The sequence below is a fragment of the Myotis myotis genome, unplaced genomic scaffold, assembly GCF_014108235.1.
Source record: "Myotis myotis isolate mMyoMyo1 unplaced genomic scaffold, mMyoMyo1.p scaffold_m19_p_2, whole genome shotgun sequence".
In the NCBI taxonomy this organism is placed as follows: Eukaryota; Metazoa; Chordata; class Mammalia; order Chiroptera; family Vespertilionidae; genus Myotis; species Myotis myotis.
Window position 1 is genome coordinate 142,193,362 of NW_023416324.1, and position 144,179 is coordinate 142,337,540.

The 144,179-nt window shown below is 38.1% G+C and overlaps 1 pseudogene; it reads right to left on the reverse strand.

Annotated features, from left to right (window-relative positions):
- Positions 1 to 73,462: 73,462 nt before the first annotated feature.
- Positions 73,463 to 74,848, reverse strand: LOC118675009 (annotated as a pseudogene).
- Positions 74,849 to 144,179: the final 69,331 nt, after the last annotated feature.

A 144,179-nucleotide genomic window follows, 5' to 3' on the forward strand; every position in this document is an offset into this window, starting at 1 on the left:
CTGGATTCCTTCCCAATCCTTAGAGCGTGGTGTCTATGTGTACTGAGATTTCATCTGTAAAATAAAGAACTAAATTATCTGTACGGGTCTTACAGGTTCTTATTTCTACATATAATGGAAATATTACTTTTCCACTATTCTTATTTGGAATCTTCTTATTGTATCAAAGAGAAAGAGAAAGAGTGAGAGTCACAGGGAAACTTGGGGAGGTGTCGCAGTTTTCTTGCCCACTTTCCCTTTCACTCTTTCAAATTGGTTCTTAAAGGACAATTTACTCATTTATTAACTTTTCCTATATTGGATCCCAAAACAAGGCCAAGCAAAAAAAATATACACCAGTAAGATTCTTACCTTGGTTAAATTTAAATAGAAATCATAATGCCTATATATATATATATATATATATATATATATATATATATATATTTACTTAGCAATCAAAAACAATTGTATTTATGTCAAAAGGAAAACAAAAAGTAAACTTGGAGTGAATGATTGAGTAGTTGGACCTCCACCTGTGAAGGTTAACACCGTCTAAAGGAGAGAAAGCACATTTAGTAAAGTCCTAACAGGAACCAGCATCTTCAGAGTCCCAGTAAACATGTACAGGTACCCATAAAGATAATGTTTAAGATTGTCTCCCTATTTAGGTTCCAAAAGTATTCATGTTAAATTCCATAGGATGTTAAATGCTTTGTAATTAATCTCAGTGTATTTTTGCAACAAATCATTGGCCTACATTTAGAGAGGGACACATAAAAAATAGAAAGGAAATTGTATTCAATTGCTTCCCTATCCTTAGAAGGAAAACTGGGATTAGAATCCAGCAATGTTTCTTATTCTTCTAGATAAGAAAAAAAATCTACCATAACAAAAAGAGAAGAAAGTTTACATATCGAAATAATGAGCATGTACCATGGCAGTTAAAAGCAAACAAAACCAAAGGAAGGGAGGGGAAGAGAGAGACAAAGTTAAAATGAATCAGTCAGAATATATTTGGAGTTTGATACCATGAGTTTCTTCTTTAATTAGAATAGAATAAGGAAATGGAAAGTTATATGGTTGTTGGGGGTTAGGGAAAAGGTGGGATTGAAGATCTGTGACAAAAAGAAAAAGAATTTTAGTTTTGAGTTTATGTCAAATGGAGATTTTGTGTCAGGGGTTTCTTTTTAAAATTTATATTTAAAAATGCAAAGTACTTTTAACCTTATATTTAAAGATGTGGAGTGCTTTCTTTTTGCCTTTTTTTCTTACTAGCTATTTTAAGTTTGCGGCCAAAGCAAATCAGAAGTTTTAGGTAGTGTAGTTGATGAATCAGTTTATTTAGCAGTCAGTATGTTGGTGATGAGAAAGCCAGAGAGTCAGAACACCTGTATTTTTAATTATTAATGACTTAGGAAAATGATTTGGTTTCTCAGAGCCCTATTCACCTCAACTGTTTTCTTCAAAGTCCTTTGCTCCACCACCAGTTTGGCAAAAGGCATAAATAAGTATGATGGTTATGACACATTGTACAGCAGAATGCACCAGACATATGCAAATCAGTGTAATTATCAGTGTCCTAAATTTTGGCAAAGATCTGATGTAGAATCTGAATTCCCAGGATAATGACTATGAAGACCCACCTGTCATTGGATATGCAGATGTTTAAAATATAGTTAATGATTCATAAGATGTGGTGCTGATTAAACCTCTAATTAGATGTTTTCTAATTTTAGACTAATGATGACTTTCTAGCCCTTAGGTCTTTTCACTTTCTGTTTTTGGTTTCACCAATATCAAAACTGACTTAAAATTACCTACATGAAAATCAGTTAACATCTTTTTAGTTTATATATTTTTGATTTATGTTGGTAGAGTGGTAGACAAATATCTCTCCCACCCATAGTTAATAAGTACACGTTTGTCCATTAGAAATAGAGAAGACACTGACAGGAGTTGTGGTTTTTGTTGGGTTTTTTTTGTTGTTGTTGTTGTTCTGTTTTTTGTTATTTGTTTTTTTAAACTTTAAATCTAGAAATTACAATCTATTTTAACCGGGTATTTTAAAAAATAAAAGTAGTAAATTGCTAGACTTTTATTGCTTCTATCATATCCACAAACAGAAAATGTGTCCTAATTAATTTTATTAATGTTAGACACTTAGGAAAGATAAAGAAATACAATTTGAATTTGTCTGACTCTATTTCTCGAATGACAGGAAACTACTGCTGAAAAGGGTATGCCTTATCTTTAGGAACTTCTAAAAACTCTATTTAAAATGTCAGTTTTTAAAAGAGGAAGAAGAAAAGCTTGTGTAGAGCACTCTAAGAACTGCATGCTCTGTTCTCCCAGAGTCCAGCTTGATCTTGGAGATGACCCTCTAAAGTTTACAAAGTCATTTATTCAAATGATAAGTGATATGAGCAGTTAACTGTACATTGACTAGGTAGCTATTTATTGTTTGTACAAGTCTTGATTTTGTAGTGCAGATGCCAGAGTTTTGAATAAATAAATGCTAATGACTTTATATAATTAAATTAATTTTAGCTCATATACCTTTATCACCTTTCTATACTAACATAGTTACTTTGAAATATTCTTATTGCAATATTAATTACAAATGCAGTAAAAGATCCACAGATTTTTCAATGTACATATGCTATGCATACACATTTAGACTCATCATGTGTGAGGCTATTCAAAACTAAACAATGGTTTCAGAATTTAAAAAAAAATACAAATTAAAATTATTTGTACATAGTGGAACCCCCCCCCCCCCCACACACACACACATACAAATTTTAGGTGATATAGATTTTTATATTTATACTAGAGGTCTGTTGCACAAAGAGATTAGTGCAATAGGCCTTCCTTCCCCTGGCTGCTGGCACCGGTTTTCCTCTGGCACCTGGGACCCAGGCCTTTGGTCCGGCCACAGCAGAGAAGCCAAGCTTCTTCAGTCTTCAGTCTTCAGTCTTCACTCCAACCGGAGCCTTCAGTCTTTGCTCCTCACCTGCATATGCAAATTAACTGCCATCTTTGTTGGGTTATTTGCATAGTTGCTCTGATTGGCTGGTGGGCATAGTGGAATGACACCAGTTTGCATGATTCTCTTTTATTAGTGTAGACTAGAGGCCTGGTGCATAAAATTTGTGCACTGGTAGGGTCCCCAAGACTGGCTGGCAATCAGCACCAATCTGTGGGGAGACTGGTGGGGAGATCGGGGGATCCCTGCTGGCACCTGCCTTGGTTGGCCTGGGGCCTGTGGGCTGGGGGCAGCTCCTGTGTTGAGCATCTGCCGCCTGGTGATCATTGCGCATCATAGTGACTTGTTGTTCCACAGGTCGTTCTGCTATTCAGTTGATTTGCATATTAGGCGTTTATTATATACTAGAGGCCCGGTGCACAAAAATTTGTTCACTGGGGGGGAGAGGGGGTCCCTCAGCCCGGCCTGTGCCCTCTTGCAGTCTGGGACCCCTCAGGAGATAACAACCTGCTGGCTTAGGCCTGCTCCCGGGTGGTAGAGGGCAGGCCCAATCCCTAGGTGCAGCCCCAGGTCGGGCTCAGAGCAGGGCCAATTGGGGAGTTGGGGGTGCCGCCCCCTGTCATGCACAGAGCAGGGTGGATCGGGAGGTTGTGATGCCACCCTCAGTCAAGCTCAGGGTAGGGCCGATTGAGGGGTTGGGGTACCGCCCCCTGTCACACTCAAGGCAGGGTCGATAGGGAGGTTGTGGCATGACCCCCTGTCACGCACAGAGCAGGGTCGATCAGGGGGTTGAGGAGCTCCTCCCTGTCACGAACAGAGCAGGGTAGATAGGGAGGTTGTGGCCCCGCCCCCTGTCACACACAGAGCTGCAGGGCGATCAGGGGGTTTGGTCGCTGCCCCCTGTCACGCTGATCCTGGTGCTGGGAGGCATATTACCCTTTTACTATATAGGATAGAAGCCTGGTGCACGGGTGGGGGCCAGCTGGTTTGCCCTGAAGTGTGTCCTGTATCAGGGTGGGGGTCCCACTTGGGTGCCTGGCCAGCCTGGGTGAGGGGATGATGGCTGTTTGCATCTGGTCACACCCCCTTCAGAGTTGGGGTCCCCAGTGGGGTGCCTGGCCAGCCTAGGTGAGGGGCTGAGGGCTTTTTTTGGGCTGAAGCTCCCAACCTGTCCTTTTTTCCTTTTTTTTTTTTTTTTTTATTCTGGGCCAGCTTTAGCTCTGAGGCTCGGCTCCAGCTATGAGACCTCCGCTGCTGAAAACAGGTTTCTGTCCTTTGTTTACCTTCTGTGTTTGAAACAATGTTGTGGTCCTGCTGGCTGAAGCCCCGGGTTTTGTTTAGCTTCTATATTTGTTACAATGTTGCCTAGAGTGCAGCTGAGAGGCCAGCAAGGCAGGCAGGGAAGCTTGGCTTCCTCTGTCACTGAAGCAAGCAAGCCTCCCTGTTCATGTCAGCTGCCTGGCTGCCGGCCGCCATCTTGGCTGGCAGTTAATTTGCATATCACCCTGATTAGCCAATGGGAAGGGTAGCGGTTGTATGCTAATTACCATGTTTCTCTTTTATTAGATAGGAAGGTTATTGCACATTTATTCAGAACCCAAATCCTACTGTATAAGATGAGAAAAATAAATAACAAATAACACTGACCAGACTACTGACACTCTCATTCTAAATGTAGAAGTATTTTTAAATTTATAAACAATATTAAGTATTTTTGTGTGTGTGCAAGGCGTTAGGAATGTAGAGAAACTTACATCCATGAAGTGAGTTCTATTATAATATTATAATTAATATACTTGAAAAGGGAAATAGTTTTCATTAACAAATTACTCCCTTCCTCATTAATCTTGCCTCATATCTTCTTAGTAAGTCTACAAAATACTTTGGACTTTCATAGGGTATAGTCTATGGAAAGAAAGATGACCACCACTTTCTGAACTAACTTGTCAGCAATGTCCTCAGTACCTCAATAGAGTATCTCCCAATCCAGGCTGACTTTTTGCCCTATTTATACCAGAATTTCCAGGTCATTTCCCTTTCTAGAAGAAGGTCTCTGTAGTTGTTCATATCTGCTTTAATTTTAGCATTGTCTGGGCTTCCACATTATTTCTCTTGTCTTTGTGTTAATTCTTCCCTATTTTTGGTTCAAGGCAGAGATACTAACTATGGTGTATTCAGGGGAAAGGGTTAGTGTCATCTGCACAAGCTATGGCTTTCCAGGTCATTAGGATACCCTAGTGTAGTGATCTGGTGTGTAGTTCCTGTTGCCATTCTCTTGCATTCATTCTAACCCTTAAGTCTATGTAAGACTGGATATTCTAGGCTGGAAAGTGCATCAGTTTTGCCTACAGAATCCATATATAAGCTTCTATGATCATAAAACCTATAGAAGACATGGGAGCTCAAATTCAACAGTTAAAAGATGAAATGATTGCATTGAGGAAGATGAAAATTGAATTCATATTCAAGAAACTCTAAAAACCTGATAAAGCATGAGCAGAACTCATGATTTAAAAGCAAAGAAGGAATTTTTTTTTAAATTCCCCATTATAAAGATAAGACAGCAGTTAAAGTAAAAGTTTGGCTCATTAAGATGTACCTGTCATTTCCTACCATTCATCAGATAAATCTAATGCTATAATAAAAAAATTAAAACCTACTGTGTAATAATTTGAAAAGACTGTTTCTATAAATGATACACTATACTGCTCAGTATATAAAACTCAGTATGTTCTGAAACTGGATGATAGTATTATACTTTTAGTGACATTCATGCTTGTTTTCAATAGAATATTGGAATACCTGTAAGGTCAGTAATTTCTTTTAAAATTGTAAAATGTGAGGCAAGAATGTGCTGTGATCAGAACACTCAATTTTCTAGTTCAGTGAAAGAAAATACAAAGTTCCCTCACTCAGAATGGCTGTGATTAAGTTACCTATGTTTCCCTGGGCAAACAAGCTTAAAGATAACAGAGGATCATAAAATCATTACTTCTTTCACTATGCTTACTTTTCTTCAGAAAGTCCAGACCCCTTCAAAATTCTCCTGATATTTTAGGGAGCTCCCATGATAGCACCTCTCAGCTAAACAATAGATTATTCTTTTCTACTCAACTATGGCTTTGGGCAATTTTAGCTTTCTTGATTTTGATTTTCTGTAATATCTTATTTTGCTACTAGAGGCCCAGTGCACAAATTTATGCACAGTTGGGTTCCCTCTGAGTGGCTGTGGAGATTGGGCCGAAAACAGCTCTCCGACATCCCCTGAGGGGTCCCGGATTGCAAGAGGGTGCAGGCCAACCCAAGGGACCCCACCTATGAACAATTTGGGCCGGGAAGGGATCACAGGAGGGCTCCAGGGTGTGTCTGGCACTGTCCTGCCCAGTCCCAATCAGGGCCGATCAGAGCCAGCCAGCCAGGGAGGAATGCGGAAGGCTGGCAGTGGGGAGGGACCACGGGAGGGCTCCAGGGCATGTCCGGCCCATCTCGCTCAGTCCTGATTGACTGGACCCCAGCAGCAAGCTAACCTACCGGTCAGAATGTCTGGCCCCTGGTAGTCACTGCATTTCATAGCAACTGGTCGACCAGTCAAATGTCTGCCCCCTGGTGGTCATTGCATGTCATAGTGAGCGGTTGAGCAGCCTTAGCATATCCTTAGCATATTATGCTTTGATTGGTTTAATAGTCCACCAATCACTGGATGACCGGACACTTAGCATATTAGGCTTTTATTATATAGGATTGCTACCATTAGATAAAACCACCAGTCAAAACCACTGAATTGAGTTTATGCAAACTCAACTCAATAAACTAAGTTTCCTGCATACCATGACCTATGAATAAGATATAAAGGTACATGTTTGATGGCTACAAGGAGTTTAAGGTCTGTCAGAGAAAACAAACCTTAAGTAATTCTCTGAGAAGCATTGGGAAAGGCAAAAACTTTACACAGAAGAAATTAACCTAACTTAGGAATCAGGATTGGCCTCCCAAACAAAGGGAGATTTAACTGGAGATAAGAAAAATAAACAATTACAGATTTCTATTCCAGAGATATATTAGAATAAATATTTTGAATGCATCCCCTTCAAATGGCAAGAATATCATTAAAATGCTACCAAATGATTAGCTTGAAAAAAATTAGTGGCTTTGCAAGAAAATGAGAAAGAATTAACATTTAGCTGATCCCAGAAAACTGATGTTTTTCTACAGCCAATAATATTTATGTTGAGCTCTGTAAACAGTAAGCAGGCACACATTAAATATAAACAAATAGAATTGTCCTGGTCTCATCCTAACAATTATCAGTGTCGTGGCTAGACCAACTCTTATGGTTTTTACTGTGATTGCAAGATGCTCTTCAGAAATAATCAGGAAAATTTGAAAAGGTAGTTTTATTACTTTCAAGACCTGGAAATTATATGCACATCTGGGACCACACATCAAGGTGACAGGTATGATAGAGAGAGAGAAAGACAGAGAAAGAGAAAGAGCATCTGGACCTGGGTTTTTTGTTTGTTTGTTTGTTTTTTAATTGGTGTCCAGGGTGGATAGAATATAGAAAAGAAGACAAGTTGTAGTCTAATGCTAGGCATAAAATGAAACCACGTATTGTTTAGGGGTACCTACACATGTAAAAAACTACTTTAAAAATCAAGAAACACAAAAACAAAATTAAGGATCATATTTTAATCTAATGAAGATGGTAATGAGAGATGAGAGGAACATTGTCACTGTGTGGGGAATATTCTGGTCTAGGTTGGGTAATAGGCTCGGGAATATGTTTTATTATTATATGTTTATATTTTATTTTATTTTATTATTCTTGCTTACATATATACTTTCTTGATCAGCTATTACATGACAACTTTTGAAATTATGTACATGAAAGGAGAAAGAACGTTTATAGTAAACAACAAAGAACATTATAAAAACTCAATGGTTGCAAATTAGGGGCTAATATAAAGAACTCTGACAGTGCCAATGATGTGGCTGTTCATCACAGGAGCTATTGCTTTTTGAATCCCATGCAAGGCTTCTTAATGTCAAGGGCAAATATATCTGAGTTAAAGGCCCTGACCCCTTTCACTGCCACTGCGAATATTGATGGAAAGTCTAGAGTTGCCAGATAAAATTCAGGATGCCAGGTTCACTTTAAATTGCAAATGAACAATTTTCTTTTTCAGTATTACGTATGCCCCAAATATTTCATGGGATTATTTATACTTAAAAATGCTGCTTACCTGAAATTCAGATGTAACCAGGTATTCTGTATTTTTGTTTACTAAATCTACCATCCTAGACACATCTCTTTTTTGTCATAGATGAAGGTATTATCTCCTATCACCAAAGAGCCTGCTTACTTGTGAAATTAATGCTTTATTATCTCAATGTTTAAGCTCATTCAGTCTTCACTATGTTTTGTAACAACCTTTTTTTTAAAAAAAAAAAAAATACTCAGCCTGGCCACTGTGGCTCAGAGGTTGAGTGTCGACCTATGAACCAGACGTCATGGTTCAATTTCTGGTCAGGGCACTTCCTAGGGTTGCGGGCCCAATCCCCAGTGTGGGACATGCAGGATGCAGCTGATCAATGATTCTGTCTCATCATTGATGTTTCTATCTCTTTCTCCTTCTCCCTTCCTCTCTGAAATCAATAAAAATATATTTTTAAAAGGATTCAGGCACTAATCCATCAGCATGATGCCAGACAATGATAAGAATGATCTAGAACATATTGTACATCACACTACCCTCCTGGCTCTCTGTGAACCAAAAGCATGTGCCAGGCTCTTTTTTGGGGGGGTGAATTCTTTCCCAAGAAGCTCCCAGAGATACCTTGTAAAGAGAAGTATGGAAGGATTTACCATAGCATTGTTCCAGACTTCCCTACACATGTCTGAATCCTTGAATACAGAGCATAAGTTCAGGATAGTGCCCAAGTAAAATTAAACATTCAGTTGATAGAGTCATAATTATCATTAGCAGTTTCACTGAGTAGCCACATCTATTATTTTCAAGAAGTTATTTGTTAAGATTTAGATTGTCTGAGTTCCTAGTAATTTTCTTTAGTGTGTTCCTTATACACATAGTGAAATAGACAGAACAATATAAGTTTTTTTTTTTAATTTAAAGTAAGTCTCTATTTTGCTTGGTAGCTCAGTATGTTCATTCAATTCCACGTATGAGTGAAATCATATTGTACTTATCTTTCTCTGACTGGCTTATTTCACTTAGCATAGATAGAGAGCAGGCAGACAGCTTTGGTGGGGGTGGGGTGTTGTGAGGGTGGAGGGATTGAACAAAGAAAGGAAAAAAAAGAACTCACAGACATGGACAACAATGGAGTAAATGTGGGAGTTGGGTGATGGAGGTGGAAGAGGGCATAGTGGGGATGAATGGCAATGGAAAAAAACAAAATAATAAAAAAAATTAAAAAGTATACATTCTAACTTTAGTTTGATTTTTTTCTAGATGCAGATGAGATTTGCAATGTTTCCAAAGTGTTTTGAAATCAAGACTTAAAATCAACAATAAAGTGTGCTGAATTGAGGAAAATTAATAACCCAGAAAATATTGGATAAAATGATAAGATATTGTCCTTCCATGGAATTCTGCTTTCAGCTTTACTTCATTGATTTTGTGATTGCATACCAACTCAAACTTGTCTATCATTTATTTGTATTGACATCCTTCTACTAAAAGACAAAATTTTATCAAGCAAAATAGAATAGTCCACATACTTAGTGAAAGAAGCACTTTTTTGGATCTAATTGAGAATGAAAAATACAGTAATTTTTTTGTGTATTTCAAAATATAGTTATAGAGGGGTGGAAGATGGCAGCCGCAGGTGACAGTGAGGGAGAGAGTGTGAGTGAGTGTGGGAGCAAAAGGGGAGTATGTGGACATGTGGTGTGTGTGTGTGTGTGTGTGTGTATGTGTGTGTTAGTGAGGGGCAGTTACATCCTGCAGAACTTTTGGGGGCTGGTAGACCGGGCTCTCCTAGACAAGGGGGGCCCTACTACCACTACAATCACTCCCTGCGCAGCCAGCTCTGATACTATAACCACACCATCTTGAAGGGGAGAGCTGCTGTGACTAGGAGCCCAGCCTCACTACCAACAAGACTGGCCTCAAACAACACCCCAGACCCTACAGACACTCTGGCCAAAGACCTGCTACCTCAGCTGCAGACCCACAGACACCAGCACTCCAGCCTCCGTGGGCTCCTGTGGGCCTTGGAGCATGTTCCCCTCCCACTGGCCCGCCAATTTGACCTTGGGACCTGTGTGTCCCAGTACCTAGACCATTTGGTGAGAGCATAAATGGGGAGACAATTAAACAGCTCCCAAAGAAAAGAAAAGGAGTTGCCAGAAAAGGAACTAAATTAAAGAGAGGTATGCAATATGTTAGAAAAAGAATTCAGAGTAAGGGTTATATACTCGTTAAACCAGCTAGATAAGAAAATCAACAATGTATGTAAGAATCAAGAGGAAATAAAGAATGATATAGTTACAATAAAAGCCACATTGGAAGGTCACAATAGTAGACTGGAAGGAGAGGACTAAGTTAGTGAATTAGAAGACAGAGCAGAAAAACACACCCAATCTGAACAGCAATTGGAGAAAAAAATTAGAAAGTAGGAGGAGAGCCTAAGGGAGCTTTGGGACAACATAATATGAAGCAACATACATATAATAGGGATGCCAGAATGACAAGAAAAGGAGCAAGGATTAGAAAACCTATTTGTAGAAATATTGACAGAAAACTTCCTTGATTAGGAGAAGAAAAATGTCAAACAAACACAGAGATTCCAAAACAAGATGAACACAAAAAGACCCACACAAAGGCACATCATAATTACAATGGCAAAGGTTAATGACAAAGAGAGAATCTTAAAGGCTGCAAAAGAGAGACAGAGAGTTACCTACAAGGGATCTCCCATTAGATTATCAAATGATTTCTCAACAGAAACACATCAGGCAAGAAGGGAATGGAATAAAGTATATAAAGTGAAGCAAATCAAGGGACCTAATCCAAGAATACTCTACCCAGCAAAGCTATCATTCAAAATTGAAGGGGAAATCAGGAGCTTCAAAGACAAAAAAAAGGGCTAAGGGAATTTATCACTACCAAGCAAGAAATGAAAGAAATGCTAAAGGGACTGTTGTAAAAAAAAGAAATAGAAAGGGAAGAAGGAATATGGGCAAAAAGAATAAAAATAGCCTAAAAACAAATTCCTATCAATAATAACCTTAAACGTAAATGGATTAAATGCTCCAATAAAAAGACATCCAGTGGCTGAATAGATAAGAAAACATGACCCATACATATGCTGTCTACAAGAGACCCACCTCAGAATAAGGGACTCACACAAACTGAAAATGAAGAGGTGGAAAAATAACTTTCAGGCAAATGGAAAAGAAAAAAAAAGCTAAGGTAGCAAATAATTATAGCTGACAAAATAGACCTCAAAGTGAAGGCCATAACAAGGGATAAGGAAGGCTACTTCATAGTATTAAAGGTATAGATACAACAAGAAGAAATAACTCTGGTAAACATATATGCTCCCAATGCAGGACCACTGAAATACGAAGAAAAAAAAAAAAACCTTCTGGAAGATATCAAGGGAGAGATTGACAGCAATACAATCATAGTAGGGGACTTTAATAAATCATTAACATCACTGGATAACTTCTTTAGACACAAAATCAACAAAGAGACAGCAATTATAAATGACTCACTAGATCAGATCGACTTAATTGACATCTTCAGAACATTTCACCCCAAAGTTACAGAGTATACATTCTTCTCAAGTGCACATGGGACATTTTCAAAGATAGACCACATGTTAGAACACAGGTAAAGTCTCTCCAAATTCAAGAAGACAAATCATATCAAGCAACTTCTCAGATCATAATAGCTTAATATTAGAAATCAACTACAATTAAAACAATCAAAAAAATACAAACACTTGGAGGATAAATAGAATTCTATTAAGCAATGATTAGGTTACCAAAAAGATCAAAGAAGAAGAAATTAAAAACATACTTGAAACAAATGACAATGAAAACACAACAATCCAAATTCTCTGGTACGCAGTGAAAGCAGTCCTGAGAGAGAGGTTAGGTAATAAATTATCTAACTCTACAATTTAAAGAACTAGAAAGAGAGCAACAAGAAAAGCCCAGAGTGAGCAGAAGGAAGGAGATAATAAAAATCAGAGCAGAAAAAAAAATGACATAGAGACCAAAAAATAAATAAATAAATAAGATCAATAAAACCAAGAGCTGGTTCATTGAAAGGTTAACAAGATTTATGAACCTCTGGCCAGGCTCACCAATAAGAAAAGAGAGAACTCAAATAAACAAAGTCAGAAATGAAAGGGACAAAATAATAACAGACCTCACAGAAATACAAAGAATTGTAAAAAGAATACTATGAACAACTCTATTCCAACTATCTGGCCAACCTAAAAGAAATGAACTTATTCCTAGAAAAATATGACATTCCAAAACTCAGTCAGAAAGAATAAAAAAAAAATCTGAATATGCCAGTAACTGTGGAGGAAATTGAAGCAGTAGTCAAAAGACTTCAAGCAAACAAAAGCCTTAGCCCAGATGGCTTCACAGGGGAGTTTTACCAAACCTTCAAAGAAGAACTAAAACCTGTCCTCCTCATACTATCCCAAAAAATTCAAGAGGAAGGCACACTTCCAAGCTCTTTCTATGAAGCCACCATTACCCTAATCCCCAAACCAGATAAAGACACTACAAAGAAAAAGAAATATAAGCCAATATCCCTGATGAACATACTAGTAAATGCTAAAATCCTCAACAAAATCCTAGCAAATTGAATCCAGCATTACATTAGAAAGATCATACACCATGACCAAATGAGATTTATTACAGGAATGCAAGGATGGCACAATATCCACAAATCAATAAATGTGACATATCACATAAACAAACAGAAAAAGTCACATAGTCATTTCAATTGATGCAGAAAAATCATTTGACAAAATCCAACACCCTTTCTTGATAAAAACAGCAAAGTAAGAATAGAGATATCATACCTCAACATAATAAAAGCCTTATATGACAAACCTACAGCCAACATCATACTCATCAGGCAAAGACTAAAACCATTTCCCCTAAGAACAGGAAGAAGACAGGGATGCCCACTCTTACCATCCCTGTTAAACATAGCACTAGAAGTGCTATCCATAGCAATGAGACAAGAAGAAAAAAAAAATAAAAGGCATCCAAATTGGAAAATAAAAAGTGAAACTGTCATTATTTGCAGATGACATGATATTGTACATAGAAAACCCTAAAGACTCTATCAAAAAACTACTAGATTTAATAAATGAATTTGGCAATGTAGCAGGATACAAAATTAATGCCAAGAAATCTATGGCATTTTTATACACCAATTTTAAACTTACATAAAAAGAAACAAAAAAATCCCATTTGCCATTGCACCAAAATAATTAAGATACCTAGGAATAAATTTAATCAAGGAGGTACAGGACCTGTACTCAGAAAATTACAGGATGCTGAAAAAAAAGATAGAGGAAGACATAAACAAATGGAAGAATATACTGTGTTCATGAATTGGTCGAATCAACATCATTAAAATGCCCATACTACTGAAAGCAATCTATAGATTCAATGCAATTCCCATTAAATACCAATGACATATTTCACAGATCTAAAACAAACTTCAAAAAATCATATGGTATAAAAAATATCCTGAATAGCCTCAGCAATCCTGAGAAAGAAGAACAAAGTAGTAGGGATCTCAATATGTGATATCATATCAAGCTATATTACAAAGCCACTGTTCTCAAAATGCCAGGTACTGGCATAAGAACAGACATATAGACCAATGGAACAGAACAGAGAACACAGAAATCAATCCAAGCCACTATGCTCAATCGATATTTGACAAAGGAGGCAAGAACATACAATGGAGTCAAGACAGTCTCTTCAATAAATGGTGTTGGGAAAATTGGACAGATACTTGCAAAAAATGAAACTAGATCACCAACTTACACCATATGCAAAAATAAACTCAAAATGGATAAAGGACTTAAACATAAGGCAGGAAACCATAAAAATCTTAGAGGACTCCACAAGCAGCAAAATATCAGACGTGTAGTAGCAATGTCTTTACAGATACAGCTCCTAGGACAATGGAAACTAAGGAGAAAATAAACAAATGGGACTACATCAAAATTGAAAGCTTCTGCACAGAAAAAAATAAACCATTAACAAAACAATAAGAAAGCCCACTGCATGGGAGAACATATTTGCCAATGTTATCTCAGATAAGGATTTAATCTCCAAAATTTACAACTTAACAAAAAGAAGATAAAGAATCCAATAAAAAAAATGGATAGAGTACCTAAATAGACACTTTTCAAAAGAGGACATACAGAAGGTCAAGAGACATATGAAAACATGCTTAAAGTCATTAATCATCAGAGAGATGCAAATCAAAATGGCAATGAGGTACCATCTCAAACCTGTCAGAATGGCTATCATCAACAAATCAACAAATGACAAGTGTTGGAGAGGATGCAGAGAAAAAGGAATCTTCCTTCACTGCTGGTGGGAATGCAGGCTGGTGCAGCCACTGTGGAAAACAGTATGGCGTTTCATCAAAAGATTAAAAATGGAGCTCCCATTTGACCTAATAATTCCACTTCCAGGAATACATCCCAAGAAAACAAAAACACCAATCAGAAAGGATATGTGCACCCCTACGTTCATAGCAGCACAGTTTATAATAGCTAAGATTTGGAAACAGCCTAAGTGGCCATCAGAAGATGAGGGTATTAAAAAACTCTTAAAAGTACACACAATGGAATGCTATGCTGCTTTAAAAAAGAAGGAATTCTTAACATTCAAAACAATATGGATAGACCTAGAGAACATTATGCTAAGTGAAATAAGCCAGTTGGAGAAAGATAATTATCACATGATCTCACTCATTTGTGGAGTATAATGAACAACATAAACTGATGAACAAAAATAGATCCAGAGACAGAGAAGCATGGAACAAACCGTCAAACCTCAGAGGGAAGGCAGGGAAATGGGTAGTGGGTTAAGGGATCCCCAAAGGACTTATATGCATGCATATCAGCATAACCAATGAACACAGACAGTATGGGGGTGAGGGCATGTGCTGGAGGTTGGAGTGGTCGGGGAGAGGTCAATGGGGGGAAAAGGAGACATATGTAATACTTTAATCAATAAAGAATAAATAAAATAAAATAAAATAAAATAAAATAAAATAAAATAATAAAAACAGGAAAGCAGCCGTAACTGGTTTGGCTCAGTGGATAGAGCGTCGGCCTGCAGACTGGACAGTCCCAGGTTCAATTCTGGTCAAGGGCATGTACCTTAGTTGAGGGCACATCCCCATTAGGGAGTGTGTAGGAGGCAGCTGAATCAATGTTTCTCTTTCATCAATGTTTTTAACTCTCTATTCCTTCTCCCTCTCCCTTTCTCTCTGTAAAAAATCAGTAAAATATATTTTTTTAAAAACAAAACAGGGAAGCAAAGAACAAAAAATATATACTTATAAACTTGTTCATGTTCTTAAATTGTGTTTTAGATTGAAATATTGAATAATCTCATTAGAAGTTATGATTGCTATATATTTCTGAGAAATCTATTGTTTTGACTTAATAAATACATATTTATTACCAATGACAAATAATTTTCTATTGAACTTGTGAGTTTCAGCTCAGGAAAGAGTGAAAGACAAAGCTTTTCCAGAAATATTAATACTGTCTATGTCATAGAACTTTAATAACAACTAAGCAAGAGACTAAACTGTGTTTTTGTAACCCAAAAAACAGGCAGAGTGTAATCATATGAACTACTAAGACATACAAAATTTATCTACATCAAAACCTGAATTAGAATTATTAGACTCCAGGTGCCTCATCTGTTCTAACCTAGTCAGAAAACTTATAAAATGCAGTTTCAAAGAATTGCTAGACTGGTTGATAAGGAAAATGCATTAGACATATTGACAATTGACAAGATGTCTTCATGAGATTAAAGCTGAAGTAGGATTAGATATTTCATTTAGGTGTATTACAAACTGATTGAATAGTGGTATTCAAAGAATGCTGGTTAGGGTATGAATGTCACTCTGTAATAGAGTTTCACAGAGTTCTGCCCTTGAATATATTCTGTTCACTATCAATAACATGGATGGAGTATGGTATCAAACAAAGGAGAAATGACTGAATATATGGTATGATAAAATCATTTTCTAGCAACATCTTTATAAGAACGGTGGGCCAAATCTTGCAAGATAACATTCAGTGTATACTCATATCTATAGAATAGTATTCTATGGATAAAAAGTTAAGTGATTCAATATAATCTTCAATTCCAAAAAATGTTAATATAATCACACATTACATAACATTATGATACTATGACCTCTTGATTAAAGGAGGATTCTCCTCTTAGTTGCTCAAATACCTCCCCGATTGATGTAATAAATTTTGTTAAGAATATAAAAATTTAAATAACCAGAAATGTACTATAAGTGATTTGACTAGGATGATGAAAACATACCAAAAATTCTACCTGGGGAAGAGTAAATTAGAGAAACTAGAAATATCTAGTCAGGATTAAGATTTTTTTAAGTCAATGAACAGAAAATAAAATATGAGTTTTCAAAATGTTTGAAATACTATGATATAAGTTAACTAGACTTTTAAAAATGTATTATGGTAGTGTGTAGAACTAGGGCCAAAATACAAGTGTACACTGAAACAGATTTTCACTCAATATAAGGAACAGATTAAAATCTAACTGGCAAATTTGTATTTGGTTATCATGTTTGAATCATTTTTGTTTGGGATACTGTAGAGATTTCGGATATTGATGATAAAATTGGCTGGATGGCTCTTAAAATCACTCTTAAGTCCTGACTTAATAATGCTAGATTCACTATTTGAAACTAAGTTTGAAATTCATCTTTTTCTTGATCTTATCTCTCAGCACTACATTTCTAGTATTTTAGATTTTTCAACATTCACTCTAGTATGATAGATATTCCAAGAAATTTCCAAATCTTCACATGAATATTAGATATTTAGTAATTCATGATTTTGCTCTAATTGTGCATATAAAGGGAAACATAAATTTTTGTCACCTAAAATGGTACATTCCTGGAGGATCAAGTATATGTTTGTATCATAGATAACAACAGAATATCCCAGGAAAAAAAATAGACCAAAGCTAAGAACAGAAGACCTTTAATGGAACGGCCATAAAAAGCAAAGTAAAAAGACTAACAATAAACCTGAAAAGAGTAATAAAAGTCCAAAACCCACAAAAAGAATTTATCAATGACAAAAAAAGTGCCATCAAAGAAAACTCTATCAAGTAGGAAGAAGGGATTCACATTGAAAAGGGAACAAAAATCAACAACTGGCAGAAGGTAAAGGCGGCTCACATCATGTGACTGCAGCATATCCAAAAACAACTGGAAATGGGAGTGATGAGAAGCAGCATGTTATATTGGAAATTTGCATTAAAATTAATACAATCATCATAAAAGGAAATAATTTCACAAGGAAAAGTGCCTCAGACAAAGGAAGTAGGGAAATAGACAGTAGGAGCTCCAAAGACATGTGATATAGATAGTGCGTCCTAGTGACAGACAAATAAAATCTTCTCATTATAATCAAGTCAAGTTCCATTGTACTGCTTAAACTTGGGGAATGATTCCAATTCCACAAGAAAGTTTGATGCTATAAATGAATGTAATTTTCCCATCAATTATTAAAGCAAGTCTACAAATATTACACTGTTTTTGTTAACTTGGGCTTCTATAGAAGTATTGAAATACAAAGTGAATGTTTTGCAAAAGATGTAATGGAGCTTTATTTTATGTTTTTATAATATTAAGTGAATGCCATTTTCTGCTTATAACTCTGTCAGAGTGTTCTAGATAGAGTACAAAGTCTAAAGACTAAACAGGTGTCCTTTAATACTTCAGTCCCTTACTAGGTATGAATATATAAACATCAACAAACAGAATTGTAGTATGCCCTACCTATGAACTTAGTAATACCACTGAGAGTGTGGGAAAATAAGCATTTGCACACACTGCTGGCAGGAAATAATTGGTAAAAATATTCTGGGGGACAAATTTAATAGTATAAATCTTATAAATTAGAAATGCTTAAATTGTCCAACTCAGCAACACCCTTTTTAGATCATTATATATATATAATCATCAGTTAATTGTACAGAGACACATGTAAGGGATCTTCATTCGTTATAGGGCAATTTACATTAGCAACATAGTGAAAACAATCTCAATATCAATCCAAAGGAGATGAGTTCAATAAATCATGTATGTTTGTAAATGAAATAATATACAACCTTTCAAAGTTATGGAATTGAAGCAAAGTTTTGCCATAGGGTGTTGTGTATGATAAGATCCTGGGGAAAATGCATGCTATGACACAGCTTTATAAAATACTTTAAGTGTGATTAAAGATATTATATTTTATGTATAATCAAAGGAAGACAATATACTCATGCTAACAGTATACTTTGAAGTATTTTCAGAATATTTAAAAGTGGTTGTCATACTTCTGTAATAGGAAAAATATTTTTGTTGTATACATTTTATACAATATGAAATAAAACATAACATGTTTTGTTTTGACAGAAAGAAGTAAATAATTTGAAGAGGGATACAGGATATTTTAGATCAATTCTAACATGGAAATGTAGGACTAACATGTGTTTTTAACTTTATAATGAAGAATAGGAATTGGAATTAGAGTAGAACATATTCTGAAAGCTATAATGAGCCCATATCTTCAGTGGCTTACACAAAGCTATGCTTTACAGAACATAGCAAGGATGAACTGGGTACACATGGAGACTATTTTAACTGTGTTGCAATAAATGCTTAGAAATAAAGCTAGGAAAACTCTGTCAGAATCTATTAGTGGTTTCACTAATGCAAATGTTGAAAATGTATTCCAGATGTTAGGACAGGTTGAATATATTATCAGAATCTTTTACCTAAATTGTTGAGATATTTACTTTTGGATTCCAGTCTTCATCAACCTATATTGGTTCATGTTCTAACTGTTATTATCATTATTAACTTTTCAAATTATAATATAATTAATTTTTAACATCAAATAATTATAATTATATTATTTGGGCATAGCAATTTATATATATGGAAGTAACTTTCATTCAGTGAACTTACAATTTGTAAATTATCTCTAAAGTCATAACTGTCATATTCTCACTAAATTGAAGATACAAGTAAAATAAAGGAAATGTCCTCAAGCACTTATGAAAGATTTATTTTGAATTTGACTAAAATGAACCCTGTTGAATTATAAAATGATTTTCTCCTTACTGAGAGTCTCATGAGTTTTTATTTTAATTTTTTAAAATTGGGGGACACTTACCCCAATTATATAAAAAGGTGCAAATTATTTTTAATTGAATGCACAGTTACACTCAAAAGAAGCATTTATGGCTTTTCTGCTATTTATTAAGACTTACATTTCTCATGTTAAAATGTAAATTTTAATTGTAAAAATTATTTTCTGTAAAAATAGTTATACCCACCTCTCTACACACAACTTGGTTCAGATATATACAGATATGACATATACAGATGTTATTTGTACCACAACCATAATCAAGTCCAGAAACATTTACTCTGGACTTCAGGATAACCAACCCCAGCTTTCTTTAGTCCTTTAAAATGATCACCATTGAAAACAGAAGAATAACAGACCTATAAGCACTAGTACTCAGGGTAAAATTTATCAACTCTCTTACTGATTTTATAATATGATGTAAAGACTTGAAACAAAATTAGATTCAGTTTATCTTATCTTTATAACTCTTACAGTTGAACAGACAGGATAGAAGGGGACACTAGGAACACGGAGTACAGAAAAACAAGATTAACTTCCTTATTTACCCCAAGCTTGTTGCCTAAACTCTTTTTAGGTCTGGGAAATGTACCATTTCTGAAAAATAAATAGTTGTAGCTTTTGAACAAAGGTTTTCCAATTTTTCCAGGTTAGAAAAAGTATAGCTTCCTTGTCACCTTAAATGCCAAATCCCTATTTTGATTAACACCCTAGTATAAAACTTACTTTTCTTATACATGTAAGTGGAAGAAATGTGATGATCTTTCATTTAAGTGGATGTAAATAACTATTAAATGTCTAGTACCAAAACTAATTGATACCAGGGTATATGGTCCTTGGAAAATGGGATATGTAAAAAAGTGAAAATATTAGAGATTAAATAACACACTAGCAGAAGAGTGAAAAGGTCAGAAGAAGGACAAAAAGGGATAAATTATTAAGACAAATAAGAAGACAGATCAGAAAAACAAGAAATAATAAGAGCATGAGAGGACTTAATACTATTTGGGAGGAATTAAAGGAGTCTTTCTTGACTTTATTCTCTTTTTTTAATATATTTTTATTGATTTCAGAGAAGAAGGGAGAGGGAGAGATAGAAACATCGATGATGAAAGAGAATGATTGATCAGCTGCCTCCTGCACACCCCCTACTAGGGATCGAGCCTGAAACCAGGGCATGTGCCCTTGACAGGAAGTGAACCTGGAACCCTTCAGTCCGCAGGCTGTCGCTCTATCCACCGAGCAAAACCAGCTAGGGCTTGACTCTATTTTTAAGAGCTAGGGACCTAAGGCCAAATCCAATCCGAGTTAATATTTTTTCCCCTTTGGTCACTTTAAACAAGGCCAACCTGTATAACTAAGTATTCTTTTTTATCTTTGATCAATAGTCTTTGACATTTTCTTTACTTAACATAGAAGATCTATGTGGTTTCGGTCTTCATCTGATCTTGGAGAGGGAGAAAAACACAAACAACAGTCTTGATGCCAAGATGTGAAATTATATAGCACTCCATCTAAGTTTCAGTGTTTACTTGTGAGCCCTGGACATCCTGAGAAGCTGAGTGTTCACAGACAAAATATAAGTCAAGGCCTCAAGGTTTGAACTAGGGACAAGGTTGTGTTATTTCTGTATAAGTATGTGTGCATATGGGTGCATATGAGTGTGTCTGTGTGATTGGAATTGCCATGGTATGAAAGAGGGTTGTTATAAGGAAAGAATTACAATGTGTTGAAATGAGAAACACCTTTTTCTTTCATCATTACTTTATTATTTTTGTTTACGTGAGTTTGGATTATTCACAACATTGCTCCATATTGTTGACATTAATTAATAAAACAAACTCTCACATAATTCAAACTGTGTCATTCCCACATCCCTGTAGAACCCCAAGTACTCACAGTCACCAAAAAAGAGATCTCCTAGTATTGTTAAGATGCTATTTAAACTGTAAAACTAATCTGAGGGGAGGCACTATCATCTCTTCTGTCTCAGTAGGTAAATGAGATTAAAATAATAAAGTTTTTGCCTCAAGTAACACTCATAAGTGGAAGAAACAGGATGCGTGATAAGAAAAATAGTGTCAGTTTGTGCATGCACATTAGTAATGAACCAGGTCAGAATATATTACAGTATGCATCACTATAGCCAATGTGAATAAAGGGACCCTGGTCTAGATATCTTAATGCAAATAAATCTGAATTTAAGGAAACTAAGAATGCAGGGTCATTTGAGATCATCAGCTCAAGCCACATTTTTGTTTTACATGTGATGAAGTTGCAGGCCAGAAAACTTAAGCCTCTTATTCAGAGGTAACTACCATGGCCAGAAAGTGGCAAAACGAAGAACTTACCCAGACTCTCCAGGCTTTTATGTTGTTGTTCTCCTGATGCCAGCTTTCCAAAGTCAAAGAAATGTAATGCTTCATCTTCCAGCAGGGGGAGTTAAGTCACTTGATCTCCACAAGTCACAAAGAAAATACCAAGAGGATACTGATAAAGTGTTAACACCCCGCTGCTCTACACAGATAGAAATGTCAATATTTCTATATCAGGAAAATTTAAATGGTTCTGTTTCTTCTTTTTATACTTATAAAAATCATTGATAACCTTGACCATTCGCACTAAAAATATATGTTTTTGAAGGTTCTCTAAATTAGTCCATATCTGGTTACTCTATTAAAGAACAGAGAAAGAGGGGGATTATTTTGTCTCTGACAATCCCTTAGTTCTTATTTTCTTTTTTCTCTCTCAGAGAATCCATTAAGTATCTGCTTATAAAATAATATCACACAGATGCAGGAATATATGAATGTAAATGGAATCATACTTGTTCATAAGACAGAAGCAAACTGAAACCTAGCATTTATCCTTGTCACTAATCAACACATATGTTCCACATGGAGCCCAAAGCAGCATAGGGTTTCTATAACCAATCAATACAAATTATATTGAGGTAAGGGATGTGTTCCAGGGTAGGGTAGAGGGGCATGTAATGGTGGTATTTGTGGCTGGGGGTAAGCTGTTTGAAGAGAAAGATACTAGAAGCTATGTGCATTATGCTATAAATGACATATAGGTTCCTGGTAAGAGTAATAGGTCAAATCCTATGAAAATTTTTGATAAAAACACTCTCTCTCAAATTTTCCTTAAGGAGGAAATAATATAATCCCCTTGAGTTAAAGGATTCTAATTACTGCCTCTGTTCATCTTGGAGCTACTATTCAGGATGATGTGTAAAATATGCTCATGGGAACTTAGGAGTCATCTGGGACAGGCCTGGAGAAAAAAAGAATTAAGGAAAAGAAAATTAATTACAGAAGACAGATAATCTAGATTTTTATGCCTCTCTCAACTTTCTTAGCAGCTGCTAGGTATATAATAATGGCTTATCCTGTTTATCCCAGTGGGGAGGGGAGAAATTAAATTAATCACCCTCTCATCAAGTACCTTAAATCAAATCCTTGTTCTTCAAATGTGTGGACCTGGGGGTTAGATATAGAAGAGAGAGGCAGTGAGGAGGGAGGGAATAATTAATATTCCATATGTACATAGACATGTAGTATAGATTTGGCCAAGACTCCATTGTTTCAAATTATTCATTCTTCCATCTAAGGCATTTTATTTACAAAGTGAGAAGCCAGTGTTCCCCATGCTGGTTACAGGAGCTGATGTTCTAGTGCTAACATAGAGAAATCAGTGATATGGACAGAACCACATCACTCTCACAGGACAGCATCGGGGAGGAAGATAAACTGCAAAACAAACCCAATAATGTGGGTTAATACCCAGAAAAACCATGCAAGATCTGAAATCTTGAACTTCTAGCATCATTGGGGAGGAGGGGGCAAAGTTCACAGACCAGTACCTCCAAAGATGTGAGAGAGGATTTGATTATGTTCTTTTCGATCTTAATCTTCACACATGGGTAACTTAGATAGATAGCTTTTAAAACTGATATACATAACAATTCAAAGAAAGGAAAAGAAAGCAGAATGAAAATCAGAGAGGCATCTACAGATAGGTCATTAGCTCAAATTTTGTTTAATCAAGGGTTACCAATAAATGTTCTTGTCAGCAGACTGTTTTGAAATCATCACACAGATTCTCCCCTTTCTCTTCCTGCTCCCCCCTATCAGATAGCTTCTCTTGTTGTTTATTTTAGCCCCTTTCTATCTTCTATTTCACATTAGATGTTGAGAATTTTTTCCCAAGGGCCTCCCCTGAAGCCTTATTTCATTCACCCTGTAGGCATGTGACCTCTAGTGGACTTTCATAATGCTTTTAGTGGTAAAAAGCCATGCTGAACAAACAAATTTAAGTCTAGGAAGCAAGTAGATTAACTAAACGTCCTGCAAAGGACACTTAAAGGACATCTAAAGTCATTCTTCAGCAATAGTAGGATGAAAATGAAAAATGAACCTTTTCACTCCAGGCAAGGTCATCCTCTTAGCAAATGAAATTTGGTACATTCTGGGTCCATCGGAACACTCCAGGATTTGGAACTACATAGTATTAACTTTCATTTAATGAAAATCAGCCAGTGTGGAAAGTGGGAACTAGGGGTGGCATTTCACACAATTTTGCCTGTGGTGTTAGAGGGCAGTGTTTTCAATCAACAGGTGTGGTCTTCTAGGTCTGTTCTTACAAGGCCTTCTGGCTGCTGTCCAGGTTACTCATAAGCTGCACCTGTCAGACACCAAAGCCTTCCACCTACCCCTCACAGAGAGAATAAATAAGAATGTTTTGACTCTTTCATTCCTTTATGAGTTTCAATTTAAAAATGTTTGTTTTATCCACACAGAGGCCCAGACTTCTTTCAGAGAACAAACTCATTAGCAGTGTCAGAACTCGAAAAACCTGCTGTTGGGTCTGAAACACACACAAGCTTACCTATCAGCTTCCACCCCCTCCCTTCACCCACCCACCTCCAACCTGTTTCCAATATACTCCCAACCCTCTCACAGAGATTTGGCAGGGACTTGCTTTTATATTACTGTAGTTCAAACAGAGCAGAACTACAAACAAAGAATCTCTTTTTTCCCACACATAACCGTCAGGGAGGAACATTATTCCCCTAGTAGGCACACCCCAAAACCGTCAGTAAAGACGTTGGAATAAGGAGAACAGGTTACTGCTCAAAAGCCCACACTCCCTACCACAGTGAAGCTTTCCTATCTCTTGCTGAGTAGCTTCTTTCTTACTGAAGCCTTTCTCTGTCAGTAAGTTTTCCTCTTGCATTCCAAAGAAGCCTTGGTCAGACATAAAAAAGAGAGAGAATTGCTATAGAAGGTTTAAAGAACAAAATGCATTTCTATGAGGAAAAATCCTTAATTCTGTCTTCAATGCGTAATCTCAAAGCAACCATCCACAGTTTCATAGAGAACAGATGTCCAACCTATAACGTAGCTCATGTTCCAATCCCACACAGATCAGTAGGAGTAAGATTCATTCTTATTGCCCTTGGACAGAGTTGCCTAGTACGTTTGTTTGTCTTTCTGATGATCTCATCTTATAAAAATGTCTAGCTTCTGACAAGTGTTCTGAATTCAGCTGGATAACAGCTTCAGGTGAATGCATCTGTCATATTCACTGAAAGACATTGTGGGGCCTTGTCTTCAGTAAAAGATGATGCCAGGGTGGTGGCACCATGTCAAGTTTTCTGGCTTTTGCCTTCAAGTCCCTACCTTTGGTCATACTCTAATTTGAGCAGGTGAGTGATTTAGCAAGATTAAGGTCTACCTTTTTCTTATTGTGAGTGGATCAGGCAACAAGCCATGCAATTATCTCGCCAGCAAACAAACTCAGTAATTATAACCAAGCACTCTAAAGGGTTTAGATAACACCTTTCATCTAGAGAAGGAAAAGTCCCAGGAACTTCTTAGATGGTGTCAGACCTTGTATTTATATATCAGAGTAAATGAACAGAAAGCTATAATTAGTGTTGTTGCTTGTCATGAAATTAATCTGCCATCACCTAGCCTTGCTTTGAAATAACCATACACAAATGACCTTTATGTTGGAGATTTAGACACAATGTATTCTTCAAATTAAAACAGGTTTTCATTAGATTCCAGCATTGAAAAGTGTTTCTATGCATTGTTTGGGCAGTTCAAGTTGGTGAGGTTATTGCAGAAAACACTAGGTCTTTTCAGAACAGACATAGTATTGTAAAAGTCAAGTGACACAAATGAGAGAGAGAGAGAGAGAGAGAGAGAGAGAGAGAGAGAGAAAGTATTAGTAAGTATCTGTATCCTTGAAAATGTTGAGGAAAATGTGGTTAATCGTTGCTTCTGACTAGTTTAAGAGAGGTGTGATCAGATCACGGCCACTAAGAAATGCCTTTTAGAAATTAAAATATATCCATTTTGTTAAACATTAACTCTGCACTTGTTAAATATTAATGGCAAAGTTAAACTGAGTGTGCTTTTTAAATAAAAGTTTAATGATCAGGCGGCGGAAACATGGATGTGTGGAAAGGCAGTGAGTTCGGAGAAAGTAAGGCTGGGAGGGGTGAATGGAGAAACAAGTTAATGCACGCACAGCAGCACCTGCTATAGCTCCACCGCATTTATAAAATTAACCTCAGAAACGTCTACCTCTTCCGTGCTTTCATTACATGTATTTTAAAAACACTTCAAGTACAGTGGCTTAACATTTCAAGCATAATTCTCTACTCATCAACAAGAGAATACAGTTCTGATCACATATCACCCTAGTACATTATTTTATTCTGCTTCAAATAATAAATTATCAACAAAATAAAAATTGTGTCATGGTTCAAAAATATTGATGAAGCTAACATTTTCTTTTCAAAAGCATGAAAAGTTTCATCTGTTCTCCCATCATACAAAAGTATAACATCAGATAACAAGGGTCATTCATGGTATTAAAAAAAGAATAACCTCAATATTATAGATTATCTTTATAATTATAATTATCTAGTATCACCTTTGCTATCATTTCTGAGCCTGTCATATCATGCTCATTGTGTAGCTAAATTATAATGCACAGCCTCTTACATTCCAACATTCTTGTCTGGCTCAGAGAGCTTGTACCTCCCTAGTGGCTCAATAAAATCTTATTTGTCTCATCTAATGAAAGGATTTCAAGCCCAAACCCTCCAGCCACAAAATGTGGAGTTCTTCCTGAGCTCTAGATATTTCAGTACAATACCTCCTTTAGTAAGGACAGAAAGAACAGAAGGCATCTCTGCCCTGTTCCTGCTTTTGCTTTGCTGCTGATCCATCAAAGACAGGAAGCTCTAAGTCTGCGAATGCCTTAGTAGACTGGATTGAGGATAATAATATTTTAAATCTGAAAGATTCTGATTGAATTTGTATAAAGGTGTAGGATGGCAAATTTATCAACTTCCTCAGTAAAGAGTACATCTCTATATCTAATATTTTGTTTATTTTAACACATAATAGAATAATGAAAGGGAGAACTAAAGGCAAGGTAAGGAAAGAAAATATTTCTTCTTACATCTAATTTTATTCCTCTTGGATTTTCATGTGTAAAATTATATAAAAAATATATATTTATTACCATTTGGGGTCTAGAGATACATATAGTCTCTGCTTTTATGTTCTCTTTGTCCCGTAGTAGCCATTGATTTACATCACACTAAAATTTCCTGCTGAGTTCAGCATGGGGGATTTTGGTCAGGATATGCAGTGTCATGATACTACCCATGAAGAGACCAACTATCAAAAAATGACAAAATGTTTTCCATTGCTCTCCAAGGAGTGAAAGAAACAAAACAAAACTGATCTGTGATAACCTCTAAAAGCCATTAGTTATTCTCTGTCAGTTTCTTCATTTCAAGCATGAGCCAAATTCCTTCAAGGTGAGAAGTTCTTTGTTGGGAGAAGAGAAGGAATAAATACCTTCTTAATCCCATACTTGCATTCTTCCGTAAAACCTATTGCCTTTTTCATAAGGGGAGTCCTGAAACATTTTCTGCAACCAGCATGGTCATTTCTAGTTCTCTTATGTAGCCACATATCTGCACTTGGTACCATCAGACCTACTCTTCCCTTCTTTCACTATCATCCTATATAATAAATAGGTAATATGCAAATTGAATGCCACACCCTCACACAAGATGGCCACCACAAGATGGCCAGCAGGGGAGGGCAGTTAGGGGTGACCCGGCCATCAGAGGAAGGCAGTTGAGGGGGACAAGGCCTGCAGGGGAGGAGAGTTGGGGGGACCAGGCTGGCAGGGGAGGGCAATTGGGGGCAATCGGTGAGGCAAGGATCAGGCTGTCAGGGGAGTGGTTAGGGGCTGATCAGGCTGGCAGGCAGGCGAGCGGTTGGAAGCCAGCAGTCTGGATTGTGCGAGGGATGTCTGACTGCCGGATGTAAACCAGAAGTTGGACATCCCCTGAGGGGTCCCAGATGGGATAGGGTGCAAACCAGAAGTTGGACATCCCCTGAGGGGTCCCAGATGGGATAGGGTGCAACTTGGGCTAGTGCACAAATTTCATGCACCGGGCCTCTAGTATATTCATAATGGCCATGGCAGTAAATTTTTGAACAAAATAAAACTCATGAACCAGGTAAGTTACTTGTTTTTTTAATTACATCAATGAATTAAAAGATTATTTTGTTAATATCCCTTTAGATAAAGACTAATATAGAAATAACACTGTGAAGTAGATAGAATGATAAATACATAGATAGATAAGATAGGTATCTTATGTTAATGTATGCAATTATTCAATCATCCAGCTCTGCTAAATGCTGGAAATACAATGGTAAATGAGGATTAGGATTGTATTTTAAAGAACCTTAAGTCAACTCCTAAGTGATATCTTTGGACACTTCAGGAAACTATTGTAACACTGGCAATGCAGATATTTTCACAAACTTGGAGATCATAATAGAGCAGAAAGTCAAATCAAGTTTTATATCAAATTCCCTTGCTTTTTTGTTTTGTGTAAAAATGTTCTTTCAGTGAGATTTTCCTTTGATAAGTTTGCAAATTCTGGACTCTATAAACATTGAAATAGCAATTATCTGGCAAAAACATTGACTTATGTAACTAACTGTCTTTGCTCTCCCTTTATCCAATCCCACATCTTATTCCACTTGTTCCTATTGCTATCTTCTTAAATATTGAAACCTTACTTTGTCTTACACTTTCATGATAAGTCTCTTTCATTCATATTTCAAAACCCTATGACAGGAAAACTATACTTTGTTCTATTCTAAAATAATTTGTTAAAAAAGGTCACAAATTCCTGATTAATTTTGTGAAGAAGCATTTGTCTATTTCCTTGTTTGTAGACATAGTTGCAGTTAATAAAATAATTTATTTTAGAAGGCTTCTAATGCCTCACTTCTGTTCCATTTGCCAAATGAGTTCATTAATTGCCCAATAAGACTTGAAGAAAATAAAGTAGAAACAATAAGCAGAAACCATTAGGCACCCATAATTTCTCTCTCTCTCTTTTTTCTTCCTGTTCTGATGTTTTAGAACACTGTCAGTATGTATTTGATAACTGAATAGCAAAAATATCAAAGATCATTACATTTGAGTAATTCCATTTATTGGCCACATTTTGAGAATAGTGTTCACTACTCTTTTGAATAAGCTCTCCTGGACTTTGGAGAAAGGACCAAGATTTAGGAGACCATGGATTTACTCTGGAATTTAAAGCCTAATGCTAGAGCAATGCAGTAGCTTGACAAAGTATGAGTGCTTAGTCCTTAACGAAGGAAAGCAGAGAATCAAAGGGTTTGTAAAGTTCACTTTTGAAACAAGTGACCACAGTAATTGTCCATGAGAATGAGAGGCAATTAATCCAAATACACAAACAAAATTTAGAAGGGAAGGGCTTAGAACTTCAGAAGACTCAGTACTAATTTGTTTTTATTTTGTCTCTATATTTGCCTAAGCTTTGAAGCTTTCCCTTACTTACCCTCTAGCTTAATCTAAGAACACTGAGTTGTTAATTGTAAGACCATTTGCTGCTATTTATGTTCAGACCATTTAGCTTAGATCTCAAAACTGAGTTTAGACTGTTATGAATGTTGTTTAAAGTATGGGCTTTGATACCAGACAGGTAGGTTAGAGACGTGCCTCTCCATATACTGTCCAGCCTGGGCAATTTAGTTAACCTTTTGAAGTCTTGTTTTCATTGTCTGCAATATTAAAATAATAAAAATAGCACCTGCATCACAGGATTATTATAATAAACTAGAGGCCCGGTGCACAAAAATTTGTGCACTCGGGGGGAGGGGGGTCCCTCAGCCTGGCCTGTGCCCTCTCGCAGTCTGGGACCCCTCGGGAGATAACGACCTGCTGGCTTAGGACTGCTCCCGGGTGGCAGAGGGCAGGCCCAATCCCTAGGTGCAGCCCCTGGTCGGGCTCAGAGTAGGGCCGATTGGGGAGTTGGGGCGCCGCCCCCTGTCATGCACAGAGCAGGGCAGATCGGGAGGTTGCGATGCCACCCTCAGTCACACTCAGGATAGGGACGATTGGGGGGTTTGGGCACCGCCCCCTGTCACACTCAAGGCAGGGTCGATGGGGAGGTTGCAGTGCCACCCCCTGTCATGCACAGAGCAGGGCCCATCAGGGGGTTGGGGCACTGCCCCCTGTCATGCACAGAGCAGGGCCCAACAGGGGGTTGGGGAGCTCCCCCCTGTCATGCAGAGAGCAGGGCCGAACAGGGGATTGAGGAGCTCCCCCCTGTCACTCACAGAGTAGGGCTGATAGGGGAGTTGGGGCACCACCCCCTGTCACACACAAAGTAGGGCTGATCAGGGGGTTGGGGTGCTGCCACTGTCACACTCAGGGCAGGGCCGATGGGGAGGTTATGGCTCTACCCCGTCACACACAGAGCAGGGCTCGTGGGGTGGGGGGGGTGGTGTTGGGGCGCCATACCCTGTCACACACAGAACGGGGCAATCAGGGGGTTGGGGAGCTCCCCCCTATCAGGCACAGAGCAGGGCTGATCAGGGGGTTGGGGCGCCTTCCCCTGTCACGAACAGAGCAGGGCGGATAGGGAGGTTGTGGCCCCAACCCCTGTCACACACAGAGCCGCAGGGCGATCAGGGGGTTTGGGCGCTGCCCCCTGTCATGCTGATCCCGGTGCAGGGAGGCATATTACCCTTTTACTATATAGAATAGAGGCCTGGTGCACGTGTGGGGGCCGGCTGGTTTGCCCTGAAGTGTGTCCTGGATCAGGGTGGGGGTCCCCACTGGGGTGCCTGGCCAGCCTGGGTGAGGGGATGATGGCTGTTTGCAGCTGGTCACACACCCTTCAGGGTGGGGGTCCCCACTGGGGTGCCTGGCCAGTCTGGGTGAGGGGATGATGGCTGTTTGCAGCTGGTCACACACCCTTCAGGGTGGGGGTCCCCACTGGGGTGCCTGGCCAGTCTGGGTGAGGGGATGATGGCTGTTTGCAGCTGGTCACACACCCTTCAGGGTGGGGGTCCCCACTGGGGTGCCTGGCCAGCCTGGGTGAGGGGATGATGGCTGTTTGCAGCTGGTCACACACCCTTCAGGGTGGGGGTCCCCACTGGGGTGCCTGGCCAGTCCTGTTGAGGGGCTGAGGGCTGTTTTCAGGCTGGCAGGTGATGGAAGCTCCCAACCGCTCCCTTTGTTCTTTTTTTTTTATTCTGGGCCAGCTTTAGCTCTGAGGCTCCAGCTCTTAGGCCTCCACTGCTGAAAGCAGGTATCTGGTTTGTTTGGGCTCTATAATCAAAACAATGTATAACTCCAGCTCTGAGATCCTGGCTCTCTGAAAGCAGGTTTCTTGGGTTTTGTTTAGCTTCTATATTTGTTACAATGTTTCAAACTGCAGGCTCAGAGGCCGGCAAGGCAGGCGGGGAATGTTGGTTTCCTCTGTCACTGAAGCAAGCAAGTCTCATGTTAGTTTCAAGCTGCCTGGCTGTCGGCCGCCATCTTGGCTGGCAGTTAATTTGCATATTGCCCTTATTAGCCAATGGGAAGGGTAGCGGTTGTACACTAATTACCATGTTTGTCTTTTATTAGATAGGATATATATCTTACAGTCATGCATTCTTTCATTCAATAAATATTTATTGAGTGCCAACTTTGTACAAGGCATTGGTCTAGGGACTATGGGCACAGTGAGCAAAACAAGATCCTTACCTTTTCAGCATTTACATTTTAGTGGATGAAAGAGAAAATAGATCAGTACATATAAAAAATACACTAAACATAATATAAATTCTGGTAGTCATAAGTGACAAATATTTGAATATAAGTAATACGTAAAGGAAGCAATACCAGAAAATACTTTTAAACAAGTGGAGAAATGAGACTGCAAAGGAAAATCAGGTAATAACATGTGTGTTGTCATGTAAGTTTCCATGGTGGGTCACTAGAGCTTAAGCCTTCTGAGAAACTATGGCCAACAGTGAAGGGCATTATACCTCAAGAACAAACCTACATATGGCTCAAGGAAGCTGAACTTTTTTTTTTTTTTTTTTTTTTAATATCAACTCCCATCAGTCACTGGTTGGGGGATGCTGATGGTGAGGTGGGGAATTAATTGCTTTGGTAATTACGACCTGCTGTGCAGATGGGTAGTTCAAAAGTACAGAGAAAGGATATCAAGAGAAATGGAGGATGCTAGAGAGGTAGAAGGTGCTACCTGGAATAGAGAGCAGGAAAGGACTATATGAAGAAGTGGCATTTGAGCAGTGATATGAATGAATAAAGTAAGAAGACAACTCGGATAAAGATCTCCAGTGGAACCAGGCAAAGAGACTCTCAATTATTCTGAATCAAGAAACTTGAAGCATCTGCAAGCATTTTCAACCCATCATCATCCAGGTTCAGTGCCCACAGTTTTCTCATAGGAATTCCCAGGACCAGATTTGGAAACTGCTTCCTGCCTATTTCTTCTGGGGACTGTCAACACACTTATGTTAATGGGTATAAACACAACACACCTGGAAGCCAACAGAGGCTCTATATCAACTGCCTTGCTCCTCCTTGGCACCATGCCCAATGAGCTTGAGCTCTCTGTGCTGACCTCAAACTCAGGTGTGTCACCTGGCTTTACCTTTTCTTCTTTCATTATCTGAGGAAAGGTTTATTTACTTCTAAACATACTTTACATTCATAGTCTCATCAATGGGAACACCTGGTTGATGATTACAAATGCCACAATATGAGTTACAAGGGGGTATTGGGTTTAAGATGTGCCCTTCCCTTCCCTTCCCTTCCCTTCCCTTCCCTTCCCTTCCCTTCCCTTCCCTTCCCTTCCCTTCCCTTCCCTTTCTTGTATTCCCTTTTTCTTGCTTTCTCACATATTTATTCAACCCCTACCACATGCTAAAAATGGCAATAAGCACAAGGATAGAGAGATGATTATGTGAGAGTCTTGACTTTCAGTTTATGCTTAAATGAGAAGAGAAATATTTGCAGACAATACTAAATAACATCACATTTTCTTTAATAGCAGTTTTAATAGGGGCTTATGGGTAGACTAAGTCTGCTGGGAAAACGTCTTCCAGAGACATTTGCCTTTGAGCTGAGTGTGAGTATGACCTGGCTTTGACTTGTTTCCCAAATTAATTAGCAGGTTGTGGAGCTGCTCTGAAGGATCCTCAAACTTCAGCTGCATTTCACATAAACAATTTTGTTTCTATGAACTTAAAAACAAGTACTTCACATATACTTTTTCTAGGGATATTAATAGCAATTTTTTTTCCAGAAATAGGGCCAGTCTTTATGCAAATGATCATAAGCCTGAAAAGATGCCTTAACCAAGTAAAAGTTTAAAAGTCAGTGTGACTTGAGCTTGGCTCCTTCCTGTGATATATGACTTCCTGTGATATGTGATATGAGAAAGGAAGGTAGGGGTCCAGATTGTGAGATGCTTATATGCCATGCTGAGCAATTTGGACTTTCTTCTTTAAAAGGCATAAAACTGAAAGGGCGAGGGCTACGCCCTCCATCTTGCCCCAGGGTAAGGGCTACGCCCTCCATCTTACCCTGGATCCTCCATTTTGGGCAGCCATGTGCTCGGCAAGGAGCTTCTTCCCAGAAGCCTAAGCCTCTGCTAGCCACACCCAGGACTTCTTTAAACTAACCAATGACAATCAAGGGAAGTGCGCGCCATAGTTATGACCACATCCTGTGTAACAAGACACCGACTTGTGCCTGGCCAATTGGCAGGGCCCACAGTCCTTTCTCCTCCCCTTACTCCAACCCCCCTATAAAACCTCTCTCCACACAGAGTTCTCTCTCTCTGCCACTTGGCTTGCCGTTGCATTGGTGAGTGTGGTCGGGGAGCTGAGTTAGCTCGAATAAAGACTTTGCTTTTGCATCGGACTCGGCTGGCTCCCTGGTGGGCTTTTGGGGATCTTGAAATCTGGGCATAACAAAAACTAACAGAGTTCTTTAATTAATTTTCCTTTAGCTGTTCCTGTGGTAATGGATGGAAAATATCAAAACTTGCTTTAGCCCTAGCTCGTTTATTTATTTATTTTTTAAAAATATATTTTATTGAGTTTTTACAGAGAGGATGGGAGGGGGATAGAGAGTTAGAAACATCGATGAGAGAGAAACATCAATCAGCTGCCCCCTGCACACCCCCACTGGGGATGTGCCCACAACCAAGGTACATGCCCTTGACCGGAATCGAACCCAGGACCCTTCAGTCCACAGGCCAACGCTCTATCCACTGAGCCAAACTGGTCAGGGTGGACCTAGCTGGTTTAGCTCAGTGGATAGAGAGTTGACCTGTGGACAGAAAGGTGTCAGGTTCAATTCAGTTCAAGAGCACATGCCCGGGTTGTGGGTTCAATCCCCAGGGGGCATGCAGGAGGCAGCCGGTCAATAATTCTCTCTTATCATTGATGTTTCTCTCTCTCTCCTTCTCCCTTCCTCTCTGAAATCAATAAAAATATATTTAAAAAATAAAACAAAACAAAAATTAACCTTGCTTTGTCACTAATTGGTCATTTCAGTAGATGCCTGGCATATAAAAGGAATTCAATATGGAAATATTTATTGAATTAATAAACAGTCACATAATATTTATGTACCACCCCCTCTTAGTCAAATATTTGTGCATGCTTTGTCTTTCATTTTGTATAATTTTGCTTTGTTCACAGCTCTAAATCAAAATTCCTAAAATCCATTTGTTTTAAAATCTCCCAATACTATAAATAATGTGAACCCTATCTTTTAAGCTTGGTAAATATGATTCAGTAATACTACTAATAAATTTCTTAAATATTGCTTTCAAAATATTTTGAAATTTTATTACTTGCAAAATATTTTGATAGTCTTTAACTCATTTTATCCTTAAGATCCTATGGAATTACTATTTCTATTTTACCAGGGAAGACTGTGTTTCAAAGAGGTTAAGTCATCAACCAAGTCACATAGCTTCTTATAGCTTAGACAGAATCAATGTCTCAACTCATATAATTTTTTTTTAAACATGACTTTGTTATTGACCAGGAATAATTATTATATTTTTCAGAGATTTAATGTGGTAAGAAATACATATGTTTATTTTAAAGCAAAGATCACTTGGTCTTCAGAAAAATCTACCACAAAGTGGTAGTGGGATAACAGGAGAGAAAGAGATTTGCGACAGTCAACAGAATAACATAGAACCTATTTTAGCCTCACCCCATGGAACATTTCTGAATGGGTCCCTGTATCTTTCTTTTTACATCTGGGTGATCAGATATATTTCACATTCCTGAGCTTGTTGATATCTACGATTATTTATTTCACTAAAATTTTTTGAGTTTCTCTTCTTTTAGGAGTTGCTATGTTTTAAAACTGATCTCAGAACTCTTTTATAAATTCTCTCTTGGCCTATATTTAGCCTCACTAACTGTAACATAAATGGGAAATCATATGACCATTTCTCGGCCAAAACAGGTATTCTCAAATTCCACAGACACTGGGAAATATAAAAAGGGAAATAATCACGGTGCATTAATGTAAGACATCTGCATGTGAGCCTGTTACCCCAGACATCTGATCTTATGTTACATGAGCAAAGGGCAATCCCACTGGTGTAATAAGGTAGTATTAAAACAAATGCTTTAGTCATGGAGACAATAGAAACAAAGAAATTGTTTGTGCCAGCCAGACCTGAGTCAGTGACTTCCTTTTTCTAACTTGGCCCATATCAGACTGTCATGATACCCAAAGCTCTCTCTCATCCCATAGGGAAGTGAGAATTTATAGCTCTAAGAGGCTGCAGCTGGATCAGCAGTTTGATAAAATATTTCACAGGTGGTCGGCATATCTGGCAAAAGTTTGAAGTTACCTTGAAGACTAATACAAAAGGAGGCCCTGACTCAGGTGCATTTTCAGTGACTCTAACACCTGGATAGTTATTCCTGCCAGCAAGGGATTGACAACTGAACCAACATGTTCCAAGTCAAATGTCTGTGATAATAGGAGATAAATGGAAAATTTTAAACTTGATTTGCAAACTAAAATGACCTTTCCTCCCACAGTAAACCATCAGATAAGAGAATAACATTGAAAATAAAATATTGATTATCTGATTAGCCAATTCTACCAGTTATTACTTTTTATTTTCCTGAAAATTCCATTGTATTAAATGTGAGCAGAAGTCATGAATGAATCAGATGGGAGTTGGGTTTGGAGCAATATTTCTCAAAGTGTTGTCTTTGGACTAGTAGGTAGAATCAGCATTATCACCTGGGAACTGATTAGAAATGCAAATTAACTTCCATCCCCATCTAGAGGGTTTGATAAAAGACACATTACAGACCCTGTCCCCAGAGTCTCTGATTTAGTAGGTCTGGAATGAGACCCTAGTATTTTCATTTCTCACAAGTTCCCAGGTGATGAAACTGCAGGGACCACACTTTGAGAATCAGTGTTTCAAAATGGTGAATTCCAACCTTGGCTAATTATGAGATATACTAGGGGAGCTTTATAATTATTCATGCTTGGCTGCGCCCCACGCCAATCATGATATTTAATTTTAGGTTCAAATTGATGGGGCCTATGAAGGTCTTTCTGGATGAGGGTGGGCATCATCCACTCTGCTGAGGGCCTTAATTGAGCAAAAACCAAAACAAGGGAGGATTCCCTTCCTCCCTGCCTGCTTGCTGGAGCTGAGACATGACTCTCTCCTGTCCTGAGGTTGGGATTTACACTCTTAGACTCAGGCTGGAATGATATGGGGTCTCCAGCCTATGAAGGCCAGATCATGGAACTTCTCAGTCTCCATATTGAGGTGAGCCAATTCCTCATATTAAACACACACACACACCCTATTGGCTGCTTTTCTGGAGAAGCTCAACTAATACACCAATTAAATATAATTTTCGGGATGGCAGATGATAGACCCAAGAATCAGTAACTTTTAAATCTCTCCACCCATATTTGAGAATCACTGAAATATAAAAGACACATCATCATGAAAATATAATTCTTTAGTTATATGTAGTTAAAAATTCTATAGTTACTAAATAAAACTCCTTGCACACCCCCCCAACTAGACGTATCCATATGTACACATACACACACACACACATACTCACACACGCAATCTCAACCTAATGAAAGGGAGCATCAAAGAAGTAAATATCCATTTTACAAAATGGTTCCATTCTAAAGCTGATAAAGTTATTATGAAAGGAGGGAGAGCAATATCTTTAAATGTATGCCAATAACACATATGTCCTATTTTTGTCCTCTGTTGTATACCTCAGAGCAGGACATAGTACATAGTAATCTTTCATTAAGTATGTATATTTTAAAATACATGAATTAATAAAACTATCTGGGATGCATTATATCCTGAATAGATGTTTCTAGACCTTTTGTATGATGATTTAATGTTTTTAAAGCAAGATTTTTCTGACTGTATGCTCTCCTACCTTCAACTTAACAGATCAACAATGCTTGGAATGGTACCTTTGTTATTTTATTGCCTGTCAGAAATATCCTTGCTTATATAAAAAAAAATACCAAAAAGGGTCATTTTTTGTTTCCTCTTATTTCATTATGGAAAGTCATTTTTTATATGCTTTTCAGGCACTATCCGTGAAAACAAATCAAACATCATCTGCCATCTGAACCAAAGACATGGAACCTAAATTGGTGAAAGTGACTCTTTATGTTACATTTTTCCTTTTAACTCCCCTACTCCAAGGCTGTAAACTCAATGTGAACTAACATGGCTATTTGAAAACTAAATGGGTAGGCTACAATAGAGGAAAATACTATTATCATCAGGTTCTCCCTTGAGTTAGGAATACACAATTAGAAAAGTCACTCTCTAAGAATGGCTACAGGCTTTCTCCCCCCAGTTTTCAACTCTGATTTTAGTATGGTGCTTGCTGCCTGTTTGGTAATTTCAGTACAGCCTCACGTTGCCACTAACGTAAAAGGTTTGTCAGATTTTCCCTCGTGAACTCCATTGTGTTGAGAGTTTAAACATTTCCAACTGTGTCAGCCTAAAATTCTTCCCTGCAAGTTTCCACCTGGAATGCATTTTTCAAAATATCAGAAATGGTCAGCAAATCAGGGTAGCATATTTCCTTCTGAAGTTTAAGAAACAACTAAAAATATAAATCCAGGCAATTGTCTTATGCTTGCCTCATCCACTAATGCACAGAAACTCAGGCATGCATTCACACACACACACACACACACACACACCATATATATATATATATATATATATCTGTCACCTAAGTACAAGAGGACAAGAGAAAGGGGAGGTTTTGTGTTATTTTTTATAAAGTGGAAAACATTGCTTAAAATTTTCAGAGAGCTCAGTCATCCCTCAGATCATGTAAAGCATGAACATGTTTTCTTAGTGACAATAATGTTACTGAGAATACAAGTCAGGGAAAAAGAACCTACTGCTGTAAATATTTATTAATGATTTATTCTCTAATGCAATTTATCTTTTAATTTCTTAGTGTGTTACATTGAAAATTCTCATGGCAAGGAGTCTGACAGAGCACTACTCCTTTAGAATGAGCACAATCCTTTCTTAGAAGGTTACCTAATCCCAACTTCTCCAATGCTACTCTGTCGAGCCCCTCTTTATTTAATGGCAAGGTTAATATTGAGCTACGCATCTAGACATAAACTTCATCTAAACTATGATGTTGATGCAATATGTTGTTATGATATAAAAAAATTGTAAAGGCAGAGAAGAAAGGAGAAATTGTTTCCTGAAGGTACTTAAATTTGGTTTTGGAACTCTCAAAAGACAGTAAAAAGGGAGATCTCTAAGACCTGACTATTGCTTTAATGAGCAATAGCTTGAATTCAGTGCTGAATTTTTTTTCTCTTAATGAATTACTCCTTTGACACAGTGTATTATGCATTTTGTTTTATTCTGATGTTTTGACACCTAGGACCTTATGGACTTTGAGAAGGGGCACCTTTTACAGGGCTAGTCAATTCTTAGAGACAGTAAAGGACTTGCCTGCCTGCACGTCTTTCATATGCAACCTAACCAATTGGGACCCCCATCCACCATCTCTACTGGGCTCTCACAGGGCTCCCACTCAGCAGCACTATACCTCTTCCCTGACCACCTCAGTACCAAGTACCTCAGAGCCTGCCGGAGAATATTCAAGCCTGCATTTCCTGTGTTGCCTTGCTCTCTGTGAAGACCATATAAAACTTCTTGCCTACATGTCCCCTCACTTCTTCAGCCTCCTCACTGATCTTGGTGCTTCCTTACGTGGTCCCCTCTTCTTGGGAATTGTAACAAATTATCTTCAACTAGAGGCCCGGTGCCCAAAATTTGTGCACTGTGGGGTGGGGAGGGGGGATTCCCCCAGCCTGGCCTGTGCCCTCTCACAGTGTGGGAGCCCTGTGATCAATCTCCCCAAAGAGGTAGATCCCGCCCACCCATCTCGGGCTCCTCGATGGATTGTCCCAAAGAGGGTCCCACCTCCATACCGCACGGAGCAGCCAGGACCCACCTCAGCACCGCACATGCAGCATCAAGTCTCTGCCCACCCATGCACGCCTCCCTGTGCATGCATCCCCACCCACCTGCACATACCCACTGCACATGCAGTCCCGCATCACCACATATGGTGATGGATTGTTATGACCATATGATGGATTGTTGTGATGTGAGGGCATCACAGCGTGAGGGCGTGACGATCACATAGGCTTTTATTAATATAGATGGCAATGTCTCCTGAGCTATTGGCCTCGCCATATCTGAATAATAATAAAACCTACATTTTAAAACACGTGGTATGAAAAAGATATATGGTTTAAGCCAGAAACATAGCTAATTTTTTCAGGTGAAGTAATTTCTGGACATTCATTCAATAGCCTTTAAGGCCAGAATGTTTCTACTAAGAAGAAAAATGTTAAACAAGGAAGACATTACCCAAGTCTTTAAATAATTTACACTCAACTGATACTTAGAGATGAATAATGATAATTCTAGCATAGTGCTTTCTATAGTTTCAGTGTTAAAGGAAATATTTCTTTCAGAAAGTGATATTTGAGACTAAAAGATAAAGTGTAGGGGTCGGGTATCACCAATATTCTCTGTATATCACCTCTTTAGAAATAATTCCTAAATGTCAGTTTCCTAATTTATAAGAAAGGGATAAAAATAATATCTGCAGAACTGTTGATGGGATGCTTAGGCCTTATATTTAAAGTCCACAGCCATCTCTAGCTGCAGCCATGAAGCCCTGTCTTTCTTTTGCTGATTTCTTGTCTCACTCCTCACTTCCCTATAAGTCTTGCATTTAATACCAATCTAGCCAATATAGAACCCGCTTTCCCTGCACTTTTCTCTGAGAATTCAATTTGGCTGATGCTATAGCTTCAGACGGGATACCCTTGGGTTGCAGAACATGTGTTAAGTATTCTTTTAGCAATCTGCCAAATTGATTCAATTGCATGTTTTGGAACAGTAGATTTCTATTTACCTAAAGTAAAACAGATCATCAAATCATCTCTAATCAACTTGATGTGTGTGTAGCAAATACACGTAGAAACTTAACTAGATGACCAAAAGTGACAGCTAACATTTAGGATCAAATAGGACCATTAGGGAAATTAGCTCACACAGCACACTCCCTGCATTCCACTCTGTGTACACACACATGAACATCGTTTCCTAGACCTTAGGTCCCATTCTACTGGAGAAAATGATATGTTTATAAATTGGATAAACTATCCTCAATGTAAGACTTCCTGAAAAAAAAATCACCAAGATAGTAACCCACTACTCGTTTAAATACACTTGCTTGTAATTTCTCTCTCTCTCTCTCTCTCTCTCTCTCTCTCTCTCTCTCTCTCTCTCTCTCTCTCTCTCTCCCCCCATATGGAGAGAGAGAGAGAGAGAGAGAGAGAGAGAGAGAGAGAGATAACAGTACCTTACAAATTTCCTTAATTCATTAGCAAATATGCATTCATTGTCAGATGCCAAGGGCTATGTTGAGTACCAAAGGCTCAATGATGAAAGAGATAAAAACTGTCCATAGAGCTTATCATATAGTGGGAAAGAGCAAGTAACCATGGGGATATGTAAAATTGCTAACACTATAATGATAATTGGCATGTGATAATATGAGCTACTCAGGGAGGTCTGTAAAGATTTCCTCAGGATAAGGCAATTGAACTGAAATACAAGGTGAGGCAAAAGTAGGTTCACAGTTGTTTGTATAAAAATAATACAACAATTAATAAATCATACAAGAAGAAATTCTGTTTTACATACTCACGACTGTAAACCTACTTTTGCCTCACTCTGTAATAAGAATGATTAGAAGTTACCCAAGAAAAGAAGAAAGCGTGTTCTGGCACTTACAAAAGAGGTGGCAGAAAGACAGTGAAGCATAAGTAGATCAAGTAAAGAAGAGCACATTGTAAAATGAGGCTTGAGCAGTAGGGCCAAGCCATCGCAGCTGTGTAAGCTTTGCTAAACAATTTATTCTCTATCTTATGATCAATGGGGAAATATTGACCAGACTTAAGCCATGCACATGATTTCATCAGATCTGTGTTCCGAAATGATCACTCTGGCCTCCGTGTATAGATTTGATAAGAGAGCAAGAATAGATGAAGGTACACTTGTTAGGAGGTTATTGTGATGGAGAATATCAGGATTTACGTAGTGGCAGCCTGGACTAAAGTAGTAGTGGGAAGGTTAGAGAGGGATGGACAGAGTGGAGAAATATTTAAGAAGTAACATTGGCAAAGTTTCTTTTAGTTTGGATAAAGATAGTGAGAAAGAGAGGCATTCAAGGATGACTATGAGATTTGTCTTGTGTAACTGAACAGATTCACTGAAAGTGGAAATTAAATTATCTGAAATTGGCAATGTTATAGATGACTAGATCTGCAAGGGTGAAAAGGATTATTTTTTAATTTTGCACATGTTGGCTTGGGGTGACTTTGAGTCCTTTCGGTGATATCTAAGGGACATTCAGATCTGATGCTCAGAAGAGGCATCTGGTCTGGAGTTATAAATCTGTGAGTCATCTGTGCATAAGAGCTAACTGAAAAGTAAATGTCAATGTAAGTGTCTAATAAGAGGGTAGAGAAGTGAAGTAAGACTAGGCCCAAATCTTGAAGGCCTCCAAATTTGATGGTTGGATAAAGGAAGTAAATTGAAAAAAAAATCTCCAAAGAGGAAAGTAAGTCATAAGAGCAATACTCTTTAGAAACCAAGAGGTGAGATGCCATTGTGTTTTCCCCAGGAGAGAGTGCATAAGCTGTTGAATGCTACTGACCCTTACCAGCTCAGGGGTAGATACAGCAAAGCTAATAAATCCCAAACCTAGGTCCCTTTCACATAGTGATTTGGGCTTTAGACTCTTGAAATGGGTGAAAATTATAGTGTCCTTGCTAGGGAGGATAGGCAGTTTATAATCAGAAAACAGTTTTTTAATTAGAGTTTATTTTTTTAAGCAGTTTTGGATTCACAAGAAAATTGAGCAGAAGGTAGAGATGCTCTATATAAATGCTGACTTCAACATTTTTTGGAAATTGCCTACATTTATTTTTCTGGAATAATTTTTGAATTTCCAAAGATCCAGTGATATGAGATTTCTTCTTTCATTCTATGATTATATTTTTATTTAATTTTACATTTATTTTTTTCTTAGCCTTTTCAAATTATGTAAACTTTGTGCTAAAACCTGATTCCATTTCTACACCAGCACCTTCAAAGTCCCTAGTATTTGACTGTACACACAAGGCTATTTGGTAAACTGTTCTTAGGCAGTCACAATATAAATAACAACCTACTCCTAATAGAAATGAGTTTCTATAAGGAGTCTTGTCATTCCTTGCTGCCTTGGTCCTACCCTCCAGCCCTAAGATTCTTGGGTAGAGGTATGTAAATACATATATCAGAATGTACAATACATATTGTAGTACACATTAGGTACAATACATATAACATAAAGTGTTAAGATTTTATATTACAATAGAGGCCTGGTGCACAAAATTGTGCATGTGGGGGTGGGGGGGTCCCTCAGCCAGGCCTGTGTCCTCTCACAGTCCAGGAGCCCTGCAATAGCTCACCCCAAAGAGGTAGGCCCTGCCCACTCAGCCAGGGCTTTGCCATAGATTGCCCCTGCAGAGGGAGGCCCTGCCTACCTGCCCCAGCCTGCCGGTCAGTGGCCTGGGCCTCCCTATTTGGGGCTACCGTGAAGTCCCTCTATTAATTGAGCACTCCACTGGCCAGTGGCCTGGGCTTCCCTCTGCAGAGCTATCATGGGGCGATGGCCAGGCCCCCGACCAATCGCATTGCACTCAACTTGGCTGGCCTGGCACCAGTGGGTGTCATAGCATGGTCATCTGGAAGGTCATCTGGAAGGAATTCTGGAAGGTCGTTCAGCTGTCCAGTCTAATTAGCATATCACGCTTTTATTATTATAGATGTTAACACCAGCCAGAAACCATGCACCACAGAAAAACACTGAACAATCAAGTAGACAATGTTCTCAGCCAGGTGATATAAGCCAGGCTTTGTCAAAACTAGCACAATGTGCACAGGAACAGAGTGGCACAGATGGCAGAGACAGAGATTACATATGGGTCCAATGGTATGGATGGACACTTACCAAGGCCAATCTAATATTGGCTCTTTCTGAATATCCAGCCTATCAGATCAGAGACCAATGCTTAGTCACCAATATGGAACTATTCCTTGAAAAGACCAAATGACCACTTGGAGATAAATTGACTATATTGAGTCATTTTTATCCTGGTCCAGTGGTTGTCCATACAGGCATAGATAATTAGTTTGATAGTGTGTTTTGTCAATCATCACCAAACATCCAGTATTTACAGAACACTTAATCTACAAACATGGAATGCTACACAAATAGTAGCTTGTCATGGGACCCACTTGGCAGCAAAAGAGTTGTAGAATTGGGTCCAGATAATAAAATCCGGTGGTCATATCATGTCATGTTGATGGAGTAGGCAGTTACGCAGGCATAAGCAGAGCAGGAACAATAGGCTAGGTACTGCTCAGCAGGGCAGAAAGTCTGGGTACTTAGCAATGAACAAAACTACAGAAAACAACTACTAGAGACTAGGGCCTTGGCCCCAGGGTGAACTTTCCTCTCCTGGCATGCCATTAGTCATGCAGTTTAGACCCCCTTAGAGGAAAAGCAATGAGGCTGGAGAATAGCTTATGACTTCCATAAAATCCCTTTAAGCATTAACCTCTCAAGGACAATGAGGTTTTGACCTGCATCAAATAATCTTAGAAACAAAGCCTAGTTCTGTTGACCACAGAGACAGTTTTGATCAAACTAAAGATAACATATAGATCTCATTGTGTTTCAGCTCCAGGCCCAGAAAAGCAGCAAAACCAGACAAATATAAGCGTGGCTGACATCAGGACCAGACGCAACGTTAATGACCCCTTACTCTAGCTCCAAACAATCAGTAGAGACAAGGACTCTGAGGGGGTATACCTGGAAAGTTGATGAATGTTTTATTGAGATCCTCCCTGTGACTTCCCCTAAATTCTCTGCCTTTGGAAAACAGTTAAAAATCCTTAAGACAAAGGACCCAGTGCATGGCCTCTTTCCCTAGAGCACCCACACCTTTGCTCCTCTTTTTCCCTCAAGCACATCGTATTTGCTATTTTTCTCCTAAGTTCCTAGAGCACTTCTTTTGCCTCTAACATGTTTCAGAGTCCATGCAACCCAGTGGCTCACTTCTATCTCTATGACTTTCTAAATAAACTTCTTAAATTGGAGTTCTTGGCTCTGAATTTTTTTTAAGCCAAATTCAAGGACTGAGTCTAACTCTGCCATCAACAATGTCATCTAATGGCAGCCAACCTCAGGAATGTGAGTATAGCTTTCTAAAGATGCAGCTGAAATATCAGCTCAAAGGAAGCACTTTGAAAGGATGGGGTGTCATCTGTTAGGATGCAATACATTTACTAAATCAGAGATTTCTGCATGGTGCTGTGTCTCAAAAAAGAAAACACCGACCCAGGACCAACATATAGAAGCAGAAATGTCTCTGTTTACCACATTTGCAGTGACTCACTGGGAGATTTTGTGATTCTTCTTTCTAAAATGCTAGTTTCAAGAGCTATATGTCCTGATCACTAAATGAGGCAAACTCTTGCCAAGAAACACAACCAGAGTCACAGTTAATTACAAGTTAAGCATTTGTGCCCAAGGGAAAGCAGGCAAAAAACAGGAATCACCATATTATTGCTGGGGTCCAACCCCAGCAGGTCCAGGGGTCCCCAAAGGTGTGGACGGAGTCGGCGAAGAAGGAATAACACGGAGACAGCGTTCAGTTGATCAGCAGCCTAGCCAGGATCTCTAGCCAGGATCTCCAGCCAAGTTCTGTTCAGGATCTCCAGCGAAGTTCTGGTTAGGATCTCTAGTGAAGTTCTGGTTAGGATCTCCAGCCAGGTTCTGCGTCCATGTTCCCTCGCTAGGTTCTCCAGCCAGGTTCAGTCACCAGGTTCTAGTCAGGTTCTCTTGCCAATTTCTGTAGTCAGGTTCAGTCCAGGATCTTTTGCCATGTTCTCTCGCTAGGTTCTGTCTCTAGGTTCTGAGGCCAGTTTCTGTCCAGGATCTTTTGCCATGTTCTCTCCAGCGAAGTTCTTCTGTCTCTAGAGAACGTTCTGTGTAGGTTCTGTGCCTAGGTTCTGTCTCTCTTGGTTCTGTCTTCTTACATCTGTATTTGTACTAGTTGATTCCAATCCTATCAATCTCTATTCCAAAGGTTAGGGTGTTTCTTATCTCCATTCCAGGGAGTAAAGATTATGTAGCTTAAGCATGATTGTTCATAGTTAAAGTGATTAATTACCCGCCTGGCACTTAGTTAAGAGGTTTTATTCCCTCCCTAACTTCAGGGGAAAATCCCTACCTGGGGAAACACCCTTTCTCAGAGACCTTGGTTAAAACACATAGTGCCAAGAAGGTGAGCAAACATATTAAGAACAGTATGCCATATATGCCAGGTCCCTTGAAACAGCAAGCATGGACCGGCTCCCGGCATATTATCAGCAGTGATTGACCTAAACAATAAGAAATAACACCAATTTTACACTATGGGAATTTGGGTTATACAAATATAACCCAAATGATTCACTTAGATGCCTCCTGATAACTCCCATTGCCCCATAGTAATTGTGAACAAAATGTGAAGCAAGCCCATGCTAGGAAGGGTGTAACTATCAAGTGTTTTGTCTCTTTAAGTGTCAATGTTTGTGTACAAGACACCAAGATCTGAATTGGTAATAACTGAAGGAATTCTGAATGGATAGTGGGGCAGGGAAATGAGTCCCACAGCCAGAGGTAGACTGCAATGGATGGGGCTATGGTTAGTTTCACTAACTTCAAAGAAGAAGAGCTGAGGCCAGTCTGTTAATTTTGCTCCCTGTAGTTGTATATTTGCAAGCAAAATTTTATGACCATTACAGTCATTACTTATTTAAATCATAATTTAAGTCATAATTGAAGCATAAAATTTACTGGACTACATTGTGATAATTTGTAGGTAAAATATATAAAGTCATTTGCAGGAGTCTATTCAGAAACCCCATAGTTATCTCCACATTATCTTTCAGAATTATTCAAGCATCAAGTCTATCTGATTATGGCCTACAAAATACTCTTAATTTTCCCCCTGGCTTTTTTCAGCTCTTAATGGAACTTCAGAAATAGGCTTCCATTAGATATTTCTATATCTTAGTCTCACCTTCTAACACATTTGGCAAAAAGCTATTGGTGTAATCTTTCTAATAAATCAATATGATCTTTTTACTACTCTGCCAGAAAATTTTTAATGTTTCCCATCCTTACTCTAAAATTCAATGTTTACCATTCCAGCTTCATCTCTTTACACTTCCCCATGCTGAAGCAATGATAAAATCTTCAATATTCCCTATACATATTTTATTTACTTCTCCTCCAAACTTTTTATTTGTTTGTTTTTATTTGTTGTTGTTTTTTAATATATCTTCCCTACTCTTTCCTTCAAAAATCAGAGGAGGAATGGCCTATCTTTCATCCTTTTATGCCCATCACAACTATCTGTTCCTCTTGGGAGCTTTTCAGACATAGTTGGTTGCTTTACCTATTTGCTCTCAGGCACTATATAAATAAATGTGTTTGATCCCTTCAAATATTATAATTAAATTATTTGGTTGTATATTTGTCTCATCTTTGAAGGCAATAGTACAAATATAGACCTGGGTTTGAGTTTCAGCCTTTCAACTTATCATGTAAATTCCTTGAAAATTGTTTTTATCACTTGTAAAGTGGAAAAATATTAGTCTCCATATATGGCTATTCTATTATTAAGTGGTGTGATGCCTGAAGAGTCCAGCAAATGATAAATATTATTACTCACTAGAGGCCCAGTGCACAAATGCGTGCACAGGTGGGGTCTGGCCAGCCAGGCCCCAATCGGGGTGGATTGGGCCAGGCCTGTCAGGAGGAGGAGATGGTGGGAGGTTGGCCAGTGGGCCCCGCCCCCAATAGGGGTGGGGGGTCAATTGGGGGTGCAGCGGGTCATAGGGAGAGGCTGTGGGTGGTGGGCCAGCCAGCCCTGCACCTGAATGGGGGGGGCTATCGGGAGCCAGCGGCCTGAGGGAGGGGCCATGGGTGGTTGGCCGGTGGGCCCTACCACTGATCAGAATGGGGGCTGCTGATTGGAAGTTGAGCTGGCTGATGAAGGGGTCATGGACCTATCGAGGTGGCAGGGGCCCATCGGGGGCAGGGTCAGCCAGGGGAGGGGCTAAAGGAGGTTGGCTGGCCAGCCCCTCCACCTGATCAGCCCGTTTGCTGGCTAAGTGGGCATTATAGTAACCGGTCATTCTGTTCGTTACGGCATTACAGTTGCTGGCTCTCTCTCTCTCTCTCTCTCTCTCTCTCTCTCTCTATATATATATATATATATATATATATATATATATACTAGAAACCAAGTGCACAAAATTAGTGCACTGGGGGGTATCCCTCACCCCAGCCTGCACCCTGCACCCTCTCCAATCTGGGACCCCTCGGGGGATGTCTGACTGACGGTTTAGGTCCGATCCCACAGGGCAGTCGGACATTCCTCTCACAATCTGGGACTGCTGGCTCCCAACCACTCGTCTGCCTGCCTGCCTGATTGCCCCAAACTGCTTCTACCTGCCAACCTGATCACCCCTTAACCACTCCCCTGCCATCCTGATCGACACTTAACTGCTTTCCTACTGCCCTGATTGCCCCCAACTGCCCTCCCTTGCTGGCCTGGTCGCCTTTAACTACCCTCCCCTGCCGGCTGGGTTGCCCATAACTTCCCTCCCCTGTCGGCCAGGTTACCCCAACTGCCTTCCCCTGCTGGCCTGGTTTCCCCCAGCTGCCCTCCCCTGAAGTCCTGGTCCCCCCCAAGTGCCCACCCCTGCAGGCCTGGTTGTCCCCCAACTATCCTCCCATGCAAGACTGGTCACTCCCAACTGCCCTTCCCTGTAGGCCCAGTTGCGCCAAACTGCCCTTCCCTGCCGGCCATCTTGTGGCAGCCATCTTGTGACCACATGGGGGTGGCCATCTTTGACCACATGGAGGCCACTATCTTGTGTGAGAGTGTGAGGGTCAACTGGCATATTACATCTTTATTATATAGGACTAGTGGCCCAGTGCACAAAATTTGTGCATGGAGGGGGGGTGTCCCACAGCACAGCCTGCACCCTCTCCAATCGGGGACATTCCTCTTGCAATCTGGGACCGCGGCTCCAAACCACTCACCTGCCTGCCTGCCTGCCTGATCGCCCCTAACCTCTCTGCCTGCCTGATCGCCTCTAACCTCTCTGCCTGCCTGATCGCCCCTAACTGCCCTCCCCTGCTGGCCTGATCTTACCCCCAACTGCCCTCCCCTGTTGGCGACAAACAAGTACCTATCAATAATATCTTTATATGTAAACTAGAGGTCCGTTGCACAAAAATTTGTGCACTCAGGAGGGAGGGGAGTCCCTCAGCCCAGCCTGTGCCCTCTCGCAGTCTGGGACCCCTCAGGGGATGACCACCTGCTGGCTTAGGCCTGCTCCCTGGGAGATTGGGGCTAAGATGGCAATCAGACATCCCTCTGGCAACCCGGCAGCCCTCAGGGGATGCCGACTTGCCAGTGGTGAGCAGGCCTAAACTGCAGTCAGACATCCTTAGTGCTGCTGAGGAGGCAGGAGAGGCTCCCACCACCATCGCTGTACTGGCAGCCATCAGCCTGGCTTGTGGCTGAGCAGAGCTCCTCCCATGTGAGAGCGCCCTGACAATGAGAGGGCAGCTCCTGCATTGAGCGTCTGCCCCCTGGTGGTCAGTGTGTGTCATAGTGACCAGTCATTCCCAGTCCTTCAGCTGCTAGGGTCAGTTTTCACATTACTCATTTACTATATAGGATAGAGGCCTGGTGCATGGATGGGGACCGGCTGGTTTGCCCTGAAGGGTGTCCCGGATGAGGGTGGGTGTCCCGCTTTGGTGCCTAGCCAGCCTGGATGAGGAATGATGGCTGTTTGCTTCTGGTCACACCCCCTTCAGGGTGGGAGTCCCCACTGGGGTGCCTGACCAGTCTGGGTGAGGGTCTAAGGGCCGTTTTCAGGCTGGCAGGTGACTGAAGCTCCCAACCTCTCCTTTTTTCTTTTTTTTTTTTATTCTGGGATTTATTTACTTTTTATGGCTGTCACTGGAGCTTAGAGCTGGCTTTAGCTCTGAGGCTTGGCTCCAGCTCTGAGACCTTGGCTGCTGAAAGCAGGTATCTGGGTTTGTTTGGGTTCTATAATTGTAACACTGTTGCGGTCCAGCTTGCTCTAGCTCTGACGGCTGAAAGCAGGTTTCTGGGGTTTGTTTAGTTTCTATAATTGCAACATTGTTTCTTAGAGTGCAAGCTCAGAGGCCGGCAGCGGCAGGGGGGGAACCTTGGCTTCCTCCATCACTGGAGCAAGCAAGCCTCCTGTTCGCTTCAACTGCCTGGCTGCCGGCTGCCATCTTGTTTGGCAGTTAATTTGCATATCTGGCTGATTAGACAATGGGAAGGGTAGCGAAGTTACGGTTAATTACCATGTTTCTCTATTATTAGATAAGATGTATTAAATGCCCCAATTAAAAGACACAGGGTAGCTAAGTGAATAAGAAAACATGACCCATATAGCTACTGTCTACAGGAAATCCACCTCAGAACAAAGGACTCACACAGACTGATGGTGAAGGAATGGAAAAAGGTTTTTCAGGCAAATGGAAATTAAAAAAAAGCTGGGGTAGTAATACTTATATCTGACAAATTAGACCTCAAAGCGAAGGCCATAACAAGAGATAAGAAAGGCCACTTTATAATACTAAAGGGAGCAATTCAACAAGAAGATATAACTCTCATAAAAATATATGCGCCCAATTCAGGAGCACCCAAATGCATAGAAAAACTTCTGGAGGATATTAAGGGAGAGATTGACAACAATACAGTCATAGTAGGGGACCTTAATACCCCACTAACACCAGTGGACAAATATTCTAAATAAAAAATCAGCAAAGAAACAGCAATCCTAAATGACTCACTAGATCAGATGGAATTAATTGATATCTTCAGAATGTTTCATCCCAAAGCCACAGAATATACATTCTTCTCAAGTGCACATGGGTCATTCTCAATATAGACCATATATTTTGACACAGACAAAGTCTCTTCAAATTCAAGAAGATAGAACTAATAATCAAGCATCTTCTCAGATCGCAATGGCATTAAACTAGAAATCAATAACTATAAAAACAATAAAAAAATCAAATACCTGGAGGCTAAATAGCATGCTATTAAATAATGACTGGGTTACCAAAAAGATCAAAGAAGAAATAAAAACATAATGGCAAAAAACAACAATGAAAGCACAACAATCCAAAATCTATGGGACACAGTGAAAGCAGTCTTGAGAGGGAAGTTCATAGCTCTACAGGCCTACCTCAAAAAATAAGAAACAATGGTAATAAATTATCTAACCCTACAACTCAAAGAGTTAGAGAGAGAGCAACAAGAAAAGCCCAGTGTAAGCAGAAGGAAGAAAATAATAAAGATCAGAGCAGAGATAAATGACATAGAGACAAAAAAAAAAAATACAAAAGGTCAACTAAGAGCTGGTTCTTTGAAAGGATAAACAAGATTGATGAACCTCTAGCCAGACTCACCAAGAAGCAAAGAGAGAGGACCCAAATAAACAAAATCAGAAATGAAAGAGGTGAAGTAACAACCAATCCCACAGAAATACAAAGGATTATGAAAAACTACTAGGAACAACTCTATTCCAACCAAATGGAAAACTGAGATGAAATGGGCATATTCTTAGAAAAATACAAGCTCACAAAACTCAACCAATAAGAATAAAAAAACCTGACTATGTCAATAACTACCAAAGATATTGAAATAGCAATTAAAAATCTTCCAGCAAACAAAAGCCCTAGTCTGGACGGCTTTACAGGGGTGTTCTACCAAGTATTCAAAGAAGAACTAAAACCTATCCTCCTCAGACTATTCCAAAAAATTAAAGAGGAAAGCACACTTCCAAGCTCTTTCTATGAAGCCAGCATTACCCTAATCCCAAAACCAGATAAGGACACTACAAAAGAAGAGAACTACAGGCCAATATCCTTGATGAACAAAAATGCTAAAATCCTCAACAAAATTCTAGCAAATCAGATTCAGCAATACATTAGAAAGATCATACACCATGATCAAGTGGAATTTATTCCAGGGATGCACGAATGGTACAATATCTGCAAATCAATAAATGTGATACATCACATAAACAAACTGAGAGACAAAAATTACATAATCATATCAATTGATGCAGAAAAAACAGTTGACAAAATCCAACACCTGTACTTGATAAAAACTCTCAGCAAAGTGGGAATAGAGGGATCATACCTCAACATAATAAAAGCCTACAGCCAACATCATACTCAATGGGCAAAAACTAAACTCATTTCCCCTAAGAACAGGAACAAGACAAGGATGCACACTTTCACCACTCCTGTTCGACATAGTACTGGAAGTACTAGTCATAGCGACCAGACAAGTAGAAGAAACAAAAGGCATCCAAATTGGAAAAGAAAAAGTAAAATTGTCCTTATTGGCAGATGACATGATACTATACATAGAAAACCCCAAAGACTCCATCAAAAAACTACTAGATCTAATAAATGAATTTGGCAATGTAGTAGGAAACAAATTAACACCCAGAAATATATGGCCTTTTTTTATGCCAATAATTAACTAACAGAAGTAGAAATAAAAAAAAAACAAAACAAAAAAACACAACCCTATTTACTATTGCACCAAAAAAATTAAGATACATAGGAATAAACTTATCTAAGGATGTAAAAGACCTGTACTCAGAAAACTACAGGTCATTGAAAAAAGAGATAGAGGAAGTCATAAACAAATGGAAGAACATACCATGTTCATGGATTGGTAGAATCAACATCATTAAAATGTTCATGCTACCTAAAGCAATCTAAAGATTCAATGCAATACCTATTAAAATACCAATGGAATATTTTAAAGATCTAGAACAAACTCTCCAAAAATGTATCTGGAATAAAAAAAAAAAAGACCCCGATTAGCCACAGCTCTCCTGAGAAAAAAGAAAAAAGTTGGAGGGATCACAATACCAGATATCAACCCATATTACCAAGCCACAATTCTCAAACTGCCTGGTACTGGCACAAGAACAAACATATAGACCAATGGAACAGAATAGAGAACCCAGAAATTGACCCAAGCCATTATACTCAATTAATATTTGACAAAGGATGCAAGAGCATACAATGGAGTCGAAATAGTCTCTTTAATAAATGGTGTTGGGAAATTTGGTCAGATACATGCAAAAAAATGAAACTAGATCACCAACTTACACCATACACAAAATAACTCAAATGGCTAAAGCACTTGAATGTAAGTTGGGAAACCATAAAAATCCTACAAGACTCTATAGGCAGCAAAATTGCAGACATATGTTGTAGCAATATCTTTACAGATACAGATCCTAGGGCAAGAGAGACTAAGGAGAAAATAAACAAATAAAACTACATCAAAATAAAAAGCTTCTGCATAGCAAAAGAAACCATCAACAAAACAACGAGAAAGCCCACTGCATGGGAGAACATATTTGCCAATGTTATCTCCGATAAGGGCCTAATCTCCAACATTTACAGGGCACTCATACAATTTAACAAAAGGAAGATAAACAATTCAATCAAAAAATGGGCAAAGGACTTAAATAGACACTTTTCAAAAGAGGACATTCAGAAAGCCAAGAGACATACTAAAACATGCTCAAAGTCACTAATCATCTGAAAGATGCAAATCAAAACAACAATGAAGTATCACCTCACACCTGTCAGAATGGCTATCATCTGGAGAGGATGCAGAGAAAAAAGAACCCTTCTTTACTGCTGATGGGAATGCAGACTAGTGCAGCCATTGTGGAAAACAGTATGGTGGTTCCTCAAAAATTTAAAAATGGAACATCCATTAGACCCAGTGATACCAATTCTAGGAATATATCCCAAGAAAACAGAAACACCAATCAGAAAGGATATATGCACCCCTATGTTCATAGCAGCACAATTTACAATAGCTAAGATTTGGAAACAGCCTAAGTGCCCATTAGCAGATGAGTGGATTAGAAAACAATGGTACATCTACACAATGGAATACTACACTGCTATAAAAAAAGAAGGAATTCTTATCATTTGCAGCAGCATGGATGGAACTGGAGAGCATTATGCTACATGAAATAAGCCAGGAAGTGCAAGAAAAATACCACATGATCTCACTCATTTATGGATAATAAAGACCATTACAACCTGATGAACAAAAGATACGGAGGCAGGGAAGAATCGAACAGACTGTCAAATTATAGCAGGAAGGCTGGGGTGGGTTGAGCGGGGGGAGGTAAGAGATCAACCAAAGGACTTGTATGCAGGTATATAAGCATAACCAATGGACACAAGACACTGGCAGGGTGGGGTGAGGGCATGTGCCGGGGGGTAGGGGAGGCCTGGGAAAGTCAATGGGAAGAAAAAAGAGACATATGTACTACTATTTGTAATACTTTAAACAATAAAATAAAATTTAAAAAAAGAGCAGCTAGAGCAGACCTAAAAGTGGACAGAGTAGGTTGAAACCAGGTCCTGCTACACAGAAGAAAGAAACATTATGGGGAATCTTGTAGTTCTTGTGAACATGCAGTGCATTAAGAGGTCTCAATTCTTTCATGCCTTTTATAGTAGGTCTTGGGAAATTCAATCCCAGACTGATAAATATCTTAACAACTCCCTTTACTCATTTTTCCTCTGTTAAGTGAAGAGACAGTAAGTGCACAATATTTATTTGCCATAAACTGATTCAAGAAATGGGTCATGATCTTTTCAATAAATATTTTATTCATGCATGCAATAAATGGCTGGCATATTCCATGATCTGGTGCTATATTAGGTGCTAGGTATACAGTAGCAAAATAGACAAGTGTGGTCCACATACATATGGAAATTATAACCTTCCAGTAGAGACAAATGCTAAGCAGAAAATCACACATAATCAAGTATTGATCCTAGGAAGGGTAGGAGAGTCAAATGGGAAGGAGTGAGAACTAAGCATGAAGAGGGAAGGTGCCAGAGGCACACTGAACTAGGTTTGCAATTTTGCCAAAGGCTAACCTTTGCTAACTCTAATACGGGTTCTGATCTTATTCAGAGTACAAACTTTCCAACATATTCCTGTGATCAACTCAGGGAAAAAACACTTTTCCATAAATGACTGCGATTAGTAGTCTTTTGACACCTATCTGGAACAAGTAGGTTTTGGATATATGGGGTCTGCGGGGACTTGCTCCACAAGTGTGGGCAGGTATTTTCAGTTGCAGGAGTTCTGGGCAGTGAAGGGAGGGTATAGTCTTTTCAGGCTGGTTTAACCAGCTCATCTTCATTCTCCAGGTCCTAAAAGCACAAACATATTGGGGATCTATATTAAAGTGTGTGGTTTTTAAAGAGACTATGCAAGGAGATCGCAAAGTGGAATGATCAGAGTGTTGGCTCTGATGGTGCACTGCCTGGGTTTGATCTTGACTCTGACATTTACTGGCTGTGCAATTTTAGGTGATTCACTTAACCTCTTTTCATGTGTACAAGAAGAATGGTAACTGAACCAACCTCACAAGGTTGTTTTGAAGGTTAAATTAAATAACATGCAAAATACAAAGATATCCTGTGTATGTAAAAATTGCCTAGTAAATATTAGGTATTTCATTTTGTGTACATATAATATTTATACTACTTATAATACTTATGAGCATTTGTTACTGTGTAGGAACACTGCATTGAGTAGGAATTTCTACAAATAGGCTGTACATCCCTTCCCAACAATAAAGATAATGATGATCACAAATAACATTTATCCTCAATATATACAACATTAGACTCAAAATTTCAGGATGCAATTATAAATGTGGCTTAAAATTATGAACAAAAGGTTTAATAATAGGCCATTTTAAAAGGACAAATTCATATAGAATAGAAAAGGAAAATATTTGCTCCGTTGAAGGAAACCATGGTAATGTCCAAACTTCAGCAAAGCCTACTTCTAGCATGGATGTCATTAAAGCCTTTCCTTCCAACTCAGAAATAAGAATCCACCCAAACCAGGTAGGTAGTATACTTATTTTAATGAAAGAGAAGGTAATTGATCCAGTTATTTGATGTGTCTCAATAGTCTATCGGTATATACTGAAAATTCCAAATTCAAGAATGACTTAAGTACTTTTAAGATAAGCACTGCTGTTTTCTGCTCTCCAAAATATGTTTACAAACATTAACACTTTTAAAACATTGACCACATTGACCTCCTCCCATATACCAGCTCTGTTTTATAATCCTTGTATCTTTAAAAATTTTTTGTTTATAAAAGGAAATTAAATCTTTATTACCTGTTTATTTTCATATGACACTGTGGGATGAACATGTCAGATCTTTAAATTCCCATTTTACAGACCAGGAACCTGAGGTTACATAGCTTTCCCAAAGGCAATAAAACAAGGGAGTTGCTTTATCACAGGTAGAATTCAGATCTTCTCACATCACCCCATTTTCCTTTGCATTATATTCCATTAATGCAAATGGACTTTGATCATTCATAAAGAACGGACAAATTCTCTTTTTCTATCTCACTGGTGCCAGGACACAAGTTTCTCTTTATTGTACATTAATAAATCAAAGGTTGGAGTGGACGGGGAAATTAGCTTTGTTCCATGCTTAATAATGTTAATTTCATTGGTTCATTATCTCAGTAGGTAGCAGGTAAGCAATATTCCAGCTGTGAGTCTGGCCTCTGGATTTGCTGAGTTATACAGGTAGCTTCTAAGGAGCCATGCATTTTCACAGTTAATCTGAGAACTGATGATATACAGCCTTGCAAGACACTGTTCTGTGTTTCCACACTTATGATGTGGATGGGATTGGAATATGTTAAGAAAAGATAAAAACTGGATCCTTGAAATTTTATAAGATTTGGAAAGCTCAATAAAATAATTGTGGGAGTCAGGAGATTTAAGAGTTATGAAAAGAAATAAGCATAAATTTAAGTATAGGAATCTCCCTCCCCTGATCCTATTTGTTGCTCTTTTCTCCAAATTAATTCCTTGATATCCTGCTCCAAACCCTATACCAGAGTACTTTTTCTTTTTTTTAATCCTCATCTGAGGATATTTTTCCATTGATTTTTGGGGAGAGTGGAAGAGAGAGGGAAAGACAGAGAGAAACATCCATGTGAGAGAAACACATTGATTGGTTGCCTCCTGCATGCGCCCTGACCAGGGCCTGTAACCAAGGTATGTGCCCTTGACCAAAATGGAATCCAGGACCCTTTGGTCCACAGGCCAACACTCTATCCACTGAGCCAAACCAGCTAGGGCATACCAGAGTACTTTTATTTGCCAAGGTTTTCTTATAGTTTGTTGTCCTGAAAACTTGAAAATCTTTTAAGCGCTGTATGTCTGCCTTCAGCCAAACAAGCTGCCCACTAGGAAGTGCATAAGGACCACCCCGAGCACTTCAGCAGATCCGCCAGCAGTGAGCTGATGTTGATAACTGCCAATCCCAATTTGCCTGGCTTCAGAAATACTTTGTATCACAAAGTACTGTCACACATTTGTAATGTCTCTCATGAGTCAGCTCCCTCTCCATGCTCCCCCATCAAAGAACTGGATAACATAGAGATGTGAAAGAAGACAGGCTGTTCCAGAATTTATGTTTCACTTTCTTTTTGATTCAAGAGCAAATTTGTGAACATGGGGTGTTCAGTCGCATAAGCAAACGAGTTAGATTAGCAGAGAATTAAGAACACAATATTATAGTCACAGTTAGACCACTTTCATGTAGACCAAATTGTACCTAACGATTCTAATGTAATTGAATTGGGAAGATTCAAGCACTGAGGCTAAATGTGTATAATCCTTTTTATTCTATTGAAGCAGTTACATTGTTCATTTGAACATTGTCTTTTCCTCACTTCTTTGATCCAAATTTATTCAAAAAAAGGCAATCGGATTTTCTAGTCCTAAAAAGATACATTGGCAATTTAAGGGGTTTGTTGTTGTTTGTTTGCTTTTAGGAAAAACATATAGTCAAAATGCGTAGTAAACTAAGTATAAGGCAGGTTAACCAGAGATGTTCCTATTGGAGAAAAATGAATTAAAATGAATCAATGTTTTGTCCTGGCTGGTCGGCGCTCAGTGGTTAGAGCATTGGCCTGCACACCAGAGGGTTAAGGTTCAATTCTGGTCAAGGGCATGTACCTGAGTTGCAGGTTGGTTCCCCGGAGCCCTGGTCAAGGCACATGCAGGAGGCAACCAATAGATGTTTCTCCCTCTCCTCTCTCTCTCTCTCTCTCTCTCTCTCTCTCTTTTTCCCTTCCCATCTTCCTCCACTCTCTCAGAAAATCAATGGAAAAACTATCCTCACTCCTTAGGTGAAGATTAATAAAAATAAATAAAACATAAAAAAAAATGAAGCAATGTTTTTAATACATTTACACAAGAGTCAGATTACTTTATGATTAATCACATCATTTGAACAAGAAGCAGTTTTCAAAACAGCCAGTTTACCAAAGAAGCAAAATATAATGGTGCCATAGCTCTGTTATAATTAAGCTATTGATCTCTAAACTAGCAAAACCTGCTCTGACCCAGCTTTCAAGCCAATTTAATGTTAAATCAGAATGAGTATATTCAGCTTCATGTTCCTGCATCACCACCAATTTCCTTTCTTTCCACACTACCACTAACATGTGCACCCCCAGGAGGGCTTAGAATCACTAGGAATTAATTAAATTTGATGTTAAAACTTCTGTATTATACTCAAAGACACAACTCAACTAGCTAGAGTTTTATGATTCAGTTTCCAAACACATTTTCCTCAATTTTTATCTATCCTGAGTTATTCCAATGGACTATCACTCTAGTCCTTATTTTGAATTTGTTTTAGAGAGTCACCTAGCTCCCAAATTCCCCTGTAGCTGAGTCCTTCCTTTGTTTACCAGTGATTTCCTCCTTAAGTTCTGTTCCTGATCTCCATTCTATGTCTATGATCTTGAGAGGAGAAAAACCATCAGAGACTTTGCTCTCTACCCTTTGGACTCTGCCTAATTGGGACGGCACACAGGCATAGTGGTCTACAGTCTGAAATGAACTATTAGCCTCTAGAGGTCTTAACCATCTTACCTATATTTTTTATCACTGTAATAGAGTAAAATTCTACACATTTTCAAAGATATCTTCACAACTTAGTATTTTAGAAATAGCTTTACAAATCCATGGTGCTGAAAATGTTAAGTTGAATGACACTCAGACTACCATATTTTCATTACTTCAATTAAAAATGGAAGGAGGACCATATGCTAAATCAGGGGTGGGCAAACTTTTTGACTCGAGGGCCACAATGGGTTCTTAAACTGGACCGGAGGGCCGGAACAAAAGCATGGATGGAGTGTTTGTGTGAACTAATACATGTTAACACTGCTGGTGAAGGAGTGGAGGGGAGAGCAAGAGAACCCTGTGCTCTTTCAGCTCCATGGGCTGGATAGAACAGCTGAACGGGCCGGATCCAGCCCGCGGGCTGTAGTTGGCCCACGGCTGTGCTAAATACACTATGACAAATCTATACTAATAAAAGGGTAATATGCTAATTAGACCGGATAGACTGGACGTATTCTGGACATCATTACGGACGTCCTTCCTGACAAAGCTGGGGGTGTGGTTGGCTTGCAAACCCTCAGTAGCCCCAAGCCCAGGTTGGCCCCGCCTCCCAGTGGGGACCCCCACCCCGGTCGGGAGTGTGGCCGGCCTGCAAACCACCTGCAGCCCCTCCACCAGGCCAGCCCTGCTCCCAGTGGGCACCCCCAACCCAATCTGGGGCCCCCTTCAGAGCAGGCCAGCCTGCCTCCACCCATGCATCAGGCCTCTATCCTATATAATAACAGGGTAATATACAAATTGACCCTAATGGCAGAATGACCAGAACAACCACTGGACTAGTCACTATGAGGCACACTGACCACCTCTTGGTCCCTTCCCCTGGCCAGCAGGCTCCAATTGCCTGATGGCCACCCACGGCAGGGGCAGGACCAGCAAGTGGGCAGGAACAGCTGACCTCTCGGTCCCTTCTCCCAGCCGTCAGGCACCGATCACCCGATGGCAAATGGGGAACCAGGGGTGGGTGGCAGCAGGGGGCAGGACTGGCTGCAGGCAGGCCTGGGGACTGTACCTGTGCATGAATTTCATGCACCAGGCCTCTAGTCCTATATAATAAAAGCCTAATATGCTAAGTATCCCATTGTCCAGTCAGCCGTTCAACCGATCAAAGCATAATATGCTAATGATATGATAAGGCTGCTCAACTGCTCACTATGATGTGCACTGACACCAGGAGGCAGACAGTAGACCTGTTGACCAGTCACTATGATGTGCACTGACCACCAGGGGGCAGAGTCTCTGACTGGTAGGTTAGCTTTCTGCTGGGGTCCAGCCCATCAGGACTGAGGGAGACAGGCCGGACACACCCTGGAGCCCTCCCGAGGTACTCCCCAGCTGGCCAACCTCCCACATCCCTCCCAGGCCTCAATCATGCACCGGTGCGGTCCCTCAGTCTGGCCTGTGCCCTCTCGCAATCTGGGACCCCACAGGGGATGTTGAAGAGCCAGTTTTGGCCTGATGGCAGAACAATTGGTCTCTATGATGCATACTGACCAACAGGGGGCAGACGCTCAACACAGGAGTTGCCCCTTGGTGGTCAGTGTGCTCCCACAGGGGGAGCACCGCTCAGACAGAAGCTGGGCTCAGGGCTGGTGAGTGCAGTGGTGGTGGCAGGAGCCTCTCCTGCCTATGCAGCAGTGCTAAGGATGTCCGACTTTAGGCTCCCCCGAGGATTCCCGGCCTGGGAGAGGGTGCAGATTGGGCCGAGGGATTCCCCTCCCCCGAGTGCACAAATTTCATACACCAGGCCTCTAGTAAATAATAAAAATGAAGAAATGAAAAAGTTCAAGCACACATAGAGATTATCAAAATTGGGGTATTTTTTTTTTTCAAAAAAGACATGCAAACAAAAAAAATTAAAATAGGGAAATATTTCAACTTTTAAAAATCCTCCATGTTATACAAACCTATTTTATTTTCCTTTGTTCTAAAAATTATTTGGCATAATAAAAATATAAGTCTTTAAACAGTGAAGTAAACATGATGTTAAATCAAGAAAAATTCATTATAGAATAAAAAGTTTCAAGAACCTTCAAATAAATAGTTACTTAAAGGTTTCAAAGGATAATTGTAAAAATATATTTACCAAGATCAAAGTTATCACTTCTTAAAAATGATTAGTATTAAATAAGAAAAGTAAACTGGGAGTTCTATTAGCACATATTAAAACTTAGGGCAAGGGTTCTGTTTTTTAAAAAACATTGTATTAATGTAAGAAATATCCAAATATCTATTTATCCAAAAAGATAAGTAAAATAACAAAACAAGAGATTCTAGAAATACATCTGCACAGATGTGAGACCTTAAAGAATGGCAAAGTTGCTATTTCAAGTCAGTGGAAAAAGGATAGTTGCTTTAATACATGGTCCTGGAATTGGATTAAATACATTATAATTTTTGCTCCTGAGCCATAAAGGTTGCCTGGTTCCCCTGAAATATATGGCCTTGTGAAGGAAATTGATACCTAATCAAAATCAGATGCAACAATGCCAGAAAGGATGCAAGAGAGAGATAGATGTCTGGTAGGAGAAACTTTGTATTCAGACCAAACTGATTCCATCTCTCAACTGTGACTTTACAAACTATGTAAAGCTTTCTGGACAATTAATCATTTCTGTTGGACTTTAAAATTATGGATATATATTTGATTACAGTATTCTTTTATAACATAACATTCTCTATATTTATTTTTTACTTTGTCCTCATCCTTGATATGTTTTCATTATGCTTTCTTAATTTTTTTTCTTCAAAGTTAAAAAATATAGTGTCTTTATATATAGTTGCAAAAAAAACAGCTATTTTGTTTTAATGCTCAAATTTAGAGATTTGATATGTAATGCATTGATACCTTTATTTAAACACATAACTTTCTTTAAATATATTTATATTTGTTTCATTTTACAGCTTTATAGCTAAAGTCTGATAAACATTTCCTCCTGTATTATTTTTTTCCTCAGGAGTTTATTTATCTTTGCATTACTTTTTCTGTGTGCGTTTGATTTTCTTTTTATCTGTTTTTTTTTCTTTCTCTTTCTTATGAAGTTGGATTTCTTTAAATATTTAGAGTTTGAGAACATACATATTAGTAGCCTGTGCACCTGTAACTGGTTCTATATGTGCATGTACAGTGTCATCTAATTAATACATGCCAGTGGCAGCTCTGATGAATTTATGCACGAATCTGTGGCTAGAGGTAGAGGGTTATTACACATTCACTTGGGGTTGGCAGTATGTTTTCCCATATGGTAATATATTTCTCTTTTCTTTTCATGATATCACAGTACTTGGAACACATTCCAAAGTCTCTGGTACTCTGACCAGTCCCAGTCTCAGAACTGCTTCACAGATTTGTTTGTGGCTTTTTATTGAGAATGGGACTAATCAGCTCTTTCTTAACCTTGAAATCATAATTGCACTGACTTCCCATCAGCACCTTTATTATCCTGGGTTCCACTACAAGGATCTAAGGATCTTGGAGTTTAGATCCTAGAGTTCTTCTGGGTGAAAAAAGAAAGAAAAAAGAAGAAAGAAAGAAAGAAAGAAAGAAAGAGAGAGAGAGAGAGAGAGAAAGGAAGGAAGGAAGGAAGGAAGGAAGGAAGGAAGGAAGGAAGGAAGGAAGGAAGGAAGGAAGGAAGGAAGGAGGAAAGAAAGGAGGAAAGAGGGAGGGAGGGAGAGAGAGAGAGAGAGAGAGAGAGAGAGAGAGAGAGAGAGAGAAAGAAAAACATTATTTTTTAAAGGTTTACTATTTTATTTATATGTAGTAAATAATTTCTCATATCCTTTGGATATTGGCACCATTTTGGTCCTATCTATATTCTTTTTTTCCAGAAATTGTTCACAGATATAGTCTGTTGATAAAAATACCAGAATGTCCCCCTGGCTGGTTTTGCTCAGTGGATAGAGCGTTGGCCCGAGAACTGAAGGGTCCCGGGTTCAATTCTGGTCAGGGCACATGCTCGGGTTGTGGGCTCCATCCCCAGTGGGGGACTTGCAGGAGGCGGCTGATCCATGATTCTCTCTCATCATGGATGTTTCTATCTCTCTCCCCCTCTTCCGTCCTCTCTGAAATCAATAAAAATATATTTTAAAAAAACATAATGTCAAGGATTTATTGACTTGATCTGTTTGTTATTTTTGCTCTTACATATATTTTGTTTATTTAATGGGATTTAGGAGAGAAGTCAATCATTGTGTGTTTGATAGCCCCTGCTTTTGTTTAACTATAAAAACATACTATGCCTGAAACAGTAACTCTCAAACCATAGCCTATATCAGAATCTCCTATGTTTCTGATTTTACAGGTATGAGGCGGGTCCTAAGAATCTGCATTTATAACCATTTCCCAGGTGATACCAGTGCTGCTGCCCAGGGAGCCACATTTGGAGAATCACCCTTAGAGTTTCCTTCAAGTATATATCTTCAAATCCTACTTGAATCAGGGCTTTAGCCTTATGAATTACTTGGTTGAAACATTCATTTTCAGGTCAGGAAAATTAGAATCAGTGAAATTAAGGAACTACACAAAGCTGATTGACTAAGGAAAACACAAGTAACACATTTGGGGCAGGACATAAATTAACTAGCCTGTTTTTATTTTTTTACTGTAGGATTTTTCAGTAAATATGTGTTTGTATTTTCCATTTAAGAAAGTAACCCTGAATTTTAGCAGAAAATTTTGAGGAGTTTGAAATCCGTGCTGTCTTCTAACACCCAAAGGGTTGTAGTTCCATTTGTTGGTGTACTTGTGTTCTATTTGTGTCACAAAGCACCTCTGTAGATGTGTGCGTGTCAGCATAATTAAACACATTACCACAAACATTCACTTCCTCTTGCTCTTTTGACCTTTTGGCTTCTTTCTTTCTCCATTTCAAAAAAGATTTCCTTATCATTTCTGTGCAGATCATGGAACTAGTCCCTTTTCATTGCTGTCACTTAATTGACATTTTAAACTAGATTATATTTAAATACTAGAGGCCCGGTGCACAAAAATTTGTGCACTCGGGGGGAAGGGGGGGTCCCTCAGCCCGGCCTGTGCCCTCTCACAGTGTGGGACCCCTCGGGAGATAATGACCTGCTGGCTTAGGCCTGCTCCCGGGTGGCAGAGGGCAGGCCCAATCCCTAGGTGCAGCCCCTGGTCGGGCTCAGAGCAGGGCCGATTGCGGAGTTGGGGCGCCGCCCCGTCATGCACAGAGCAGGGCAGATTGGGAGGTTGTGATGCCACCCTCAGTCACGCTCAGGGTAGGGCCAATTGGGGGGTTGGGGCACCGTCCCCGTCACACTCAAGGCAGGGTCAATGGGGAGGTTGCGGCGCCACCCCCTGTCACGCACAGAGCAGGGCCAATCAGGGGGTTGGGGCACCACCCTCTATCACCCACAGAGCAGGGCCGATCAGGGGGTTGGGGCCCCGCCACTCTCACACTCAGGACAGGGCCGAAGGGGAGGTTATGGCTCTACCCCATCACACACAGAGCAGGGCCCGTCGGGGGGAGGGTTGGGGAGCTCCCCCCTATCAGGCACAGAGCAGGGCCAATCAGGGGGTTTGGGCGCTGCCCCCTGTCACGCTGATCCTGGTGCCGGGAGGCATATTACCCTTTAACTATATAGGGTAGAGGCCTGGTGCATGGGTGGGGCCGGCTGGTTTGCCCTGAAGGGTGTCCTGGATCAGGGTGGGGGTCCCCACTGGGGTGCCTGGCCAGTCTGGGTGAGGGGCTGAGGGCTGTTTTCAGGCTGGGAGTGACTGAAGTTCCCAACCGCTCCTTTTTTCTTTTTTTTTTTTTTATTCTGGGCCAGCTTTACCTTGAGGCTTGGCTCCAGCTCTTAGGCCTCCCGCGGCTGAAAGTAGGTTTCTGGCCTTTCCTTACAATGTTGTGAATCTGCTGGCTGAAGTCCTGGGGGTATTTGTTACAATGTTTCTTAAACTGCCCGCTCAGAGGCCTGCAGCCGCAGGCGGGGAACGTTGGTTTCCTCCAACGATCCTCTGTCACTGAGGCAAGCAAGCCTCATGTTAGTTTCAAGCTACCTGGCTGCCCGCCGCCATCTTGGCTGGCAGTTAATTTGCATATCTCGCTGATTAGCCAATGAAAAGGGTAGCGGTCGTATGCCAATTACCATGTTTCTCTTTTATTAGTGTAGATTACACATTATGACTTACCATTAAGTTATAATTGCAGTGAAATTTAAGCGAGAATCAATATTAAGTCTTCACCCAAATCACTGTATTCAACTTGATTAATGATTGTAATTGATTGATGTGAATTAAGAATGGCAGAGCATTTAAAAGCATTACAATGATCAACTACATTTAATTTTCACAGCAATACCCTGTTAGAATTCTTCACATGTTGATAGTCTTAGAGTTCAGAATTCTTTTAGAAATAGTCATCAGATTTGGGGCAATAGTGTTCTTTCTAAATTACCAAATTTACTACGAATATTTTGATTTTATTAGTGGAATTACACAAGTATTTTCTCATATTTACAAATTCCCCGCTAAAGTTGTCAGAAGATAATGCTTCATGAGAATACACATAAGAAGGAGAAAGGAGTAGACACAGGGCATGTTAAAACTACCATATTTCAAATTTTCAGGGGAAAAGTTCATGTTTTACTAAATGTGCTCATAAATAAAATCCAAAGACAATAATTTATAGCCATGCTTTCACATTTGGGCTGCACTTAACTTGTCTAGTAAATGGAGGCCAAGGATGGGTGCAAGCACACTATGCCTCAAGACTTAAAATTGGCATCACAAAGGGATATACAGCTTTGTGTATATATAACCTTGGACTTATATATATTTAGTCTTTCTCTAATACCAATAGAGAGATTGCTTACTTGATCAGTTTAGGTAAATTAAATTGATGATTTAATTAGACAGCTTTTCAAGAAGAAGAAAGTAAAGATAATTCAATTTCTATACTAAAAGGGAATATGAACTGAAGGATTAATACAATGTCTATATAACCAAAATTATCTCCTAGAGAATTTTGTTTTCTTAACATTTTCAGAGTTGAAAAGAATTCTGGTTTCTTAACTAACTCTTGTTTTGGCTCTCTTCATATCAACAATGGAAAATAGCCAGTTGTGGAGAAAATGTTGATGGTTTTGCAAGGTACAGGAATGTAGTTTAAAACTTAGCTATGTATAGAGTCAGCCTTTTCTTCTGCCAAAATGAATAAACCTCTGAATGAACCTCTGAAGTTCACCTTGAAGTTCATGATGGAGTCAACAGAACATGTAAGCACAAAGGGAGAGCAGATTAGAATTAAACAGATTTCCACCAATTACAAGATACATTTAAACATTAATTGTAATCCACTAAATTAAAACCTTGTAATGTCAGTGTAAGTATATTCTTGAGGTGAGCATGGGGGAGTGGGATATGTTTGATAGCTGAAAATACTGCCTGAGCTTTAAGAAATGCTTAAGCAGCACATTCTTTGGCTTAGATTATTGAGGAAATCAAACTATTTCAAACAATACAATATCAATCATCATTTGAGAAATAAAATAATTATATATCATTGCATTTAATCAATTAAAAATAGTCTAATAGTTTCCTATAAATGCTTTTATCAAAGTTCTATATATTTAAAGCTGGAAAAGTCTAACAATTCTATAATTATGTATCTTAAACACATTTTTGTAAAATATGTTAAACTTAATGACAACTCAAGAGGCATTCTGAAAAATTGTGTATTTTGAAATAGTATGTTATTTTTCTTATTGGTTTATGCTTTGAAAAAAATCAAATTTATCCTATTATACATTACAAGAAGTATTGAAATTTGAAATTGTTTTATCTATGGCGAGAAGTATTGTAGTAAATTACTGGTTCTATTATCATACTGCTGCTTCTGAATACTATAGATTTAGGTTGTAGCTTTTGAATACCTATAGCTTTAGGTTGCAGCACTTCAGGACAGAGTTATCCTTCAGTAATTTGTTCCTGATAAAGGAGTTTGGTTGATGGGTGCTTATTTCTGCCAAGTTAGACTTACCTCAACACAAATCTTATTGATATGAGAATGAGACCCTATATTTAAAACATGAATATAGGTTGCAGTGTAAGCCAACATTTAAAGATAATGGATTATTCATTTTTATAAAAATAATTTCAATTAGGAAAATATAAAAATAGGAAAAAATTTTCCATAGTCCATTTAAAAGGGACAATTATTTTTAACATATAAATTATTTATTACTCTTAAAAATATGTTTATACTTCATCAGACTGCTACAAGTGACAGTTTTCAAATATGCATTATGAAATATGCACCTAATAAAATGTTGAGAAAAACTTAAAAAAATAAAGTTAGTTCTGTACTTACCGCAACGTACCAGAAAACTGTAAAGAATTAAATACTTCAATTTAAAACTGAAAACTGCAAAAGACAAAGGCATTTTCTTTTCACATTTGTTATTTTGGTAATCACATTGGTATTTGCCACGCAGCAGTCCACAAAATGATGGAGTCCCTGAATCACTTTCTCTTTCCCAAAATTTCAAAAAATGGAAGGCGTTTAGTTATAAGTGTAAAAGATAGTATTGTAGATACAAAGAGCTATTGTGTCTACAAAATAAGGAAGCAGAGGACCTTGTAGCTGTAGTGTCTACTTAGAGTTCTCTGGTGCTGGCAACCCTCGCGCAGAAATGCTAAAGACGAAGCTGGCCCGCTGGCCCCCGGAGCCGCTGCGTGGGCTTGGCGAGCCGCGTGGGGTTGGGGTGCTCTGTTGCACAAGACTGTCAGTGTCCAGTATTATCAGATCTCAGCAAATGTTCACCACAGGGTGCAACTCTAGTTGCTTCAAATATATATTTTCCTAATGTAAATGCCAAATGAAGTTCTCGAAAACGAAGTCATTTGCTATTCCCACCACGTGTACAAACACAGCTTATTAAATCTTGTTTCATGCAGTAATGTTCTTAGTCTGGTGAAAACATCTGAAAACAATTAAGCTATTAATTATGTCTGAAACGCTGTTACCATTTGATGATAAAATACATACACATATGTTAAACCTGTAACAATATGTATCATAATCTATTCTTTTATGAATTAACTGTAAGTAATGTAAGTATTATAGGAATTGTTTACTATCATCTGTTTTACTCTCACTCTCCACAATAAGCATAGAGATGTTGTGCTTTGCATACAATTATGAGGAAATATTTTTTGTAGACTAGAATAGTGACTATTTGTAAGTACACTGGCATTAACATTTTTTTCAAGATCATTATCATTAAAATAATTTCCCCTTCTTTATTTATGAATCACAGCGTACTCTCGTTCATAGAAAAAGAAGGTTGTTTTCTAGGACATTAATATTTTGGTGTCACTGTAGCAGAATAATATCTAATGGTCTCATATGTATAACAACGTATGTCCTTTTGGGGACTTAAATAAGGAATACTTACATATTGCAATATGTTCAGTGACTTTTTGAGGTGTTGTTTAGTAACATGCATTCCTTTTGCATTATTTGGTTTTATAGTGACATTTGGCTGATTCAGCTTATATTTCTAAAATAACATTTCTCTTCAGAATTAGAGAAAGTTAAAAATTAGTTCACTTTGTCATAAACTTTAGCAGTGTTGGAAAAAATCTTTCTATTCTATACAGCAAGAAGGAAATTTGCCATCCCCACTAATATTATAGAATTCTGAGATTATCAACCAAAAATTGAATTTTATTATATAATTTGCCATATGATAATTTTAAGTAAATTCAAATACACTGGAATGGTAGGCAAATAACATAAAGTTATTTATTTTATTTAGCACTTCTATATTTATTCTAGCTGCAAAAAGATAGTCAATAACTGAGAGGTCTTTAATTATTGTGATATTAAAAATGACTGATTGGTTGAATTCCTAAAGCATTTTGTTTTACATTTTTATGTTATAATATCTGTTTATTGCACTATGTGCTCCCATTCAAAGTCATCTTCTATCTCTCTATGTTAACCCCCTTCTTGCCCCCCACCAACCCTCTGCCCTCTGGCAACCACCACACTGCTGTTTGTGTTCATAGTTTTATATCCCATACATGAGTGAAATTTTCTACAAATTTTTGTTTATATCACTCAAAGGGACATAAAAGTACAATAAATGGAGATCCAGGCAATAATTAAGAGACTGTAAACCATGCTCTGAAAAGGTGGAAAGGTTAGATATATTGTTTGATGAAGAGAAGATACTGTTAATAAGTGAGAGAAAGTATAAAGAATTATGTAACAAATTTTTCTTTCTTTTTCTCCTGTTACAAAAACTAGAAAGAACAGAATAAAGCAGAAGTAAAGGTTGGGAGAGGAAAGCATAAGAACACATATAATTGTTTAAATGAGGTTAGAACCCCAAACTTAGAAAAGTAATCCTATAATGTCAAATGAATTCATAGATGTAATTTCAGAACACCTGTCAGTAATCTTAACAAACTCATAATAAAAGAAAAAAATGCCATAAGACTAATGATGGGTAAATGCTTTCAAAGGGAAGGAAAGAATGGAAGCCAGAAATGACAGGTAGATTCTGCCAAAATTCTGGAATAGATTATATGTTTATGAAAGTTTCATTAGCATAACTTTAGAGTTGTGATTGCAGAGAAAGAGAAAATATGAGACATATTTAAGATTCAATGGGATGCCATTAAAATGAATACAGAAGTGTTGCCTAAAGCTAAAGAAATGCAGACTCCACATAGAAATCAATGAAGTTTGTTAAATATGTATAGGTGTGGCCCTGCCGGTGTTGCTCAGTGGTTGAGGTTTGACCTAGGAACCAGGAGGTCATAGTTCAATACCTGGTCAGGGCACATAGCCAGGTTTCAGGCTCATTCCCAAATCAGAGAGTACAGGAGTCAGCTGATCAATGATTCTCTCTCATAATTGATGTTTCTATCTCTCTCTTCCTCTCTGAAAAAATCAATAAAAATATATAATTAAACCTGTATAAGTGTAAAGATTTTTATTTAACTGTATCAGATTAAAGAATACCAATTGAAGAGGTCAACCAAAGGACTTGCATGCATGCATATAGGCTAAACCAATTGACACAGACACCAGCGGGGTAAGGGCATGAGTGGGGGATGGGGGGGCAATGGGGAGGGATAAGGACACATATGTAATACCTTAATCAATAAAGAAAAAAAGTAAATTAAATTAAAAAAAGAAGTATAAAAAAAAAGAATACCAATTGAATAATGTCAAACTTGGAGACCTCTAGTGTGTGTGTGTGTGTGTGTGTGTGTGTGTGTGTGCATATATATATATATTCAGTAGCCCATCCCGCAATATTGCGCGCAGTAGGCCGCCCGCCACTTCCGCAGGAGCCAGTGGGAAGTGTAGCATGCTGCCAGGAGCCATGCTGCTTCCATGGGAACCGTGCAGCTTCCACAGGAGGCGGGCCTGCTGTCTCCTCTCCAGGCCTGTGCTCGTTGGGGAGGCTGCGGACTGACCCCCTGCCCCTGTCCATGTGTGCTCAGGCTCTGGGAAGCCGGCCCAAGCCAGGGCACGGCAGCTTGCTGGTCCCCTGTCTCTGTTCTGTCTCCTCTCTGGGCCTCACCTGTGAGCAAGCGTTGCTCCTCCTGTCTGGTCGTGACCCGTTATGGCATCCCAGTCTAATTTGCATATTTCCTCTTTTATATATATATATATATGTACATATATATAAATATAGATATATAGATATAGATATATTCAGAATATTTATCTATATAACTGGAGGAAGCAAGATATGTACTTCCCCTAGATCCTTTGCTCTGTCTTCAGTCTTAGATAAACAATACCTTCTCTTTGAGATGGTCATATTTAACATTCACAAACCATTATCCTAATAGCCTCAATTTGCTCAAGATACAAATTTTCTTCCAGATTGGCACATTATCTTCTCAACTACCACAATGTTTTAAAGTTAAGTAAAAAATAAAGTAAATTAAATTCAGAGAGCTAATTCAGTAGTTTAGGATTTTAGATTGCAAATCCTACTAGATAATCTATCAGATTTTAATTTGAATTAAAATATGTAGTTATTGGGTTTGTAACGTTCAGCTGAAGAATACAAGATATTTGATGAAGTTTGTAAATGGCACTGGGATGTTTAAAAGATCTGGGTTGACAATATATTTTCTTTTAATTTGTGAGATTTACACGGGCTATTCAAACATTCATAAGCATTTTCTTGGTGGTGGTGTAAATTTTCCCAGTTTAGCCCTTCAAGTCACTATTACAAAATTGGATATGTTAAAGTTTAAATGCATTAAAAGTGTTTATGGATGTTTGGTGAACTAAGTAAATAAGTGAGACTAGTTATTTTAAAAATAAATTTAGTTTGTTCAACAAAAGTTAATTTAATATTAATATAAAATGTAAAGATAGTTCCTTTTTTTACTATACCTAAATATAAAATTATAAAATATACAATTTAGTTTTTTCAGCTTCAGTGAATTATAATTGACAAATAAATTTGTAAGATAAAGTATACTACATAATTTGATATACATAGACACTGTCAAAGAAAACTCCTCAGGTAGTTAATTAACACATCCATCACCTCCCATATTTACTTGTTTTTATTAGAATATTTAAGTTTTACTATCTTAACAAGTTTCAATTATATAATTCAGTGTTATCAACTATAGTCATTCAATTCTATGTTAGATTCTTAGGCCTTACTCATCATATAACTGGAAGTGTATACCTTCTTACCAAACTCTCCCTATTTCCCCCACCAATCAGCCCCTGGCAACCACTACTCTCCTCTGTTTCTATGAGTTCAACTTTTTTCTTCTTTTTTTTAGATTCCACATATAAGTAATACTATGCAGTATTTTTCTTTCTCTGACATATTTCACTTAGCATAATGCTCTCCAGTTTTATCTATGCTGTTGCAAATGAAAGAATTTCCTTCATTTTTAAAGTTGAATTATATACATACTAGAGGCCTGTGCATGAAAATTCATGCACTGGAGGAGGGTCCCTCAGCCTGGCCTGCTCCCTCTCAGAGTCCGGAAGCCCTCAGGGGTGGGCGGCGACCCGAAGATCAGGGGAAAGCGATGCCCCCAACACACCTCTGCTGCTGCCACTGCCAGCAGCGCAAGCCTCGGCCAGCCCTCGTTACCAGAGCCTCAGGCAGCCTTGGGTGGCTGGGCAGCCAAATCTGAAGCTTCCCTGCACCTTGGGCATCAGCTGAGCAGCTGCCATCTGAGGCTTGCCTGCGTCGCATCTTTGGCCAGCCCTGGGCAGCTGGGCAGCCACCATCCAAGGTTTGCCTGCACCTCAGGCCTGCCCAGCGTGGCTTGGGGGCTGAGGGGACTGGGGGACTCCAGAGGCAGGCGCGCAGAGCGGCCGGGTGCCTGCCGCCCCAGTGGGGCTGAGGGGACTGGGTGCCACCATCTTTGAGGGCATGGCAGTCAATTAGCATATTTCCTCCTTCTTATTGGCTGTGGGCGCTGCCATCTTTGCAATGACGTGAGGGTCAATTAGCATATTCCCTGTTTATTAGATAGGATTAGGGGTCTCCAAGTTTGCAAATGTGGTATATACATATACCACATTTGCTTCATCTATTTATCTGTCAGTTCACACTTAAATTTGTTTTCATATTTTGGCTATTGTGAATAATATTACTCTGAGCATGGGAACACATATATCTCTTTAAGGTAATGATTAGTTTCCTTTGGATACATACCAAGAAGTAGAACTGCTGGATTATATGGAAGTTCTATTTTAAAGTTTTTAAGAACCCCTATACTTGTGCCACAGTGGCTGCACCAATTTATAATCCCATCAATGGTGTGCAAGAGTTTTGTTTCCTTTTCTCCACATCCTCACCAACATTTGTTAGCTCTTATATTTCTTTGTCATGCCTATCCTAACTAGTGTGAGGTGATATTTCATTGTGGGTTTTTCTAAATAAAACAATATTTTTCAATTACAGTTTACATTAATATATTACTTTGTATTAGCTTTAGGTGTGAAACATAGTGGCCAATCACATACTTTACATAATATTCTCCCTGATATTTTTAGTATCTATCTGGTACCATACATAGTTATTATAATATTATTGACTATACTTGCTGTGCTGTACTTTACATCTCCATGACTATTGTGTAACTATCAATCTGTCCTTCTTTTTTGTTTTTTTAATGCAGCATCAGTTTATTACTAGTACATTTTAATCCTTTAAAAAAAAAAACCACTGAGGTACATTCGACAGAACACTACCTGATCAGCATTATGAAGAACATTGTAAATAAGAAAAGGGTGAGGAACTGTAATAGCCACAAGGAGTCTAAAGGGAAATGACAACTAAATGAAATGTTGGATTTTGATGGGATCCTGGGACAGAAAAGGGAGAGAAGATGTGAATAAAGTATAATAATGCATCAGTATTGGCTCATTAACTGTGACAAATGTATCACATACTACTACTATAAGATGTTAACAGTAGGGAAACTGGGTGTGAAGTATGTGGGAACAACCTGTACTTCACAACAATGCTGTACATCTAAAACTGTTCTAAAATACCAAGTTTTTTTTTTTTTAATTAAAAGAAGAGAAAGAGATGTCATCAAAATATCCTATGAGGATTTACTATAAAACATGCCAGGTGAAGCAGGGTTCCTTCAAAGCAACCATGGGAGAAATTATGATAACTTAAAAAGAAAACAGTACACTGAACTTTCCATTAACCACGCCTGATGGGGAACAGATCTGAAGGCCAGGCGTAAGCCTTGTATCTGCAGGCTGTACCCAGGCCCAGGCATGCTGGGAGTGTCTCTGCAGAAAGATTCATTTCATGTACTTATTTTGCTGGTCAGCCAGGATTTTGGCTGATGACTTGGCATCAGAGAAGAGCTCACTGATCTCCTCAAGATGCTCTTTCTCGATGCTGTCCTTCCTGTTGATCTTAGCAAGCAAGTTGGCAAGTTGGCCGGGGTCAGCAGTTGCACCAAGTACCTCAAAGTGGTCTTGGTGCCGATCTCCCCCAGGTGATTCAGTGCCTCCTCACTTATGTTGATTCCCTCTATCTGAGCACGGATTTTAATGAATTGTTTCATTTCCTGCGGAGTGTACAGCATGGTTCAGATGACCATCATTCCGTCCAGAAGGTCGAGGAGGATGCCATGAGGAGAGGTGATACCCTCAGTACCCCTGATGACACAGTTGCCTCGGTTAGATGCAAAGATGACGATGGGGGCGATAGAAGACTCCAGGGCCTGGTGCAGGTAGGTGAAGCACTCACTGTCCAGCATGTGGACCTCATCAGCAAAGAGCACACCTGGGACCAGCTCAGCAATGCCCTGATCAATGTACTTGTTCACCGCCTTGTTAATCACCCCTCGAAGTTTGTCTGTGATTTCTGTCCTCTTTGGCTTCATTAACTGGCCCATCATAGACAGGATGTCTTGTCCCCCTGGGGCCTGGCGCTGGCCACATCCAAGTCATGCAAGGTCACATCCTGGATGATTTCTTTCTTCTTGGGCACATCCCCCACATCCTCCTTTGACAAGGGGACGTACTCTTCAGCTTCAAGGTCGAATTCTGTGGCATAGGTATCACATCTGCCCTGCCTCTTCACAGTTCTACTGTTGGCTTCAAAGTAAATCATTTCTCCAACCTCCACTAACTCTTTCTGCAAATTTTCAAAAATGCTGGGGTCCAGTTTCAGTTGTTTGGTTCTTTTGGCTGTTTTGAGTCCTATGATTACATGACTAATGGTTTTACCATACACTCCCATGGGGTTTCTGTCTCATACGGAGATAGTTCTGCGACTCCACCTTCATAAACCTCCTTGGTTTCCTTTATCCGCAGCCCAATGGCCCTGTGGAAGCTTTCCATCATCACTTCTGTCTTCTTGATCTCTGTAGAGTAAACTTCACTCCCACCATGGGGCAGAAAGGCACCTTACTTCCCAGCTCCTGAGCAATAGCGAGAGCTAGAGCTGTCTTGCCCAGTTCCAGGAGGTCCTGCCAACAAGACAGCTCTTCCAGCCATTTTCTTGCCTTTGGCTAATTCTCCTGTCACACCACCTGCCTCTCGCACATTCTCCTGGCCCAGGAGCCCTGAGGCTTCCTGCTTGGCCAAGCCACTCTCGTCCAGCCCCAGCCCCTTCATGTGACTGTGGGAGGCGAGGTGCTGCATCTTTGTGGTGCTCTTTACTTCCCCAATCTTCATCTTGTACAGGTCAGGTGCCAAGATGAGCATGGAAAACTAGGAGCGAGTAACCCACACCTGGAACCCCAGTTACCATCCCAATCTGTACTTCTTAATCCCTTTATCTTTTTCACCCAGCACCCTAACCCTCTCCCCTTTGGCAACCATTAGTCTGTTGTCTGTATCAATGAGTATGGTGAGTCTATTTCTGTTTTGTTTGTTTATATTGCTCCTTAGATTCCATATATAAGTGAAATCATATGGTATTTGTCTTTCTCTGACTGAGCTGCAAATGGGAAGATTTCATTCATTTTTGTGTGTGTGAACAAGTAATATTCCATTGTATATATGCACCATAGTTGTTTTTTTTTTTTAATCGACTCATCTATTGATGGGCACTGGGTCACTTCCACAGCTAGACTATTGTAAATAATGATGCAATAAACATGGGGGGGGGTGCATATAGCTTTCAAAATAGTGTTCTAGACTTCTTCTGATATATTCGTGGAAGTGGAATTGTTGGGTTGTAAATCAGTCCCATTTTTAATTTTTTTTAAACACCTCCGTATTGTTTTCCACCAGTCTGCATTCCCACCAATAGTGTACGAGGGTTCCTTTTTTCCACATCCTCGCCAACATTTGTTTGGTGATTTATTGGTGATAGCCATTCTGACAAGTGTGAGGTGATATTGCTTTGTGGTTTCAATTGCATTTCCCTGATGACTAGTGATGCTGAGTACCTTCGCAGGCACCTACTATTCATTTGTATGTCTTCTTTGGAAAGTATCTATTTAAGTCCTTGCCTTTTTTGAATTGGGTCATTTGTTTATTTGCTTATTGTGTTATATGAGTTTCTTGTGTATTTTAGTTATGAATCCCTTATTGAATGTGTGACTTGCAAATATTTCCTCCCATTCCATAGGTTGCCTTTTCATTTTGTTGTTGGTTTCTTTTGTTGTCTACAAACCTTTTAGTTTGATTTAGTCCCACTTGTTTGTTTGTTTGTTTTTTACCTTTGTTTTTGTTGTCAAATCCAAAAACTCACTTCCAAGACCAGTATCAAGAAGCTTATCTCTTATTTTTTCTTCTAGATGTTTTATAATTTCAGGCCTACACTCAAGTCTTTAATTCATTTTGAATTGGTTTTTATGTTTGATTAAGATAAAATCTGTAATTTGAATTTAAGAGATTAAACAACTAGATTCTAAATTTAATAAATTAATGTTAATTAATGACATGAGTAATGATATTCCTCCTTGCATATAAAGCCATTTTTAGACCTGTAAAAGTTCACACTAAAAGAAGGCTTTATAATTCTGCTTCAGAATTACTATTTCACCAAAAATAATTAAAACATTTGACAGTATAAAAAATATTTGAAACAATCATGTTTAGACATTGAAAAAGAAGCACCACTGGGCTAAATCCCTGAGACATGGGAAACCAGTGAACTATGTTCTACAATACCCCAGCTTTTTGCATGTAGGCAGTTTCCAGAAAAATGTTTGGTGGTCTGTCTCACTAAGTTTGGAAACAGAAATTAGAGCTTGTGAAGATAAAATCATTTAGAATTTGTGGCGCAGAATACAGGGGAGGAATGAACTGCACTTAGAAAGAACACTGAAAAATTTAAAAAAGAATAACCTTGAGGCATTGGTAGAATATTATATGTGCATATATTAAAGGAAACTCCCATAATCTAAGAAAAGAACCACTGGCAGGCTGATCATTAGTCAAAGCTAATACAAGCTGGAAGTAGTTAGTGTTCTTATTGATCATAGTAGAAAGGACTTATCGTATAAAAAAATAAAATAAAACACTGGGTAGACATGTCACAACTTAACAACTGGGGTTGAATTAGTCCCAGAGGGAAAGTCTATGTTGGACCTGTTCAAACAAAGCTTAACATAGGCTTGAATGGATCAAGCTCTCACAAGTTACATATCTATGTACCAATACAAAATCCAACACTCTTTAAAATAATTCAACAAAATTCAGAAACAAACAACATAAAATTAATAATGATCAAGCATCTAATAAAGCATTATCAGGCATGTAAGAAGCAAAAATATATCAACCAGGCCAGGGGAAAATTCAAGCAAATAGAAACAGACCTCAAAATAGCAGAGATGGTGAAGCTTATAGATTTGGGCATTAAAACAGCTCTTACAAATATTGTAAACATGATCTAGGATGTAAATGAAAATATAAACCTACAAAGAAAAACTGAAGATGTTTCCCCTGGAAGAACAGAAAATCCAAACGGTGGTGAAGGTCAGGGGGTGGGGACCAGGGGCAGGCTAACAGGAATTAATGAGGTAAAAAAGGGAACATATGTAATACTTTCAACAATAAAGATTTAAAATAAAGAGAGAATCCAATTGAAACTTTAGAGATGAAAACTGTAATAAATATGCAGTATGGGATTAAAACAGATTAAACACTGAAAAAGAAAAGGGAACTGAAAGATAAAGTAATGGAACCCATTCAAATGAAGCACAAAGAGAAATAAGACTGAAAAGCAAATATAACTATGAAAAATATCAAATGGCCTACACATGTAATTGAAGTCGCTGAAGGCGCAGGGGTGGACAAAATTATATTTAAAGAAATAATGCCTAAATTATTTGAAAATTGATGAAAAGCAGTAACTATACAGATCCAAAACGCATAACAAGCCCTAAGGTAAAATATTAATAATAATAAATTAATTAAACAAACAAAACCAGATAAATATTTGTCCAAAAAATAGTTAAACACCAAAAATAAAAAGAAAATCTTAAAAACAAAGTGCAGAAAAAAGACATTGTATATGGAAGACAAAAATAAGAATCACAAAAGCAACCTTATTTTCAGAGTCAGGGCAAACTAGAAGACAATCAACAACATCTATCAAATACTGAAAGTAAAGAAATATCAATCTATAATTCTATTTCTAGCAAAATATCATACAGACATGAATACAGCATGAAGATTTCTTTTCTCCTCTGAAGAAGTGCAGATATTAAAAAATAATAATAATAAAGAAAATTTAAAGGGAGTTTTTTGAGCAGAAGGAAAATGATGCCAGTGAGAAATTTGGACCTCCACAAAGAAACAAATAGTGTTGGGGATGAAAAAAAAAATGTGAGTAAGTATAAAATAACTTTTCCTCATTTTAATCTATTTAAAGAATAACAAACATTTTAAATGAAAATACTCTATTAAGGGATTTAACTATATGGCAACAATGGCACAAATGATGGGAATGAGAAATTATAGTATTTTTAGGTCATGTCACATATGTAGCAGTATAGTATTATTTAAAGGTATGCAATGGTAAGTTAAAGGTGTATGTTTTAAATTCTCGATAAATCATCCAAAACATTAATAAAACAAAGAAGTATAGTTAAGAAGGCAATAGTGGACATAAGCAAAATCATAATTACAATCCAATTAATCCAAAAGAAGTAGAAAACATTGAAAAAGTAATATAGAATAAATAGAACGAATATAAAAAATACCAAGATAGCTATACTTAGAAATATCATACTGAATAAAAAAGCAAAGAAAACTATATTCACAGAAACCCACTTTTGGCTCAGTTGTTCTGGCCCAAATCTTATTATGTATAAAAATACTTAGAATATTGATTAATAGGTTCTATGGCTCAATTTCTTCTCAAGAGATATTTTATGGAATAGCTTTTGGGGTCCATCGTGTTCAAACTTTGTTGTCAATAATTTGTTTGAAGACATAAAAAATAAAAAAAGTGTGTCACATCATGCCAAGCTGAGTAGCTAATGACACATAGTCATGTATGATAGAGTCAAGACTAAAAATAACACTGGGCACCAACCAAACTGAAATATTATAAGAATAAAGAATTAAATTCTGAAATAGGTGCAGGGCAGGTGAAAACTGGCTTATCAGTAGAATATCATTAAAGAACTTGAGCCGTGCATTAAAAATTAACATTTGCCATGAATGTATAATCATGCCCAGAGTCAATTCCTGGAATAGGAAAGAATGGTGGTAGGAAATGGTGACATCTTAATATCTGTATTTTAGTTAATAGTGTCACATCAATATCAATTGCTTAATTTTGAATAATGCACTGTGACTATACAAAATGTAAAATCTTAGAAAAAGGGTGTTGTAGGGTACAAAAGAACTTCCTGTACTATAAAGGAATGGGCAAAAGTTGGTTTACAGTTGTTCATATGGAAATACAGTAATTAACTCTGTTTCTTGTATTCACAACTTATGCCCAGTCCTGTATTTACTACCATGCTATAACTCTAAAACTATTTAAAAATAAGAAGTTAAAAAAGGTAAAATGTATCAATAAAGCAGAGTGACATGTAAAACATCACAACAGTTATTTCACAATACAGACGTAAATTCTCCTTGGTAAAGGAGCAAGTAAGTTGAGGAATTGGTGAAGTTAATGGAGTACTTGGTATGCAGCCGGGTTTTAGATGGATTATTGCATTCTATTTTCACAATAACCATTATAGTTAACATATTATCCTCATGATTTTATAGATGAAATAAGTTAATTTCTCAGAGCAGTAAGCTGCAAATCTGGGATATAAAACACAGTTTATCTATAATAATAAGAGGGTAATATGCCAATTAGACCATACGTCCTTCCTGATCAAGCCTGGGCAGAAGAAAAGCCAGCCCAGGTCCCGGTGCCTGTGGGTGGCCTGAGGGAAGCTAGCCTGGGTCCCAGGTGCCTGCAGGTGGCTGGAGGGAAGCCAGCCCAGATCCCAGGTGCTTGTGGGCAACCCAAGGGAAGCCAGCCCAGGTTCCAGGTGCCTGCAGGTGACTGGAGAAGGGAAGTAGCCTGGGTCCTGGGTGCCTGCTGGCAGCCAGAAGAGGGAAGCCTGGGTCCCAGGTGCCGGAAGGAAGCCAATGCCAGCAGCTGGTGGAAGAAAGGCCTACTCTTGCATGAATTTTCGTGCATCATGCCTCTAGTCTCTCTCTATATATATAAGCCTAATCAGACATTATGACAAGTCAACCGAACCACCAGTTGACCAGTTGCTGTGACATGCACTGACCACCAGGGGACAGACGCTCAATGCAGGAACTGCCCCCTGGTGGTCAGTGTGCTCCCACAGCCAACCTCCCACAGCCAGGCAACCTCCCACAGTCCCTCCTTCCAGCCAGCCAACCTCCCGAGGTCCCTCCCAGCTGCTGGCTGGCCCCAATCGGCCATGATTCTCTGGCCAGGCTGAGGAACCCCACCCATGCATGAATTCGTGCACCAGGCCTCTAGTAGAGCTATAAAGACCAAGATTTTCCCCCAACATGGTAGCCTCTAGTGTTACAATTTGTCTTCTGCACTCTCCTCAAGTTTTATTTTCATTTATGATAATTTTAAGATGGGTATTAAAAAGTAGAGTGCATTAGGAGGATAATCAGAATAATAAGGGGGTAAAGAAACAGTGAGGTTTATCCCAAAATAAAAAGAAGAAAAAGAGCCCCAGATTCCTGACTCAGTTGGAGCATTAACCTATACACCAAATGGTTGCAGGTTCTGTCCCCAGTCAGGGCATGTGTAGGAGGCAAAAGATCTCTCTCTCTCTCACTCTCTCTCTACCTCTCACTCTCTCCCACCCTCTCTCTCTCTCTCTTCCCACCCTCTCCCTTCCTCTCTCTCTTGAAAAATCAATTAATGTTTTTAAAAAGTAGGTACATGAATATATGATAATTACTATTGATAAGCAAGGCTTTCATTTTTTCAGAAAGGATCCATACAGATTTTATGAGAGGGGTGCATATTTTATGTTAAGGGAAAATATGCTTTTGCATTAGGTCATTTAATAAAATGAGCTTCTTTATAAAATCTTGCTTATGTAATGGTATTATTTAAGTATAGGCAGGATGTGTTGTTCCCCAGGGAGGTCTATCATTTTCAGAAGAAATAATTCATGCAAAGACATGATGGTATAAATTGCACTGAATATTCAGGAAATAGAAAATACTAATGGATAGCAGGATTACATATTCTGGTACCAGTGGAAATTGCTCAGATATTTTGCTGTCACAATAAAAGGCTGATAAATATATTGCCATTCTAACTAAATTCTGTTATTCTAACTTGGAGTGTTGTTACAGATCTGCTAAGTAGTCACTTGAAATATTTTTACAAAATTTGGTGATAGGACTGTAAAATCCAAATTAAGGCGTAGTTTCAGCTAGTTCCCTTGCAAAAGAATGAAGGATAAAAGCAGTACAATAAAAATTAAGCACTTATTGTATACCAACTGTTATGCTTGATATATTTTATATAATCTATGAATTCTGATTTTTACATAATAAAAATGTAAATTTCTACATAAATGCATAACAGCACACATAAACTCTACCTTGTCATCAATACAATTTTTTCAATACTATTTACTGGAGATGTTTTCATTAGAAAATTTAGCATTCTAATAAATTGTATGAATATATACCAGCAAATGAAAGCATAATATTCTGCATACTATTTTGCATCTTGACTTTTAATTTAATAAAAGAAAAACCATGGAATCTCTTGGATACAGCTTCAAGAATAAACTTTTTTTCCTCTTTTTTAAAAAAAAAAAGAAAGAAAGAAAAACCATGTGAAGTTAGAAAATCCTCACAACAACAATATAAGGTAAGTATATACCTTATCTACCTCCCTTGGCAAATGGAGAACATCAAATGTTTGGAACTGAGGTGTAAAGTAACTTGCCCAAGGTCACAGCTAGTAAGTGGCAGGCTAGGGTTTGAGAACTAGCAATCTTGACTTCAGAGACTGTGCTCTTAGCGCTTCATCATAATGTCTTAGGGATTTTTCTTCATCCAAAATAATTGTAGCTTTAAACATTGTTTTTAAAGGCCATGTGACCTCAGAGAAACATAAAGAATCCTTTTGCAAGTAATTAAATGAGCATTTAGCATTATTGTCAGCATTCCTATGGTAGAGTGGTAGGAATAATGAGATACCATCCAAGAAGCTTATCAAGTTACCTTCCTAACTTAGTTAAAATTGTTTTTAGTTAACTCTAACTTCTAACTTAGTTAAATTGTTGAGGCAAGCTCTCTCCATACACTTTATGAAAATAACTACGTTGAACAAAAAGTCTCTCCAGTTGTACAACTGGGATAGTGGGTCAGAATGCCCTTGCTGTTGGGTGTGATTTCTTTTCTTTTTGTTGTCATAGTAGTTATCACAATCACCTCTTCCAGGCAATATGAAAAGTCTGTTTCAATTTAATCCCATTGGCAGACTGTTCTCTTTCCCTTCAGATGAGGTCTTTAAAGCAAAATCCTAGCTATATAGTGAGAAATTGTAGTGAAAACTATCTTAAACATCAGGGTATTTTTGCTACTTGAAGGCTTTAAGGAGACAAGAGATGCTTATGCATGGCTCCATTAAAATATTTTGTCAAACATTTAAAAAAATAAATCCCAACTTACCTCTTTCATCTCAATAATACCTACCATACCAATTCTCTTTGTTCGTATAATATAATGTAGTTTATGTTCCTTTTCCTCTGAAAAAATGATAATGACTCAAAGGGTACCTTAGGAATCAGTTATGGTAAAGAAAATAAAGCTTTATGCATAATATCATAGTTCTATAATGCATATTGCTAAGGCTGACTATTCTCACAAAGCCTAGTCGATTCCCTTTCCTGTCTTCTCCCGAGATGAAAAGATTGGTAGGCATTTCACAGAGGAGCAGAGGAAAGAGAACATTTTTCCAACTGTCACTATCTACGTCTTACTTAATTACTACCATTTTAATAAGGGAATGCAAGTTATTCTTTAAATTGAAATTTTAAAATTTTGTATCTTATACTAAAACCCTTGAAATGCTGACTTTTAAAAGGTTTTACCCTTTCTCTGCATTCTGTAATATTCCTTCTCTGAACATATATTACTTTTTCTAGTGAGAAACAAGCACCACCTCACAAATATTTTAAAGTGATTTTTTTAAGTCTTATGTCCCATAGTTAATAAATAATTCCTAAAATGTATATTTTTGCCAAGTAAACTGCTATGTAATCTCTCATAAGCACAGTTATGTTTTCATTCTTATATTAAATTTAGTACATATAATCCATAAGTATAGTTCAAAGCTAGAAAAAAAATGATAATTTTGTTGTTATTTTTGAAATGTTCCAATAATAGAAGCTATTACTTTGGAAGATATAGTACTATTTTTCTACTTCTATTATGGTTGGGTATTACCTTGCCTGTTTATAGCAGATGAATATTATAGAGGAAAAAGAATACTTAAGAAATTTCTCATAAGTTAAGAAAATTATCCAATTCTTAAGTGTTTTTGAACTTTCTGAGTGCTAACATTTTTGTGTGAATTTTAAGATAATGGATAAAATACATATTAATGATACACTTTCCCTTTTGAAAGACTTTAATCTCTAAAAGGGAAATAAGACTTGCAGAGAAATGACATTTTACCAAAAAGCTTGATCTTTTGTGACATGTCATCTAACTCTCATAGTGGGTATAATTTACCAAATTGGTTTGAAGTCATTTCAGGAAAGTATAGGAGTCATGGTCTGCATTACTGATAGATTTGTCCAAGTACTTGATAGTCCATTAGGAGAATAATTTATCTGAAAGCAAGCAGACCAATACCCACACAGTCCTCCGAACACAACCAATTTAAGAAGCAACCAGACAGCTGTTACTTACTTAGGCTTTACCTATGACCACATAAAATGTCTCAGGTCCTCACTTCTAACAAGATTATATTTGCTACTTTAAAAACTGCTATTTTATCTTGAATAGATGAATGTCACATATTCTGTAATTGGGAAGCAGCTGAAGAATATCCAGTTCAGTGGGAAAGGGTGTGAAGGGGAAGAGGAAGAACTGCAGCACAAATAGGAATATTTGAACTAATGTATCAAAATTGCCTGAAAAACCTTAGGTGCTATTTTGTATCTTAATTACAATATTCTAAAATATCTGTGCCTTCTCTTTTTTCCTACTCCCCTATCTTCCAATTTCCCTGGGGATCTCACATAGAGACTCAAGTGTTTGCATTTATAATATCTCATCGTCACACTCCAGGAAGCCCTAAAAGTATCCTCAATCATACCTGTGACTTATTTTGTATAAAGTGCCAAAATATGCATTTCAGGCTCAATGGTGACTAGATCCTTCAGAAACAATATAAATACCCTCAAATTTCATATTTAGCTTTTGAATTAAAATTTTCAAAAGCATTCATAATTATTTATTTTTCATCTTTATGAACTAATTAGACTCTTTTTCAAATTAATAGTCCCTAGCTCTATATCTTATAATCTTCATAGTACATGTATTTATGGACTCAATTCCCACAGTTCCTCTTCAGGTAATCTCAAATGGCTGGATTACTTCCTGTTGACTGAATCCTGGGCTGCTGTGTTGCACAATTCCATCAGGTACGTTCATGTAAGCTATGTGAATGATGTCCCCTGAAATTTTACAAGGCATAATTTTTCTCATGAACTACAATGGAAATATGCTTCTGTCATTTATACACTTAAGTAGCTGACTAGACCTATCACACCTGTTTCATTGTTGTTCCTTTGCTTCCATTATTTGTTCTGTGCCAGTAACCCCACTCACAATCTGTAGACTATCTAAATGAGGTTAAATTATGTTTATATTTGAACTAGTGGCTCAGTGCACGAATTCATGCACATTGAAATAAAATTAATTAGAAGAAATATTTTTAATATGATATTTGCCCTTTCTCTATAAGAGAAGTGTCAACCAAATTCATGATCGACAATGACAGGTTGAAACACTTGTGTGCAATTGGTGCCAGCAACCTAGCCTTTTCTATTTATAGAATAAACTTGCTTAATTAGACCTGCTTTCTGATTTAGCTCAACTTTTTCCAGGCCAGTGAGGCACCCCAACTTCCCTTTCAGGTAATTGTCAGCAACACAGCAGTAAATATCAACACGAAGCAGATTATCATTGTAGATCACACAGGGAAAACAAAGCATAAAATATTTAACTGCATTAGTCTTTAACTATATTCTGTGCAGTGAGAAAACCTGAAGTCATTTTCAAGGTCCACCATTTCTTACTTCTTTTCAGTCAGGTCAAGTTTCTAAGTTTTCTATATCTCCGTTTCCTGGCTAATGAAAAGAAAATAGGATTCCACCAAGTCTCCTATCTACCTACTGTAGGACTTCTGTGAGGATCAAATAAGATGAGGCATGGGAAAATGCTTCACAGATATTTGGTTAAAGTGTAAAATGTTTCCACCTGGCTGGCTATAAGTAAGTCATGTTCCTGGACTGAAGAAACTCCAAGAAGGCTCGTTGCTAGGGAGAGGAAGCCAGGTGTTGCTACATGACGTCATTACCTGGTGCCCACAGCCACCATCTCCTGGCTGGGTTGGGCTGTGGGCCACATTTTGCACCATGAGGTCTCAGCAGTGCCAGCTGCTATTTGGTAGGCTATTGCTCCAGGGTGGTGGTGGGGCCTGTGTCCCACTTGAGGGAAGCCGAGTGTTGCTTTGTGGGCACCAGGTTGGCAGTGCCATTTCTCTGTAAATGGCCAGTGCACATCACAGCAGCTCCTGCGCTGAGTATCTGCTCACTGGTGGTCAGTGTGAGTCACAGCTACCGGTTGGATGGACACTAGCATATTAGCCTTTTATATATGTAGATGCCTAATTTGAAGATTACCACATCTGTGATCCCACCTGATAAAGTTGAAGTTGATATGCCCTCCTCTGGCCTTTTGTTCTTATGAGAGGCCAGCATTTCTTCTGTTTCCATGTGTGTGTTTGTGTGTATGTGTTTCTGTGTGTGTGTGTGTGTGTGTGTGTGTGTGTTTGCTTTTCCTGCTTTAGAATAACAAATTAAAGACAGAAATCATGACCTGTTAATCTTTGAATAATTATGGCCTAGTGTCTGCTACATTAGTGGGCTAAAAATTATTTGCTTAATTGATTTCAATAAACTGAGAATTTGTACAGAACTCAAGGAAGTACATCAAAAGACCTATTCGATTTTAGGCTTAAGAAGAAAATACCCAAAACGACCTACCTAAAATTTCATTTTTAAATATTGTTCTGACTTTAGAAAAAGGCAAACTCTGTTTCATATGTTTTATTGAAGTCACTCCTCGCACAATGCCAAGTACAGAATTACCAGACTCATAAACAGGTTCCCTGGAGCAATGCCTTCCTATTTCCCAGCTTGATTATTAATCCAGTGGCCACAGCAATGCAAACTAAATCCACAGAATTCACATGATTCTCTTTTTCCATAATCCTTGTAAAGCCTAGGCCTGTTCCTTTTAATGTAAACTAAAATCTGCACATAAGAAATTCAGAACATTATCTTGAAGACCAAAAAATCCATCTTCCATTAAATGCAGTCTCTATTTTAAGCAATTCTCTATGATCAACTATAATAAATATAGCTACCAATTTTATATTGTACACAGGAATTTCACCATGGTAAAGACAAATATATCAATTAACTGCTATTTTTTAAAATTCTTTATTGATTAAAGTATTACATATGTCTTCTTTTCCCCCATTGACCTCTCCCCATGCACTCCACCCCCCTAGCACAGGCACTCACCCCCCTACTGTGTGTGTCCATTGGTTATGCTTATATGGATGCAAGTCCTTTGGTTGATCCCTTACACATTTTGAAATAAATCATGCCAAGGTTTAGAGTAGTTCTAAGAAAAAAATATGTTATTCAAATAGCTAATTGATCTTTAATTATTAGACATACAGAAAGATCTTAGCATGCCATATGGGTACCCTTTAGGCAGCCAGCTCCTCAAAGCAGATACATGGAGAAATGTATACAATAAAGAGAAAACCCATTCTGAAATGTGAGTAAATTTAATATACTTATTGAGAACTTATAATATGCCATAGTTAATTTAACAGATGTTTATTGAGAACCTATGACATGCCATACTCCCTTAGAGAACTGCAATTAAAAGTAAGGAAACTAACAAAATCTCTTACTTCATGGAACTTATAGTAGGAAGAGAAATTACTCCTGGAGAAATAGATCAGGAATTGGTTATAAAATGGGCTTTATGTCACATGTAATTCTGTTCCTTCTAAGCCAAACACAGTCCCATGTTTTCAGTGTCTGTGTTTTCTGGGGTGACAACACTATATATCTGGTTGTGCTGTTCCAACTGCAGCCTTAGTTTATACCTCAGCATGTGACAGTGTGTGAAGGAAATGCCAGGAGACCCCGATAGATTGTGTATACACTGAAAGCCAACTTCAACAATTTGAAGCTGATCTGGCAAGAGATCCTTCCCTAAGGACCCCTTCTAACATCTGATCATGCAGTTTTCTAGATCCTGCACCTTTTCACACTGAAAATGCAAACTTTCTGTCAAACAATAGTGTTAAATAATCAGCATCTTTCCCCAGCCAACACTTACTTGTATAGCAGAAGATGCCAATGAATCTCCCAAAGCTGAGTATCAGCCAAACCATTTCCAAAGAAAACAGGGATGTTAACCCTTATAATTCATTATCTCTTATCTACACTAATAAAAGACAAACATGCAAATTGACTGTGCCTTCACTATGCCTTAAGCCATGCCCACCAGCCAATCAGAGCGACTATATGCAAATTAACCCAACCAAGATGGCGGCCGGCAGCCGCAGAGCTGGAGCAAGCAGGAGGCTTGGTTGCCCCAATGATGGAGGAAGCCAACTTCCCGCCTGCAGCGGCAGGCTCTGAGTTCAACTCAAAGCAACAAAGTTTCAATTATAGAAGATAAATAAACCCCAGATAACTGCTTTCAGCTGGCCTTGGCCACAGAGCTGGAGCAAGCAGGTGGCTTCCCTCCCGCCTGCCCTGGCCAGCTCTGAGCTCCTCTCAAAGCTACAAAGTTTCAATTATAGAAGGTAAATAAATCCCAGAATAAAAAGAAAAAAAGGAGAGTCTGGGAGCTTCTGTCACCAGGGGGGGCTTGGCCAGCCTGAAAATGGCCCTCAGCCCCTCACCCAGACTGGCCAGGCATCCCAGTGGGGACCCCCCCACCCTAAAGGGAGTGTGGCCAGCCTGAAAACAGCCATCAGTCCCTAACCCAGGCTGGCCAGGCACCCCAGTGGGTACTCCCACCCTGAAGGAGGTGTGACCAGCTGCAAACACCCATCAGCCCCTCACCCAGGCTGGCTAGGCACCCCAGCAGGTCCCTCACCCTGATCGGGGACACCCTTCAGGGCAAACAAGCCAGCCCCACCCATGCACCAGGCCTCTATCCTATATAACAAAAGGGTAATATGCAAATTGACCCTAACAGCAGAATGACTGGGGATGACTGGTCACTATGACACTCACTGACCACAAGGAGGCAGACGCTCAATGCAGGAGCTGCCCCCTGGTGGTCAGTGTGCTTTCACAGGGGGAGCTCTGCTCAGTCACAAGCCAGGCTGACAGCTGTTAGGACAGCGTTGGTGGTGGGAGCTTCTCCCGCCTCCTCAGCAGTGCTAAGGATGTCTGACTGCAGCTTAGGCCTGCTCCCTGCTGGCAAGTGGACATCCCCCGAGGGCTCCCGGGCTGCCAGAGGGATGTCTGATTGCCAGCTTAGGCCCAATCTCCCAGGGAGTGGGCCTAAGCCAGCAGGTGGTCATCCCTCGAGGGGTCACAGACTGCGAGAGGGCACAGGCTGGACTGAGGGACCCTCCCCTCCGAGTGCACAAATTTTTGTGCACCGGGCCTCTTGTGTTAAATAAATACGAAAGAAGTTAGGAGAGATGGGTTATCTGGGGATTCAGATTTAAAGATACCTTCATTAAAAGACAAAAACTACTTGGGTTTTAATTTCACTAAAAAAAAAACAATCCAACAACTTTCTTAACAATATCCATATTGAAATTGCTTCAGGGTCTGTTTCTACATATAAAACCAAGGGGGGAGGAGTTTCAAAGAGTGTGGGCTAAATTGATTTTAACTGTTTCTGAAGACAATGAAATATTGAAAGATTTGTTGATGTGACATACAGTAAATGAAAGTGGGGACAAAGACCAAAGACAAGAATATTGTTCCAGGAGTTTGCATGACTGTTTAAACCTTCTGTGTCTCAGAATCCCTTGTTATCTACCCTTTGGAATATAGTTAGGACTAGAGATATAATTATCTTGATCTTCCCAGAAATTTTTCTCTCTCTTATTAGGATTTCATCTCTTAAAGTAACACTATCTATTAGAAATATAATGTAAGCCATAAATATATTTTTAAGTATTCTAGTAACCATGATAAAAAGTAACAGAAATTTAATTTAAAATTTAATATTTTAAATTTATATTTTATATAACACAATTTATCTAAAATATTCTCATTTCAACAAGCATTCATTATTTTTAAAAATTGAATATTTTTATATTGCCTTATCAAATTCTGGTGTCAATTTTATACTTACAGCTCATCTAAATCCATACTAGTGACTAGTGCCTACTATATTAGATAATACAGTGTTATGGGGTGAGACCATATCTGTGTCACTGGTTGGTACTGTGTACTGGACATGTTTGCATGCATATCAGGGTCTAAAAATAGTATATTATTATAATGAGAAATACTTATAAACCAGTATCCAATTTAGAAACAAGTGGTAAATAACCAGATCATTCCACAGTATGTAAAAGTATTGATTCATACTCCAATAGTAAGCAATTGACTCCCAACTTACTGGTTGAGGAAGCCTAATATTTATAAACATTAAGAATTGATTAGTAAAAATACATTTTAAAAAATAGTTCTCAATTTTCTTTACTCTTTTATGTAATATACAAACATTGAGGCAACACATGTAAAAGTTTCAGAACTTCATTCATCAACAAGAACTAAAAATGAAGTTAAATAAAGTATTCAACATTTTCACAATTTTAGTTGCTTAAAGCAGATATATCAAGTTTTGGGACCTCTCTTCTAATATTCAGGATTTATCTTTTTCAGAACTTTCTTCTAAAAGAAGTTTGCTTTCTTTTACATGCACTCAAATCCTCCCAGCCTCATCATCCTGTGGCTGTAAATGATTAGTTATAAATGGATTTCCTGGCTCTTGCTCATATTTGCTCATGCTAGAGTTTGGTTTCCTGAAAATTCTCTTTTAAAAGTTTTTTCATGAGTCACAAGCTATGTCTCAGTTGGTGTTTAAAAAACATCATGAAGCCTCTGTTACCAGCTTCCCTCTTGGGGGTCTTGCTATTCTGGACTGTTTTAAGGCAACTTTCCTCTTTGGTGAGCCTACCTAGAGGATATATTTAGCAGTTTAATTTAGCAGCATATTTAGTGTACTCCAGCTGTCAACCAGGCAAATAAATCCTCCAGAATGGCTTTCCTGGTAACTTACATTGCCAAAACTACTTCTTCACAATGCAGAGAAAATTGTCCTGTCTCTAGTGCTTTAACCTTTTAACTGGCCTTGTGTCTCAGAGTTCCTGTCAAAATGACCAATTTAATTTCTGCTCTCAGCTTCTCTATCTATAGTGGGTCAGATCAGGCTCCTAGGGACACAGTTATCACAGACTCTCCTGCCTTCCATTTCCCATCGCCCCGCCTTCATCCTACTGTTGCATCAGTGCCAATGAGGGGGCCAACCTTGGAGCAGGCACTTAATATTTTAATGAATATTTATTTTTATTTTCAAGACTAGAGGCCCGATGCATGAAATTCATGCAAGAGTAGGCCTTCCTTCCCCCAGCTGCTGGCACCGGCTTCATTATGGCACCAGGGACCCAGGCTGGCTTCCCTCTGGCCACCCCAGGCACCCAGGACCTGGGCTTCCCTCTGGCCCCGGCTTCATCTGGAAGGATGTCCGGAAGGATGCCTGGTCTAATTAGCGTATTACTCTTTTATTATTATAGATTGCATTTTCATATTTTTATATAAGATAATATTTATTTAAAATTTGAGATTACTTTAGAATATTTTAAAACATAATTTTTCATGGTTGTGAAGATTTGTGTTTCTAAATAGAAACAGCTTTATTATTGAGTCTATCTATAAAACTAATAGAAATTTCTTGTACGAAAGAAATCAAACTATAAATATTTTTATAAAATTTCTTGAAATCTCTAACAGTGAAAATTTCTGCAGTGGTTTGTTGCAAATCCTTTCAAAATTCTTTGTTTATTCTCTTTTTCACAAATATCAAATGATACATGTTATATGACATATTTTCATATATATGTATAGGTATACATGCATATATAATATATCTACCTCAAAATTTTTATTAGATGCATAACATTGCACTGCATGTATTTACCATTAAAATTAATCAACTCTTATAGTCAAATAAATTGTTTCTTCTAATTGTTTTTATTACAAATTCACTTTTATATGAAAGTTGAAGTTTGTTTTAATTGTATCCTCTTGACAATTTCTCCAATGTAAAACCCTTTGCCAAAAGCTATCATATTACATTTATTTACTTATTTACTTTATATATATTGTTTGACAAAATGTTAAAAATAATACAAAGATTTTATCATTTAAATTGACAAGTTTAAAATGTGTTTATCCCCATTGATATCTTAAAAATATAAGAAAAGGCTTAAAAATAACAATAAATAAAAGTGTAGGGGTATTCTCAATAAACTAAAAATGAACTTTCAAAACTTTTGAGTAATATTATATATATCATACTCTTTATAATATTAATACTATAGTTTGACCATCTCTCAATATAGAAATATATAGGTCTATATGATTCTTTCCAATGACTTCATAGTATTTCACTTCATACATCTAGTATAACTTATCCCCTCATAAATAACTTTGAAAATGTTTCTAGTTTATATTCTATTAAATACTATATATATATATATATATATATATATATATATATATATCTTTATTGTTTTGGGTCAATATAACTATAAGATATAAATTTAGCAAGATGATTATATAAAGAGATCATCCTTTTTAAATTCTAATAGATATTGCAAAATATCTAAAAATTTACATACTTGCCAAAAATATATAAGAATATTTTTCTACATCAGAAAATTGAGAAATTATTAAAATTTTTCATGTTTGTCAAATACTACATAATGCCAATATTTACATTATTTAATTTTGAAATTCTTGAAATTCAAATAGAGATGTTATACTACATTAATTATATAATTTGCTTTATTTGTTCAGTATTTTGTTGGTGAAATTCAATCATATGATATACATCATGGTATTTCATTAATTTCCTTCTGTCATTCTACCCCATTGTTGCATTACAATCGGTGTAATGCATCCCCTGGTTGTTTTACTTTTGGGTAGATCCTGGTAAAAGGAGTTTTAGGGATAAAATAGGCAGAATTATGGAGTTTTAGAAATAAAGAAGGTCCATGAGGGAAGAAGACATAAGTGAGGGCTTGGAGCTGCCAAAAGGCATACATCCACAGGGCAAAAAAAGGTGCGTCACCGGATAAGGGGAGAGGAAGATATCCATTCACAGAAGATAGGGAAAGCCACAGGGTATGGGGAGAAAGGAAACAAACTTTGATGGAGGATAGTTTGTTTGGGGAAAATAATATCATATCCCCTCTATGCCCTCTTCCACCTCCACCCACCCCTACCTACAATCACCGTACTGTTGGCCAGGTCTTTCTCTTTTCCTTTTTGGCTCAGTCCCTCCATATCCCCCAACAGCTCCCACCAGAGCTGTTTGCCTACTCTGTTTTTTTTTTATTGATTTTTAAATGTTGTACACTATCTTATTACTACTTATATACAACAAATGTCTTCTCTCTTTGTTGCTAATATTTCACTTTTTAATTTCTAATTGTGAAAAACCTTTGTGTTTTTTTTTGTTATCTATTTCATTTAAAATTTTTATGATATTATTTGCCCCAAAGAAGTATTTACTTCACATGGAGTATGTTATGTGATAGAAATCCTATCTGATTGATTCATCTGGGAAAGCATAGGTCCAGTACCATCACTGAATAGGTATTCTTTCCCCATTGATCTCACTATCATATACTGAGTCTCCTTATGTTTGCATTGATTTGTTAATAAATTTCAATTCCATTCTTTTGCTGTATTCTCTTTATTATCACTTGTCAATACCTACTCTCAAATATCTGTTATATGACAGTTGATATATTTGATAACCCTATGTTAATACATCCTGTTTGTTATTTGGTTATATGATAATTTTTGTCTTTTAAGACAACCTCATCTTAATCTTTTCCTTTAAAAATATTTTGACTCTTTCATGACCTTTGCTAATTTTAAATTACTTTAGAATTAGAGTGTCAAGAGCCATAAAATAATTGTAGAATTTTGATTAGAATTTAACTGAAATTATCAAACTATAAATCAAGTAAGAAAAATTAATATCTTTAATGATGCATCATACCCCATGAACATAGATATATGCTTTTATTTCTCTTAGCTCTTTTGTAACTTTGCTCATTAAGATCTCACATGTTATTTGTCATATTAGAATTGTTTTTAAATTTTATTTTATATCTATATAATATAAAAGACTAATATGCAAATTGTCCCCTTGGGAGTTTGACCAGGAGATCAGGAGTTTGATTGCTCGCTATAACATGCGCTGAACACCATGGGGCAGCGCAGAAGAAAGGAGGGTCCTTGCAAGCAGCTGGAAGGCCCCGATCAACCCTGATCGCTTGCCAGGCCTACGGACCCAACCTGTGCACGAATTTCATGCACTGGGCCTCTAGTCTCATATCGTTATTATAGTTTACATATTTGTTAAGTTTTGGCTACACTTTAATTGAAGTAAAATATAATTTTTCAAATTAGATGTGAATATTTTTTTATGTTGCCATGCATGTTTTCAGTAATTTAATTGATCACCGTATGGATCATTTTTTCAAAAATTACATAGTCTGGTATTTATTGACTATTAGTGAAAAAGAGTTAATAATCAATTATGGAGACTTTGTTATGTTTTAGATAATAAATTCATTACTCAATTCATCTTGGCTAAATCTCATAAGATAAAAGTAATTATTTACATTTTAAATAGAATGAGAGAAGAAAGCAGAGGCAAGTAAAGTAACTAGTATAGAGTCAAACTCATAGCATATTATACCCAGAAGGTCAAATCCAGAACAATTTTATTCCAAAACCTTTGTCTTCCTCACATGCTGTAATCAACATGGGAGCAACATCATAACTTATAATACCAAAATTTTCTGTTGTATAAAAGACATTGCCCAAAATAAATTAATGCTTCCTTAAGTCTATAAATTCAATATTAATAAATTTTTGTGAAGTAAGAAATACTTATAATCATAGACATAGTCTATTTTTTGTGTTTGATTGCAGGAAAAATTGATAATGTACATAGAACATTTCTATATACAGTATAGACCTCTAGCTTGTTTGTAGAATATTTTTGTTGTTAGAAGGATTTAGAACCTAAATACTTTATTGCAATTAAAGACTTCTGTGATCTTTCTTTTTTAATATAATCAAAAATTCAAATGAGAATAAATTATCTTAGTAGGAATAATGAGGAAAGAAATAATTTTAAAGTAATCATACATGAGAAAAATAGCTAAAAATATGTCTATTATATTTAATTTAATGCCATTCATTAAGTTTAACACACTTTTTTCTTCTTCTTCTTCATTTAGTAGAAACTCAGAAAAAGTCACTATACATGTTGTTAAATGTGCCATTTGATAGACAGGATCAACCACAGAAACAAATCAATGATGTTGCCATAAATTTTGCTGGTTTTTATCTAATGTGATTTGTCATCTGTAACAATAAATTTATTTTCTTTGCTAGAGCTTATGGTCAAACATTAAAAGTGCTTAAAACTTAAATGGCTTATCAAATTTCTTATTAGGTAAATCACAGAGATTATAATGCATTTACTGAGGTAAGTGTTTGACAGCCAAAAAAATAAAACAACCCATAAAATTTCTTCTCAAGTTCATAAAAACCATAATGCTAAACAATAGCATTTTTCACAATACTGGTAAACTCTTTTCCCACTACTGAGTACACTATCAAGGGGTAGTTTTATTCCATTGGCACCAGGAAGCTCTAAAATAAAATGATTCTGTGTGCCTTAATCATTTCTTGGGACATTGTAATAGCACTTTGCCATCTGTATAGCAAACCAATACTATCTAAAACAGACATCTCAAATTAAAAAACCTGTGGGTCCTGGCCCATAACATAAATAAGGAAGCATCCAAGTGCGAGACAAAGGAGGCAACCTAGCCTATTGCACACTTCAGAGTCCCGTTTAAGGGGCGGCCAAAGTTCAATCTGATAGATTATCATCATGCAGAAATGTGGGTCCACTCCCCTCAGACCTTATCAATTCTCAAGAAAAAATGATACCCTAATTTTTTATAAAATGCTCGATTTTGAAAATGTTCTGGTGAACACATGTAATACCTTTATATATTGCTTATGCAGCCCATAAATGTATTATATTTTATATATAAGTTCTTTACATGAGAACAAAGTAGTGAAAACAAAGAGAAAATAAAAAGAAAGAAAAGAAAATACTTTCCAGTAGAGGAATTGGCCCCAATGATTAAATATTTGTAGTAAAAACTGACAAGAAAAAGGAGAAATCAATTTGTAATTATATTTTGGTGAATGTCAGAGTCTAATAATTCTGGCAGGTGCTACTCACTTACTGGACCCTTTTGAGGGGAGACAGAATAGCTCACTCCCCTGAGTCTCAATTTCCTTATTTGAAAAATGAGAATAATTACTAAAACTTCATGGGATTTATGAGATTGTTAAAATGAAATATTTATATCTAAAAGTAGCAACACATATGTCAGCTACAGAAGATAGACTTTATAGTTGTCAGTTTATTTTTCTCTTCCTTTTCTCATTTCATATTACCTTGGAGTATGGCTAGAATTGTGGAAGGTGGTTTATAAGAGAACTAGAGGCCTGATGCACGAAATTGGTGCCTGCCCCTCTCACAGTCCTGGAGCCCTCAGTGGATGTCCTACTGATGGCCACAGTCTGGCAACAGAGGCTCGGAGCAGGCGTCGTGTGTGTGTGTGTGTGTGTGTGTGTGTGTGTGTGTGTGTGAGTGTGTGTCTGCTGGGGGCCTGCCACCAGCCACACCATGGAGGCTTGGAGCAGGCGCCCCTCTGTGTTGATCTCTCAGGCTCCTGGCCTCCACTGAGTGTTTTTCTCTCCCTTGAGCTGTGGCTAGGGTGGGGTGCTGCCTGCAGGCTGCGCTTTCCTGCTCATGGATCACCGGATCACTGCAGAGACTGGGGGCAAGCCCTGCTGGGTGCTGCCTGTGGGGAACTTTCCTGCTCTGTGATCGCCATGGCGATCCCAGCAGCAGGTCCACCTGGAGGCCGGATGCCCTCCGCACTTCCCTGCTCTTGGATTGACATGGTGATCCCAGCAGCAGGTTCACCTGGGTGCCACCCGCCCTCCGCACTTACCTGCTCTGGGATCACCATGGCGATCCCAGCAGCAGGCCCACCTGGGGGCTGCCTGCCCTCCGCACTTGCCTGCTCTGGGATCGCAATGGGATCCCAACTGGCAGCGGGACTTAGGCGGCACACAGGGGTCTGGCGGGGCTTAGGTGCATGGGTCTTAGGCTGCACACGGGGGTCCCGGCTGGGGGTGGGGCTTAGGTGACACAATCGCGCCACCTAAGCCCAGCCGCCCAGGGCTGCACCCGGCCTGGATGGCGTCTGGCGCTGGCCAGCCCTGCCTGCAGTATGCAAACTAGTCGCCATCTTGGATGGCAGTTAATTTGCATATGGCGCTGATTAGCCAATGGGAAGCATAGTGGAGGTACGGTTAATTACCTTTTTTGCCTTTTATTAGATAGGATATGTGAATCAGCAATTTAAGTTGTAGTGAAAAAGGAAAAGGAGTTTAGAAGAATTAGCAAGATAACATTGATATGTAATTATTATTTTCTCCTGACCAGTTATTCAAAGAAAGAAAGAAGAAACAGACATTTAAATAGAGAGATTAATGGTAATTCTCTTGGCAATAGCTGTGAGAACAGAAGATAGGAAAACTGAGAGGGGATTTTGCTAGTTTCAGATACTTACAGTGTCATTTTTACTAACATAAAATAAAACACATTTTAACTAGAGTATGTTTTTTATTTAGGTCCTACCATTTAATTATGACTGAAGGGAAAAGTTGGGCAGTTAACACCTGAATGCATGATGAGTTGTATTCTAGGATGGGAAGCCGGTATATAGGGAACCCACATTTTGCATAGTAGGTAGGTGGTAACCACCGAGACCTTTGCCACAAAAGGGAGGCATTATCTTTATCATGCTGAACAGTAAACAAACTTGCCCTTTAAACAAATAAAGAGACTATCTTCCAAAAATGTTTTCTGTACAAACACACTTGAAAATATGGTCGAAACAAAGGCAGTCATTGCCTCATAGAAATGGTCTACATGACCTACATAAACTGTTGGAAATTATTCTCCAATATTGTGTAATAAATAAGTCAATCATCAATGATAAATGTATCCAATTTTCAATATTTGTTGTTTTAAATTTCTCAATAATCATTTTTCTCTCCCATTATGAAAAATAAAAGGAAACATAAACTTATTTAGCAACACTTCTTTAGTCCCTACTGTGCTGACTTCATGCATAGCATTGAGGATCAGACATTAAACTAAGCAATGTCCTTGGCCTACAGAATTTCCCACTCAAGTTAAGGGCTATACAAGAATGTCAGTCATTGGTTGTATTCTAACAGAAGTACATACAAAGCTAAAGAAGTAGATAGAAGTGTTCAGTTTTGCCTGAGAGGTCTCTATCTAAGTGGACTTTTATCCAGGAATGCAGACTCTAAGTCTGGCAGAGGAAATAAATTATGAACTGTATTTTTACAGAAAATTAAGTTTTAATAAGTGGAAGTAAAAGGAAGGAGTGGGAAGAGAAGGTACAGGCTATAGAAATAGACAAGTCAGACAGTAAAAAATGCCATGAAGTGCTAACGGATTTGCAAGTTTTTTGTTTCATTTTGTTTTGATTGTTTTTTGTTTGTTTGTTTTGGTTTTTTTTTGTTGTTGTGTTTTTTTTTGTACCTAGAACATAGAGTACATGTGAGATGAATAGAAAATAATTCTGGCAGGGTATGGCATGAATGGTACATTTTATTCTAAGTATTTGAGCTTTGCCATAATATAGTAGATACCAATAAGGATTTTAAGAAAGTACATTATTTTGATACTACGCTAATATTTTCTTATTCTATGGAGAGGAATGCTGATTCCTCCTTCTCTGTATGAATGGCCTTTTACTCAAAAATATACACTTTAATTAAAAACTATAAATGAGCTTTCTGTTTTTCTTAAGATCTAGTCCAGATGAGTTATAATGAATGTTGATAACAAAAAAGGAAATGGAGAGTTTTTGCTTCCAAATGTCTTCAAAAGCTGATTCATTCATACCTGAGCAGAAAAGGAACAATACTTCAGATTTCTGATAATGCAACAATAGCTTTGTCTCAGGATAGGAGTAGGAGTAGTATACCAAACAGAAGAATCTAAATTGCTTTGTTGGGTAAAAACACTCTACAGTCATTCTCTCCTCCCTACAGGGTTAGTTGAGTGCATTTCTAACTCCTACATATTGAAGTGGCCAAGGAAACTAGGAAAGGGCAATTTAATGGTATCAAAGGTGACAAGATGTTTAGGGGTTGTTTTGTTCAAGCACGTCAAATGTAAATAGACATTCAGGGTCTGGGGTTCCTCCAGGCAAACAAAAAACAACAAAAACTAACCCTTTCCTATTGTTTAGTACACCCTTACATACAATATTCCATGGTATAAGAGTTTCACATGTGTTAAATTCAAATTTAATTATAAATACTGCCCAACAAAGTAAGTATGATTTTTTTACTCTTTTATTTACAAATAAGGACACAAACACAAATGTTAAGTAACTTCTTCAAGCTTATAAAGGAACACAGTCAAGATTCACACAAAAACAGTCTGCCTCCAGCGGCCACACTCTTCAAAGCAATTACATATACTATACATTGGAATTTCAAATACAGACTTGATAACTATATTGCAACCAAGTTGATCAACTAATTTATTTCTAAGGCCTACAGTCTCATTTTTCTCAGGCAGGGCATAAGAAAAATAACTTCATTTGAAAGCGGGTTTAGCTCCAGGATTGTACAGAGACCCATCAGCAAGGTTAGTGGGAATGGAATAAACTATTTGGTTTGGGGATGCTGTTCCAGCTGCAGACAAAAGAAGCCAGTTTGGTCAGAATGAGCAATATTAAACACAAGGAGATTAGATAGTGTTAACTGAGTGAAAATTAATGTGTACTTAAACAAGTTAGTAATAATAAAAACACAAAGGAAAATATTATAATTGGCGTTTTGAAGGTAAAACCAGAAGACTTAGTGATTTATTAAGTAATTAAGTTATAACGGGAGTAAGTAGATCCAGCAAAGACCAGAATAATGTTTTTAATATAGATGACTTTACTCAAAAAGAAGTCTTTTGGGGGAAAGTTTTAAGTATTCTGAATTCTGTTGACTGTTGAATTCCAGATAGAGATATCCAGAAGATAGTTTTTAAACATGTGTGGAGTTTAAGAATCAAGTCTAGGACAGACCTGATATGGTTAATTGCCATCCTGTATTGAGTATTAGGGGCCATGTCAATGGAAATATTATATAGCACGAAGCAAAATAGTCCTGAGGAGACCTGGAGAATATCAAGTGGTCAGAGAATGAACCTTCATAGAAAAAGGAATTGAAGAAAGTATAGTCCTATTGAGACGGAGAAGTTTCAAAAGGCAGGATGTTTTCAACAGTTTTATTCTGACAGATAAGAAGCAATATTTTTCTATAAATTGTGTCAAATAAAAGAATTTTAGTGATCTTAGCAAGAGCGATTTTAAAAGAGTATTAAGAAAATTTTTGTAAGTATGATTTAAGTAAGATGATATTAAATGACCTTTTAAAGAAATAAATGAAATAGAGATAGAGACGTAGACAATTGGTGAGACTAAAGGTGAGGGAGGATTTTGGGTTAGATTTTTAGACAGAAATATCCTGAAAACGATTTTAGAGAGAGCAAGAAGAACTAATATAAAGTGATATGTTAAGAAACAGGTGATCATTTTGAGAACAAAGAAGTTTGAAGGTAGAACTAGACACTAATATTCCATTTGTAAGAGTGCAAATTATTTACAGCTGGTGAAGTTCAATTATTGACCATTGATCTAGGAACAGGGAAGTCACAGTTTGATTCCCAGTTAGGGCACATGCCTGGGTTGCGGGCTAGGTTCCCAGTGCAGCCGATCAGTAATCCTCTCTCATCATTAATGTTCCTATTTTTCTCTCCCTCATCCATCCTCTCTGTGAAATTAATAAAAATACATATTTTAAAAAGAGTGCAAACTATTGTTAGGGTTTCCAAAGGAGGAACGCAAGGCCAAAAGGGGTGAAGAATTATACATTTATTGGGTCATCTAGATACCCAGATGGGCTGAGCCCCATATGGCACCAGCACCCAAAGACGGGAGGCAGAGGTTTTTAAAGGACTCTAGGCGGGCTTTTTCTGGGTGGAGAATTCTCTGTGCAGGTCTGGATTCTGGGAGAGATAATGGCCTTAACAAGTGGCATGTGGTCTAAGCAAGTGGAATGTCTATTGTGAAGTGACCTAAAGGTCAGTTCCCAGGGAAGGGGGTATCAATTTAATTATTTGATCAGACCTAACATTCCAGCCTTTTTGTTTTATGGAATAGGAAGGTAGGTCATATCTTCTGTATTTACTTCCTGCTGAGGGGGGATGTTGTGATCACAGAGGGATGGACTTTGCTAGTAGTCAGCTGGACGAGGGGTCACAGCAGCATGGTTTCCCCAGGAGCTTGGTTTGTGAAGGCTTGGAAATGGTCCTGTTGAGTGACTTGGGAGGTAAAAGCTGGTTCTGAGCCTGTCACAGCATCACTTATCTGGTTTTGCTGCTTTTCTGGGCCTGGAGCTGAAATACAATTGAGGCCTAGATGCTACCTTTAGGGAGGAAAAGATCAGAAGCCTAAGTTGTCTGACAAGTGATATGAAAGGGGAGGATAGGTTACCCTGGGGGGTGAGGTTCTTGTTTTCCCAGTTTTGCCTCTTACTAGCATCCAGAGCTTTCTGGCCCAGTGAGTTTCTATACCTATACCTGGCCCATCATCCTTGCTCTGGGGGTTAGGGGCGGGCACGGTCAAAGGGACGATGAGCCTGGGGATAAAAAGAGGTTTTGATGGTGTCTAGGGGTGGTATTTCCTGAGTACCAGTAGGGCTAGTACTAGTTGGGGTGGAGACAAACTGTTTTATAAATTTTAATATTACTGGGGCAAATGCTAGAAGAGCAAGAGTTATGATAAATGATCTGGTGGAAGGAAAGAGACATTAGTTTGAAGGGCTGTAGTCTAATATACCAAAATGAGGTTTATCCTCAAATCATTTACTCTTAAGTGTCCTTGGTTTGGGGAAGATAGGGTTTTCTAGATGGCTGCAAACTGCTGTTTTATTATCTCCGTTTCCCTATTCTGCTTGTCCTGGCTTACTAGCCGGTGTCATTTATATAACTTCCTTTTAACATTTCTCCCTACAAGCTTTCTATACCATTCATGAACCTTCTTACAACTTTCACAGACGTTCTTACAACTTTAACTCACTTTCTTTTTCCTTCAAAACACAGGTCCATGCCTATGCCTTCTATTGTCAACTCTTAGAAACCTTAATTTTCCAATGATTACCAAAAAGTAAACAGCCAGTATTTCTTAGATTGACATTTATCAACACACTTTAAGCATACCCCTACTTTCAAGGAAATATATATATTCAACAAAGTACAAGAGACCTTCTGTAATAAAAAATAAGAGCAGGCAAATTAAAACATGTCTAGCAATCAATGTTTTAGTATTTTACGCTATAAAAATATGTAGATGTTTATCATTTAACCCAGCAATGCTCCAAAGCCTTTACATTACCAAAGACTTTGGAAAATTATGTGTAGGCATATGAGGCTGGAGAAAAGGCAGGGGGAGCAGGGAGCAGGGCCTGCAGCCTGTTCCCAGGCCTCTAGCAGCCGAGATTTAAAATTGCCACATTTTTTCTTATAGATAGCATGCTAAGGTTAGGGTGATAATGAGCTCAGCTTCTGATAGTAGCCATGCTGTTAAGTAAGCATTTGTAATTTTAGTAAAGAAACTATCCTTTGGGAGGGGGGAGGGTAAGAAGGTGTTGAGGTGAGAACAGTTTTTAGAGCATTAAAGGGGGGGTGAGAATGTTGGCCTTAGGATCTAAAGGCTTAGTGAGGGGGTCCCTTTGCCATGTCATGTCATAGAGGAGCTTTGCAAGACTAAAGTGAACCGGGAGGCAAGAGTACCCAGTAAGCCTGAGAAAGGAGAAAATTTCTTGTTCAGAGGAGGGGACAGTCATGGAAGAGATAAGGAGATAAGGTGTTTACAGTCCAAGGAATGGCTCGGCCTTGTGGGATGAGAGTGAAATCGAGGTAGGTGACTGTGGTTTGGGACAATTGGGCTTTATGAGGCAATGCATGGAAGCCCTGGCCAACCACCGAGGTAGAGTGAGAAAAGAGTGAATGGGGTATTTATTAAGATGCAGTGTAGAGGTGAGGTGGCTAATGGCTGTGAGACTAATCCACCAACCCCCATAATAGAGACTGGGGAGGGAACAAGGATCCCAGTGAATTCAGAGAGAGCAGAATGAGTGGCCCCAGTGTCATTTAAAAAGTAAATCGGCTTACCTGCCACCACAGTAGTCCTGGTGATGTAAGTCTGTGGGGCCCTGTCAGGGCCTGAGCAGCTTTTTCGGTGGCCAGTCCCAGGAGGTCTGGGAGCTCCAAACCTGATCCAGAGGGTGGCCTTGCTGGACTGGCTGAGGTTTAACCCACAGGGGCCAGACTACAGTCTGCTTTCCAGTGGCCTTCTCTTTCGTACCTTGGGCAAAGCCCAGACAGGGGTCTTGAGTTTTAGCAGGACTTGGTTCAGTGTCCTTCCTGGCTGCACTTGAAGCGGGGGCCCAGAGGAGGCATAGCCCCTGACTTACCCTTGGTTGGAGGCCCAGCACCTCGTTTGGGGGTCATGAGAGCGGTGACTAGGAGCCGGAAGGCTCCCTTCTGGGCCTCAGCCTTGGCCTGATCTCGCTTTTGTTCTTGGATTTGTGTCCTCGTCTCTATTATTAAAGACCTAAAGGCCAGGTTAACGAGGTCTTTTGAGGGGTTTGTGGACCTCTGTCTACTTTTCAAAGTTTATGGTATTTGTCAGGGGCTGATTGGGATATACAATGGGTGTTCAGAAGAGGAGTTCCCACTGGGGAGGTGGGGTCTAAGGTGGTCACTTTCCATAAGGCCTCTGTGAGGTGGGCGAGGAGGAGAGCTATGTTTTCGTCAGGGCCTTGAGTGATCTCATTGTTTGTCTTAATTGACCACAATACCCTTAGTTCCCGCTGCCTCCCACAGGGGTAGAATGAGCGTGGGAATAGAAGAGGCTGTTGAGGAGGGTGGTCTTTGGGTGGCCCGAGAGCAAATGTTAGGTGGGAAAAGGCTGTTTTGGAGCTTGTATTCTTGGGATGTGGGCTCTCAAGGGCTGGGGAGAAGGTGGTTGCTGGTTAGGAAGGCCTGGGTTTTGGGAACCTACTACAGGTAAGGAAGGGGACGTGTAAGGGGGTGGAGGTTGGTGGTCTGCTGGGTCAGAATCAGTGTTAGGGGTATAATGTTTAGTGTGAAGGAGAAGGATCTGATGGGTGGATTGGGACTGAAGGTGAAAAAGGCCTGGATGTAGGGGATCTCTGACCATTTTCCATTGCAGTGACAGCAATTATCTAAATTGTGTAATTTGTTAAAATTAAAAGTGCCATTTTCAGGCCATTGAGACTTATTGTCTAGTTTGTATTGTGCTACAAACAGTGCTACAAAATGAAATGATCTCACTCTTGAGTGTGCAGAGGGAGTGTAGCATGGCCCATGGGAGAGGAAGGGTGAGTAACAAACCATAAATCCAAAGGTGACTGTTTAGGTCAGGCACCCCTGCTGCTAAACAAATCACCATGAGAAATGTGAGGTGACCCTCTGGACTGGGCGTCCCCAATCCAGAAGGACCCAAAGCCAAACAGCTGAGGAGTCTTCTGGCCTAGCGCTGGGACTTTTGAGACTTTTGAGAAGTCAGTGAGAGAAAATGGGCAGAAGACTGGAGATGAGGGAAACTGTGGGACATCACTCACTTAGAGAAGATTGGCTGGTATGGGATGGAGGCTCAGCAATGGAGAAGGAGAGATTCCAGTTCCGGCATCCCCCTTGGCTAGTTCGGGAGGGTCCATAAAGAAAGGAGGCCTAATGGATGTCTGCAATGGAGTCACCGGAGTAGGATTCAGAGGTAAGCCCAGGTCAAGCTGCCGCTGCCTACTGCTTTCTGAATAGCAAATTCAGGGTGACTGAAGCCAGGGCAATGGCTCCCCATCCCCATGGAATCCCCTTGGGTTTCAACATCAAATGTTAGGGTCGCCAAAGGAAGAATGCACAAGGCCAAAAGGGGTAAAAACTATAAATTTATTAGGTCCTCTGGAAACCCAGATGGGCTGAGCCCCAAAATGGCACCAGCACCCAAAGATGCAGAATCAGAGGTTTATAAATGACTCTAGGTGGGCTTTTTCTGGGTGGAGAAGTCTCTGTGCAGGTCCAGATTCTGGGAACGTCCCGAGGGGAGAGATAATGGTCTTAGCAAGTGGTCTAAGCAAGTGAAATGTCCATTGTGTTTGTCCTAAAGATCAGTTCCCAAGGGACGGGGTATCAATTCAATTATTTGATCAGACCTAACAATTATTCTTAGTTTAAAGATGGAAAAATAGAGATATAAAACAAACAAAATAGTCTACCTAAAGAACATACAAAAATTAAGAGACAAAAGAGAGAAAACAAGTATGAATTAAATCATCAGTCTTTGTTTTTTTTTCATGGGATATGTGGCTTCAACAATAAAAAAAAAGTTTGTGTGAATCAACCTTACACTGCCATAGTTATACTCACAAATCACACTGACAGTAAAAAAAAAAGCTTACTTTACTAAAGGACATTTTGTTCAAGGCACACTTTAAGAAGAATCAATTGTTTCTCCTCCCTCCAACTGCCTTTGTTTTGGGAGCCTTGCATGCTTTAAATTTTCAATCAACTACATTCTTTCAAATGTACTCCTTTGATATTTAAATACACTTAAGTGAGTTTGCATCTTTGGATTAAAAAAATGTAGGTCTTAAATTGATCACTATTTTAGTTTATTTGAAGTAGAGACATTTGTATTGCATTATAGTCGTTTGTCCAACAACAGACATATGTAGATGTATATAATACTACATTAGTGGATGTAAGGGACATAGAGAATACAATACACCACCTTCTCCTCAAATGGCTTGCAAATTACTTTGAAAAAAATTGCACTCAGCATTTGCAGGACATTCTTTTCATCTTATTTTGCTTGCAAATAAGTTTATCTGAGTGACTTATTCAATGCCAGGTGTAAGTGCTGCTGATGGATTTGCATTGATTTATTTAAAGTACCTTTGCTTGTGAACAGATGCAGGTATTTGCAAGAAGGTCAACTCAGATGAAAAAAAAAACTCTATTTTTACCTATGGCACAAAGGGAGGGAAGCCCAAATCCATGACTTTGATCTTATTAACATGGTGTTCCAAGCAACCTCACTAACCAGCCACAGAGGAGATATTGATAAATATGCACATGTATAAAGACAGAGTATCTAATACAACATGTCTTATCCATATACTCAGATTCACCTGTGAAGCAATTTGCCTTTCCTAAAATATATGAATCTATTTGCTTTTTTTTAGAATTGGTAAGAAGAAAAGATTTTTTAAAGAACAATTCAACTTTCTATCTAATTGATTACAGTACTAATGCAAATAAAGTACAGAGAGTTGAAATGCAGTAATCTGTGTTCTTTGTTTAGATACAATTTCATCTCTATTATAAAACACAAACACCAGATATGCAATGAATTATTTAAATCAACTGATCAATACAATAGTCAGAGTTTCAGATTCTGTCAAGCCAAAATACCTGAGTAATCAATGATATCAAGCACTGCTGAGCAGAATGAATTGCTTCCCCTTCAGGCTCCCATATTACTTGGTTAGCATGCACGTTAGTAAAATGTCCACACTGTGTTATAATGTATTTGCTTACTTTTCACGGCATCAAAGTGTTGGACCCTGGATAACAATGTTATAATTTTTTTTATGTACGTATTTCTGTCACTGAACAATGTTCCCGCACATAGTGCTCTTTTCAGTAGTGTTTACTCTATAAAGCAGTGGATTACTCTTTTTTTTCTTTCTCACTATTCTATCAGCCTTACTTGAATTAAAATAAATCTTATATTATAGAGATTAATAAAAATACATTATATATATTAAGGATATATTTGTGGTTTAGGTTTTAGTTATACTAACCTGGTCTGATTTGGAAACTAATAATTTTTTGAGAGGTGTTCCAGCATATTGCTTTTATTATGGTAAGATATCCAGGAACAGGTATTTTGTTTCGTTGTTACTCACATTCTGACAAAGTTGCTTATCAGAAAGTTGTTTACTGATGTCCCCAGGATATAGTAAGTTGATAATCGAATAATATTCCAGTTTTATATTTTCTTTCCCACTGAAGCATTAAAATGTCTTCCAAAGTTTTACTATTAAGATTTATCTGATTGTTGTTTTTATTTCCTTTTTTGTTTTTGGGGTGATGAAGGGGAGTGGGGCCTGAAAATGATGTAATAACATTGATCAAAAACAGAAATATATAAATATGACATTCACCTAACTAATTAGGATAGAGAAAACAAATACACTTTTGTCTTACTCTAGTGATTAAAAACATTGAAAAAGAACAAAAGTTATTTAATTTGATTTTGGTTAGGACATTGGAACTGTTTTCCCCTAAAGACCATAAATTCAGCTATCATGATAGTGTTCTAAAATTGCCCTAAAATGAATCAGGATAATTCTACTCCATGTCTCAAATGACAGACTATCTCTTTAGATTTATTTTATTTTATGCACATATTAGAGGCCTGGTGCATGAAATTTGTGCACGGGGAAGGGGGTTCCCCCTCAGCCCTGCCTGCACCCTCTCCAATCTGGGACCCCTCGGGGGGTAGCCTACTGCCGGTTTAGGCCTGATTCCAGAGATTGGGCCTAAACCGGCAGTTGAACATCCCTCTCACAATCCGGGACCACTGGCTCCTAACTGCTCACCTGCCTGCCTGCCTGATCGCCCATAACTGCCTCCCCTGCCAGCCTGGTCACTCCACGCAGCCTGCTGTTCGGTCATTACTGTGATGGAGTCCCAGACAATTTGCATATTCCTCTATTTTAAGTATAGATTACCTTATATTTTTAGTACATAAGAGAGGAAAAATAAGCCATGAAACTGAAGACAAAAGTCTAAAAATCCCTGTCTGGGTGGCTAGTTGGTTGGAGCATTCTCCCACATACCAAAAGGTAGCAGGTTTGATTCCCAGTCAGGGCACATAACTAGGTTGAAGGTTTGATCCCCTGTCAAGGTGCCTACAGGAGGCAACCAGTCAATGTTTCTCACATCGATGTTTCTGTCTCTCTTTCTCTCCCTTCCTCTCTAAAAGTTAATTAAAAAATATATCCTTTAATGACAATTTTTTTTTAAAATGTACAAAAATAAATCAGAGCAACTATTTGCATATCAATGATTTCCCAACATTGCCTGATTTTACAGGGTACCTGCAATGAATTAAGAAATAAAATAGTTTTCTAAATAAGCACACTTGTCCTGTTGTAGTAGACTGGAGAAAAACCAAGCAATGTTTAGAGAAGTGAAGTTGCACATATTTATTACGCCGGACTTAGAGGAGGTTGCCTCTCAAATTCTGAACAAACCAATGTAGTGGAAGCCCCTCTTTTATCCCCTTTTGGTGTCTTTGTCCCCCAAATATGGATTATATTTCCAGACCTTTCCTGGGCTTTGCAAAAAGCCCTAGGTGTTGGGGGTTTTGAGACCATACCTAAGGGCCTTGCCTGGCACCAGGATGATAACACCCCTCAGGGGGTTGTAAGATGTGAGCATTTAGGTAACAGGTCTTGCAAGACCAGTTTGTGGAGGAAAGGGTCAGTGACTTAATCATAGGTTATCAAGAATGTACACTGGGCTTGCTGGCACAGATTCAGATTTCTAGCCCCCCCCCCCACCCCCCAATATCAGGGTTTCATTGAAATTAGCCTTTTAGCCTTCTCAGTCCAAGAAGTTGATTTGCTACACTTCTAGCCCAATTATCTTGCTTTGACTTTGGAGAGTGGATGGTCAGCTAATTAAACTGTCTGAGAGATCAACAAGAAAACAGCTTTCACCACACTTACTCACCTCTTTTTCAGCAGCAGTAAGGTTTCATGACTTCATTATCAGCATTTTTGACCGCATGGAAAGATCAGAGAAAATCCTTAAAACGATATCCACTCAAAGTCCATTTCTATAGATTGGTTTTTTTTATTATTATTATTAGTATTAGTTAAGGTATTACAAATGTGTCCTCATCCCCCTTGTTTTTTGTTTTGTTTTGTTTTTTATTGTGTGTGTGCTCCTTTAGTAAGAATATCGATCATTTGGTCAGGCCCACAAAGTAAACTCCATGTCGACAGGAGAGGACTTACAGAAGGAAAAGATTCAGCCTGTTAGCATAGGTAGTCAGATATTAATAAAGACAGGAAGCAAAGGGAATTGACATTGTTGAGCCTAATGGGCTGGGGAGCCTAATGGACACTGAGCCTGTTTGCTTCACTGGGAAGTTACAGCTTCACACACTCCAGGAGATCACAGCATTGCCCTGCCAAGGGTTAACATACTTCTTGTCCCCACTCTGGTACCTGGGGAGAAGGAGGAAGTAAGCACATGCACAACAGAAGTCACAATGGAGCAGGAGAGGTGCTTCTATAGGCATGCGTGAAAGGTGGGCCCAGGTAAGTCTGCAAAAGTTTGGGAAGTTGATTGGTCATTTTAAAAAAGCTCCTGGTTCTTCCCAAGCCAGAGAAAATATAATCCTAGGGAACAAAGCCCTTTTCTCTCTCTCTCTCAATAACACATGCTGGCCCCATTCATTTGTTAGATCTTTCAGCAATGACCCTGGCAGACCATGCAGGCTCCAAACAACTAAGCTTTAATATGAAAAAGAAATTGGTCACTGGCCTTTGTTTTGGCCTTCATGAAGACAAAAGAGGAATTTTTTCCATGATGGAAGGATGGAGATGGGGCACAGGGGCAGCCTTCTATATCCACCTGAATAAGCCTTTCCACAGCACAGTATCTGATGCATGGGTCTTTGGAATGCTTTTTTTGTGATCCAGTGAAAGAACACGGTAGCCAACAGCAGCATTCCTATCTTCAAAGTCCACTTTTGACCTGGGAATTGTGAAATAATAGAGTACAGCTCACATTTTCTCATTTGAGAAATAAATGGGAGGGGGGAAATAGAACAGTTATTTTTTTCCTCTACATAGACAAATAGTACATTAATCATATTTGAGTCCTCTACCTTTGTCAAAGACAAGTGGCTAAGGGTCCATGATTCTTAACACTATAAGTACTTTACTTTTTATTGCTTTCCTTATGTTTCTTTTTTTTAAAATATATTTTATTGATTTTTTTTACAGAGAAGAAGGGAGAGAGATAGTTAGAAGCATTGATGAGAGAGAAACATCGATCAGCTGCCTCCTGCACACCTCCTACTGGGGATGTGCCTGCAACCAAGGTACATGCCTTTGACTGGAATCGAATTTGGGACCTTTCAGTCCACAGGCCGATGCTCTATCCACTGAGCCAAACCAGTCAGGGCCCTTCTGTTTCTTTTTAGGTATTTTAATTGTAATAATTATCATCATCATCATCATCATCATCATCATCATCATCATCATCGTCATTATCATCTATCCAAATATACTATTTATTACTTATCATGTGCCAAACTATACTAAATGATTCAAATGTACTATCTGGCTTAGTTATTGAATTTACCATTGTTTTTTATATTTTAAACCTGAAGAAGCTGACATATATGGAGAACTAGTTGTAAATCTAGAAAATGGTAGAACATGATCTTAAACTCAGATATGTCAAAGATCCTGCTCTAATCACTTCAATATAAAATAGTGTAAATGGCTAGACTATATCTTGAGGGGGGAGAAAGAAAATTGCAATTACACAGCTGGAAATATGTCTTCATACATAAGAATATATCAGTAAAGAAAAGCACAATAACCAAAATTCTGTTTGCCTTTGTTTTAGCATGTTTAATGGTGCTATGCATGGTCACTTCTAATGAAAAGTTAAAATGATCTCCAGTAATAATAAGTCACTTGTTAACGGATTTCTTTTCACTACAGATACTTGAACTCTCTTATTAATACCTTACATTGTTACAATGTGTATCTGTATGTTATTCTAAAGATGAAAGGATGAAAACTTATCTTCTAGGGAAAACTATACAAAGATTGCCAAACAGGACACACATGCCTTCACTCTACAAGAGAGTATTTTTCATGATATGTTTCTACTTTTTAGCTAAATGCTAAATATTCTCTGTATAGTCCCCCCAAAGAGGGAGATTTATGGCAATAATTAATGCCTGATATAGATCACACAGTGTGGTCTATAGCTCTCAGGTGATAGCTACAAAGTGCAAAATGTATTTTCTGCAGACCATGAACACATTGAAAGTACACTGATGACTGTACCAGTAAATTGGTTTAGGGGTAGAATGCAATTGGTTGTTTAGATGAGAGTGGGAGTGGGAAGTGGAAGAGTATGAGATGATTTTCTCACTGAAAAAGTTGTGTTCTTTCTAGAGTGGAGCCAGGGTAATTCTGAGTAATAACCATAAAGCAGCTATGTTGAAGGAATCGTATGAGCAACAGCAACAGTGGGGAACTAGAGGAGGATTTGCAGGAAAGGCTGGTGGAGGAGGTGATGGCCCAGTCAAAACTGAAACCAGGGATATAATAACTACTGGAATCAATGCTATTGTAACTATGGATATAACAGCCAATGTTAAGGTGGTTATGGAAGATATGACTACACTGGTTACATCTATGGCTATGATTATAGCAGCCAGCAGAGTGATTATGGGAAAGTATCCAGGTGAAGTGATCATCAAAATAGCTACAAACCATACTAGGTTACTCCATTTGCCACTTACCTCAAGAGTTGATGAGCTAGTATTTTAAAATTTGAAGATTCATTTAAAGGTGGCTCCTGTCACCTGCTAATAGCAGTTCAAACTAAAGGTAAAGAAATTTACTGGAAATTATTAAATTTAATAGAGAAATCCATATGCCAACTAGTGTTCACATAGAATTTTATTGTTTGCATTGATAATTATAATTTAATTCTAATTATTTATAGTGCTGTTTTCATAATACAATAATACTAGAGGCCCAGTGCACTAAATTCATGCACTTGGTGCGGGGGTTGCCCTCAGCCCGGCTTGCACCTTCTTTCAGTCCAGGAGCCCTTGGGGGATGTCCAATTGCTGGCTTAGGCCCACTCCCATGGGCAGTTGGACATCCTTAGCGCTGCCGCAGAGACAGGAGAGGCTCCTGCCACCACTGCTGCGCTCGCCAGCCATAAGCCCGGCCTCTGGTTGAGTGGCACTTCCCCTGTGGGAGCACACTGACCACCAGGGGGAAGCTCCTGCATTGAGCGTCTGCCCCCTAGTGGTCAGTGTGCATCATAGCGACCGGACATTTGGCCGTTCAGTCGATTTGCATGTTAGCCTTTTATTATATAGGATAAGCCCAGGGAAGTATTATGTGAATTGAATAAGCTTTTAAAAATAGGAGTAATATCCAACAGGCATGGCTCAGTTGTTGAGCATTGACCTATGAACCAGGAAGTCACAGTTTAATTTCTGGTTAGGTCATATGTCCAGGTTGCAGACTCGATCCCCAGTGTGGGGCATGCAGGAGGCAGGCGATCACTGATTCTCTGTCATCTTTGATGTTTCTATCTCTCTCCCCCTTTCCCTTCCTCTCTGAAATCAATAAAAATATACTTTAAAAAATGAAGTAACTTAATAATTGTATCTAAAATTTAATAAACATTTGCTAGCAAGCACAAAAAAAAGCACTTCACATGGATTTCACATGCATTATTTTGACCTAGCTTTCACATATGCACACATACAAATACACACACACTCTCAAACTCATTCACATGTGCATGCACACTCCACACATTAAGGTAAAAAATGCGTATGCAATTTCTACATTCCAGATTAAGATATCAGGACAAGGAATACAAAGAGATTGCCTCTGATAACAAAGTCAGTACCATGGCCTTAGGTATACCCAATTCTTTAGTGCACATGATTAAACTCCATTTCTTCCTTTTACTGGCTTCAATTGTTGTATCTTTCTAAAAAGCATGAATATATGTATGTGTTTAGATGAAAGCATTGCTATTTTTTTCTTTAGAAGAATGAAAAGAGAGAGGTTTTATAATGCAGAATAAACAAAGACAAACTTGAAACTTAAGAGATTGAACAGGAAAGAGCTGAAGCCCAAGACTTCACTTGCTATTTAAAAAAGTTCCCATCAGCCAATGTCATACCACTTCCCCACCTTTCTTTTCTTCCTGTTTCTTACAGAAAAATCACAGTTGCTTAAGAAAGTATTATATTTCTCTATCTAGGTAAATAGAGTGATACACTATTGATTATAACCTGAATTCTGAAAATTTTATGAGCCCATAACTTATGTTTATTTCAAAAACTCCATGTCAAATAAAATGAACTAACAAAAAAATATAAATGTGATATTATTTTTAGGTTACGTAAAATACAGAACTTGTTATGCCTGACAAATAGACTAAGCATATTTACTTTATAATCATTTCCAAAGACTGTCAATGTAATACTGTGTATTTTAATTTATATTTTATAAGGTATACTCTATGGCATTAAATATTTTATAATCATTAGTAACTATTATGCAGCTCCTCACAGAAGTTCTCTTTCTGATGACATAAAATATACATAGGTGGATAAATTGATAGGAATATTATGAGTTTTGTGTGTTGTCTAACATAGTTTTAAAATTATTTTTTAAATTGTAGCAACAAAATGGAAATAAACTAGTTTGAACTTTTCTAACCAAATGCCAGTTTTAAGAGAATTTGTTTTCTCAATAATAAAGGCAATGGCATCTATTTATGATTTTTAAAGTAAATTTAATAAATTTTTGAAATCAGTTCTACTTGAAACTTACCAAATTTGTCATTCTGACATCTAAATTATTGTATTAACATAATAGTAATTATACTAATATTACATTCTTTTTCTTTTATCTATGTATTTCAAAGAACTTAGTATGCATAAAGGTGTTTCCCCTTTTTATAAAATATATACAAAAAAGTGTGTTGATTTATTAAGAATAAGACCCTCCCTCTGACAAAAGCAATGGTCACAAAAAACGATTATTCCTTTACTGTGTATTCAAGACTACCCATTCACTACATATGCACTGACCTGCTGTTTCTACAGCAAGGAGAGCTATAGCACAGCGTCATGAGCAAGAACCCATTAAGAAAAATGCTTCTCAATAAAGTACATCTGGCTGTTATACATACCCTGATAGAAGAGATGACAAAGGCTTCTAGAAAATGTCTTTGTTTCCAGTAAAATAAACTGATTTTCAATTACGTTTAGTGAATGCAATAAGGCAACTTGTATTCATTTATGAAAAGTTTCTGCCTTTTGAAAAGTGTGTCTAGGGTCTTGTAAAATACAGAATCATATGAAGATGTCTCACCTTTATTTTTTTGGAAATCTAAGATTGAACTTCAGTGAAGTTTGCAAGATAATCAGTAAAAGCTTGCTTTGACAGGTTCTGCTATGCTGAAGAACATACTATCACCTTTCAGGAGATGGACCAAATGACTATAATCAAAGTGGATAATTAGAATCAGCTCAACTTTTAGTATCATTAAAAGTACATAGTTTCCCCCCAAGCTGATTTGCCTCAGTAGATAGAGTGTTGGCCTGTGGATTAAGGGTCCCAGGTTCAATTCAGGTCAAGGACACATGCCCGGGTTGCTGCTTTGATCCCTAGTAGGGATGTGCAGGAGACAGCCAATCAATGATTCTCTCTCACCATTGATTTTTCTATTTCTCTCCCACTCTCCCTTCCTCTCTGAAATATATATATATATATATATATATATATATATATATATAGTCTTAGATTTTCTTTTAAAAATAAAAACTGTAAGAGATCAACCGAAGGACTTGTATACATGTATATAAGCCAAACCAATGGACATGGACAACAGGGGGATGGGATCGTGAGTGTGCGGGGCAGCGGGGGGGGGGGGGGGGGCGAGGTTGGGGGTTAATGGGGGGGATGAGGACACATTTGTAATACCTTAACAAATAATAAAAATAAATAAATAATAAATAAATAAATAAAAACTGTAACAAATATTTCACATCTGAAAATAAAGCACAGATTAACCCATTGCCTGCAGAGTAAGCTACATAATTCTGTAAATATTCTCATTATGTTTTTAATTTGAGACCTTGCTATTTGGTAATTATACTTAAAGCTTGACATATGTAGTTCATTTTTTTAAATCCAGCAACATGGCAAAATATAATCCTATCTAATAAAAGAGAAACATGGTAATGTTTCTAAACATGGTAATCCTATCTAATAAAAGAGAATCAGGGTAGCTGTACCTCCGCTACCCTTCCCATTGGCTAATCAGGGCGATATGCAAATTAACTGCCAGCCAAGATGGCAGCCGGCAGCCAGGCAGCTTGAAGCGAACATGAGGCTTGCTTGCTTCAGTGACGGAGGACTCCAACGTTCCCCACCTGCCGCTGCCGGCCTCTGAGCTTGCAGTTTGAAACATTGTTACAAATATAGAAGCTAAACAAAACCCCAGAAACCTGCTTTCAGCCAGCCGGGATCTCAGAGCTGTAGTTGAAACAGTGTTTTGATTATAGAACCCAAACAAACCAGATACCTGCTTTCAGCAACCGAGGCCTAAGAGCTGGAGCCAAGCCTCAGAGCTAAAGCTGGCCCAGAATAAAAAAGAAAAAGAAAAAAAGGAGCGGTTGAGAGCTTCAGCCCCTCACCCAGACTGGCCAGGCACCCCAGTGGGGACCCCCACCCAGAAGGGTATGTGACCAACTGCAAACAGCCCTCAGCCCCTCACCCAGGCTGGCCAGGCACCCCAGTGGGGACCCCCACCCTGATCCAGGACACCCTTCAGGGCAAACCAGCCAGCACCCACTCATGCACCAGGCCTCTATCCTATATAGTAAAAGGGTAATATACCTCCCAGCACCGGAATCAGCGGAGCCGCGAGGCCTCCTGGCACCGGGATCAGCGTAACAGGGGGCAGCGCCCAAACCCCCTGTTTGCCCTGTGGCTCTGTGCGTGACATGGGGTGGTGCCCCATCTCCCCTATTGGCCCTACTCTGTGAGTGACAGGGGGGAGCTCCTCAACCCCCTGATTGGCCCTGCTCTGTGCGTGACAGGGTACAGAGCCCCAACCCTCCTGATGGGCCCTGCTCTGTGTGTGACAGGGTGCAGCGCCCCAACCCCCTGATTGGCCCTGCTCTGTGCATGACAGGGGGTGGCGCCGCAACCTCCCCATCGACCCTGCCTTGAATGTGACAGGGAGTGGTGCCCCAACCCCCCAATCGGCCCTACCCTGAGCGTGACTGAGGGCGGCATCGCAACCTCCTGATCCACCCTGCTCTGTGCATGACACGGGGCGGCGCCCCAACTCCCCAATCAGCCCTGCTCTGAGCCCTACCAGGAGCTGCACCTAGGGATTGGGCCTGCCCTCTGCCACCCGGGAGCAGGCTTAAGCCAGCAGGTCATTATCTCCCGAGGGGTCCCAGACTGCGAGAGGGCACAGGCCGGGCTGAGGGACACCCCTCCCCCGGAGAGCACAAATTTTTGTGCACCGGGCCTCTAGTGTTATATAAATCAACCACAATATATTTTGGTATTATTGTGAACCATTTAATGGTGAGACTTTCTCTTACTCATGTGTCTTGAAATCAAGTGTTTTCTATCTTTTTAAAATAAATAACACAATTTATTTCAATCAATAAGTTTAAATGTAAAACACATGATTTCAGAATGTTCTACTGAGTTTATTTTTTTAAAGCTGGCCTCTTAAGAGTAAAACATGGTAATTTTTAGAGAAAACATAGTCTTAAAAATTTCAAGTACATTCTTAAATTTCTTAAAGCTTTTATGAAACCTTTTCTAAATTAAAAGCATCAAAGTTTATTTAAAGCTATAATTGGTATTGAAGTACTTCAATGGAACAGGGTGGATATATAAGCCTAATTTCAAATGAATAAAATAATCCACACGTAATTGTTTGGTAGTTAGGTAGCCATTTAAAAGTATGTCAGTGAGTTGTTCACAGTACATAGATAAGTCATAAAAAAATGTTACAAAAGGCCACGTGCAGATAATCTTCCATTTATTAAAATATCTGGCATATATAAAGACTAAGTACAGAGATAATATCTTTAAAATTTTTTAAGTGTGTTTTTTTTTATTACTAATTAATTCCCACATTTTCCCTACCAACAACAAAAGTGGAAGCTGGTGCTGAGATATTGAGAGAAAGGATGATAAATATGATGTACTAATATAAAATAAGCTAATTCAGTCATTTAAATTCTTTGTAGGCATTGGAATTCTTAGTTATTATTGAGAGAAAAATTGTATACTGCAAAACTCATTTTTAAAATTTAAGCTTTTAAGACTTAAGATGTTGCAAAGTGAACTATAGAGTCCATATGAAGGGATAGTATTTGTTACTACATATTTTTTTTTTTAAAAAAAAATGTAGGTTTGGAAGAAGGAAAAGAATATACTGAGAAGTCATTTCCCACCCCAACCTCTCTGCAGCCATCAGTCATTGGAGGCCAGATTGTAGAACAATCTGATGTGTTGGAAAATCTAAGCACAAAAGGATGTGCATCTTGCTTCCTTAGGGATGTCCACTGAAAGATAAACACTGAAGTATTAACAGTAGAATTATTTGGGTAGGTGACCATGTGTGCCTTTAATACTCTGCTTATTTACATATCTGTATTTAAATACATTTTCTTTGTAGTAATTATAAATTGATATAAAGCTAAAGGGATAGTTGCAAGGATGACCTGCTTTATGTTCCTTGTTATCATATGTTTCTTTTTTGATGAATATAAATTAACAATTACAAGTAAAAAGACAAGTTGCAATTGGCATAAAGAATTATAGGATGGCCCTAGCTGGTTTGGCTCAGTGGATAGAGCGTCAGCCTGCTGACTGAAGGGCCCCGGGTTCAATTCTGGTCAAGGGCATATACTCGGGTTGCAGGCTCAATCCCCAGTAGGGGGCATGCAGTGCAGAAGACAGTCTACCAATGATTCTCTCTCATCGTTGATGTTTCCATCTCTTTCTCCCTCTCCTTTCCTCTGTGAAATCAATAAAAATATATTTTAAAAAAAGAATTATAGGGTAACAGAAAGAATTGGCTTCTTTTCTTTTAGTAATCTACCATCACTTACATAAGGTCATTCTTTCTTATTAGGGTTGAAAAATAAATAGAATAACTTTCTGCAGTGTGTCATTACTTATATTTAATCAGGAAAAAAATAGGGAGTTTACCCAATGAACCAACCTGTTCATTGGAACCATCTTTAGACAGTAGTAAATAAATTAAAAAGTAACAAGTGTGGATGGTAGTAAAATAACACCAATATATTAAGGATAATGACCTAAACAAATGTATAAAGTAATGCAGATAAAACATTCAAATAAATATTAACTTCAGTTCAATAGTAATAACTTATATTCCTAGACTTTTTATAGTATTATGCAACTTTCTATCTCAGTAATACCAAGACTTTATTATGTCAGTGAATATACACACTTGCAGTATAAAAACATTTTATATATTTTTAAAACATGATATATCTTTTATTCTTAACCTTCCTTGGTATCAGAATATGCCCCATATATCCTTTCCATAGAAAATAAGAAGTCATCTTTTCTACCTAAATATCATATTAAATTTCTTATCGTATCTATTATTTGCCTTTAAACTTAATCATCTTTTTCAGTAATTTCTAAGAACTTCATGCTTTCTCTGAATAAAGAGGTTAATATTTATCTATGATAAAGTAGGAAACATCAGGAAAATTAAACAGAACTCACAGTTTCTATGAGGTTGCTGTTGAAAAAAATGAAAGCATTAACAATGCAGAAATACTTTATTTCAAGTACTTCTCTGTGTAGAGGATATATATTTAAGTGTATACATCTTTGTTAGAAATAGTTCAAATGAACTTGTGAAGACAAACACAGACATAGCAAGTAGAGCAATAGGAAAAGTATGGAATTTAAGGCTTTGTACTGTCTTGTGAAGATAATTTAATTCCTCTTTTTCACTCAGATGTAATATAAACCATAAAGTTGTTGGTGGCCTTAATGATGTTAGGTTTAATCTACGGCAATAAACATGGATAACATAAATAGAAACACACAGACTATGACTACTAAATGCTCTCCATTCTGAAATGCATACACCAACGGGGAAACATTGAATGCAACCCTTTGAAAGCCAAGAATAGTAATCATCTTTAATTCTGTTTTATTTTTATCTTGCCACTCTGCACTTGTTCTTTGCAGAAAAGACACAGAGAGCTGTCCTTAGAATATTCAAAAGTCCTGAGGAAATGAGAAACAGAAATCTCACCAGAATGTCTGTTTTGCGAGTCTCTGGAACCCAGCTTTTCTCACTTGACAGCTTTGTTGTAGATAAGTTCTAACTAAGTTATCAAACATTTTATTTGGCTGAACTGAACTTAACCCAGTCTATAGATTGCTATGTTTAACTTGAAGTTGGTTTATCTAGTAGACAAATTTTTAAGCAGAGAACATATGTCAATTAACAAGCTAGCTAGAATTATTTATCTCTAGGTAGAATGTACGCCATATGGCTGTTTTGTTCTAAACTAATGTGTTAGTGAAGTAGGATTGAATCAAACCCTACTCAAATAAAACAAAGAGTCAAGATATATAGATAAATATGCACACACGCATTAGGCTTGTGTAGAATTATTGTGGGGTAGGGTGGAGGAAAGAAAGCAAGAATTTAAACCATACTGATTTCTTTTAAGAATAATAGTTGAAGCTCAAACTCAGATTCTAAGAAAAATAAAGGTAGTGATTTGTCACCCTTGAGAGCACCTACTCATATTTGAAAATTCTCTCCAATGAATGCCAATAATTATCTATACCCAACCCATCTGCAGGTTGAATATTAGACATGTAAAATGGAAGGTCAGTGCTAGGACATAGATGCAATCCCTTGTGAGATTAAGGTCATTCATCAGACACCATAGAGAAAGTTATAATATGACTGGGTATATCTATTAACAGTGAAGAAATGGATATTTCCACTAGGATCACCATAGACATAATGGTGGCTGACATGAATGTTATTTCACAGACTATGGCTATTAAATTTAGAGTTGAAGTCACTAAATCTCTCCAAACATACTTATACACATCTCCAAAATGCAAAGACAAATTGAATAGTTATTCAGGCAATGAACTACTGTTATGGGAAAGCTTCTATATTTAATCTATTTATAAGTGATGTATGCTCTATTTCACCATGCTACACCTAGTAAACAAATATGGTGCTGGAACTATAAGTAACCCACAATAACTATTGCTTTCTTTGCTGCCAATTTCATAAGCGAAACACCACCCGCTGGGTAATCTAGACACATACCTTAAAGAAAACATACGTAAAACTAAACTTCCCATATTCTCCACCCATACCTGGTTCAGTCCTCTTGGCATATCTCTAATCTATGTTCTTCCCTCCATTTTCACTCCTGGCAAACTAGTCCAAGCTACCATTTCATCATACCTGGATGACAGGTCTTTGATTTTACTATTACTCCATACAGCCAATGTGATAGAATATGAATCAGATTATTTTACTCTCTCCAACTTAAAAACCTTAAATCGCTTCCTGTTTTCTTTTTCAAAACATTTTTATTGATTTCAGGGAGAAAAGAAGAGGGAGAGGGAAGGAGAGAGAGATAAAAACACCAATGATGAGAGCAAATCATCGATTGGCTGCCTCCTGCATGTCCCATATATACCAGTACATATCTTCCTTTTTCATAGCACTCTTTTATCTGCATTGATTTCTTTATTGTATTTATTACTTTACCCTGTTTTTGTCACTAATTTACTACTTTACCCTGGCTTTGCTCACTAATGTGTCTCTAACACCTTGAGTTGTACATAGCACATAGTAGATGCTTAGTAAACATTGCTGGCATAAAAAAGAAACCTCAAAAGATTGTTTAAATTCTATACTTGCTTGGTTTTAAACATGTCTCTTTTTGGAGCTTTAAACATTAAACCAGCAACAACCAGTCGCAAATTTGTTGTTAAGGCTGATTTATAACTACAGAGTTAATACTCCTTCTTGGCATTCGTTTTAGGTTTAGAGAAGCTGATCTTCATGAATACTGGATGAGACTCCATAAGCCTACTCTCTGCAATGCATGTTTTATTTCTGAAAGCCTGGAGAAGGGCGCTTTGTAATTAATGATTATTTTCCCCTCCAATTATATCATCTGCTGTAATATAGTAAGTACATAAATGTATAATATTGTGCAGAATGCTCTGTTGGTCCACGCACTGATTCTACTTGGTGAAGGATATCATTTCTTCCATCTTTCTCCTTGTTCCTCACATCACTCCTACATGACTTCAGTTACAGCGAAAAATGTTAACTACTTACAACTTATCTATTTATTCTAATAAAAGTAATTGTTAAAAAGAATAAAATCCCTCTTCAACTATACTGACACCGTGGTATATCTTGCTTAAAACAACTGAAACATGTTAACATTTATAGCACTATGAAAATATCAGAAACTATTTTACAATAAAAACATATGCAGAAAGTTAAATATTATCCATCATAGATAGATGTATTGATATTATCTATAAATTTGGCAAGAGCTAGGGGAAATACTTAACATTAATTTCTATTCCTATAATATATCCATGCTACAATTCCTCAGCTGTGCAACTATTCACATGAACCTATACTGACGTGCTGCATAAATAATTCTATAAGAGATACTTCTTTTTTCACAAAATATTCATATCCATAAATACCCAACCACATTAAAGTGTAATATTTTTAATTTTATTACTTATTAAAAATCTCAAAGAAGACTCTGAAAAAGAGACATCAGGTTTAGATAGTTGAGTGAAACCCCAAAATGTCATTTCAGTAACAGTATTTACTATTTACAGCCCATTAACTCAAACTCAGTACCTTACATAGTATATCCGTATTATCATAATGATCATAATCACCATTATCACCTCTTTAAATTAAAGATCCCATTCTGCCAATTGGCATGCATTTGTAAGCTATTGAAAATGCAACAGTACAATGTTGTCTTATTCATGCAGAATGGGTAACTTTTTGTTTGAAATTCATTTGTCCAGAAATAAGAGTTTGGAATAATATTTTTAAAATAAGAATATGACTAAGAGTATCTTTCATATCAGCTCTTCAAGGTCAGAGAAAATAAGTTCTGTGATTGAGGAATATGGGTGCTTTATTTCCATTGTACATTTATTCCACATGCAAGGGTACTTGTAAAAGAATGTTCAGAACCTCAAAAACTAAAATACAACGAAAATAAAAGTTCAGCTGCTAATAAATAGGTAGAAATTGATAAATATATATTTCCACAGGAAGACATTAGCCCTATATTGTTAGGCTAAAGAATAAAAATGAATTATAACACCCCTTTTAAAATATGAGCCAATATATGTTTTAAAATACTATTTATGAATATGTAGATGAATATAATAATGGTTATTTATGAGTGGTGATATTGTAGCTTTTATAAATAGATATAGGTATAGATATAGATATTCTTAAGTACACCACAATTTTTTATAATGAATTTATATATCGATGCATAATTTAAAAAATAAAAATAGTTTTAAAGCACTTAGAAACACAGAGAGCTAATTCCCATTCTCTATCTTCTTAATTATAAAACAGACTCAGGTGCAATGTTGAAAGACTTTAAAAATTTTATCCCCTCCTTCCACAAATCACTAGAATCAAGTAGAAGGGGCCTCAGTGTGACATCATTGAAAGATAACATCACTGTTCAGTACTCACTCCTACAGCTTTGAGAAAGGTTCTGCTATGTCAGCATAAGAGGAGAAGAGATAAATGAAAACAGAGGGGGCCTGATTCACTGGTCAGATCTCATATGCGATATAACCCTTACTCCTATAAAATCACTTATATTACTGAATCTTAACTACATTGCAGACAGAAAATATAGTGAAACCATTGCATACACTACAGTAGCTTGCATATTTTGTCCTGTTCATAGCAAATGTTTCCCTTCAAGCATAAAAAGTATATGTGTGGTTTTATTTCATTCAATTTGCATGTTTGCTTTCATTGTCTCAACTTTAACATTTATGTTCTCAGTGAAAACATTTTTAATTTTTAAGAAAAACTATAAATCTCCACTTAAAATCATTTTTTAAAATTGTGCTGGTAAAGGCTGAATTTAGAGCATCTGGTTTATAAATGTTTTTTTGAAATGACCCTTAGTTGCATATATATCAGCACTGAAATTCATAGACTTTCTGGAACCACAGCTTCAGTTTCTGGCAAGACTGACATAGCTCCCTAATTTTCCATGAGATAAGGTACATTCCTTCTAATTCAGCTTATTTAGGTCTTTTTTTTTTTGGGGGGGGGGGAGGGGTTAGGGAGTGGGGGAGGGGGGTGTTTTCTATCTCCAAAGGTCTGAGCTAACCACCTAATTAATAAAGAATTCCCCATAAGATCTTTTCTTAAGAATTGTCTTTTGTAAAATCATAAATTATTATGGCTCAACAAGTGAAAGATTTTTAAATATTTTAAATGCACAGAAAAGAATATAACATACACTTATGCAACAGCCACTTCCAATAAACTTTTAATATTGCCATATAAACTTTACCATCCTCATTTTATTTTTTTCAGAGGCATAAAATATTTGAGCTATAGCTAAAGTCTCATAATCCCTGCAGTTCTATATGATTTTAAACTGTTACCTCACATTTATATTAACAATATAAACAAAAATGATTTAAAATGTACCCATATTGATACTTGCTATGCTATTTATATCCTATAAACTTCCATTGTATGCATTAAGCTTTTGTTTATATCCCACTTAGCATAATTACTGAATGTTAAAATTCACTTTGTCTCATCGTTTCAATCTTTCATTCATTCATCCACTCACTCATTTCTAAGTATTTCTCTACAGTACATTTCTCTTATCCTCCCTATTTCTTTATTATGGTAACATCACCAGGCATTTGTTAGATCTTCCTCTTTTATTGCCAGAACTCTTTACCTCACTTCTTTACTTGCTATTACCTCTTTGTGCTGTGTGCTGTGTTCATGGTAATTCTCTCCATAGCCATATCTATTTTGGTATTAAATTCATCTTTGTAGTTTATTATATACTAGAGGCCTGGTACATGAATTTGTGCACTGGTGGGGTCCCTCAGCCTGGCCTGTGCCCTCTGGAAATCCGGGACACCTTGGGGGATGGTGGACTGCCCATCAGAGATTGGGCCGAAAACGGCAGTCCACCATCCCCCAAGGGATGTAGTAGTGCTGAAGCAGGAGGCTGCCGGGGGGGGGGGGGGGGGGGGGGGGGGGGGGAGCCGGTGCTGCTCCACTCATCCCAGCCCCACTGTGCCTGCCACCGCTGCCACTCGGTAAGCTTGCTGAGTGGCGCTCCCACCATGGGAGTGCACTGACCACCAGGGGGCAGCTTCTGCGTTGAGTCTCTGCCCCCTGGTGGTCAGTGCACGTCATAGCGACCAGTTGACCGGTTGTTCAGTCATTCGGTCATTTGGTTGCTTAGGCTGTTAGATATAGGTATATCTATCTTTACAGAAATTGTATATGATAAAATGCATAAATACTATTTCTACTCATTTTTTCCTCTACCTTTTAAAATATATATTTTTTTTTACGGTTTCGACTTATTCGTATTCATTTAAGCATTTTAAACATATTATCTCAAGCATTTTAAGTCTGGTCAGTGCCTGTTTTATTCTTTGCTTCACCAACCTGAAGTTTTAATAATAACAGTAATACTATTAATAATAGCAGTATGAATTTATTTTTATTGAACAACAATGCTATGCTAGGTATTATTCTAAGTATCTTATATGCATTTACTCTTTTAATCTTTACCATCTTATGTGGTAACTCATTATTATTGAATTTTACAATATATAAATGTGAACTATTTCTTCAAAGTTCAGAGTCTCTTAATCAGTATACTACAGTTTCTCTTAATAAATGTATATATGCAGATTTTATCAGTTAATAACCATTTTCTTGATTCTTAAAGATCATTCTACTAATGAAAAAAATTCAGTCAAACAAGCCAAACTCAATGAGGGCACTATATATTTGTGTATATATCTATGCATAAATATATGTAATTTGTATGTAAATAATAAATACATAATTATGTATGTACACATATACAGAAATTGTGTAGCATATCATGAAAATTTTTGTTCTATTCCTTAGATCTTAAGTTGATTAAATTAGAAGAAATATTGTGTTCACCAAACAACAAAGACTAATTATATGGTGCTTTTATTTAATTCACTTTGTAAAATTGTATGTGGACTTCATATACCAGGTATACTGACATAATTTGCCTCACATTCCTGCTGAAACATTTGTGAATGTTTCTGGATTGTTAAACAAAATGTTTGGAATGATCTAACTAAATCAGATCCCAACCATACATAAATTATTGTTTTGGATTCAAAAATACTTTCTACTCATAGTGGTTTTGGACAGAATGTTAATTGTAACACCCTTTTATCATTCATGACAACTAGAGCACAACATTATGTCAAATTCAAAGAGAAAGTCCTCACAACCTTAAACTCATTTGCTAATAAGGTATTCTTTCTTCCCTAAGTGAATATAATATAAACAGAAAAAGATATAAAATATATCTTGACCCAAGAAGAAGCCAAGAAAGTAGCCTTGGCTATCTAAAATTTATTCAGGGATAAAACCATGGCTATGTATTTAAACAACTTTTAGAAACTAAATTGGAAGTTATAAAACATTTTGGCCATTTAAAAAATGTTTTAAAAAAATTTTAAGAAACAAATATAACTCATTTGCCTATGTTTTCATTACTAAGGGAAAGCCCTAAGGGGCAAGCTCAGAGTTTAAAGTTTAAATGACTCTAAGGAGGCTTTATTTTATAGGCAGTATAGAAGGCATATGACTTGAAATCTTTTAGTGACTGCTCTGTGAAATGAATACACATTTGGCCCTATGTATGCAAGACTACAGAGACAGTGCAGCCTCCTTGGTAACTAACCCTCATGTACAACATTAATAGAGACTCAACTGATCGCAACTTCAAAAGTCTTGGGGATGATTTGAGGACTAGGTGAAATAATTAGCTTGTTCCACTAATGCGCATGCCAGTTGTCCAAAGGAGAGGCTGGGAAGTGAAGGCCATCTGCTAGGAATGTAACACATTTTATCACATTTTCACTTTTCACAAACAGACTAAAAATGACATTATCACCATGTGGCAAATAAATTCACTGTGGCTAGGTATCCAGCTAGGAAATATGAGAGCAGAGATCCAAATACTGGTATAGCTGTATGTTTCTAGGCCAACAGATACTGGCGATGTTTAGCCCACATCCATGGACTAACTTGTCCTGCTGACACAGCTCCAGCTGTATAAAAATGATGCTCTCTCAGCTCCTAGGGCCACATTCTTCTGGCTTGAAGAGTAAAACAGGAGTCAGCAATCTTTTTTCTACTAGGGACATACAATAAGTATTTTAGGACTGATAGGTCATATAGTGTCTATCACAACCACTACACTCTGCTATTGTAATGCAGAAGCTTCTATAAACATTCTATAACTAAATAAGCATGACTGTGTTTCAATAAGACTTTATAAAAAATAGGAGGCCAACCCTGAATGTTCAATATGTTAAACACAATTTGAAAATAGCCCCAAAATATCCTTACTTTCCAAATAAGAAGGATGAGTTCGAGTTTAAAATGATTCATTCACAGTTTAAGTGTGTCTATGAATTTTGTATAAGTCATCTCCTAGAATGAAGGTAATCAAGGTTACCTGGGTTGGTACATGATAATGGATTCATACTCAGTACACTTAGGAATGGTCAAAAAGGCCATGCATTTTCTCACTGAACATAAACTTTTATCATTCTCCTATTAAAATAATTAATGGATACACAGTTATAGAAAAACTTTGCATGTATCTTTTTTTTTGAAGCTGATGAAATGTTATTGCACTTATTAGAAAATATATGAAAATGCTATGCCTTCTTTGGTTAACAAAGGAAAGAGATGGTTTTCACGGACACCATCAACTTTGATTCCAAAGAAGTCAGTAAGTGGAGATCTGAATTGCTGTGTTGCCACAGCATTTTACTGGTATTTCCCCCATTATAAAAATGGCAAAGTGTTCTGAAAATGAAAATTTTTCCTCAGGGTCAAATTCATAGAGATGTATTATCTTGCCTTAAAGGGATGGGATAGATCCACTTTTATAGCCAAAAATTACTTTTATTTTCTGCGTTGGAAGTATTTCTCCGCAGTCTTGCAATGTGTAAAAAGAACATTTTGCTAAGCATTTCTGCCACTGGTACAACCATCAAAAAGCCATCCGTGATATTAGCCAAGTGCTTTGATAGCATTCTAGTGATTCTCAGCCAGAAATATTCATTTAACATTGATATGAAACACTTTAAAATACAGAGTCCTGGGCCTTACTCCAGTAATACTGAACTGTACATTCCAAAGACGACTTTTGGATAGCTGTATATTTTGCACAACTCTCTCAGTGATTATCATGCATAGCCAGCATTGAGAACCATTGCTAGAAGAGAAAAAAGCAATTTTAAAAAGTCAGTGACTAATCAATAGTTATTTATCAGCTTGTAAATAATGCTGTGCACCTAGAAAATATGGAAAAATATAGAGCTTCCTAACATTCATCAGTCTGTCAAAGGCAGCATCTGAAACTGATGGCATTGGTCCCGTCAGACCTTCCGTGAGATTGCCCTTGAATCATTCTCTCAGGCGATCTAACCCAGTTTTTATTTTGACTTGTTCTGGGAAGGCTGGCATCAAAACAGCCTTCTCATCCCTAGGTGGGGTCAGTTAGGGCTATCCCAAGGAAGGGAAATTTGAGCTGTTCCAGCAAGCATCCCTACCTTACAAGTACACACTAGCCAACAATAAACAAAATGCCTTGCCAACTGCCTATCTGTACACTATCATTAGAATATTTTTGAATGCTGAAGATAATTTGAACTGTAGGGGTTTCCCATTAGAGGGCAACTATCTCCATCATATAGCTCTTTTAAGCCGAGGGCATCCTATGGACAAGGTTCCTAACCCTCACAGTGAACTCACGTGAATGGATTAGTTTATGTGTATGAAGGCAATAGTTTATGTGTAGCTGAATTATCTACCTTGTTTCACAGACAATATCAGGGCACTGAGTGGACTGCAGGCTTCGAGCTTTAACCAATTGCCTGTTTCCATGGCTAGCATGACTGAGATCTGCAGCATGTCATTCTAACAAATTTAGATTAAAAAATAGTCATTGAAATTGAAACTGAAAGTGATCATATTAATCCCAACAAAACTATGCCATGCACTTAGGAAATGATGACGCATTATCATTTAAAAAAAAATAGATGACTCCCCATTACTAATTCCATTGGATATTGATAAGTCATTATATTATGTGCATGTCAGTGCATCATTAGACATTAAAAACTATACTATTTTCACACATTCTGTCTTCATATGTTCCTGGCTTTCTCTTTATTTCTTTTTGGTCTCCTTTAAAGGTAACCCCTCCTACAAGCAATACTTAAATATTAAATTTCCTCTATGAATTAAACAAGGCATTCTTCACTTGCCACTTTACACTTACTAGCCAGAGAACTTCATACTTCTGCAATTTTCAGTTTTCATCAATATGCTAATGATATCCAAATCCATACAGAAATGACACATTTGTTTATCTCAAGACTATTATAGCCAACTTCCTACTTGTATCTTCACTTACAAGTCTTGTAGACATCTCAGACTCAGACACATAGAGTCAACTTGTCACCTCTTTCCTAAATGCCCTCTCCTCTAGCATCCCTGAGGGCCACCACAGTCCACTGAAACACTCCAATCAGAATCCCAGGAGTGGCCCTCAACTACTCTCTCTTTTTACCTTTAATAATCTATCTATATCTATATCTATCTATATCTACATGTATATCATCTATATCTATATCTATATCTATATCTATATCTATATCTATATTTATCTATATCTATATCTATAATCTTCTACTGTCTACCGCATCCTTCAATGTCATGTTACCATAGTTCAAACCATCTTTGTTTCTTCAACTATTGCAACAACCTCCTAACTGGTTTTTCTGTTTCTACTTTGGCTTGTCTGTAATCTCTACCCAGCAACTGAAGTATAATTCAGTCACACCCATCACCACTTAAAAACCCTCAATGAATTCCCATTTTCAAAATATTTGCCATAGTTTAGACCCGGGCAGTGGTCGGCAAACTCATTAGTCAACAGAGCCAAATATCAACAGTACAACGATTGAAATTTCTTTTGAGAGCCAAATTTTTTAAACTTAAACTATATAGGTAGATACATTGCTATTAACTTAATGAGGGTACTCCTAAGGCTTAGGAAGAGCCACACTCAAGGGGCCAAAGAGCCGCATGTGGCTCCCGAGCTGCAGCTTGCCGACCACGGGTTAGAGGAATGGCATTACTTAGTACCTGCCTTCCTCTATAGCAGTGCGGTCTGCCGTCTCCTGAGCTGCCTACACTGTAACTGCCTGGAGTCTTTCAGTACAAGCTGTTGTTTATTTGTTTGTTTTTATTTTGTTTTGGTTGGAATACTCACCCTTCAATATTTCTCTTCAAACTCTTTCTTAGTCTTAAATTCTCAACTTCAATCCCATGTCCTTCTGGGAATTGCTCCCTGTCTTCTTAGAGTAACTTAAATGCTTTTATTTTTTTCCTTCCAGAGTATCAATTACTCCCCTTTTGTTATATTACATGTGTAATTACTGGTGCACATCCCAATTTTATAAAAATAGTGGTCTTTGTGGTACAGGAAGCCTGTTTGCTTTGTGTTATTTCCAGGGTCTACCATTATCCTTAGCCCAAATTAAAATCTTTGGATAAATAAATGAATAAGTGATGTTTCAATACGCATTGGTTCATGTTCACAGGACAAGTATTTATGCTTTTTGGCCTCATTATTGTTAGGAAGAAAGAAATGTGTTCTTCATGTCTATAAATGTATGAGCATATTAGTCTTTATTAGCACTGTAAATAACCTCTATCAATTCATATCTTATGAGATATTATTTATGTATTTGAAGAGTGTGGTGAAGAGGAAGAACTGAGAATAACATGCTACATGATTATTATTGAATGCAGTTTCTTTACTCTTCCCAATTCATATTTCAGAATATATACACTGTATGTGTGTAATTTGCATCAAATATAACACTATGATCTCATCAATTATACACTTTCTAAACCTGTTTACTCTTTTTTAAAATAGAGCATAATTTAAATTTTTGTGGTATTTGTTCTAGATATGTGAGATATGTTGTTGGTATTTTAATAGGGATTTCATTGAATCTATAAGTCGCTTTGGATAATATGGACATTTTAATGATATTTATTATATCAATCCATGAACACGGTATATCCTTCTACTTGTTTATGTAGTCCTCGATCTCTTTTTTTTTCAATGTCCAGTAGTATAGGTCTTTTACCTCCCTGAACAAAAAACAAAACAAAACACACACACACACACACACACACACACACACACACACACACACAAAACAACACCCAAATAGCCTCAGCAGTCTTGAGAAAGAAGAACAAATTTAGAGGAATCACAAAAGTATACATGAGGTTATACTGAGAAGGTTAACCCCTATTTTGTAAAACTACTGTTTGGAATTCTCTGTTATTTTTTAGATTACCTCTTATTCTAATAACGTTGCTTTCCAGCTTGCTTTAGCCTGCTTGAATAATGAGGAAGATAAACTTAGCTGTCTGACCTTGTAGGCCAGAGACTAGATATGCCCGTACTCTCAATGCCATGCTAGGTGTATTTTTTAATTGGTTAGAACTGTGTCGTTTTCAAGGCTAGATAACCACTAAGCACACATAGGGCTGGCTCTTTAATAAAAAGGGAACTTCTGCTTGCAGCTTTGCCCAGAATTTGAAAGGCATTTTTCTCTGGGCCCGCGCGTAATAATAATAAAGTGTGACTCCAAACTCTACAAGCATTGCTTGATTTATTCTGGTTCTCTGTAATAATACTACAAAGCCACTGTACTCAAAACAGCATAAGAACAGGCATATAGATCAATGGAACAGAACAGGGACCCCAGAAACTTACCCAAGCCATTAGGCTCAATTAACATTTGACAAAGGAGGCAAGAGCATACAATGGAGTAAAGACAGTTTCTTCAATTAATGGTGTTGGGAAAATTAGAGAGGTACACGCAAAAAATAAAACTAGACCATCAACTCACTCCGTACAAATGAATAAATTCAAAATGGATAAAACACTTAAATGTAAGTCCTGAAACCATACAAATATTAGAAGAAACTATAGGGAGCAAAATCTTAGCAATATGTTTACCAATACATCTCCTAGGGCAAAGGAAACAAAGGAGAAAATATATAAATGGGGCTACATTAAAATAAAAAGCTTTTGCACCACAAAAGATATGAGCAACAAAATGAAAAGAGAGCCCACAGCATGGGAAAACATATTTGCCAATGATACATCTGATAAGGGATTAATTTCCAAAATATATAAGGAACTCATACAACCTAAATGGAAGACAAACTATCTAATTAAAAAAGGACAAAGGACCTAAATAAACATTTCTCTAAAGTGGACATACAAATGGCCAAGAGACATATGTAAACATGCTCAAAGTCACTAATCATCTGAGAGATACAAATTAAAATGACAATGAGGTATCACCTCATACCTGTCAGAATGGTCATCAGCTACAAATCAACAAAGGACAAGTGCTGGCGAGGATGTGGAGAAAAGGGAACCCTAGTACACTGCTGGTGGGAATGCAGACTGGTGTAGCCATTATGGAAAACAGTATGGAGTTTCCTCAAAAAATTAAATATGGGACTGTCATTTGGCCCAGTGATCCCACTTCTAGAAATATATCCTAAGGAACCAGAAACACTAATCAGAAAGAATATATGCACCCCCATATGCCCATAGCAGTGCAATTTATAATAGCTAAGATTTTTAAAAAGTGAAAGTACCCATCAGTAGATGAGTAGATAAAAATGCCATGGTATATTTATATGGAAAACTGTGCAGCAGTAAAAAGAACTCTTACCATTTGCATCAGGATAGATGGACCTGGAGGGCATTATGCTAAGTGAAATAAGCCAGTCAGAGGAAGATAAGGATTACATGATCTCACTCAAATGTGGAATCTATTGAACAAAATAAACTGATGAACAAAATAGATCCAGAAACATAGAAGCATGGAACAGACTGACAGATTTCAGAGGAAAGGAGGGGATGGGGGTGGAGGAGTGATTAATTAGGAAACTTACATGCATATATGCATAGCCCATCCACACAGACAATAGAGTGGTGAAGGCCTGGGAGGGGCAGGTAACAGGTGAAGGGGGTCAATGGGAAAAAAACCAACAAACAAATGGGATATCTGTAATACTTTCAACAACAACAACACAAAAAGGAGTATAATAGTATTACCTAATCCATAGATTTATTTTAGCAAGTGAAATAATTCATAAAAACTGCTTAATATCAAGCACAAAAAAATGTAAGCATTAAATATATGGTGTTATTTGAGTTAGGATAATGTTAAAAATAAGAAAAGAGGCTCCAAATAATTCAATAATTGTATTTAATGATAATATATTCAATAACAAACCATTTTTAAAAATATTCAGATGAAGACTCTGTTATAGGTCATCTAAGAGCTAATGGAACTGAGATTCAGAATTTTTCACATAAATCAGTGAATAGTTAACACTGTCTAGTCTACTAAATTTTTGTGGTTTCCACCCATATTTATCAATGACACCGACTGAATTCATTCACACTCCCCTACTACACGGAGAATAAATATAATGTCTTTACTACATATGAAGCATGGTGGCAACCATGCTTGGTGGGAATTGCTGTTTAATATTTTAACCCTGCTGACTTGGCTTCTGTCATTATTTGCTTGCTAAAATAATAGAAAAGTTATTTTGATTTTCTGAATTATATAAATCATCCCATTTGATTGAATACCCTATTGATTGTAATTTGAATACCCCATTGGTTGTGGTCATACTGGTTTTAGAAAACACATTCCTCTGTACCTGGAGACCAGAACTGCACAATTACTCTAAATTGCCCCAGTGGCTCCAGGTAATGTGTTTTTGTCGACTCAGTGGTCCCAAGACCTGATGGCTCCAGATAATGTGTTTCCTTTGACTCAGTGGTCCCAAGACCTGAAACTATAATTAATCTTTGCAGATAACTAACCGGCTCAATCTAGCTTCTGTAACAAACTGCCTTTTTTTGCAAACCAGGTTCCTCATTCCTAACCCTGAGATCTAATCAATACCTTTTTGATTTTTGCCTATATAAATCTGGTGTTGTGGTCATTTAACCACTAGAAGATTTGAAGAGCAAAATGCCCCCTCGTAGTCCCGGATTTGAAATACATGTGACTCTTTAATTTGACTTCCTGAGGAGTCCTTGTGTGATTCGTGGGGTACATTACAACACATATAGAACATGTTTTATCAAATGTTAAAAAGCTGATAATGTATTAATGTGCTATGTGTGTATTGACAAAATTACCAACCTAGATATCCACTCTGTTATTCTCTCCAACTGAATTTTAAATCTCTAGTTACATCATTCTGGATTGTTCAGAAGGATAAATTCAAGGCTCAATCCTAAATAAAATTAGAATATTTATCCTATAAGCACTGTCATTTAGATCTAAAAGGTGATACTTAGTAACAAAAAACTATTTGGAGCAATGTTTTGTGAGAACTTATAAAGAAGTCCTACAGGATAAAGGCCCACAGTTTCTTTCAGCCCTGTTCTTGGAAGAAGTGAGTTATGGATATTTCTACTACCAAATTTATTTTTATATAGACAAAGGATTTTAAATATGTTTCTTTATACTGCAATTTCTTGTCATCAAAGGACACATGCTGTCAACACTTCACTGACTGTCAGAACCTTGTGGTGGAAGCCTTATGTGGTGCTTCTTCACTTGAGCTAAATAAAAAGTGGGTTCAATGCTTTTTTTTTTTTTAGCTCCAAGTGTTAATTGCATCCTAATAAAACCATCTAGTTAAATTGTCTGCTTTGTGGTGCAGTGCCATAGAGAATGGATTTCTAAAGGAAGCTTGCTAAGTTGATTGTGCTTCTAGATAATTAATGGACATTGGAAAAACAAAGGAAAAAATGATAATGCTGTAAGGCTGGCTCTTCAGCTCTTCTTCATAACAAAGTTTCTAAGATTACTAGAAGCAGACAGAATTCTTCCCTGGCTAAGTAGGTATCATTGTGCTCAGTTTAGCAGTTATTTCCTTTGTATTTGACCACCTTCTTTTAATCTTCAAGGACTGAGGGATGAGGTTAAAAATTATTGAAACACCTTGAAAAAACTACTAATTGATAATGATTTGGGATTTTTGGAGTGGAACAATCCCTGGGCAGGATTGTTCCTAGGTTCTTTGTCCATCAGAGTAAAAGAATGAATACATGGAAGGAAGATGGTATAGCAAAGGTTGAAATTTATTAAAGAACAAGAACAGACTGCCTTGTGGGGAGGGTGAAAGAATCTCACAGCACAGACTCCCACATAGGGAGGGGGAAAGAGTCCCACTGATTTCCTGTTTCCACTTTATAAAGGCTTCAAGTCCCTGTGTCCTGATATCCCCTCTGATTTTGATATTCCCTTTTGAATTGGTTACTATAGTAACTCATCAGCTCAAAGGTCAAATTTCATAAGGGACCTACCTGTGAGGTCCTCCTCCCTCATTGTCCTATTCCCTCTGGGCTTTTTCTTCCTTGTTTATTTTGTAAACAAAAACCTTTTGTTACTCCCAGTTCCCTTATCTTATGGAAATGTAACTTCTCCCAGTCTCCCACATCTTATGGAAATGTAACTGAACCTGGCTCCCTTGTGTTATGGAAATGTACCCTCTCCCAGCTCTGTAGCCCTGTGTGTTTTCTATGCGGCCCTTTAATTTCTAAAATCTTTCTAAACATGACTATTTCCCCCTAAAAATTCCTATTTTACCCCAAAACTCCTTTCAATAACATCTATAAAAAACTGTGACTATTATCAAGTTCAAATGATTCTTGATTTATTTTGTCTGTTTCTGTAATTATTGTGTTTTATTTCAGTCTAGGAGTCCCATTTGTATCTGTCTTCTAGAGATAATTTGGCTTTATATGTATTATTTGGAAGCAGATGATGATCAATGCTCTATTTTTTTAAATCAGTGTTAATATGTCATACATGTCTTATGCTCTAAATTTCTAATATTTTGTTATTTATTTTATTTTTATAGTATTTACAAATTAATTTTTTTCTAAGATTTTTAAAAAATGTTTTATCAGCAATTGATTGCACTTAAGGGTAAGCCTTTTTTTTTTTTTTTTTTTTTTCAATACTATTGTTACCGATTGGGGTTGCTGGCTGGGACCTCAGTTCTTTTCGTCGATACAGAAAAGACTTTAAGGTTAATAAAAAATAAAAGTAAAGCAAAATAGCGTTTATTGACAATACAATCTAAATGAGGCATGTGCTGGTCAAGAGAGTATAGGACAAAATGGCTTGGCTGGTTACATTCTGAATGCAAAGCAGGTCAATGGAGAGAGAGAGAGAGAGAGAGAGAGAGAGAGAGAGAGAGAGAGAGAGAGAGAATGGCTTTAGCTCACTGAGAAGTCAGAGAAAAGGGGGCCGGGGAGTCAGGTTCTCCAGGTTCTGGGGATCAGCCCAGTGAAACAGGAATTCTTAGGGGTGAAAAAGACAGGTTCAGAAAATTTTAGAAATTAAGGGGACCATGGAAGAAGCACAGGGCTGAAAAGCGGCAACAGGTACATAGAATGAAGGAGCTGGAAACAGCAGAAGGTCTATATTTACAAAATAAAGGGAAGGAAACCCCTCATTCAAAGGGAGAAGAAAGCCCAAAAGGATTAGGAAAGCAATAAGGAAGGAGGGAAGGAAAACCTCACCTATCCCACATGAGGTTCAACCTTTGAGCTCAGGAGTTACTATAGTAACCCATCTAAGGGAATAGTGACCAATCAGAGGGGATATAAGGCACAAAGATCTGCAGCCTTTATAAACCATAGAAAAGAGAACTCAGTAGGACTCTTTCCCCCTCCCTACATGGTCGTCTGTGCTATGAAATTCTTTTCCCTTCCCCATATGGGAGTCTGTACTTGTTCTTCAATAAATTTCCACCTTTGCTATACCATCTTCCGTCCGTGGATTCATTCTTCAACTCTGATGGACAAAGAATCCGGAGAACTATCCTGCTCATGGGAACACCGTATGTTCCAGTCCTAAAATCACACGTCACCAGGATGAATTTCAGCTGCCTATTTTTCCATGGCTGCAAGTCTCATGGGATTCCTTAGAGCAGCGGTTCTCAACCTTTGGGTCGCAACCCCTTTGGGGATCAAACGACCCTTTTACAGGGGTCGCCTAAGACCATCGGAAAACACATATATAATTACATATTGTTTTTGTGATTAATCACTATGCTTTATTAATCACTATGTTATATTCAATTTGTAACAATGAAATTGGGGGTCACCACAACATGAGGAACTTTGTTAAAGGGTCACAGCCTTAGGAAGGTTGAGAACCACTGCCTTAGAGGATGGGGGATACATGCCTGTGAGGAAGGGGAGGGCAGAGAAGGGAGGGAGAAGGGGAGAAGAAATTGGATGGAGAAGTGCTCCCTGGAGGTAGAGCATGTGCTAGAGAGAGCATGGCCCCAAACTCTTGGATTATAAAGAGGGGTTTTCTGGGTGGAGCCTTTCATTTGCATTGAGGGCTGATTGACGGAAACTATATGATCTTTGGGCATGCCCTTACTCATAATCTATAATAATAAAAGCATGATGTCCTTTCCTACGAAGCCACAGTGGTAGGGGCCAAGACAGGTGGTTAGGGGCAATCAGGCAGGCAGGCAGGCAGGCAAGTGGTTAGGAGCCAGCTGTCCTGGATTACAAGAGGGATGTCCTGGATTGGGCGAGGATGCAGGCCGGACTGAGAGACCCTCCCACCCCCATGCATGAATTTTGTGCACTGGGCCTCTAGTGCCTACAGAATAACCCATGGGGTGAGGTCAAAACTGAAATGCTAATTTTATTATAATTAGTCCAGGGCCCTAATAAGGTCACATTGGCATTGAGGTCATGTCATTTTCCTCTGAGTTTGGGCCAAGAGCCGGCTGGCTCTGAATCTGCCTGCTGGCGGTCTGCTGAGCCATCCATAGAGAGGAGGTCTGAAGGCAAAGTTGGCCCAACCCCTGTTCAGGACCCCAGGGCAGGCCCAGCCCAAGCCACTCATGTATAACTTCCTACCTAACACTATAGTTTTCCTTTTACTTGTTTTGTTCTGATATTCTGAAGTCTTTAAACACAATGCTCTGATATGGTGTTTTTAAAACATATATTCTGGAATATTATAGCCTGCTATTGATGAAAATTCACCACACTTCTTACCCCTTTTAATTATGTTCATCTATACTAACACAGATAGCAGCAACTTCCATTCATACCATATACCTTTACATGCTTTTAAAATTCACCTTTTAGCCCAAGTAGAAAAGTGCTATGTAATGAATGTTGTCCCTCCAAAATCCATTTATTGAAGCCATGACCTCCAATGTAATGATATGTTTAAATGGGGACTTTAGAAGATATTTGGGTTTAGAAGAAGTTATAAGAATCAGTTCCTATGATGGAATCAGTGCCTTATTAGAAGAAACACCAGAGAGTTTGTTCTCTCTCTCTCTCTCTCTCTCTCTCTCTCTCTCTCTCTCTTTCTCTCTCTCATTGCATGTAAGGACAAAAGAAGAGAAAGCTGACCTGGGCAAGCCAGAAAGAGAACCATATTGGCACCCTGATCTTGAACATTTAGTCTCCAGATCGAAGTATGGATTTTTGTTTTTAACAACAAAATGACTTGTTTGTAACACAGCCCGTTCCCATCACTTCAATACAGCACAGGAGTAGAAAAGAGCTATACTGAAAGCATCACTTAATTCAAGGTAGAGTTCCGTGCCTCCCAAGACAGCAAGCCCATCTCTCCCAAGACTCATGCCCAGAGCCAAACTGAACTTGCACAAACAGGCAAGCCCAGAATGAATCAGCTCTAGGACTCAACAGGATGTATGCTCCCCCCACAACCCTTTAAGATTCCCAACTGCAGCTTTCTCCCCCATGCACCCCCATCCAGACCAACTCCTAGGCTCTGAGACCAGGGAGCTTTCTGTGTGGAATAATTAAGTAGGCAAGACAATATCCTGTGGAATTTAGTGTTCCATTATTTGGTTGGTCACATATCATTTTTAGCAACAAACTTTGTTACTTATTTCTAAAAATATTTCCTCCATAATCTACACTAATAAGAGAAACATGCAAATTAACCATCACTCCACCACTCTGCCACTCTGCTACACCAACCAGCCAATCAGGAGTGAGTATGCAAATTAACCCAAATAAGATGGCCGTGGCCACGGAGCTGGAGCAAGCAGGAGGCTTGGGTTGCCCCCAGTGATGGAGGAAGCCAAACTTTCTGCCTGCCCTGGCCAGCCCTGGACTCCAGTCAAGGCTACAAAGTTTCAATTATAGAAGATAAATAAATCCCAGATACCTGCTTCCAGCCCACCCGGGCTGCCACTCAAGGAGGCGCTAAAAAAGAAAAAAAAAAAGAAAAAAAGGATAGGCTGGGAACTTGGGTCATTGGGGGGCATGGCCAGTCTGAAAACGGCCATCAGCCTCTCACCCAGGCTGGCCAGGCACCCCAGCGGGACCCTCAACCTGATCCAGGACACCCTTCAGGGCAAACCAGCCCGCCCCACCTGTGTACCAGGCCTCTATCTATATTAATGAAAGGGTAATATACTAATTAGACTGGGAGACCTTCCAGGAGACCTTCCAGATGTTCTTCTGGACAAAGCTATGGTGCCGGGGCCAAGATAGAGGCGGTTAGAGACCAAGAGGGGAGGGCAGTTGTGGGTGATCAGGCTGGTGGGGGGCGGGGTCATTAGGGGTAAGCAGACCAGCACGGGAGCCAGTTGTGGGTGAGCAGGCCATCAGTGGGGATCAGTTGGAGGTGATCAGGACAGTGCGGGGGGAGGGCAATTTGGAGTAAGCAGGCCTGCAGGGGGGCTGTTGGGGGCAAGCAGGCCGGCAGGGGGGGCAGTTGGGGGCAAGCACACTGGCACGGGGGGCAGTTGGGGGTGAGCAGGATGGCAGGCAGAGTGGTTATGGGCAGGGTGGAGAGGGTGCAGGCCAGGCTGAGGCACTCCCTCCCCCCCCACCGGTGCACAAATTTCATGCACCGAGCCACTAGTATTATATATAATTTTTGTTTATAGAAAATTAGTATCCTCTTCATGATTTATTTCCTTAATCCACATTAAGCCTTGCATTATGATTATCTATGTCTCTCTAAAAGAATTATTGATGTAAAACAACCCCAACCCCAAAGCTATGAGATTTATATAAAGTAACATTCACAGAAACCTAAATTAACACATTTCCAGGTGAGATGCTTGTTGGAGAGGTGAGACTTACCAAAGTGTGAATGTTTGGAAAACATTTAACCTTTCTCAGACTCATCCTCATCTGCAGAACACACGTAAGTGTACTTCCTCCTCTACCTATCATCCTTATGAAGCTCACATTTGACTCTGCATACAAATCAGTCTTGAGAACTCATTTGGCAACCCACTAGTCTATAATCCCATTAAGAGGGAATAATACATTTTATCCTTTTTGTATCCCCAGTCTGGCCCATAATTGGTACTCAATTAATGTGTTACCATACGAACAGCCAGTTCACAGCTATCTAAAATAGCCTAATATCTAGTCTAAGAAATAGCCACATTAGAGCTACTAAATTATGTTTGGGTTCCTCTGCCTAATTTTTATAAAATAAAATCATTTATTATAATATCTCTCTAAAGACTTAATTGCATTGCAGCTCCTATCAATTTAGGTCAAAGAAAACAAACTAATGGTACTCCATGGTCTAATTTGAAGGTAAGGAACTTGGACATGCAATAGACAAAGGATGTTTGTAAAGTAATACAGTCAATGAGCAGGGATGAGGTACCTTGTGCTTTAACACCAAGTGTTGTTGCCATTCCATCTATAATAATAAAAGCATACTATACTAATGAGACTGGACAGCCAAACGACCTTCTGGACAAAACCACTGCACCAAGGGTTGAGGCTGAGGTGGTTAGGGGAAATTGGGCAGGCAAGCAGTTAGGGGTGATCAGGCAGGCAGGTGAGTGGTTAGGGGTGATGAGGCAGTCAGTCAGGCAAGTGGTTAGGAGCCAGCCGTCCTGGATTGCGATAGGGTGCAGGCCAGGCTGAGGGACCACCCCTCCCATGCACAAATTCATGTACCAGGCCTCTAGTTAGTAACAATATCATTCTTGGTTTCACTACTTCTACCACAATTGTATATGTCAACATCAGGCAAAGTTTGGGAAAGGACATTTGGAGACACTCTAAACCAGGGGTGGGCAAACTTTTTGACTCGAGGGCCACAATGGGTTCTTAAACTGGACCGGAGGGCCGGAACAAAAGCATGGATAGAGTGTTTGTGTGAGCTAATATAAATTCAAAGTAAACATCATTACATAAAAGGGTACGGTCTTTTTTTTTTTTTTTTTTTTAGTTTTATTCATTTCAAACGGGCTGCTCTAAACTATTTTGTAACTTTTCCATGAAACTAAACTCATTTCAAAATAACAAGTTAAAAATAATAAAAAGATAAAAGTAAAGATTTAGATAACACTTACCATGAATTAAGGTTACTTTTTCTAAGCACTATACCTATACCAACTAATCACACAGAAATAAGTCTCAGATTCAAGGTTTCAGATTTCAAAGTCTAAGGTAACTCATTTAAGATTTCATCATTATTAAAATATAAAATTGTGCTTTAAAACATCATGATACAATTTATACCAAAGGAGGGAAAAAAGGAAATAAGCAAATATATATGAAATGAGATATATGTAATCCAATTTTTCCCTTTCAGGGATACAAAGGAAATTTAGGAAACTGATTAGGGGAATGACAATATTAAATTTATGAGATACTTTATCCTTGTGGCATTGTATAGAAGAAATAGCTATTTCTTTTCGGTAATTCAGGTTTAAATCTGACCACACAATCCATAGAGCTGTAACCTGAATCATTCTTGGTTTGGTTTGGTTCCCTTTTCTTGATCATACCAAAGATTTACAACCCTAAGTGGTAGTAGAGCAGAGAAGACCTATAGACCAGAGTGGGGGAGGGGCTCTCTGATGCTCAGAGTATTTAACTGTTTACAAGACATTCACTGTCCCTGCACCAGGAGCATTCAGCACCTCAGTGCTTTATTATCATGGGTGCAAAAGAACTTGGGATACAAGTCCCTTAGAATAATGATTGTGCAGCCCTTCCTCTTCCCTTGCTTCATATATTCTTGAGACCCTGACATATATCATACCTGAGGAAGGAAAATGTCAAAATAGAGAGTGAGAGAGAGTAAAAGCATGAAAGTCATATTTTAAAATATTAGCACACCACATTTAGCATTTTTAAACACTTTGGACACTGTCATCCAGTTGTGGGCATTTAGCCAATAAAAGATTTTTCTTTTAAACAAATTGTGCATAAAGAAGAGAGCAAGTTAGGACCAGAACGGTAGGGTTAACCAATTACACCGAGGCATGTATTGTCTTTATTGATAAACTATATTGCATATGCAGATGTCTGAAGAAACTCAAACGATGATATTAATGATCATTACTTGCTCCCAGGAACAGCTAAGTGAACATCGAACATCGACATCATTATGGTCGTTTGCTATGAGCTAATTCAGAGACTCTTTGGGAAGCCTCATTTTCTTTTTATCTTTTAGATCTTCTCTTTTATGTCATTCAATATGCAATCGTCAGCCCTCTTCTCTCTCTAAATTAATGCCAAGAGAAGAATAATGTCAACTGTCCCAATGAAATTACCTATGCTTTTTCTCTTCCTCAAGTGTGCAGCTTTATGAACCCTGCGAGTAAAAACTGTAAAGTTTACAAACTTACAAGCTTGGAGATTTGAAAAGTTCAGAATAGAATGTTAGGTGTACAGATATAGTTGTTTATGTTGGTGAGGATTTCAGGGCTATCAGTAAAATAGTTTAGTAAAATAGTTTATGAGCCAATGGATATGATTTTGAAAAATTTGATTGTTAGGCTTATCTTACCCAAACAATGTGGCTCCAAAGACTTTGGAAATAAAGTTGGATAAAATTATATAACCATCACAAAATACCTAGTTTTAAATTTATATAAAACCTTCAAGACTTGTGTCTATTAAAATTGAGCAGTAGTCAACATCCTGAAGAAAGTTCTGATAGATTGTTGACAGAGAGAAAGAGAGAGAGAGAAGAAAAATTTTCTTCCCCTCTAATGTTTTTATTTATTTATTATTTATTTTGCTTAAGCAAGTTCTAGAATTCAGAGGCAAATATTATTCTGACCACCAATCTTCAGACTATTCTTTTCACATAAGAAGTTTATATATACCAGAATAAGGTGAGACAGTTTTAAAATATGAATAATAGTTTGATTCATGGCTCACTACTATCATTTTTTATTAATTAAGTAAATAATGTTTACTTCTAAGCCACAGAAAGCATTCAGTGACATTCCTCCCTTCTCTTTTGTGTTACTATGAAATAAAATCAGGTATCCTTTTGGTCTCTTCTCACAAAATAATAACTGCCAACCACTGGATAAATGCTGCTCTTGATAGATTGTTAGCTACTGAGATGACAGAATATGGGGAAATGCCAGGACGAATATAGATGATCTCAGATAAACATAAACTATTGTAAAAAAAAAAAAAAAAAAAAAAAGAATTGATTGCTTAGGTTACTTACCAGAAAGGAAAAGAACTAGAAAAACCTCCTAAGGGGTAAATACAAGATGTCTGTTAGAGCACATTAGGTGAAGGATGGCAAGCTACAAAGGCTTATCTGTATCATATGAAAACTAATTTTGATTTGGAATACCATAATAGATGTTCTAGAAAAGAAAACTTACATGTCAATTTTCTGACTGAGATTTGTGCTATAACTATAGATATATAAACCAAGTGAGAAGAAACAATTTTAAATCAATAATTGAATAAGGTAAGTGTTGGTGGTTTTTCTACCAAAATTAGGGGTATTTAGATAGAAATTCAGTGTAAGAGAATATGTAAATAACATTCTAAATGTAATTGTTTAGTCTCTTCATTTCTTTTTATTTTGTTATCAATACCATCTATTGTAACTAAACAACCTAAAGTGCTTTATGTGTTCATTACTGTGTAAAATATTAAGTGTAAATATGTGTGCATTTCTAGGCACATAATATGCAGGCACTTTTTCAACATTGTTTAAAATATAAAAAATAGCAAAGCAGCAGAAATATGCAGTCACTTCATTAAGAGATTAACTTTATAACCCAACACATTAATATAATTACAACAGAAAATAAAGATAAGGCAGGCATAGCATTTTCTTAAAGAAATGGTTTAGATGTCATTTTCCGCTTAGGATATAGAAATTTGCTAAGTGTGTTATTCCCAACATAACAATGAAAACAAGTCAGACAACCTTGAAACTTATAATTTTATGAAAAGCATCAGTAAATTGAAAAAGAAGCCTGAATTCAAAAGGTTACAATCCCCTCTTAGGGCATTAGAGATCTTCATCACCTTCATCCTTGGTGAAGCAGTGAGAGGAAAACTGCAACAGATGAAGGTGAAAAGAAACTAAAATTTTTAAAGGCCAAGTATGATGTTTTCATATTCCAAGCAACCTCATCAAAGATAGTGTGCACCCACCTTCCAGCTCTTTCCCACGGGCTATTGTGAAGTGTTCTTGCAGCTGAGGGAGAGCTGAAAGAGATGCTGCTCATCTGAGGCACAGAAGTGTAGGGATGGCTAATGGTAACTGCTTGAAGCCTAGGCTTTCACTGAGTTGTAAGGGAAGGATTGCTTAGAGTGCTCTCACCACCCCCCACCCCCCACCCCTCCACTGCAAAAGTGTACAGAACTTGTGCAGAGAAGGACAACTAAGAAAAATCTCCCTGGCGTGTAAGGCCATTACCAGTTATCCTGTTACAGCCCCTACCCACTCCAAGTCTGGGGAAAAGGCAAGAGATCATTAAGGAACAGAGAGCCATGGCAAGTGCTGAGAGAAAAGAGAGCTCCTTACCAGCCCGGAAAGCCGGCAGCCAGCACCATAAGGCAGAGTGAGATTCCCACAGTCCTGAAAGCTTGTAGTTGGACTTTAAAGGATAAGGAGATCCTTGGAGTCTTCCCAGACTCAAACCCCAAGCCCCACTGAAGGGGGATCCTTATCTAGTGCTAAAGTTATTTGAATGCAGTGATGAAAGACCACAACTAAATAAATAACAAAGTCCAGACCCAAATATAGAAAATAAGACTTTCACTAGCGTCCTGACAATAAGGTGCACACTTTTCTAAGTAAAATATAATTTATTTCATCTCTTTGTTTTTTTATACCCAATATCCACAATACAATAAAATATTACAGTACTCATGAAGCAAAAGGAAATGGGACTCAAGAAAGAAAAAGAATTAAACCTGGAAATGGGTTAAATTTACAAACAGCCAGAGAGGCTTAGAAAATAACTCTGATGATATCCAGGGGGTAAAACTGAAAGGAGTTTTTAAGGGTAAAATAGTCAGGTTTAGGAAATTTTAGAAATTAAGGGGTCCATGGATAAAGCACAG